Below are 142,715 nucleotides of genomic sequence, written 5' to 3'. Positions count from 1 at the left end.
GACTTGTGCATGAAGTTGAATGAAGGGAAATATGTTCTTGTGAAGGATCCGTCTAAGCCACAGGTTAGGATTTATGAGGTTCCAGCTGATGCATTTGAGAATGACTATGTAGAGGAGCCAATACCAGAGGAGGAGCAAGTTCAACCACATGCAGATGGTGCAGAGGAGGCTGTTGATGGTGCAGAGGAAGTTTCTACTGCTGCCGCTACCAATGATGTGGAAGATACGAAGACTGATGGTCAAGCTTAAAAGGTAATTTTTCTAACTCAGTTCCATTCCATGCTTGGTTTTATCAAATGTTGTACATGTTTGCGTGGCTTTTGATTGATTTATGAAAATGATATTGGGTTTCTTAATATTTTATGATTCATTCATACTGAAACAATTTCTTCCATTGTTATTATGACATGGATTGTTTTATGTTCGGGGTATATCATAATCTTACAATCGACTTCCTTCATGATTGTTTAGTTTATAGGTTTCATTGAAATTTAAATTGCAGTTGCGATTATGTCATGATCCACGATATTGCATGAAATTGGAGACAAGTGTGGCTTATGTGGCCACGGTTATGGTTATGGCTTCTCCAAAACCATTACGTTCCGACGTAGTCAGGTGTCTGGGATGCAATTCAAAACCATGGGTCTCAATAGGATTTTATTGCACATGTCGGTTTCAGTTCATAACAGTTTGTTTAGAATTGTCGTCCATATACCAAAACTTCAATGGTTTATGATCTATTTTTAAGGGTCATGCTAACTAGGGGAACTGGTTAAAAAAGTTAAAAATAGAAAAAGTTTCATTGAAAACAACAAGTTTTGACTTTCAAAAGTTAAATACTTCATTTTTCCACAATTCCCAATACAATCTTTCTATATTGGTTTCTAGTGCCCCGGGGCACTAGTTAGCATTTCCCTTATTTTGATAAATTGCCCTTCTCCCCTTTTCAAAATTTGTGTGGCATATTTGGAAATCATTTATATCCAAATATCTGTTGGTAGATTTGTTGTTCGTGTTCGTGCTAGTTGTTTTGGTTGTTGTTGTCTGTGAAGCACGAACACCTCCAGGACTAGGCGTGTCGCAGTGTCCAACACCCGTTGGTGTCCGAAACTCCTATGACACTCGTACGACATGTGTCGGACAACCAAGACCGTTGTCCTAAATAAAATTGTTTTTTTCTTTACTTCGACGGGATAAGATTAGAAATGACACCATTAGAGAGAGAGTGGGGGTTGCACCTATAGTAGAAAAGTTGGTAGAAAATAGGCTTAGATGGTTGGACATGTAGAGAGAAGACCCATAGATGCCGTCCTAAGAAGAGTAGATCAAATGTAGAGAGAACACTATGGCCTGCCCGCACTGGAGTATATGGTCTTATTGGGCTCCACCTCTCCAATGCCACCTGATTTAGCAGTCTTTGTGTCTCTGAAAAGTTATAAATAACAAGTGTTTTCCGAAAAAGTTAATATTTTTATATCATCTATTTTTCTTGTTTATTTCTATCATTCAGTTAGTGAATCGACCAGGTATAGGGTACATTTTAGATTAAAGTTTTAAGAAGATGCGGCTTGAAGTTAAGGTTTGTGGGTGAAGTTGAAGTTATTCCTCCTGTATTATGTACCATGATATATGTGCAAAGGGTTGGCTGTGTGCATGAAAATGAAAAATCTCTGTTTTACGTTTTGGCTGATATTTTGTAGCACTAGACTGACTGTTAAGTATATCCAATGGTTATAGATCAGTAACCAATGCACCCTTTTTGAATGTTGTTTGATACACAACCCATAATTTGAAGCCTATCTGCTACTATATACCGATAAATAATGTCAGACTTTTTTGGATGGATGCAGGTTCCTGTTTATGGGATTGTGGACTGTTTACTTGTAGCAGAACTACTTTCAGGATCATTTTTACTCCTACAGTTATATTTGAAGGACAAAATTTTGCAATACAATTTTTTTGAAGCATAATTTCTTGAATTTTGTGATGCAATAACTGTTTTTTGTTTGTTTGGCAATCATGCTACAACTTGTTTGTTCTCTATAAATCTGAGCATATTTAGCGGGAACCAGGGGTGTTTAAAAATCATGTCATGATTTTTAGTTGATGGTCATCTTAGCATTCTGCTTAGGTTTGTTAGCTAAACTCCTTGAGTTATTTTGTGTTGCATCATAATGGTTTGTGATCTTGTTTTTTTAAGAGATAACGCAATAATAAGTAAAAAAGAAACACGCAAAAGCAAATCAACTACTCCCTATGAAATAAACCATTTCGATAGCATTGGCTAAGAATATTATCTAAACTAGAGGGAGGGTCATTCAAAATGACCCAAGGCGAATTGCTTTTTGATCACATCTTGGTAATAGAATTAGCGCTAATGCTTGCTTTTAAAGATATAGGCTTCCTGATGACACCATTAACAGGTTACCAAATCCTTAATGTTTTGAACTTTACTGCCAAATAAATTTTAAACTTTTGTAGTCTCCAAGAAGCTTGAAAAAGCTTTTGTTGAGTCTTGAGTTCTGCCCTCATGGTGTGGCACAAATCACCTAAATTCTCATTTGAAGGTAAGTAGAAATTTTTATCTTGGATTTGCGTACTCATCTCATAACATCAAAAGTAATTTTTTCTGAATAAAAGTTTTCAATTTCACTCAAAATCAATTTTTGTAAAAGCTGAATCAAACATGCAATGGAGGTTAATCCTTTCCCTTTGGATTCAATGATTAGATTAAGTGAAGAACATATTTTAACATGCTCTCTCAACACTAGATTTTTTCTTCACACTATCTTTCAACAATTTAAAAATTCTGAAAATTAATTTTCAGAAATTAAAAAAATATAAAAAAAAGTTCAGATATTTTTTTTTTAAATTCTGTAATTCATTTATTAAATGTTAGAATTTTTTTTTTAAAAAAATGAAAAAAAAATTGTTCAGAATTTTCCATAATTTTATTTCAAAATATATTCAAAAACCTTTTCCAGAATTTTATTTTCTTAGAAAATAAAAAAAACTTAATTCGGGATCTATGAAGCTCGGATACGTATCCCAGAAATATCCGAATGATTTAATTTAATTTTTAATTAAAAATATATTGGATACGTTTGGGATACGGGGGAATAATTCGGGATACGGCTTAACATGCAGGACACTTAAGTCGGAGAGAAGAAAGAATTGTTTCTCGCGTACCCCGTTCCCTTTCCTTTTTCTTATTCTTTTAATTAATAAAATACACATGTGCATTCCTTTTATTTGAATATTATACATATGGCATTCCTTTTATTTGAAAATACACATTTGTTACCTTTTTTCAACAGGGGATCAAAATTGTTGCATTTTGAAGGATAAGGGGAAAAAGTGCATTTAAGCCTTATTTTTGTTTTATAACACACACACCCACACCACACCACGCACACGCACACACGCACGCACACACACACACACACGCATGCACACGCGCACACACACAGACACACAACGAGTAAGTTGATGGTTGGAAAGGCGGGAACAGGGGAGGGGTGCTTCCAGGAGACACTCTGACGTTTAAGTCGGTACGTGGATAAATAAGAATATAAAAGTCTAGGGATAGATTAATCGTATCTTGGATGACTCTGTGTCAGCTTTTATAAAGTTGTAAAGGGAGATAGTCTTTGGTTGACAATTACAAAATGTGGCGTTATGTTGTGTTATGATTCCAAGAGAATCTTAAATTTCTCTGCAAGATTCCTCTTTTGGGTTTTGTTTTTCGTTGAGTTTCTTTATGAAGTTTCAAATTTTGCCAAAGATGAAGCATAGTTTCATGCTTATATATTAATTGTTATCTATAGATGTTATAAATATTAAAATGTGTAATGAGACTATTGATCGTGGGCATTGATTTTATGTTTCGACAATTAATAAGCATAGTTTCATGCTTATTAATTGTTATCTATAGATGTTTCGACTGTTATTTGTCTCGTTCATATCCTTTATCTTTGTGTGCCAATGAGCGCTAGCCGAAGGACATGTACAATTGTGTGATTTGTTCCAATGTTTTGCCTTTCTTTCTTGGCTAGTTATCTAGTAATATTTTTGAAGTTGACAATTTTTTATATTTTGAACTAGTTGTGTTGAAGAACATTATCTTATTTCCTTTTCATTCTTTACAGAAACCCTGGGCAAATTCATTATGATGATCTTCCATTCTGGATGCGTGTATTGAATGCAGTTGGTCAAGGTGGTCAAGGTGCTGCTGGAGGCGGTCAAGGTGTTTGAGGATGTGATTCTGCTGGAGGAACCTAACTGTGCTTTGGTGGTTAAATTTCTGATTTGACTTACTTTTATGAACTTTTAGTTTGTTTTACTGTGGTTGTGCGCCTCTTACTTTATAATTAAGTAATGACTATAATTCTGAACTTATATTGAATGTTTGAACTTGATCTTATAATTCTTGCAATCCGATATTTTATGTTATGAATGTGAGATTGACTTTCCTTTGAATGATATTATTTATAGTAAATTACACTCCTCTCCCCTCAAAGATGCTTGAATTACACTCCCCTTCTCTCTTATGTTAAAATATGCACTCCCCTCCCTTGAAAAGGAAAATTTATACTCCCCTCCCCTATAAGATGTTTGAATTACAACCCCCTCCCTTAATAATTAAATATGGGCTACATTTTAATCTATTTTAACATAAATAAATATTTTTATAAATATATATTAATTTTGAATCACCATTTAAAAAATATAAATTCGTTTCTTTATAATCTAAATGTCAATCACAATTAAATTTAAATATTTTTTAATTAATTTTATAATTTAGAGTACAAAATTCACTTTTAAATAACCATACTTGATCTACTTTAGTAATTTTTCACATATTTTAATTTTATTTTGGGTTGTTTCATATTTTATTATAGGGTTTAAAACTATATGTTAATGAAATTGTGAATAAAAAATAGAGAAAGATATGTATTCAAAATTTGATTATATTAAAATGAACCCGCAATGCTATTTTTCATTGAAGTGTGCTAGATTATTTTTTTGCTAGACTATTAGAAATAAAAAAAAATATTGAGGGACTAAAGCGTGGATTTTAACTTAAGAGGGGAGGGGAATGTAATTTAAGCTTCTCTCAAGGGAGAGGAGTGAAATATTTTCTAATATGTTTTAAATAAGAGGAGAGAGGAGTGTATATTTTAACATAAGAGGAAAGAGGAGTGTAGTTTCAAGCATCTTTAAGGGGAGGGGAGTGTAATTTACTCTATTATATATATATATATGTGCATGGGTGGGACCAACCTATCTTGGTGGTCAAGTCTTAAATGTTATTGTATTTTGTAGTGTTAAGTTATTTCTCAAAAAATGTTATATCTAGTTGTTAACTAATCAGTCTTGTGTACTCAAGATGTTTGGTTAATCAGTTTCATGTCAAATTAATAAATATGAAATTTAAACTCTTTTAAATTAATTTCATACACTTTGTAGCCCAACAATCTTAATTTTGTTGGATGTGGTAGTTTTGCTGTTTACGTGTTTAGAATTATCTCCTATTTTTTAATGTTAGATTTGTTGATGGTTGACATGGGTGGGTTTAGAATCTTTAGGTTGCCATATCGAATTTGCATGAATTTGGCTCAAATTTGATAGAGTTTTGTTAATTACAATTGTGAAGTGTCATCTTGTTGAATACAAACTGGTATGTCTGCGTAAAACTCACATTAAATTTTATATAAAATCCCAATAGAATATGTAAATATTGTATATGTAGCATATCAAACTCATTTTTAATTTTCGTATATAATGGTATATATAGTAGTAGTCCTGGCCAGTATAATTGTGACTTGTGATCTTTTATGAATATTGAGAGACCATTGAATTTAAGATTATGCAATAAACATTTGTTTTTTTTTTGTTGACAGTTTTAGTAGGATTGCAAGAGTTATTTATCATAGTAGGTAAAGTTCAATATAGATGAAATATTCAAATACAGATTGTTGTTGGATAATGGCCAAAATACATTCTCCTTAATATTTAGAATAACAAAACATAAATTAGTTTATAATAGATTTGGAACAAAGTACATTCATTCACCAAAATTGAAACATGGACCTGAATGTATGATGATTAATCATTGCATTCTAGTCACCTCCATGCCTCATCCTATGAAATTATTACTACAAAAGTAACTTTGTATGAGTGATCTTCAACACACTTATTCAACCACATATTTATGTGCCCTTATTTAGTCCATTCCCACCCAAAATGGTAAAGTATGTTTCCCTTATAATTTAGTTACCCTTTTCTTCCTTCTCAAAACAGTCATACATGAAGTTAAGCTAATTTCATCCATAAGATACATACATAAGAAACCCAATTCAGCAAACAATAGAAGTCGATTATCAGCGCATAATCATATTACCTACAAAACTGTTCGGATTGAGCAGCATTTTCGCTCGCCAGCCTTCAATATCCAGAAGATATGAATCGTGCAACATGTTAACGAACTTGTCGGTGTAGAAGCTCGGGGCTTGAAAACCACATTACCACTAAAACTGTTCATAAACAAAAAGAGAGAGAGCATGAAAATAGGAGGGATAGTGGAATTGATGTGTTAAAAATAGTTTAAGACATCCATAAAAGAGCATTATCTCAAGAAAATTGGACACCTATGCAAATATGTGGAGATAAACATCAAAAAAATGATACATGAATATCAATTCTTATCTTGGTGATCAATTGAGCAACCAAAATGTAGAACCATAGTTTCAAGCAACTTTGACTAATGCATAAACTACATAGCTTTTACATCTTTCAAAATAATTTATTCAATAGATACAATACTTAATTTACCATATAGGAATTTAACAAAAGAATCAGAGTCAGATTCAATAATCGTGAGTCCAAATCAGTACCTAAAGGCAATTGAAGCCACCACCTCAAAGCCATAGATTCAGCCAAAGTGGGAAAGTGAGGCTGCAAAACTCACTGCACCATGAAATGTTTTTCTGTTTTGCAAAGAGTCATCGCACGGAAGCTAGGAATAAAATAGAAATATGTCAAACAAAGTTATAACACCTTTAAAACACAAAAACAGCTTCTGCAAATATATGTTTGGTTTATCTGATTGCTTCCTTTTTATCAAAACAGATATAGTTAAAAACAAAAGCTCCTTGAAGACATTTAGGTTTTTCTTAATAAAACTTTTAACTAATGAGACCTGCTAACTCCTTAAAACAACCAATAAAAACATGCTAATAAATTACGAAACATGCATAATCAAAACTAACAATTCATTCCCTTGCTTACCATACATATACAACTCTTTTCCTGATAAAACTCAGGCAGAAATGACATTATCACTGGACTTGCCAGGAAATAATTGAATGCTACAGTTCAAGCTAATGCTCATCCAGATCAACCATATAACTTTGAAAATAATCTAAATGTATGAAAAGAAACAATGGTTGAGTGCTCTTGTGTGTGCTTGTGCCTCTAAAAGATACATAGACAATAAGCACACAACTGGGCATTACACTACACATGAATGAGCATGACATAGCTACATACCACTTTGACATATATTACTCAAACCAATTGGTGAGTGAAACATTCATCCCTATATACAACAAACATTATGAACTTCGCCATAAAAACAGCTTCTGCAAATATCCCTAGGTAGTTTACACAAACTCGTCTTTTGATAAATTCTTCGTCTAAGTAACAAAATATCAAAAAATTACATATAATCCATCTAGTTTCACATTCATCAAGTATACTTGAAAATTCTCTAACCTGTTTAAGATCATCATCATAATCATTCAAATTGAAATTTATGTCAGCACCAACTCCCCTAAATTTAATCGCAGCTTGATCATAGGCTCTGATATTCAAAATTTGGAATCAACTCAACAATAAAAAAATCAATTACACAAAAAAATTGAAAATATGTTCAAAGATTTACCTAGCAGCAGCATGAACTGTGTCAAATCCACCTACAAAAATCAAACAAAAATTTACATCATAAACTTTGATATCCTAAAAATACATCCAGAACCACAATGAAAAAAACATCAACCAAATTCATGAAAGAATTCAACAATAAAAATGAGTCAAATGATTGAAGAAAACTTCACATACCAGCTTAACAGCCACCTCTCTCCAGTTTGTATATTAATAGCTGATATAAGAAACAATAGAATCAACATGTTAATATTAACAAAACAATACAATTACAATACAATGTACCCACATAAATGAATTAAAAACAAAAAAAAAGGGAATAAAGATGAAAAACCTAGATAGAGATCTCCAAAAGAACCACTCCTAATTTTCCTTCCAAGTTTAAACTTTCCACAAATCACGTTTCTAATGGTATAAGTCACATTTCAAACTGGTGCATGAATAGAGAGATATGACAGAACATTCCAGCAACAACTGTTCCTAAAATAAGCAAAGGAAGTTGCATGAGTTATAGCAGTATTAAAGCTGATTAGTCATATAAAATTCAACATAATAGATCAGGTCATCCGAGTAATAACGCATCTCGCATTTGCAGTATCTACAAAACACAGAAGCCAAATCAGAAAATTATTCAAAAAACAAACCTCATTAAAGCAATTACTCTCCCTATGTTAGTTTCTTACACGAATTAAAAACAAATTATCATCAAAACAAAACAAAGCAAAAATAACAATTGACACATGGTCTAACGTAGGAAATGAAAGTTTGCAAGGAGGAAATATTTTCTATGTCCTAAAGTATAATTTACCAACATAATCAAAGATATATATAATAGAGGATACAACAACATGCATAATTAATTAGAAATCTTCATTGTTCTGAATTGAAAGAATAAGCTAGATTACTAATCATCTCATTCTTCGACACAACTACCTTACACATACATTTCTTGACACAAAATAACTTTATACAATAGCATAATTTTCACAAAATTAATCGAGCTTATTTAATTGGTCTTCTGATTCTGATTTGGTAAAATCCAATTGCAATCACCTATTATTTAATACATATGCTATCATGAAGATCATGTATCAAAAAAGACAATAAAAATCTCTTGATGAAATTAATGTCATGCTAAGGATTTCTTTATTGGTCACAGATGCAATGTTCATGTACATTTAAATGTATCTGGAAAAAAAATTGTTCCAAAGGAAAAAATTATGATCCCACAAAATGTCTTAAAATCAAAGTGATGTAGGTCATAGGAACAATATTAAAGCACATAAATTATAGGAACATAGGAATACTAAATAAAATATCATTCCTCCTCCCATGTTAATTTCTTAAGAAAACAGATAGATAAAACAAAACATGATTAGTTTTTTTTTTTTTTACATAACAAAACATTAGTAGTTACTAACTTTAAGCTTAAATTCTAGAGATTGGATCCACAACATCTATGTAATCAATAACACAGCAAAAATTTGCATATCATGGTACAAAATGCGGTAAGGACATCAATCCTTTTATTAATGTTTTACCACCAAATATACTAAAAAGTACATGCCAATTATCTTTCAACTTCTGTGATTCATTCTATACTTCAAAACTCACCCCGCAAATGTATCCCATCATAGAATTCAGCTAAAAAAATTGCATATTTAGATTGAAATATTACTAAAGCTTGCTGACATTAGATATCAACAAATACAAAAAAACTGATTCCCAATAAAGGAAAAACTAAACTATCATTCATCAAATTAGGATTATTGGTTAAACAATAAAAGAAAGATATATTTAGCAATATTATCCTGCAATGAACTTGAACTTAAGTCTATTCAAAAATTGTTCAGGGGTTATATTCAATGTCATAATTAAGACAATGCAAAACACCAATTCTGCATTTCTGATAACAGAAGGTGGCACGGGGGTTGCACTTCCATATCTAGCCGCAACATAAAATGTAGCAGTAGACTACATGCAAATATGAACATTGTTCAAAATACTAAATCAAAACAAAACAAAAAACTGTGGAGATTTTATCAAGGGACCTATTGCTTACCTCAAAAACACCATATTCCCAAACAAAGATAATAAAAGATAAACAACTCAATGATGCCCACAGCCGCTTCCCTGCAAGAACCACATACATACTTATATAAGATAAACCTTATTGACTTCATCGTTTTCACCCTATTACTACTTCACTCATACAAGGCACAACCATCAGACATTCTTACATCATTAACCTATAATAACTATCAAGTTAGGATGCTGACTAACCTGCAAAAATTTTCTCTTTTGTGACCAATGCCCATGTACATGTACAGTGTTACGATAAGATTTCAAAAACACCAGCAACTTAGGATCTGCTGCAGTAGCCAAACCTGAAAATGAAATTATGCAATATCATTTGCATAACGGCCTTAAAAGAAGCGGATACCCAACAATTTGAAACTAATCTTGCAATATAAAACACTCCTACCTCAACAACATCAGGTCTTGAGCTAACTTGTTCTAGTTCAGCAATTTTCATTCTTCGTTGTCTAATTTTGCGAATTGGCAGTCTCACAACCTGTAAAAAAAGATGCAAGGAAATCAGGAAAATAATGGATGAGATATCATAATGCAAACTTCAGAATATGACACTAATGACTACACAACATAATAGTTATTTATGATCACAAGGCAAAAACTCAAACAAATAATCAAAGGCTTTGTGGGGATAAAAACTTAAACTTGCTATATCAAGTTGCATAAATTAATCTCAAATTGTGATCTGCAGCTATAAACTTAAAAATCAGGAGGGATATCTGCAAGCTTGTTGCTGATAGCAGGCACCTTAATGGATCTATTCACTCTATGCTTCCTGTCAAGAACACATCAAGTTATAAATATCATATTATAACGGTTTCTTAAACCTTTAAAGTAACAGAAAATAACTATTAATGTATCACACGTTGCCTAATCAAATATGCTTCAAAATATCTCCAAGTACTTGAATGTAGGAGAAATAATAGTAACATTTGCATAGGAAACCAATTCAATTTTGCATATACATAGGAGAAAACAGTTTCTTTCAACAACAGACCCATGATCATCTGTTCCTTCTCTTTCTCATACAAGTAAACCTTCCATAAAGTTGTTGAACGTGTCTCTTAAGGGTGCGGTTATGGTGCATAAGGAAATCCTTATGCACCCTGCATAAATTCAGAAATGGTTTTGAAGTACAACACACAGAAACCATGCAAAATGGTTTTGGCATAATTTTATGCAAGGTGCTGGAAATCCTTATGCAGGGTGCTGGAAACCATTAAGTACAGCTAATGGTTTTGGAGTACAACTCACAGAAACCATTTCTGGATTTATGCAGAGTGCATAAGGATTTCGTTATGCACCATAACTGCGCCCGTCTCTTAAGTGCCAATATTGTCTATCTTTAATTACACAAATTTTCCTTCTTTCACACATAGTTTTAAAAATCGGATCAGTCGTTGACTCGGGAAGATGACTGGGTCACTGGGTCACTGGTTCAACCACTGGATCATTGGTTGAACTGCATGACTGAACCGGATTAAACCGATAACTCGGTTATAAAACTCGATCTCTATAAAAATGTGTGCGTGTGATAAACTGAGTTGGATAATATTGAACTAGATCACCCGATCTCAAAAAATAAAAATAAGAAACTCATAAAACTTTGTCAAAACTCAACAAAATTAACCATAATATTTGCATTGTATACCTTACCTACACAAAATCATACCATATTTCATTAAATATTAAAAGTCTATTTCAATTTTAATGCATAAATTTAGAAACAAACAATTATATTAAAAATATGTATTTTAATTATGGGTTTTGCTAGAAGACACATTTCATGAAGGTGTCTTTTAGCAAGTTACTCTATGAAGCATTTGCTAAAAGACATCAACTAATTTTTATAAAGGTGTCTTTTAGCAAAGTTATAACTAAAAAGTGAAAATTACACCTTAAGATGTGACTTGCTAAAAGACACATTCATGGGTGGCTTCTAACAAAATCCTTTAATTATATATATATATATATATATATATTGAACACGCATATAGATTTAGTAAAAAAAAAAAAAAGCATATAGTTTTGGTCAAAAAAGAGTGAAGCATGCTTCAGAAAAAATAATAAGCGTTAGTGGAACAAAAAAAAATGGCATACGTGAATAATCAACAGGCCGTGTAAATTTGCTTCTGCACTTCCATGTTTTATATGTAATTGATGAAAAGCACAATTTATCAGAAAACAATATGTGGTGTATTGGTTAAGCTGATACCTTTCTATAGTTGATGGTCGCGTGTTCAAATCTCTCTTATGTCAATTTTCAGAATTTTTTTAAAAATCTCTCACTATGCCTGAAGAGTCAAGACAGTTATTGAATTAGCGAATCTCATTTAATTATCATGAATTGGGTTGCCTTTTAATTAATTAGGAGCTATATTTTTGTTCATCGTCTTGCCTTGCCGTCACTAACAAATATGAAGCCTCCTCCTATATGTTGGTCACAACTCAGTCCCCTCCTCTGACCTTCTCATTCTAAGTTTACATTCCCCACCTTTTGTAGAAAGTAATAGAAGAATAAAAGAAAAGAACCATTTTCGTTTTTACTGAACCTGTCTATGGAGAATTGTGACTGCACTTTCGTTTACCATTTGATTGGGCTAATTTTTAGACAGAGTGTTCACAACATGTGGTTCTTCGTTTTCAACAGTCCGATCGTCAACATGATGTCTAGAATGAGAGAAATTGTGGTTACAGTACAACCACGAGTTTGAGGCTTAAAGTAGTGCTAAGGAAGTAGAGCGTATAAGAGGTAAGAGTTTTAGTCTTGATCATGATTTAAATGAAAATAATAGGTTGTGATATTGAATTTGATATGCTTCTTGATTCAATGGATGAGTGAAAAGATTAATTGTTATTAATAAATATAAGAATTGTTGGTTAGTATATGCTTCTTGATTCTATTGATGAGTGAAAAGATTAATTGTTATTAATAAATATAAGAATTGTTGGTTAGTAATTTTTGTTATTGATTTTGAAGAATATGTGAATTTTGATAATTATATGTATGATTGATTAGTTGTGAAATTGGTAATTTGTTTGATTTATGTATATGATTGTTGATACGTGAAATTGTAAATTTTATTGATAAAAGGTGACTCTTTGTTGATTTTGTCCTCAGAGGTTTTGAGAAATTTTATTAATTTGAGGTGTTGGTGATTTTGTGGAGTTGATAAGTTACGTGCCTTGAGAATATAAAACTAAAAAGAGTTGGAGAGAACAAATACATTGCATTCATAGCATTGCATATAATAGTGTCATAAGTGTCAAATGGGGCGATTCACATTCATGTGCTAATTAGGGCAATTCATATTCATGTGTCATTTTGTCAAATGTGGTGATTAAAACTATTTTGTCGAATAGGGCGATTAAAAGTATTATGCCAATTGGGGCGATATCTAGATCATGGTCTAGTTGCATTTCATGCATCTGCATTAGAATTGAGTATTGTGTCTTCGTTAAAAATGTGGTGTCGGTGTTTGTTTTTATCGTACATTTTGAATTTTGAATGATAAATATTTAAAACTAAAAAGAAATATCTTAGCACGATTCCTAGATAATGGTTGTATATTCTTATTTGTTGGCTTAATTTATTGTTAATTTTATTTCATGGGTGTTGAAGACTAACCTTTACAACCAACATTTTAGGTACCAAAGGAGATATGATGTGTGCTTGATGTTTTGCTTGAAGCGTGTACGCGGGGGAAACAAATCCGGGGCGTTACATATACATTTGAAAATGACATGCTCTTCCCTAAGCCTATACAAACCTTATCTCAGCATTGATAGTTATATAAACACACATTTATCTCATCAAACTTCAGGGATTACATTGACAACATTAAATGTCATAAATAAGTCAATTTTTCCTAAAAAAAAAAATCAATTACAATCATTATGTAACTTTTAATACTTTTAATTTTTATTTAATTATAGCCATGATTACATTAGAGATCCTTTATCTTATTTATTTGTAACACTTTGGTCCTCTATCTTTATTATTTTTTCGTTTAGGTCTTTATCTCTTATAAAAGCACATATACATCTTTTTTCTCATTTTTTTTTTAAATACATAATTTAATTTTTTTTAAATATATTTTTATTAAAAATGAAAAAAATTCAGAAATATGATGAAGATGTCCATCATCTTCATCTTCTTCCTTTGAATTTTCATCATCTTCATTGAATCAAAAAAATTTCTACACAAATATATCTCCCAATATCATGAATTAATGTTATATTCACCTCAAATCTTCTTTTAAACACAAAAATCAAAACCCTGTAGAGAAAGAAATTTAGTTTCATCGGAAAAAAATAAAAAATTGTCACACCGTATATTATTATTATTATTATTATTATTATTATTATTATTATTTTGTAACTCAATATTCAAACCCGTCATAAAAATAACCCCAAAATTGAGAGCAATTTTGCACATCAATTTTGTTGTTTCCAGAACAATCTTAACTTTTGTAAAGCCTAACCCTTCCGCTAGTGGCAAGCCTCCACCATCCGTCTTGCAACATTTATGAAATTAAGGTTTTGATTTTTGTGTTTAAAAGAAGATTTGAGGTGAATATAACATTAATTCACGATATTTGGAGATATATTTTGGTAGAATTTTTTTTATTTAAAGAAGATGATGAAGATTCAAAAGAAGAAGATGAAGATGATGAACATCTTCATCATATTTCTGCATTTTTATTTTATTTTTAATGAAATAAATGTTTTTTTTCTCACGTTTGGGGTTCTGGAATTGAAGAAATTTTATGAATGTAAGTGATGAATTTAAGGACATCCAGATGAAAGAAATTTGATGTAAAACTTTATTTGTTATAAGTCTTGTGGTGTAAATTAATTAAGATTGAACACCTTAATATAAAAAAATAAAAAATCATTTGATGTTTCAAAAAAAAAATTAAATAAAAATTAAAAGTATTAAAAGTTACCTTATGATTAAGATTAACTCTTCTTCAAAAAAAAATTAAGATTAACTCTTTTATTTTAAGAAAAAATCTATTCATTTATTTGACATTTAATATTATCTATGTATATTACATTTTGATTAATTGATATCATGAAAGGGTAATGTAGGCATCACCATTCATCGTTCACTTCTCGAATAAGAAATAGTGTCGCACATTAAAAGTGCCTTTAGGCGCAACGTATATGCAACTATGATTACATGACTAAATTAAACAAACTAAAAAACTGATTAGGCAGATAGTGCGCTCACATTGATTTAAAGAGATTTAGACCATAGGTTCACCATTACATAGTTTTAAACTACACATTCATGTAAACTGATTCTAACATAAAGACACAAATGAACCACATACAAAAGTGACAAACCAAAACAGAAGCCAGATCTAAAGATTACACACTACAGTTTAGAATTTGTGTGCGATCAAATCAAATGAAAATTCTAACATCAAACATCAAGAAACTCTATACTAAAAGCAAAATTATCATCAAATGTGCATTTAAAACCTAATTAACCTGTCTTCATTAATCTATCATAAATTTAAGTAGTAGCTATATTTTACTCATTCCTCATAATCGTTTCATTATTGCATACCAAGCAATTTCGTCCCCTCTCTGATACTCTCTTTGACCGCGGACAAACGACACCATATCCAAAAATCAATTTTCATATCAGATGATTTCAGAATGTCTAAACCAAACAAAAAAAATGATTCAGCTATGATCATTGAGAATGTCTAAACCAAACAAAAAATTTCGCTCCCCGATTATTGAAGGTTTTCTGGAATACAACTCAGAGAAAGAAAACCACACCTCTTTGGTCCAATTACAAGATTACCACATATTGAGAATTTAGCTATGATCATCAGCCCTTCACAGGTGAGTTTGTCTAAATCCATGTTTGCTACCGTATGTTTATTGTTTGTGTATAGGTTGCCAATCTCGGGTAGCGTTTGGTTCCAAAATTGAGACTACGATATAGTGCATTGCAGCACTGTCTAGTGTCTATGTTTCTTTTTAATTTGACCACTAGTTGCTTTTAATCCACTTTAAATATTGTTGTTATAAACCGATAAAGCATTTAACAAAGGTCTTGGTTCGATTTCAAAATCTTAGACAATTCGAGTTATTCGTCGAGGGAGAATATGATACTAGATAGGATTACTTTTGGATTTTAAATATTGTAATGGCTTCTCAGCGTCTTCAAAAACTTTCTCTAACTGTAAGTTTATTCAAACTCTTTATTTTTTGGTTGTTCACCTTTTTTTTTTTTTTTTTTAACTTAATTGGAACTAGAATTTTATTTTCCTTATTTAATAGTGTATGTCTGCATGTATCAAGAAATTTATAAATTAAAAACTTATTTTATATTATCTGCAATTCTGCATGTATCAAGAAATTTTTATACTAAAAACTTATTTTATGTTAGAAAATAAATAGGAAATTTTGCAGATAGACTCACATATGATTTATAACGATCTTGATTGGTAACTTCATAAATGATTATTGTAATCATTTTATTTACTTTCTTTAATTAACTTTTGCAATTACTTGTTAAATTTTTATGTGTATAATAAAAAATAAAAAATCTCACCAAAAAAAATGTGTATAATAAAAATAGGAATCTAGAATTTAACTCAATTAGTAACTCCTGTATAGTTAGTTATTTGCAAGGACGATAAATATAAAATCAGTAAAAATATATTTTTAATTAAAATAATGAGGGTAAAAGTTAGAGAAAAATTGTAAACACTATTTAAATTATATGCTCTAGCTTTAGACGCTAGTTGAAGTAGCATATAAAAAAACACTAATCACATGAAAAAAATTGATTCCATTTTTTCTTTTTTAGTTTTGGTTCCCACCTCAATTTTGATGATATGGCCTTGTTATTAATAATGTGGAAGCACAGGTGGTCATTTAATTTTTTTGTTTAGTTCAATAATTAAAATATTGTATAAAAAAGTATTATTGAATTAAACAAATCAAATATTGTATAAAACTGTATTATTGAATTAAACAAATCAGTGATAACATAGATATTAAAAGTGTCCACATAAGCGTTGCCACATCATTATCGATAAGGCCATGTTACCAAAATTGACCTCAAAATGGGTGTGGAACCAAAACTCATAAAAATTGAAATTAAAATAGGGGACCAAACACTACAAGGAGTACATTTAAGCCATTAAAAAACCACTATCAAACAACTCTATTTTAGTCTTGTAAGTAGGGATAGGAATAGGTCAGGCCAGACTTTGACAGGCATAAGTCTGACCTACAAAATTTTTCACAAACTTGAGTCTAGTTTATGGCCTTTCGTAGGCCTATTTTTTGGATCTGGTTTGACCTGAAAGCCTACTATATACCTATTTCATATTGAAGTCGTTAAATAGTTCATTTTGTTTACTTTTAAATATGGAAAATTGACCCTAAAGCCTATTTCACTGGAAGGCTTGTTTATAACTATAAGACTTAAAAAAACCTATTTCAATAAGGCCTTAAAAGCCTATTTAAAAAGTTCATTATTTGAGTTTTTACTTTATGTTTAATATAAATTATACTTTAATATAAATAAAAAAGTAAGTTTTAATATGCATAAATAAGCCGGCTTATCAAGCTTTGTAGGCTTCTTTTACAGCCTAAGCCTGAACTATTTACCTAAATAGACTTTTTTAAAAGCCTAAGCCTAGCCTTTTTCATAAACAGGACAGGCTGTAGGTACCTGTAGGCTGGCCTGACTTATTTCCCACCTACAAGCTACTCCCTTTGGTTTTAAATATACGTCGTTGTCAACCACTTCACCTGCAGTGGTGATGATTGATTTATATAGAATTGATTATGGTCAAAAGTAATTCTAACTAAAAAAATATTTGTGTTTAAATACATTCATGCAAAAAAGAGTTGAACTATAAATTTGTGTTGTAAAAATAAATTATAGAATCAAAAGCTATAAATCACAGTCTTAAGTTGAATAAATTCTAGAGGAGAAAACCTAGGTGCAATTCCTTAGGTGTTTTAGGTATGGTTCTTAACTAAAAATACATATTTTTTGGATATAATAAACTTTGAGAAAATTATGGATTTGAGGAAATCATGGTGAATTTAGTTAAGAACCATACAAAAAGCACATATGAAATTGTACCTAAGTTTTCTCCAATTATAGAAACATAATTAATTACACTGGACAACAATCAAACATGTAAGAATCAATTATGCACATCCATAATCAATTATGATCCCACTAAAAATTGAACAAAACATACACCTAAATCCATGAGCATAGGTACCTATCAGGTTCCACCATTGGAGATTATTTTTTTTTTTTTTAATGTTTAATGGACAAAGGGTCTCAAAATAAGCATTTCCTTTAACCGTGGGTTCCAATTCTCTTTAATTAAATTAATAAAATATAATAATATAAAGTTATTAATAGAGGATTAATGAATCTGAATTAAAAAAATTTATGTAAGTGTTAGATCGGAAAAATTAAATGTTTATTAGATGTTATTGTGAAAAATTATAAATAAATAATATGTAAATGTGAAATCCATTTTACTCTAAAATAGCTTTTTCCGTTATGGATGTTCTTGGACAACTTGTTAGCGAGTAAAGATCATCTTCATTTGTCAAAGTAAATAGAGCATACAATTTCAAAAGAGATAAACATATAAAATAGATAGTAGATTCCACCACTAAATGAATCCTACTATCATTAATTATTGGGAAATGTTAACACTATGTTGGAAATTGTTTTGTCAATTTTTTAAAAGTCAACAAAGTGTATTTTTCAATTTAAAACCTTTTTTTTTTATTTCCTTAACCGGTGTCTCGGAGACACCGGTTAATATGACACTTAATTATTTTATACTTTTTTCAAACTTATTTGTATCTTTATCACTCTAAATGGAAGAAATAGAACGAATTATAAATGAAGAAGATTATAACTCATGTTATCATAAATTAGTTTTGATGGTGCAGGTCATCAATAAATTCAATCAATCTATCATCTAACCCGATCATAAATGTTGAATTGACTTTCTTTAAAAAAAAAAAAATTGAGGTACTTCTTGCATAAGTTACGAATTTAAAAATGAAATTAAATCATAGTATTGAAAATATAAAATTTTAAATTTTTAGAATATTAAATACACAATTTACAATAAAATATTTTTATCTTTGGTTACTTAACTTGTACCTTGAAGGCACAAATTATCATTTCATTAATTTTAATACTAATTTATTGAATAAACAACTACTTTAATTTCTTCTTAAAAAAAAAAACATTTTAATTTCTAATGTTTGAAGTGGCATCATTGTACACTTTTTTTTTTTAAAGGAATCATTGTACACCTTAAATATATTAAAATTGCAAACACATTTTTAAATATCTATTTTATTTTAATTTTATAAATTAAAGTGATCAACAAACATATTTGAGGATCCAAATAACAAAAGATCAATTTAAAGATCAAAACAACTAACTAAAAGACGATTTTGATTAATTCAGATACTATGAAATTGTTTGCCCCTAATTTTTCTTTACATGAAATTGAGACAGAAATTATTTGACCACATTCACTCTTTTAATTTCTTTTTGTCAGACCTTTGGTGATGTTGCCAGCTACATTTTCTTCTCATTGATATCTGTCTCCAGTTCAACGCTATCCCCTTCATGGCGTCATAAATTTCCAACCAAGGGTTATAAGAGGAAAGGTCAAAGTGGACAATTCAACTAATTTCAACTGTACCCAACTACCTACATGAACAGAACAAACAATAAATAGTCGATGAAGTTTCTGGATTACTTTTTTATTTTAGATTTAAATGTTCTTTTGTTTCTTTAACTATTTAATTGATATCGCTTTGGTTCGTTAATTAAAAAAAAGATTGTTTGAGGATTTTAAGTTTTTTTTTAGTCTCGTTTTGGTCCCTTCTGTTAGGTTTCCATTATTTTTAATAAAAAACGTTAAGTGTAGACACGTGTCACCTTGTCATTGGCTCTAAGATTATTTTTTTTATATATATTTTTTTATAAAAAAAAAATTTAATTTTTTTTAAAAATATATTTTTTACTTTTTTGTAAAAAATTCCCAGAAACCAATGACAATGTGACACGTGTTAACTCTGGGACAAGTGTCACTTTGTCATTGGCTTTGGGTTTTTTTAAAAAAATATAGTATATTTTTAAAAAATAATAAAATAAACTCAGAGCCAATGACAAGGTGACACGTGTCTAGGAGTTAACTTTTTTTTAAAACCCTAACGGAAACCTAACAGAAGGGACCAAAACGAGACTAAAAAAAACTTAAAATCCTCAAACAATCTTTTTTTTAGTTAAGGGACCAAAGCGATACCAATTAAATAGTTAAGGGACCAAAAGAACATTTAAGTCTTTATTTTATTTTAAAAAAGTTATTAAGTGGTCTCAATTCAGTTCACAACGACTTTCCTATTTACTACCTCAGATAATATTTATAAGCAATTTTTACCTTTTCAGATTTATTAAATAAGTGACGTATCTTGACTATATGAAAAAACAAAAGTTACTTATAAATGTGATCAAAGGAAGGAGTGTTTATTTTTTTTTAAGGAAGTAAGTGCTTATTGAAATGTTTATACATTAATTTTTTTTTATAACAATATCTGATAATCACCTAACTCCTCCAACCTAACATTTATTTATTAAATGAATAATACTCAAAATTTACCAAGGAAAATCCTCGATCTTAAGGAGCGTTTGGCAACTTTAGATGGGAAAGGTGAAGTGGAGGTTTTGACTGAAGACGATTGTGCTGAATTACTTGGTGTTTCTTCGAAACTACACTCTTTGTCCCGTCTTAATACTAGCATTTGTTGGCAACAGTCTCGTGTCCAGTGGTTGCGAGACGGGGACGCAAATTCTAAATTTTTCCATTTTGTTTTGTCTAGGAGGAGGCGCCATAACGCTTTGAGTTCTATTTTGGTTGATGATGTGGTGGTGGAGGGAGTGGAACCTATTCGTAATGCCGTGTTCACTCATTTTGCTAATCATTTTCAGGAGGTGTCTGCTAACCGCCCCACGGTGTCTAATATGCCTTTCCGGTCGTTATCAGTGGCTGAGGGTGTGAGTTTAATTAAGCCTTTCTCGGTTGATGAAGTTAAGGCAGCTGTGTGGGATTGTGATAGTTTCAAGAGTCCGAGTCCCGATGGTATTAATTTTGGCTTTATTAAGGATTTCTGGTTGGTCATGAAAGAGGATATCATGAGATTTGTATCTGAGTTTCATCGCAATGGTAAATTATCTAAAGGTATCAACTCTACTTTCATTGCCTTAATTCCTAAAGTTGACAGCCCTCAGAAGCTTAATGACTTTCGTCCTATTTCCTTGGTGGGGAGTTTGTACAAAATTTTGGCAAAATTGCTTGCTAATAGGCTTCGAGGGGTGATTGACTCTGTTGTTTCCGACGCTCAATCGGCTTTTGTTAAAAATAGACAGATTTTAGATGGAATTTTGATAGCCAATGAAGTTGTTGATGAGGCTCGTAAAAAGAAAAAAGAACTTATGTTGTTTAAAGTGGATTTTGAAAAGGCGTATGACTCGATTGATTGGGGGTATTTGGATTCTGTTTTGGCTAAGATGTCTTTCCCAGTTCTCTGGCGAAAATGGATTAGATAGTGTGTTAGTACCGCTACAGCCTCTGTTCTTGTGAATGGCAGTCCCACTGAAGAGTTTCAGTTAAAGAGGGGGTTGAGGCAGGGGGACCCGTTGTCTCCTTTTTTGTTTTTATTGGCGGCGGAAGGTCTCAATGTTTTGATGAGGTCGCTGGTTGAGACTCGATTGTTTTCTGGTTATAGCATTGGGGATGTTAATCCGGTGGTTGTGTCTCATCTCCAATTTGCTAATGATACATTGTTGTTGGGTACTAAAAGTTGGGCCAATGTTCGGGCTATGAGGGCGGCTCTTTTTATTTTTGAGGCTTTGTCTGGTTTGAAAGTTAATTTTAACAAGAGTTCGCTGGTTGGGGTTAACATTGCATCTTCTTGGTTATTTGAGGCAGCGTCTGTGCTAAATTGTAAAGTGGGAAAGGTGCCTTTCTTATACTTGGGTATGCCGATTGGTGGTAATCCTCGTCGTTTGTGTTTCTGGGACCCTGTTGTGAATCGTATAAAGTCTAGACTGTCAGGTTGGAATAGTCGTTTCCTCTCTTTTGGTGGTCGTTTGGTTCTTCTCAAATCTGTGTTGACCTCTCTGCCTGTCTATGCTCTTTCTTTCTTCAAAGCTCCGTCAGGTATAATCTCTACCCTTGAATCTTTATTTAATAATTTTTTTTTGGGGTGGGAGTGAGGATCATAGGAAAATGTCTTGGATAGGTTGGAACTCTGTTTGTCTCCAGAAGGAGTTTGGAGGGTTAGGGGTTAGACAGTTGAAGGAGTTTAATGTTGCATTACTAGGGAAATGGTGTTGGAGGATGTTAGTGGATAGGGGTGGTTTTTGGTATAGAGTTTTAGTCGCCCGTTATGGCGAGGTGTGTGGGAGGTTGGAGGTTGGGGCCGGAGTTGTTCTTCTTGGTGGCGGGAGGTGGGGAGGATTAGGGATGGGGATGGTGGTGTTGGGGGGGATTGGTTTCAGGATTGTGTTAGCAAGAAGGTGGGGAATGGTATTGATACTCTTTTTTGGATTGATACTTGGTTGGGGTCGATTCCTTTGTGTGTTCGTTTCCGTAGGTTGTTTGAGCTTTTTGTTAATAAATATGTTTCAGTGTCAGATATGTTTTCTCTTGGTGTTGAGGAGGGTGGTGAGGCGTGGCAGTGGAGGCGGAGATTGTGGGCGTGGGAGGAGGAGATGTTAGTGGAGTGTAGGGCTTTTCTGCTTGATGTTTCTTTGCTTGTTAATGTTTCAGATCAATGGTTGTGGCTCCCGGAACCCTCTCATGGTTACTCTGTTCGGGGGGCTTATGCCGTGTTGACTTCTAATGATTTACCGTTGGTGGACTCGGCTGCGGAGATGATTTGGCACAGACAAGTTCCTTTGAAGGTATCCGTCTTTGCTTGGCGGCTTCTTCGTGATCGGTTGCCTACCAAATCGAATCTGATCTATAGAGGTGTAATTCCAACAGAAGCTGGTTTGTGTGTTTCTGGTTGCGGTGCCTTGGAATCGGCACAACATTTGTTTCTCTCTTGTTCGTATTTTGCTTCACTTTGGTCGTTGGTTCGTGATTGGATTGGTTTTGTTGGAGTGGACACTAATGTTTTGTCTGATCACTTTGTTCAGTTTGTTCACTCAACAAGTGGCAATAAGGCTTCTGAGTCTTTTCTCCAGCTTATTTGGCTTCTTTGTGCCTGGGTTTTATGGACTGAACGTAACAATATGTGTTTCAATGATTCTATTACTCCTTTACCCAGGTTGCTTGACAAAGTTAAATATTTGTCTCTAGGTTGGTTGAAAGCTAGAAACGCTTCTTTTTTGTTTGGCACTTTTAGTTGGTGGTCAAACCCGTTATAATGTTTGGGTATTGGCTAACTTGTTTTTGTTGTTGTACTGAATCTCTGTAGTAGTCTTTGTGGCACATCTTGTGCTATTGAGACTCTTGTTGTTAATATAATTCCATTTTTGATTGTTAAAAAAAAAACACTTACTTATTTTAAAATAAATAAAGAGCGATATTGTCAAAGAGACTCTTCTGTATAAACACTCAAAAAAATTATCTACAACAGGTTGTCTATTTTTTTTTCTTTTTTCTACTCAAGAAAATTCATTCATAAACATGTTGTCCATTTGATTTGGTGTTAATTCAGTTAATCGCTCATCACTCTGGATGCTATAAATAGTCTAAACATGTAAAACTTGATAAATGTCCTACAAAGAAACAATTTCAAATTTATAAGAAAACATTAAAGAAGTATATTGCCTTGTGTAATGACGGTCACATTAGGAAAAAAAATGTAAAAAGAGTGTTACTTCTAATTTTCAATGTAGTTTTAATTTAGTTATTCATATCGTATCCTTTAATTAAAACTAGGGTTAAATATGTTTTTGGTCCCTATAAATATACCAACTTTTCGTTTTAGTCCCTCTAAAATTTTCCTTCAACTTTTAGTCCCTAAAAAATTTTCCATCTTCACTTTTGGTCCCTCTTTTAAAGTAAATTCATATGTAGAATTCATATTTTTGAATCAAATTTTTTAGAAAAATTCATAATATTATAATAATCTCTCCCAAAAAAAATTAGAATTTTTTAACAAAACATGAATTTAATATGAATTTTTATATTATTTATGGTTAAAAACTCATATATAATTTATGTTTACTTAAAAAATTCTAATTTTTTTTGGGAAATGTTTTTACAATATTCTACACATTTCTGTACAATTTCATTAAAAAATACTAAAATTTATTTTAAAATAGGGACCAAAAGTAGTGATTCAAAATTTTATAGGGACTAAAAGTTGAAGGAAAATTTTAGAGGGACTAAAACGAAAAGTTGGTATATTTATAGGGACCAAAAACATATTTAACCTTTAAAACTATATGCATAATTTTCAAGTTACTCCTTTTCCTCGTTATAAGCGATTCATTTGACCGTTTCATACAAATTACACACTTCGGTCACTAATATAAACAAAAATTAATATTTTAAATTTAGGGTTAATTAAGTTTTTGGTCCCTATAAATATCTGCAGTTTTGTTTTTAGTCCCTATAAAAATAAATCACACTTTTTAGTCCTTACAAAATTTTCCGTTAGTGTTTTTAGTCCCTGTAAAATTAAAATTTGTTTAATTATGCTTAAAATTTTAAATTTTTTAATGATTTTTTACACACTTGTTTAAAACATTATAAAAGGTTCTGCCACAATAAATTAGCTCAAAATTTTATTTTTAGGTCCAAATTTTCGTTAGTTTTATCTTGAATTTTTGGCGTTTTAAAAAAATTATATTTAATTCATTACATGTTAAAAAATTCTACTTTTTTATAAAAGACATTATTATAATGTTCTTAACATGTCTGTTAAAAATCATTTAAAAATATAAAAGTTTAAGTATAATTAAACAAATTTCAATTTAATAGGGACCAACACATACTTTTAGTCCTTGTAAAATTAAAATTTGCTTAATTGTGCTTAAACTTTTAAATTTGTAACATATTTTTCACATACTTACTTAGAATATTATACAAAGTTCCCCCGCAAAAAAGTAACTTAAAATTTTATTATTATGTCCAAATTTTCATTTATATAATCTTGAAAATTTGGATTTTAGAAAAATTCATATTTAATTCATTACATGTTAAAAAACTAAATTTTTTTTTATAAAAGAGTGTCTTACGATGTTATAAACATGTATGTAAAAAATCTTTCAAAAATTTAGAAGTTTAAGCATAATTAAACAAATTTTAATTTAACAGGGACTAAAAACACTAACAGAATATTTTGTAGGGACTAAAAACAAAACTGCAGATATTTATAGGGACCAAAAACTTAATTAACCCTTAAATTTATTCAATAAATGATATTTGTGACCTATAATAAATATCATATACATCATTAATTAAATAAACCTAAAATATTGATTTTAGCTTATAATAATGATCGATGATGTATTTGTGAGAGATTTAAAATAAGTGATTCATTTGATTTATTTTGAATTTTTGGATTCATGATGTATTTTTGTTGACACATGAATATTTAGTGTGACCTGATAGATGCTGCCACGTCATAAATGAACAGGCACGTCATAAGAAAGTGATCCGAAAATGAGATGAAGGACAAAAGTTTTGAAAAAAGTTAAATAGGAAAACCAAAAAATCGATTGATTTTTAATATAGTGACCAAAATTTATTTTTTTTGAAAATAGAGGAACCAAAATGCATTTAAACCTAACATTTTCATCATGATTAACATCCTTTGCGGCATTAACCTCTTGATCAACTTCAACATCTTCTTCACTGGCTTCCTCTTCGTTATCAATTTGAGTTCCATCCACAAAATATGAGGCAATGGAGTTTTGATCATGTTCAATATTGCCATGCTGCATTTCTTCATTTCTAACACCATCTGCTGCATTATTTTCAAAGTCTTGATCCAAGTTCTTTGTTCCAATAGCTTGTGTCCTATCAAGGAGATAGAAGTTTTTTGAGGCTTCATCAGTTCTGTTGCTTCAACTGGTTTCTTACCTTTGGAGTTGGAACCTTCCACATTTATAACTTCAACATATCATCTTTGGTTTTCAGAAAAGATTTCCTCAAGAGAATTTTAAATAATCATTCTCTATAAGAGTGTGTTTGGATGGGGTAATAGAGAAATTTTAAAGAATTTAGAATTCTAGGCAATTTAAATGATTCAATTAAATTACTTTCATTTCTTAATACTTTTGTTTGGACGGAGTAATAAAAAAATTTATAGTCATTATTTTTGGACAACTTTTATAAATTTAATTTTTTGGGGCCAAATTTGAAAATTAAAATTTGGGGTCAATTTGTAATTTTTTAAATAAAGAGGGGTCAAATTATAAATTTTGAGGGGCCAATTTGCAATTTTTTGAAATTTATTGTGGTCAAATTGAATTTTTTGGAAAATTTGGGACCAAAATGCAAATTTTAAAAAATTAAAACAATTAAATTTTTTGAATTTCTTGGTTTTTAGGTGTCATTTGAAACTCTCTACTCTAAATTTAACTTGAACAAAATACTTCATAAATTTCCATCATTTTGAAAATTCTTCAAATTATTATCCAAACAATTGAATTCACCTCAAAGTATTTGAATTCCCTTAAAACATTTTTTCATCCAAACACACTCAAGCATGTTTTCAAAGTCAATCTCAACAAAGAAAGCAAATTTTATTTCTGCACAATTTTTTTGTATTTTGATTTAATTTTGAGGTCCATATCTAACACATAAACAAGGGGACCAAAAGTTCTATCAAACCTTGAATTATTGTGGTAGCATCACAGCATATTGGGTACCAATACTTCCAGAAAAGCATCTCTTGCTCTATCTTCATGTTGCGTGTAATTATCTGTTTATATTAAATCTCATGCTATCTCTTAACAAAAAAAATGGCCAACATTATTAATATGGTCTTTTCTTACAGTTAAAAACACGATGATTCATTGTTGAAAATGAAAACTGACGTGCTATTGCAGAACCATAAAATACACGATTAATTCTTATAAGGAAAAAGAAGAAATTACACGATTAATTGTTTTTTTTTGACAAAATGACATCAATTGCGGATTTATCCAACTCATAGTTTAGTCGCAAATGGAAATGAGTATTACAAAGGAAAAAAATTATATACATATTAAATTGACATTATATATTTATTTTCTGTCCGTTAATTTTAAAGGGACAATAATTTAATGCATACATTTGCGACTTTTAAAATATATATAATTTTAAATTAATTCATCCAAATAAAATATATAGAATTTTTTAACATGTAATGAATTAAATAAATATAATTTTTTTAAAACGCCAAAAATTCAAGATAAAACTAACGAAAATTTGGACTTAAAAATAAAATTTTGAGCTAATTTATTGTGGCGGAACCTTTTATAATGTTTTAAACAAGTATGAAGAAAATCATTAAAAAATTTAAAATTTTAAGCATAATTAAACAAATTTTAATTTAACAGGAACTAAAAACATTAACGGAAAATTTTGTAGAGACTAAAAAGTGTGATTTATTTTTATAGGGATTAAAAACAAAACTGTAGATATTTATATGGACAAAAAACTTAATTAACCCTAAAAAGAATGTACATGTAATTTTTTTTACCAACGAATGTATATATAATCTGTATAAACTTTTTAGCAATTCTACAAATATTTCTCGTAAAATGCAATAATTATGTGTTTTCTATATCTATGAATGTCTTATTTACTAGCATTGGTTTTATCTTCTAAAAAGATGTAGCGACGCCTTTTACTTTGTTGTTTCAGTCTTATGTTTATTTTGAATAGGTATATGATTTTTAATAAATTTTGCTGTTTTAAAAATATCAATATCTATAAAAAAGAATTAGTAATTAAAGTAAAGAAACAATGATATTCTCATAAGTTGAATTTAGTACATTATACATACCTTAAGAGTCTTATATCGGGTATGAGATTGTCTGATAATGTGATTATAAGTGGAGAAAATTCTCACATCACAATCTAATTTTGTGGGATTGTGTTAGACTTAGTCACGATATGTTAAGGCCAACCATGATTTCTAAAAACATAACATATGTTGTGGTTGAGATTCGAACTTTAGACTTCTCATCCATTCACCCGAAAAAAGTGAATTTTCAACCAAACAACTAGACAAAAAACAATCCAAAAAAAAAGAAATTAGACGAAAAAAACAATCCAAAAAAAAGAAATTAGACGAAAAAACAATCCAAAAAAATAAATCATCAAAGTTTTAGGTATTTTTCTTTTAATTAATAATATATTTTCTAATAATAAAAATTTGTCCGTCCTCATAAGCTTAACTCAATTGATATAAACAATGTATATATGCAAGTTTTGAGATTCGAACCCCGGCAACAAAAAAATTTGTTTATACCATGTGAAATAATAAATATTTTAGGGAAAAAATAATAATCCTGGTGTGGAGAGTGGACGTGGAAGATAAAGAATTAAATGTCGCATTAATTAACGGCAGTGGCAGTTATTGAAATTAACGTTACAATGAAGGGTCAATTTCAGAACTCAAGAACTATATAACAAACCCACCGCTTCCAATGTAACCACACAACAAAACAAATCAAGAATCTTAAACAAATCTTAGATAGCGTAATCTTTGTTTTTGATTCAAAACAACGCCAAAACGATGTCGTTGGTAACAGAAGAAATCAAATCCAAATCCGAAGTATACCATGGAGACGAAATGTGTCAGGTGAAATCCAAAGAGCTTCTCAAAGAAATATCTCTCCCAAATGGTCTTTTACCATTGAAAGACATCACTGAAGTTGGTTACAACAGAGAAACAGGTTTTGTTTGGCTGAAACAGAAGAAAAGCATAACACACAAATTTGAAAAGATTGGGAAACCTGTTTCCTATGCAACTGAAGTAACTGCTTATGTTGAAAATGGTAAGATCAAGAAATTGAATGGTGTTAAAACCAAAGAGCTTTTGATTTGGGTTACTTTGTGTGATATTTATATTGATGATCCACCAACTGGTAAAATCACTTTCAAAACACCTTCTGGACTTTTTAGAAGTTTCCCTGTTTCTGCTTTTGAAATTGAAGAAGAGAAATCAAGTGGTGTTGCTGTTAAGGAAGTTGCTGCTAACAAGGTCAATGAAACTGTTGCTGCTGCTGCTGGTGTCAAAGAGGTCTAAGTCTATTGATTTATGATGATGATGATGTGGTTGCTGCTGCTATTAAAATTTCAATTAATTATTAATAAGTTGATGGATTATGTTACTATTTTCTAGATTATTTATGTAGGGCAGTTTCAAATCTTAGCTGTGCTATTTGAAGTGCAGTATTAAACATCCTCTATTGTTCTTTTTTCCATTATTATAAATGAAATGAAATGAATTTTATAGTATTTATTGTTCCTTTGCTTTTCAACGCAATTTAATTTGATGACGGCAAGTCGGCAACTGTCTGATCTCAGATTTGCATGGTGATTCACGGATTACGGAAAATTGATTGATGTTGAATTAAAGCAAAAGAGAAATCATATTTTTTTGAACTATGAGAAAATAAAAGTTGTCATATTTACAACTATTAATGATAATATTTAATAATTTTTTTTTCCTTTGCTTTATATTGTTTTGAACTAATGAAAAGAGAGAAAGTAAAAGTTGTCATCAAAGTTATCATTAATAGTTGTACATATATCATTACTCTTAAATTAACTACAGGTATCACAGTTTCATTTTTTCCGCGAGGCTAACCGATGCATTTATGACACATTTTTAAAAATTTTAAAATTTATTAATCTCAAATATTTTTTGAAAAAAATTATCAATAACATTTTATAAAATTATTAATTGCAAATACTCTCTCCGTTCTACTTATAAAAAATATTTATTTTTTTAATTCATTACATTAATGATGTATTTTGTATATACTCTAGATCAGATACATGAGTTATTCAATGAATTTAAAAGTCAATTTTTTCTTATAAATATGATCTGAATAAGTACTTATTAATAACATTGTGTTCATAGGACTGCAAGACACAATGTTACCTTTTTTTCTTTAGTTCAATACCACGTCCGTCTTTAATTATAAATTCTCTTACAAAAATGTCAAGTCGTTAATACTTTTTTCAAACAATGATTTTGTTTTGAAATCGTTTTAATACTCCTTTCAAAAAAGAAAATTATAAGAAGACAAGATATGATAAAACTATCTTCCCTTGTATAATATTTCTTTCAAATAATTTTGTTTTTAATCGAAGACGATTTATAATTAATTATAAATCTTTTAATCAATACTTCTTTATATAATTAACATCTAAAAACAATACTTCTTCCAAATTATTATTTTTAAAATCTTTTAAACAATACTTCTTCAATACGTCAATCGTTTTATCCGTGATGCATATGATAAGAAGAAAATATGATAAACCTAGTTCAATCTGTTGTTTGGTACGTCAGTAGAAAAAGATAACTTAAACTCATTTTTAATTCTATCTTGTTCGTCCTTTGTTATTTTTATCCTTACTTTTTGGTGGGTAGAATTATCCTATCATGATTAGCACTAAAATTCTTAATTTGCCCTCTCTTTCAATTCATCGCTCATGTTCTCTCTGCTCTCCATCCATCGACCTCTACCTCTTCCTTCATAACTATTCAACGCCATCTTTTCTATTTGTCACATATCTGACTCCAATTCCATCCTACAATCACTTCTTCCTCCATCTGTTTAATTTTTTGTTTATTTATTTCTTGATTATCTATTTTGTATTCAAGTCAAATTTGAAAAGAGATGAAACCGAGAGTTTAGGAAGTTCATATTATCTTCAACAGAGACAACAATTGTTTGGTTAAGAGCTTGGATAAAACAATTAGTTTGAGCACATAAGGGGGTTTTCGTATAATTTTATTGTTTAATAAGGAAGAAGAAGGTAAACGATTTTGTTTTTAACTGAAGACGCCGTTAATTTTTTTGAATTGTACTATGCAAGTGAAGAAGAAGATGACGACACCCCTAAAACAAAGCAAGAAGATGATTGATTTTTTTTTCTTTTTTTTGTAAAAAAAAAGACGATTGATTTTTTGTTTTTTATAACTTTGTTTAATTTTTTTTAAGCCTATAACTTTATATAGTTAATAATAACTTAATTATATTTAATTTAAAAAAAGTTAAAGCATATAATTAATTATGAGGGTAATTTTGTCATTTCATTATGATATATTTGCTATTATATTTGTTATCCTGTGTGCATCAACTATTTAAGTTATGAATTTAATTTCTTATCAAAAAAAAGTTATGAATTTAATTTATATACGCGACATGTAATAGTCAAAATTGTATATATGTATCCAATGATATGTTAATACATCAATTAATGAATTAAAAATATACAACATATCATACATCATTAACTGATGTGGCAACACATTAATAGATATATATCTTATGTAACTTCTTTTACCGTGACCGACAACATATAAAAATTAAACTCTTAAATTAAGCACATTATTAGTTTCAGCGAAAAGATGGACACTCGTATATTTCTTTTTCTGATCTTGTTATTGCACTGATACGTGTAGATTATCAATAATATATTATTATATAAATTTTGCATGTAAATTACAAACATATTTTATATAATTTTTTTTTATAAGCCAAATTGTATTAAATTAATCTTCCCAAGCACTAGGTGTGCTAGAGGAAAATCAAGCAGTCACAAATGAAGTTACAAATTTTTTGATATTGATTAAAATTATAATAAAGATATTTGTGACTTTCAAATATATCAGACTTAACAAATTATATCTATATTTTTCTTTTTTCGGTGGTGGCTTGGATTCGAACCCCAGACCTTGCATATATTATGTATTGTCTTTATCAAATGAGTTAAGCCCACGAGAAACATATTCATATTTTTTCAATCACAACAATAAGATATAATAAAATTTCCTATTTCAAAAAAATATTCTTATATTTTTAATAACACAAAATCTCATATTATACATATAATATAGATATCATAGCTTTATATGTACATTAAAAAAAATGTACATTCATTAATCTTAAAAAAAAAATATCAATAACGTGTGACAAATATATGTGTTACTACATATTTAATTAAAATAAACTCATAAGTATCTTATCTACATTTTTTTTTGTAAAAACAATTATTAATGATTATAGACGCTAGTTAGACATAAAACTTGCGAACTTAAGCGTAAAGTTCATTAAAAAACAAGTAATGGTTCTATGATTAACTTGTTTTAATATATTTTCTACCATTCCATATGGATTCGGACTATTCTCTTAAGTAAAATAATTTAAGTTTGTTATCTAAAAAAAAGTATACATTTTTTGGTGCAAACTCACTTGATAAGAAATAATGTGTAATATATATAAAATTTAAGGTTTGAACATCTAAAACACTACCGATTCATTTTTAAGGTGGAGATCTCTAACCGTTATATTACATGACAAAAAAAAAAAAAACATGTCATAAAAGAAAACATGTACACACAATAGTGTATAATGAAGGATAATTCTTAAATAGTCACAAACACAAAACCAAATCATTTAAACATACACATTACACAACGAAACAAATTAACCAATGTTTTCAATATTAGTAACAATAAATTGATTTTTTTTTCTTCTCTTTTTTGCATATTTTCATTTGTATATATATGCCTAAACCTAATTATATTTGTGACGAGAATTGATCGTAAATGCAAAGGAAGTTATCCAATTAGAGGCTTTCCCTAATAAGGCGACACTATCTCCATATGAATGATCAAAAGAAGTAGGTAGATCAAATTTAAGGAGTGTAACCTGTGATTTCTACGTATAATTTTGTTTCAAGTTACCTTTTTCCTCTGTCCCATCCAAACCAGTTTCAAAGAGACTCTTCCCATGAAATTGGACCAAACCTCCTTTTCTTACGGAAGAGGGTTAAGTTCGTTAAGTCCATTACTTAGTGGTTAATTAATTGGTGAATAATCTAATATCGTGGGTTGGTTTGGTGAATAAATTAGCTTTGTTTATAGGCAAGAAATTAGTTTTGTTTATAGACGACATACCTAAGGTATAATATTTTTTTTAATTAACTTTTTTTTGTCAATCACTTAGTGGTTAATTTGTTATAATTAGCTTTTTCTAATTAACTTTAGTTTTGTTTATAGTTCCACGTGAACATAATACGTATGAGTCAATTTCAACTTTCATCACTTAATCACCTTAAATGTGAAATTTTAATCAGTAAAATGTTTGACAAAAAGTGATAGCTAATATTTTTTTTTTCTTCTAATGACAAAGACATTTAGATTGTTTGCCTAAAAAAATGACATTTTGATTTTAAGCAAAAGCAATTTTTTCGAAGCATTTATAATAGAGATTTAGATTACTCTTAGGTTGTAACAAAAAAAAAAAGATTACTCTTAGGCTGCGAAAATATTTAATACGGATCTTCATCAATGGTGGACTCATCTTTTTTTACTCACGCAAGAGGTCATTGGCTTGAGTGTTTTGCTTGATTTTTTGTTGTAGCAGAATATGGGTTGGTTTGGTGTTAATTTTGACTTTGTTTTGATTTTGATCTTGGATTATTGCATTGTCACTTGCAGTCGTACATTGTATCCCTGACATATCTTTCGCGATGAGTAGTTTTTCCGTTAATATATTTCCTTACTCAATAAAATCGATGCTATAGAACTAAAATAGAGTCTTGTAAGTGTCGGTGGCCGGTGGGTTGCTGGTTTCATGGACATTGGTATACATTTTTTTTTCTTTCGACAAGCAAAAATGTATTATATTAACACTGCTATAATAGTCTCCTCAGCACAAGGTTTGTCGAAAAAACTACTAAAAAAACAAGCACCACAATCAAGGTATCAAAAGTGGCTATACAATGCCTAAACACGATAAAAGATTCGACCACCAAAAGTGTTCACCAAATACAAAGATAGCCTTTTTGACTTTCAACCACCACAAAAAATAATACTTTACTTTATGGAATCCACTTGGGTTGGCCTAGTGGTATTGGCTTGTGACCTGGGAGTGTGCTCCTCCTTAAGGTTTTAAGTTCATTTATCTCTGATGCCAATTTAAGTAGGTTAATTTAACTTCTTAAAAAAAAAAATACTTTACTTTGTCTAGTAGTTGATCTATAGAGCATTATTTCTGTTTAAATAATCTATTGTTTCGTTCATTCCATAAAATCTAAGCAGTAAGAAGCCAAATAAGTTGAAGAAAAGACCTCCGCGATTTCAAATCACATGTATAATTAGTAAACTGAATAAAGTTATATGAAATATCTTGATGGTCGACACCATTGAAACCAATCCAAGACCGCAATAAAGGCCACAATGACCCAAAGCAAGTACACGACAAAAACAAGTGACGAGCATCCTCCACCTGACCACATCCAGAAAGACACAAATACGCCTCTGAATCAATTACATCTGGAGTCGCCAAATTAGATTTAGTAGGAAGGCGATCACAAAGCAGCCGCCAAGCAAAAATAGACACCTTTAAAAAAACCTATTTATGCCACATTAATATACACTTGATTTGTTGAGTTGTTGAGGTTTGAATCTCGAATTTTTTACTTATTCCTATTTTTAATATGTGAGTCCAGTCACATATTAGTTATGAACTAAGAATAAATAGACATTTTTCTCTTAGAAACTAAGTTGGATTTCTTGTTTTTTTTTTTTTGTGAGTGATAAAAATACACTTCACTTATTTTACGATTTAGTAAATCTTAGCACCTAAAGTGTAAATTACTCTAATTTTATAATAATTAAGAGAAAAAAAAAATGTGGTACGAGCGGTCTATTTGTTATGTTAGTTGAATATATTTTTTTATTTTTTTGAAAGGATGTTAGTTGAATATTTATTTGGACCACTTTACACCCCATCTATATTATACGGATGAGGACCCCTATATGCAAGATACTAATAAAATAACAAGAAAATTTAGGCACGTAAAGTGTAGCATCTTATATATGGGTACGCATTAAATTGCTCCACCAGACCAAAATAATAACAACATGAAAAAGAAATGTCATAGATGGGAGTAACAGTACCCAAAAATAAAGAGAGGGTATGACATCTAATCTATTAAACTCCACCGCTAGCTTTTCAGCCTGTCTAATGGAGATTTTCCTTTCCTTTAGACAAGTGGAATAATGTAGTTGAATTTGAGATAATCACAAATTACCTCCATTCACGCTGGAGTTTGATCGATAGCAGTTGGATCGAAATTGAACGGTTTAAATTTTAAATTTTTGTATTTTTTGAGTTAAAAAAAAAAATCCAAATCTATTAGTTGTTTTATGTATCTACTGATTAATTTGATGTCTGATTTGTGATCATATCAAACCCAAATCCATGAAATAATCAACTTTTCAATTAAAACTTGAGTAAACAAATATTAAGATGTCCTTAATATTGATCATGAGTACCAGTCTTTTTTTTAATTACTATGGATGAGTTCAAAAAATGGATTATTTTATTTGGCTAAAAAAATGTATTATTTTGACATACGAACTCATACTACATCCGTCAAAAAAAAAAAAAAAACTTATACTCAAATACCATCCAACACAATTACTGGTCATAAAAGCATATATGTTGACATGAAGTGCCGTTTTCAGCCAAAAGAAACCATAATAAGTAGGACTTAGGAGTCACAAAAAAGAACATGAAAATTTGAAATGTAGGCAGATAAAACTAACCAAACATTGAGGGTAAAAGGAAGGATTGCTACACAAGAACACAATTTCAAAAAGAATTAACCTTTCCGACGTAAAATGTCAGAAGATTTTTCGAAGTACTATTAATTTTATTGTAAGGATATATTTATCTAAAAAGGCATAGTTCATAACCCAAATTTTCATCACAAAAGGGGGAGTCTTAATTTCTCCATCCCGTGACATATACCCTATTTTCATTCGAATGAGTAGCAATTTACCAAATAAGGGGATTTCCCCTTACTGTCCAAAAATAAAAATAAAAATTGGCAGCTACTATAACAAACTATACCATCAATATTTGCATTTCAAGAATGCAATTGACCATATGTTTAAAAAACCATAGCTGTTTGATTCTAGAAAATTCAAACAAGTGACAAATTTTTTCTTACATATATATAATTATATAAACCATTATTTACACTTGAATAGAAGACAAGCGGACAACAAGCTGCGCCACTAGACCTTTTTGGATGACAAAATTTATCCTTGTAAACACAACATTCATGAACCTAGGAGACATGACATCCATGGTTTTAGAAAATGATATTTTTTTTTTTTTTTTTAAGTCTTAGGTAGTCCCGTGACAAATTTTATTGAAAATCATATAATTATACATATTACCGATTTTAAAAGTTTTTCTTAATACAAAACATACTTTTGCTTAACCGGTCTTTTAGGACAAATTATTGGTTAGCATTTGCCAATCAAAATAAGTAACTATCTAATTTGGGAAATTCTATGGTGAAGTCATTAAATTGACTTTTTCAGAGAAGTTATCCTACATCCAATAATAATGCGCCACATTGTTGAATGATGTCATGTGTGTTGACTGTTGTATGGTATATACCGTGTATCTGCTCAATATGTACCACCGTAGACTAGCTTTTTTGAACTATCAGATTAAGCAATTCACTAGTGTTATTGTGTTCATAATCTCCTTTTTGATTTTTTCTTCCTTCTATTTCAAAAAATATTTAAATAAACCTTTTTATGATAATCCTTTTTATAAAAAAATATTTCATTATTAAAAATAAATAAACCAAGGAAGATTATGAACATCATCACCATCTTCATACCTTCATCATCTTCTTTATTGAACAAAAAACAAAATAACTACTCAAATACATCTCCAAATAACATGAATCTCAATATTTTCTTCATCTCCATTTTCTAATCAACACAAAAGTCAATTACCCTAATTTAAATCCAACTCTTGATGGACAAGTAGAGTGTTAATTGCGGCTGCTATGCGACAATATATACTCTCAGTGGATTAGTTGCAGAATTATACAGATTGAATCAAGAGCAGCTATGCTTTTAGTTAATTTCCAGCAATTAAAAAGTAATTTTTTTATCAAATTGAGACGACAAATCTCTATGATAGATGCACAAAAGAAGTGATGTGGTCAGGCTGAAAATTAGTATGTCCATCATGTTATTGGTTCAGCGAGTACTCGTTTATGGGGCAACAATATTGGTTAAAGTATCAACGACGTGAATTGAGAGGAAAAATATAATTATCGTAAACATGGTGACTTTAACCCAATCCATTTTTTCAATTTTAATTTAAAACAATTTATATAATCATCGTTTTCGTCTTAATAGTTTTTAGGCTTAATTGAACCTTAGGTACTCTAACTTATTTTTTTGGCTTAATAGGAAAATGTTAACATTAAAAACGTACTAATAAGTAATAATTACCATTAAAACGCCCTTAAAAAAACTAGCATTTCCGTTTCTTCTTAAAAAAAAGCATTAAAAACGTATTAAGTGTGATTCAATTTATACAGCTAGCATTAAATACGTATTAAGTGTGATTGCAGAATAAAAATTATTATATTTTTTTAAAGAAGAAATATTGGCATCGAAAATTTATTTAAAAACAGTATCGAAAATGGCTAATTAGCTCAGAAATTTGCGTTAATAACGATATCGAAAACATCTTACGTTTCAGAAAAAGAAAAAAAAATCAAAAACATCACACAAAAATTTACTTTAATGCATAAGTTTTTTTTTATATATTATACACTTTTAAATTTTTAAAAGGAAGTCTTTTTCTTGAAAAAAAGATTTTATATTAAATAATGACAAGTTAATTTGGAGAGTAAGAGATTGACATTTTTTAGGCATTAATTGTATGTGGTTGAATCATGGAAAAAAAAGATAAATATTATTCATATCTTTAATATAAGATAATTATTATCATATGTTTTATTTAAATATAATTTTTTAGACAATGATTAAATATATTTTCTTAATTATAAACATTTTTTAAAATTGTATAAGATAAATAAGTTTCCATAATATTGTGTGCAACCTATAATATTCTAAAAAAAAATTATGCAAAATTTAAAACAATTTAAGATATTGAGTATAAAGTATTTTATTTTTAATTTAATTCAAAAAGAAGTGTTGAATGGGAGGGAGGTCTGAGCTTTGAGAGGGAAGTAGGTGTGCAAAATCAAAATTGTAACCACCATATCATCTATCTTTTAATGTCTAAAATCGAAATATATTATATATAATATATATAAACATGTTATATCTACATTTTTTTTATTATGTAATTTCATTTTATTTTTTTATTTTTTGGGTTTTTTTTCTCTCTCATGAAGATGATGAATAAGTTGATGAAGATATGATATGAAGAAGATGAAGGAAAGATGAAGATGTTGATTTAATAAAAATCTGGAAGAGAGAGAATATAAATAAATAAAGAAAGAAAAATAAAGAGGAGAGAAAATTGGTACTAGAAGAAAAATCATGTGTAGATGGTGTACCACAATAACATAGAGATCAAGTAAATCTAACCATTAAAATCATGAAATAAAGTTTTCCTTCACTTACGCTACCGTAGACCGCACTACACTAGAACATGATTAGGGTTTTTGACGTGTCATCATTTAAAATCTGATTGGCCCATTCAAACGACTTCACCGAAGAAGTCATTTTCCTGACTTCATCATAGAAGCTCCCATCTAATTTAATATTGTACTTCAGGTAGATGTTATGTGTTCCGGGAGTCACCCCTTTTAGTTGAGACAATTACTTTTAAGGAAAGACAATAAGAACAAGTGAGAGATTAAATTTTTATATGGATCAGTTTTGAAAAACGAGGGAGTCTTTGTAATAGAAAATGAACTTTGTTCACTGTATAAAATAATTTTTAAAGACCCGTCAAAAACATGTTTGAATAAAATGGTACTAAACAATCACATTGTAATATTGTAAGATTTTTTTCACTAGACACTGTAATATTGTAAGTTAATCTCTGAAATTATAAAAGGTTAAAAAAAAAAAAAAATGATATTTTGACATCCAAACTTTGATGTTAAATACAGTGTTTTTTTAAGTATTTTTTAAGAAAAATGCTCTTTGGCATGAGACGAAAACAAAGAAACTTATCACATCAGTCCGATTTTTAGTCATGCTACGATTTCTAGTCATGCTTCAAGTGTTTTCGACGAAAAGATGTATTGTCTCAAATTACAGTGCTGATCTTTCAAACGTTTGTAAGTCATAGAAGATGAAAAGTATGAGAGATAGAGATAAACATATAAGATGTCACATACGGTATTTGTATTTTGATGTTCAAATAACATAATTCAAAGTTAATCATGTTTGTCATATTGTGTGAGTCTATATTATCAAATAAATGTATGAACTTATTCAGTTGTTTCAAATGCATCCCTCACATTAGAAACTTAATGTCATTATAGTCTTGTAAATATCAACGGAAGGACGAATTTATTGATATTATTCAATTTCAAATATCAGTAATATGGAGGATTGTGTTGATTAAAAATTGCAACTTCAGGAAGAAATTGAGTATTTATTCAATAAAACCAGGAGTGGGAATAGCCCTTTCCTTTGACTCCTCCTTAGTCCTTACTCTATGAAGAAGTATTCTATATGTGCTTGTTGGTTATCTCATACCTGTGCTCTCATGGTTTGAGATATCCATAATTTCTTGAAAACATAATTAGCTGCTAAAAGATTTTATTATGATTACAGATAGTATAGATAACTAAACAATGATCTCATCTCAACATGAGTCGCGAGAAAAGTAAAGTTGTAAACACAAATAATGGTACATTGACACAGCTGAAAAAATCTCCAGAGAAGGATTGTATAATGTGAAAAATCAATATGTACATGTATCTATAAATTTACAGATAAAATGACTATATGAACTTCCCTTTCCTAAAAAAATGAAGCTTCAGTCATCATAGTCACAATAGTGTGGATGATATTAATGGATCCTATCAAACATATACATGAATATACACTAAACTAGTTAGACTGTACAATTGAGAGAGTCTCTAAGAATCATCACACTAAAATGTGTGACTTTGCAACACGACGGGAGCATTTTGTCCTGCCACTCTTATTAAGCACACAAACACATGTTTCAAGAATTTCAAGATCTTCATCCCAGCATAACAAAGTTGCTATTTCAGGTTTTTTCAGAAGCATCTTAGATGCAAGGAACCCAGCTAATGTCCATGTTTGAAAAAGTCGGGCTTGTTTTCCAATAAATCTTCCTGTTTTGGTGTCATAATATTCTGGCCAAGAATCAAATGGAAGCCTTTTCTCAGCCAAACCAACAGCCTTCTCAGCTAGATCCGTTCTTCCCATTTTGATGCATGCCAACGTAAACTGAGTTAATCATAATCGTCACATCATTAGAAATGTTTCACTCTTATTATAACCACTTCTAAAATCAGACACATGACTAGTTGTTATGTGCTGACAGTACATGAAAAAGAAACTCATTCATAATTACCTGCCACAGAAGGGTAGGCCAAGATCCACCGTTGTGATACGACCAAGGGCTGCACAAGATAGGCATATATATAGTTTCAGTTAAATATGTTCACCATTCAATACCAGAGAATCAGTTAACTGCGAAAATTATTAAAATTTTATATTGGAACTAACTTATCATTACAAAACAGAAGGAAAAGTGAAAGGAAGAATTAATGTATACGTATTCTTAGGGTCGCTGCCGGTAACTAAACGCCATTCATCATGCTCCAGAGCAGGATAGCATATCTTAAGAGGCATTTGACCAACAAGATCGTCCCATTTTGATTCTATTAGATTCAAAACAGACTTGTTCTGTCTTGGTGTACCTAAAGATGAAACAATAGACCAAAGATTTCCAAGCATGAAAAACCTGAAATCCATGTGAGCTGGTTGTAAATTTCCTATCAAATAACCACCTTCTTCTGGAATCCAATCCATTAACCACATTGGAATTTGTTCCGGATAGATGTTGAACTTGTTAGTTGCATCTAAAGAGTACTCTTCTGTTTTATACCTGTATATTTCATTCACTTTTCTCATATCCAACCAATAATACTCTCTAATATGGAAGGACAATGCACTTAGTCTGTTGTTAATTTCTCCGACTAGGCTCTTAGATTCATCGTTCTTGACAACCATTTCACGTGCCGAGCGTAGAGCCGAGTAAAATAATGCTTGAATCTCAAGAGGATGGCCATGAATACCCATCCTTCTATCTATCATGCAGGATCCATCAGTTACTAACAAAGACGGAAACATATCAAATCCATCTGATAAACATAGGTTAAGGATCATTCGTAAGCCTGTTTGCACTTCCAACTTTTCTTGCAAGCTGTAGTCACCAGTGAGTTTCCCATAAGCTCTAAGCAGAATGATCCACCACAATCCTATCAAGGAACCAACCATAGAAAAAAAAATCATCTTATGAAGTCAATGATCAACATAGATTATGGAAATGACTTCTCTGTTACATAATTATTACTCCCTCTGTCCTATAATAAATGTCACAATTACAACAAAAAAAAATTGTCGCAGAAAGAATGCCACTAACCTGAATCTACAGGAGCAACGCGACCAATAGCCGATTCCCCAAAATCAGGATCTAAAACTTCTTCCGTCTTTTTGTCATCAAATTCCATAGTTTTAACTTTGAAACTTGCAGGCATCAAGCCTTGTCCTGGGCTATAGCAGTCCACTGTCTTCTCCCAACTCTATTAAAATAGAAAAGAGAAGAAAAGTTATATCATATATCCTTGTATCATGTTACAATATATTAACGAATAAACCATACATAAGTAACATATGTTTGTACATAGTTTAATATGAGCAAGGACAATATATTTTTGACATATCCATGACCATTATTTAACAAGAAATAACAAATTAACAAAATATACACACAAAAAAGACACCGAAGATAATTATTACCTGGAGTTGCAAGGTGTGAAGGAGAAAGTTCTTGACAATCTCATGTTCTCCTTTAAGCAAGAAAGCAAGAGCAGAAGGGACGAAATCTCGAATAAAGACCTGATCATAATTCAAGGGTGACCCCGAATCATCATTTGCCGCAACAGTTCCAACAGGTGTATCACAATATGTAACAAGCGCTTTCTGCAATAACTTCCATGCATCTTTCTCCACATCTGTCTCTTCCTCATCACCATTCTTTGCCACAATTACATTCTTCAAACTATCACAATTCTTCTCCTTCAAATCTTCCTCATCCCCTCCACCCTTGTTATCATCTTTGTCAATTCTTAAGACACGTGTGGTCTCAAAAGAGTTTGAGAATTCACGTGCCTTGAAGGATACTCCACCAATAGAAGATATGCATTCTGTTTTTGTTGCTTTTAAACCAAGAAACGCTCTTGAATGGCAAAAACTCCAAGAGGGTGACCGCAAAACTTTTTGAAAACCGTTCATTATGCGTCCAAACTTCAATATAGAAGAAGGGTGGTGCTTGGTTTTGTGATCAAGATTGAGCAAAAGAGGATTATTAGAGATAGATGTAGACATTGTACGAGAATGATGACATCTTGTGAGAAAAGATGAATTATTTCTACAAATTACGAGAAACCTAGAGAATGGTTTCATGGTACAATTACAAATAAGGTTGATAGCGGTCATAACTGAAAAACTGCAATATTATTATTATCCAAGAACCAAATGTGAGAAGTGAGTGGTGGTTGATATCTACCAACTACCAAGGATGTTCAAGAAATGATGTTTCGAATTTTGGAAAACAAAAAGAATAGTCAATTGTTATGTGAGGTAGAACAAAATGTCAATGGATAAGTATAGGAAGAGAAAATGTTTACATTGAGGGCCAAGATTCTATTTCTCGCCGCATAATCCCTACTGTTCAAATTTCTTCTTTTTTTTGCCCATTTGGCAAACAACTTATTTTAGATTTTGTGGTGAATCATTCGGATCTAATACTTATACTCAAACTTGAGATTAAAGGATCTACACTACACTTTCATGGTAAAATTGTTTTACATATAAACAAATACAATTCCCCAACGTAATAAAAGATTTTATGTACCCGTCATTGTTTGAAAAATTAAAGAGTTACGCTTCCTGAAAAAAAATAAAGAGTTATGCTTGAATGTAAATGGAAATAACTTTTTACACCAACAATACATATTCATGAATCTGATGCAGTTTAGTTATCATTTCCAACGAACACTAAAATCGTAAGTTTATTCTCTCCGTTGTCAATTATAAACAAATTTAACTTTTTAAATTCATTTAATTAGTGATGTATGTTGTTCATATTATGAATCACATACATCATTAATTAAATAAACACAAAAAAGTCAAATTTTTTTATAATTGACATCGGAAGGAGTATATATTTTAAACCAATTGACAAATTTTAAAGAATTTAAAATTTTAAGCAATTTAAATAATTTAATTAAATTGACTTGATTTCTAACGTTCGGATAAAGTTATAAAAATTTCATTGTTAGTCCCGTAAGTGTAGCTCAGTTGGTAGCTACAGTGGATATTATGTACATGGGTCGGGGTTCGAACCCCGAATTCCTCACTTTTTCACACATAATGTGTGTGAATCTAGCCACTAGGCTACCAGACATAAAAAAAATTAAAATTTCATTGTCATTATTTTTGGGAAACTTTTATAAATTATTTTTTTTACCAAATTTGAAAATTTAAATTAAGGGTCAATTTTCAAAATTTTGAGGGGTCAATTTGCAATTTTTTGATATTTATTGGGATCAATTTGAAAATTTTGGAAAATATGAGAACCAAAATGCAAACTTTGAAAAATTATAAGAATGAATAAATTTGAAATTCTTAGTTTTTAGTTGTCGTTTGAAATTCTTTAAATTTAACTTGAACAAAATATTTCATAAATTTTCATCATTTTAAAAATTCTCAAAATTATCATCCAAACAATAAAATTCACCTAAAAACATTTAAATTCCACCAAACATTCTTCTATCCAAACACACTCAAAACTAACTAAATGCAGTAGATTCGGTTCATAGCAACTTTGAATAAACATTCATTGAAACAATCATGATTTCCACATCAAATTAATAATAAAAAATAGAAAACAATTGTAATGCTATTTGATGTAACTACCTTCTTCCACTTAAGAATGTTTTTATTGCTTTTGAGTTGACAATCCACCACTTTTAAACTTACTAACCAGGTCGAATATAAAAAAAATTAATAGTAATGAATGTTAATTGATAAATTTATTAAAATCTAAGTTGATTCACACGAGACTAAAGTTATCAAAGTATTTCTACATTTTTTTATTATAAAGTTTGTTTAGAGAGAAATTCTCCTAAAAAAAAAAAAAGAATAGAGAAATTGAATTAATTTAAGAAGGGGTAAAAATGTAATTTAGAAAGGGAAAAGAATCGCATAGTTGGTGCTCCTCCTCTTGTTCTTGTTCCTTCTATTCTCTATCTAATCCATTTGCCTTTGCTGTGTTAGTCGCATTGCAATGGCCAATACAATGACAACAACGGGTTTTCTTACCCGACCCATGTCATCATTTCACTTCCATTCCCCTCGCTGCTCCATTTCTTCCACACCCAATTCGGTAAATTCCATTTCATAAGCTTTCTCCTTTCTCACAATTATTTTATTTTATTTTATTTACTATATCTTTGATTTTTCTCTCTGCTAGCTAAAAGCAGCTTTTGCAGTTCCTAGAAGAAAAGCAATATCATTAATCTTATCATCAACATACATTCTCTCCGACATTGGTACAGCATTAGCACAACAACCTCGTGTGTTTCGTGAATATGTTGATACATTTGATGGTTATTCATTTAACTATCCATCAAATTGGATTCAAGTACGAGGTGCTGGTGCTGATATTTTCTTCAGGGATCCTTATATTCTTGATGAAAATATATCTGTTGAAGTTTCTTCGCCTTCTTCCTCAAAATTCAAGACTGTTCAAGACTTGGGTTCGCCTCAACAAGCTGGAAAGAAAGTTCTTGATCAGTATCTTACTGAGTTTATGTCCACTAGACTTGGTGTTAAACGTGAATCTAATATTCTCTCCACTTCTCAGAGAATTGCTGATGATGGCAAATTGTACTATCAAGTTGAGGTTGGTTTACATTTATCACAAAAAATTGTGTGATTAATTATGTTTAGCCATGCATTGTGATACGATCTTAAGTTAATCTTTACAAAACTTATGGTAATGGAATCATACATTGTAGTTTAACACTACTAGTTGCAAAATGACATTAAATGATTAATTGACTGTGTTGTGTTGCTAGGCGAACATAAAGTCATATGCCAGTAACAACGAGCTTGCTGTTATGCCACAAGACAGGGTGGTGCGTTTGGAATGGGATCGGAGGTACCTGTCTGTTCTAGGAGTTGAAAACAATCAACTCTATGAGTTGAGATTACAAGTGCCAGAAAATGTGTTTTTGGAAGAGGAAAGTGAACTTCGTCAAGTCATGGCCTCGTTCCGAGCGAATAAGGTTGTTCGTTAGAACTAGAATGTTGTAAATCAAAAGGGTGTGTCCTTGTCTGTTTTTTTTTTTTCTTTAGTCGGTTGAGTTTGTTGCAATAATCTCAAGTCAATTACTGTTGTTAATGATGGTAGCAGTTGAAGTCCAGCTTGACTAACTGTACAAATGCAGCAAAGTTTGAATTGAGACGGTGATGAAAATGATGATTCATTCATTCACCTTCTATTCTTGACCAGTTTTGTTATAAGCCCAACAACTTATAAGATTAATATGCGATGGTCATTATAGAAGCTCATTTTTCATTAGATTGTCTCTTTTCAGCTTTAATCAATTGCTTATTTGCTTTTATGTACCAAATATAAACATCGTGTGAATTCATCCGTATTCATATGATCTTTGACCCACTTGGAGTCCCAACAATCGAAGTTCTGCATACCCACAACTGATGGTGTTTAATGTCTAAAATTTAACTTGCATTTGAAGCCAAAAAATTGTTCTTTCTCACTAATACCAATATTTAATGGAAACATTTTAGATTCAAAATACAAGTGGCAAGACTCTCGGAAAACCGTTTCACACACTACTAAAGTACTTTGAAACCAGGATAAAAATACATCAACTTACATGATAAATTGAACCAGCCATGTACATGCAACCAAATCTCATGTACAGAATCAAGACAAGTTTCAGATGACTTAATGGTAATGCAAAATTATGACCTGACTTCAAATTCACCTGCTCGGGTAAGAGCTCGAAAACCTTTGTAGAAACGGTAGGGTACAGTCTTCAGATCCAGTTTGTCTATTTTCAGACCAGAGAGGGCGACACCCATGATCCTAAAATCCACTTGAAAGGTGGGAAAGACATGAAGGCGTTCCATTCCAGTCTCAAGCACTAATGTTCCAGACATTGAAGGGGCTTTATCCTTTGGGATCCGACCAATGGACCAAGTGCATGTCTGATAGATCAAGATGTAAAGGAAGCTTCAAATTACATTGTGAAAACAGAACAAAGAATTTCATCTGACTATTTAGACTTAATGGTTTCAACAACAGATAAAATTACAAGCAGAGATATTGCTGTTTATTAAGCAAGTACCTTGTTAGAAAGAATGTTAACTGTTCCATGAGTTGAAGTCAGATCAGCTGATAAGATGCAAGGAGGAAGCTGAAACTGAACGTTAACGGAATCAACTGTCTTTCCAGGATCATTTCTCATGCCAACCATTACATTAAGACGGCATGTCCCACCATCTGAAGTCAACTGTGGCTTTACATATATTGGGGTGCTCTTCAATTTTCTAACTCTGAAAAAGTGAAATGCCCAGAATTTTAAGAAAATAAAAATTTGGGAATACCATGAAACAGATTTTAACACTCACAGATACAATATGACTTCCCAAATAACGGTTTCAAATCCTAATTAGGACATCAAATATAGCTGGACACAATACCTGTAATTCATTAGCTTAAATTGTCCATCAGGAGGCACAAATGAAAGAATTTGATTGGATTCCCAAGGCCGAAATCTAACACAAGGATGGAACCTCACATCATCAAGGATCGAAGGATTCGTAAATGAAAGAGTTAAATCAGGTAGACCAGTGATGTGGGAATTTACTTGAACCTCACCATTAATCTCACACTTCACCAGAGTACCATCCCTGAATGAACCAAATTTTTTAGCACCAAGTATAAAAGAAGTTTAAAGAAATGGTGCATAAATACAAACTACTAAGGCAAAGTCTTAAGGGTCAAGACAATCCTTCAAAAAAGTTCAGCCAATATAAGGTTTCACAAGTTCAAGCTTTGAAAAATCAGTAATATCCTGTTCAATAAGCCAGCAAAATGCATAGAAGGAAAAATAGAAAAAACAAAAGAGAGATGAAAGAAAAGAAACCAAATATCACGGTTTCTTCAACTCTTTCCTTTGCTAGAAATGAAGTTGAGTTAATTAAAAAACATTAATTAAAAAAGTCAGTGTCAATTTTAGTTATCCCCCAACTCTTTGATTGGCACTTCTCTACTGTGTACCTTGCCATTTATCAAACAAAATGACATATATATGAATGATTTCAGCTGGCTACAACTTTGCCTAAGATGCTTTATTGTAAATTTAATGTGTATAAGACTTAGCTTAACAGAGCTACATCTGCATATGCTTAGTCATTGCTATCTTTCAAGGAATATTGTGTTTGCAAGTTAAGGAGTGACATAAGGAACTTCAATCCAGTAAGAATAAGATTGAGTTAGTGCCAACCCAGATTAGAGGTGCAAAAATACCAATAGGTTATACAGTAACCAATCAGAGAAATAGTTTTCAACTTTACGACAACAACAACAACAAAGCTTTATCCGACTAAGTAGGGTCGGCTTTACGTATTTGATTCATGCCGTAAGGACTTGACTAAGTTTTACGCTGGGTGTCGACTCCCTAACACAACTATCTCCTTATATCCGAGCTTGGGACCAGCTATGCATAGAAGGACTAACATAGGTAGGATTTATAATAATGCCTCCTTGAAAAGGAACCGAAGTCCAACACATTATCTATTTCTGTCGCATGTTGTCTTAGATTCTAAATTTGAAGTTTTTAACTTTAAAAGTTTCACCAGATATTTTTAAAAATAAGACCATGATTTAAAAATAAATGAATCATCCATAAAATTATCAAAGTTAAGAAGTGAGAGATAAGAACAGACATATTTGAGCTTATATACCTGTTTATTGTTGCATCCATTTGTTCTACAAGATCTACATAAACTTCATTATTGGCATACTTTGGATCAGCTGTTCTCCAGGGAACACAAGATGCTGTACTGCCTGGAAGCGTGTCGCTTACATTCGAGCTGTTGCCAGTCACAACACTCAAGACTTTGCTAACAATATTTGGCGGAGCTATCATCTCTTGCAGGATATTAGGTTCTGTAGTTAGTGGAAAGCCATTGTCTATCATCTCATCCAACAGCTACATTAACAAAAAAAAAAACAGATTAATATCACACCTAAACAAAACAACAAATCAAAGTAGGGTTTAAAAAAGCCTGACAGCACTCAGGCAACATTTTCGGAGCAAACATTACAAGGGCAAAGAGTCAAAAGTAGAAGAAAGGTGTGTAGCATCAAAACTTCAGATTGAAGATTTTACGATAAATCCAAAAGAAACAAAGTCAAGCCCAAATGGCACAATGACTACAAGACTCGTTGAACTACAATTAAACTGTTTTCATCATTTCTTCGGTTTTTTCTCTTTAACAATTCTGTTATTAGATTTGGCCTCCTATGATGAGCTGGCCAAATTCTGTTGCGACAAGTGCTATATGAAAGCACATAGCAATCAGATAAATCAGAGAATATTGACGGAAAAACTTAGTGATAGAATTCTCCAGTTGTAATTCTTTAACTGTCTTTCTTGAACTTTCAGTACAAGTGACTATTGCATCGACACATATCGATGTCTGACACCAACCAACCCAATTGTTACATACAATCACTTGCATAGAATAGAAATAGCCTCACCTCATAGACAATAACAAAGTTGTCTTTGATGGAATCTTCATTCAATCCGCCAAGATAATCATTGATTACATCAGCTACCCTACAAAGGAACTAAAAATGAATGGTTAAAGGAAAAACATAACATTGATTCATATGAATTGCAAATAATCGCATAATTATTACCTCAATGGCCATCAAAGGTGGCATTTCAACTTGAGTACATGCCAAAAAAGTGATTCCATCACGAAAAACTTGGAAAAGATAATGTGTTGGTGAAGCAATAACGGGTTGTTGCTTGAAGGAATGAGGTTGATCCCAAAACCAGTTACAAATGGAGCGATCAACACGGTGACCAGTGAGTTGTTTCTCTAGAATTACCTCTCTGTAGAATGAATGAATGAATCAATCAATCAAATCAAGATCGAAAATTGATTAAATTGAAAATTGGGAATTGAAGCGAAGAAGGGTTAACTGAACTCACCCGGAATCGGAGAGAAGAAAAATGCACTGCAACATCTCTGACTCAAAAATTATTACTTTATCATTCGACTCCAACTATTTCCATCACTTCACACCATTGAACAAAAAAGAAAAAGTTAATTCAACAAAAAAAACTCTATTCTTTTGTAAGTATTCTAATTGATACTAGGATCCGTTTGGATTGTTAAGTTAGAACTTATGAGTTAATATAAAAATTTATTTATTTACATAAGGTATTTTTCATAAGACTAAATAGATACTAAAGATCATATATTGAGTAGATCTATACTAGAAATACTATAAAATGAGATAAAGAGAAAATATAACATATTTAATTTCATTTCTTCTCAATTTTCAATGGCATTTCAAAAAGTCTTTCTTTAGCATGATCTTTCACCGAGTCTTGTTATTTGTTGTCCGTTACGTATTTCTAGAGGAAGACATGGAGAGGAATCCATCCTCAAACATAATAGACATTACCGCAATAATGCTAGAGAAATTTTTGGTTGATTCTCTCCACGATATTTCAACTATTCTTCATCCTATGATGGAATATCATACATCCCTCTCTGGTAGCTCACCCTCTTATGACCAATACTTTTATCCACTTGAAGTAATCTTAATGAAGGCCAAGTCTTGAATCCTCTATTGAACATATTTGTTATCCTCTAAAGCTTTCTCTCCATAAGTTCAAAATTCAAAATTTATTTAACACAATTTAAGTCCTCTAACTCTCAAGGAAAAGAGACTCCCATAATTTAATATTCAGCTATGAGGTAAGAAAAACGTATGAAGTATTGTTAAATTAGAGATAAAACTTACTTCTAATTTAAATTCATTTGTTACAAATATTAATTAAAGAAAAGATAAAAACACAATTAAATATATCATTAAATTTAAATTAAATCAATTTTGAATATTAGATAAATCATAAACAATTGGTTTTCTCTCATTTTCATGAATTAAATATGATTGTTGGAGTCGTGCATTTCAATTCCAATAAACACCACTAGTATAGTTTGTAAAAAAGAAAGAAAAAACATTATTGTTCATTCTTTATGTATTAAATATGACTATTGTACTATGTACGTCATGTGAGAATGAATATATATGTTAGAAATTCAAAGTGATTACAAACTTTAACTCATATTATATTATGTATTATGCATCTATGTTATAACCAATAAGTATATATATATTTTTTTTAATAATAATCACATAATTTTTTTAAGGTTCCATGCATTCGATTGTTTTAAATTTCTTCAATTTAATAACAACTTACAATTATCCTTTTTTTTTTTGTATATTAAAAAATAATATTGAGTTTAACCAAGTTGTTTGAGCTCCAGTAGCAAGGAGCTCTTTCCAAGGACGTATCGGGGAATACCGAGTTTGATTCCCAAGGGCAACAACACTTGGTCAGTGCGCATGCCTCTACGCATAAGCCGGATTAGTCGCTCACCTTTGATGGATCGGAAACCGGTGCAAATGCCAAAAAATATTGAGTTTTTCAAAATAAAATCAAAACCCAAATGAAAATATTTACTAAAACAATAATAATAATTTTTAGATAATCAATACTCCTTTAATATTTTTTTTTCAACCAAAATAATAGTATATTAAGTTGTAAGCACTATGTTTCATGAATATATTTTAACTTCTTTTACCTTTATAATCACAACTTCTTTACAATCGACACTCGAATAGCTTATGGTGTTTTCTACTAAATCGACTACAATTTAAAGTGACCAAGAAGAGGATAAGGTATGTTAAAGAAGCTAACAAAGTAAAAACATTTCCATAGAATTGAGATTGATTCTTTTACCTTTATAATCACAACTTCTTTACAATCGACACTCGAATAGCTTATGGTGTTTTCTACTAAATCGACTACAGTTTAAAGTGACCAAGAAGAAGATAAGGTATGTTAAAGAAGCTAACAAAGTAAAAACATTTCCATGGAATTGAGATTGAGATGTAAGTTAAAGATGTTACTTTTAAAAATAACTCAACTAGAGGCAAACAAGGTTTGTGAGAGATATTTTCAACAATCATAAGAAAAGAGGAGGCTGTCGAAGGAGCTCAGACACTAACGATGAAGAAGTATTTGGTTCAAGAAAAACTTATGTGGAAATAGGATAGGTGAATAATCAGTAATTGTATCACCGATGTCAAATTAAGTATTATATAATATATGAAAAGTTGTGTTTACATAATTGGGTCGCAAATTATTTTTGGGTTAATTATGTTTTAGGTCTCTATAAATAGGTTCGTTTCCAACATTAGTCTCTACTTAAATTTTATTAAAATTTTGATCTCCAACGTTTTTTTCGGTTAGCAAACTAGGTTCTCCTTGTTTATTGTTGCTGATTGAACAAACGGTGAAGCACACGTGGATGCCACATCTGACTTTTTTTTATTGGGTTAAATATGTTTTTAGTCTATATAAAATTGGGGCATTTTAAGTTTATTCCTTACTTAATTTTAATAGTTGTTTTAGTCCTTAGAAAAATAATATGCACTCAGTATTAGTCTCTGTTCAATTCAAATTTGTTTAATTTCTGCTTAAACTCTTAAGTTTTTAACAATTTTTTTGTAGACGTGTTAATAACATTACTAAAAGTTCCTCCGCAAAAAATTATTTCAAAATTTGATTTATATGTCCAGATTTTATTACTTTTAGTAATTGAACCTTTCATAGTGTTCTAAACTTGTCTCAAAAAAATCGTTCAAAAATTTAAGAGTTTAAAAATAATTAAACAAACTTTGTTTTAGCAGAAACTAAAATTAGAAGTAATTTTTTTTGTAAGGACTAAAAAACCTACTAAAACTAGTTAAGATAGTATTTTCACCATGAAAAGATATTTTTGACTAGTAATTACTCCAAAAAAAAACTATCAATTCGGCAACAAAATCACTCATGCCTCACAATGCAAGAGAAGTCATCGATAAGATAGTGAAAATTGTTAATATTTTTGACATTAGGATAGTCATTCCGCCCATTTCGTCAAGATAAAGAAGACATTTTATCATAACTAGTTTCTGCCAAGAAAAAAGGGTAGCACTAATAAATCCGTGAGATATTATTTGTAAAACGGCCTCGTTGAGCCCAATATCACTTATAGAACCAATTCCTAGAATTATGAAACCCATATGAGATAACGAAGAATAAGCAATTCATTTTTTTTTAAATTATGTTAGACCAAAAGATGTTGAATCAGCATAGATTATTTGAATAGAACCTAATATCATTAACCAGAGGCAAAATATTGAATGAGCGTGGAAAAATAATTCCATATTAATTCGAACCAACCCATATGCTCCCATTTCATGCAAACTAGTGGCAGTATACAAGAGTTTAAGCATAAATTGAACAAATTTGAATTGAGCAGAGACTAATATTGAGTGCATAGTATTTTTGTAAGGACTAAAACAACTATTAAAATTAAGTAAGCACTAAACTTAAAATGCCTCAATTTTACAGGGACTAAAAACATATTTAACCAAAAAAAAAGTCAGATGTGGCATCCATGTGTGGTTCAATGTTTGCTCAATAAGCAACAATTAACAGCGAGGACCTATTTTGCTAACGAAAAAAATGTTGGGGGACCAAAAATTTAATAAAATTTAAGTAGGGGCTAATGTTGAAAACACGCCTATTTATAGGGACCTAAAACATAATTAACCCACAATTTTTTTTTATATAAATGTTGAAAATTATACGCAAAGTGAAAACGTCGATTAAATTAAAACGAATGATAATGGAAATTGAGAATTGGATCTGGTGGTATTTTAAGATGGAAATACTTGATGCAAAGTATACACACTATCCAAGTTATAATGTAAAAAGATATGGATCTTGCATGGATTGGGGAGCTATAGCTTCCCCGTAGAAAACTTGTTTGCAAGAAAATAAAACGATTCATTTGTCACAATAGTAAATGTATACGTTAAAGGTTGGGAAAACAATTTAATAGATTTAGAAATTCTCAAAGCTTTACTACGATTTACAGAGTTATAACTTTATGTTTCATAAGTCCTAGCTCAATTGGCAAAAATGCCAAAATTGTTAAACCGGACGTCATGATCAGGGTTCGAACCCCGGTACCTCCACTTTGTGTGTGTTAGTTTATGAAGACTTTGTCATCTCTTCTATCTACCAAAAAAAAAAGTTATAATTTTCTATGGCTTCCTAGCAACCTAGTTGTCACTGGAAGTGTTGTATACTCAGCCTTTGTGTTAATCCCGTGAAGACATATACCTTTCGGTGTACAGTCACGCAAAACTCAACACACAACGTTGCTGGGTTAAGATTTTAGCATTTCCCACTGAAATGTTATTATTATTAGCCTTTGGCATATGACAAGAGTCCTGGTTAGATCTCAACGCTTCCAGGCTCTTCCAAGATCTAATACTCGTGAAAATTAGTCTATGTTGATCCCTTCACCTTTTGATTCATAGAGACAAATTCATATCAAACAAACATGTTCCATTCCTATACCCTTTTGGTCTCTGGGAACTATAACATTTGAACTAAAAGAGATCAATTTTTACTTCTAAAGATTTTGCATTAAATCAGTTTGTTTGAAAGAAGCACGAAGTTATAGCTTTATATATCACAAGTAAAGAGTATCGTAACCTCACCATGTCTAAACCACAAGAAGGGGTTTAGCTTATAGTGAGTTGAACCTCAGAGATGAGGGTGAAGGAAAACATAAATAAAAACATGAAAAGCTAAATTGATAGATTAAATAGAATTAGTACAAGGTTACAATCCTTGAACAAGAGTGGTGAACTAAAAGCATCACCAAGTTATCTAACTCTAATACCCTAAGAACTAGCACTCATGCTCATCTATGGAGAAGAGAAGATGAAGTGAGAACTCATAATTCTTACTCCTTAAGCAATGGTCAGAAGTGGTCTCATGGGTTTGTACTAGTTGTACGACCCGACTAGTGATCCAGGGAGCTGCATCTTTCCAAATCTTTAGCGAAGCAATCCTAATCTACGATGTAGCTTCTCATATCTTCTGTATCGTTCCTCAACTTGTATCATCAAACATCCACAACAAACATTACTAGTTTAAATGACTAATTAACACAAAAAACTATAAAATCCTAAATAGACACCGATCAAATGTCTTAGACAATGTAATCACTCAATTTCGTGTTCATTATGGAAGTTAAATGCAACGTGATAACCAACTATTTTGCCGGTTATCAGAAGCGAAGATGAGAAAAAGAAGAGTTTATTCACCTGGAATCGGAGAGAAGAAAAGTGCACTACAACATCTTTGAGAAATTATTAAGGTTTTGGGAGACTAATTTACTTTGTCATTCGATTCCTCTCTTTCAAACACCATTGTTGATCAACATAACAATGCACACATTAAAACGTGACTGATTTTCCCTTCTTTTTTCACACTACCAGTACCACACATGGTTGATGAAGTGAGAGACAAATAAAAAAGGAAAATGAGTGTAAAAATAACACATATGCAAAACTACGAAAAGAAGAACATTTAATTTAACCTTTTATCTAAAGCTTAAAAATTATGTTATAAAAAGTTGTAAAAATCAAATACTTGATTCCTTTCACGAAATTGATCCTTTCATTTTAGAATCAATCAGTTTTGGCCTCTCCATCAGATTTTTGTGCATAAAATAGGTCATTTGACATATTGTAAATGACGTTGGATAAAACATGATATTGTGGAGTGATCCTGGCTCAACAAAATACAAGAAAACCACCCCTAAAAAGTAATACCAGAAAACCAATGAAAAACTTAGTTTCACCATTTTTAAATACAAAAATCTTATGAATTTAAACTAATGGTTTTAAAATATGGGAACCAAAATTGTAAGTAAAAGCCTAACAACGCTTCCTTTCTAAATTTCCGATGTATATTGTCTTAGCTTGTGACATTATCTTAGCCATTAATTTGTGTGTGTATGTCCTTATTTTATAGGTCTACAATCTGAAGCATGAATTTTCCTCACATTAGATGGATGGTGCATTTTCTTTATCTTATAATTAATAAATGATTTTATTATTATTATTATTATTCTAAAAAAGGTGTTAAAAGATGGAGGGAAATGAAAGGCTGTGAATTGAAGGGAAGTGAGGTGGAGGTAAGTCCTAGTCTTATCGCAACATAATAAGAGGAAATGAAACACACTTCAAACTTCATAATTAATTTCATCCTATACACACCTCACAACCAAACATGGCAAGATTGGTGGCACTCCAACAGAATCAACTATCTTTCCCTCCTTTAGCTTCTTCTCTTTCTGATTTCAATGGAGCAAGACTTCAAACTCATATTCAGGTTCTACACTCTTTTCATTCTCTCTATTTACACATCATAATCACTTTCATTTCATGCATTGCAATCACAATGTTGATGCTACATAGACGACGTTGCTTGATCAATACTTGTATTTTAATTTGTCTTGTTGAGTTGAGCTGACTAGACTATATATACTCTCGAAATAATTTTGGTTACAGTTGAAAAGAAAAACATGGCAGCCAAAAGGTTCTTTAATTGTCTCAGCATCAAGCACCAAGAAAATCCTCATAATGGGAGGTACTAGATTCATTGGTGTGTTTTTGTCAAGGCAACTTGTCAAAGAAGGCCACCAGGTATATATGATTTTATTATTACTCATTATTTGACTCTAACCGGAAATAATATATTTTTGAATTAAGGTTTAGGAAAATAACTTGTAAATTTGGTAGGTAACTTTATTCACAAGAGGAAAAGCACCTATCACTCAACAATTGCCAGGTGAATCAGACACTGACTTTGCTGATTTTTCTTCCAAGGTATGTTAATTGTAAATGTAAACATCAAAGCTGTTTCATTCACTATTTTTGTAATGTAATGTAACTTATTTTTATTTCATAGATCTTGCATTTGAAAGGAGACAGGAAAGACTATGATTTTGTAAAATCTAGTCTCTCAGCAGAAGGATTTGATGTTGTTTATGACATTAATGGTATTTAGATTCTTAACTTTCACACCTTCTGTGCTGAATACCATTTCTTACTATTCATATTAAGAATTGTGATTTTTCATGATATGTATCTCTCTTCAAATTTAATGATTTTATTTGGCATATGTTACAGGACGAGAGGCAGAAGAAGTTGAGCCCATATTGGATGCTCTGCCTAATCTTGAACAGTAAGCAGTAGCAATAGTTTTTCTGATGTATTATAAAAGTCTATTTCAAATATAAATGCAATTGTCATTGGTCTATTCATTAACAAGTGATTAGTTAATTATGTTTAAGAATGACTTTGATTACACAAATTTTTAGGATATACTTGATCTATGCACTGTCATTGTAAAGATTTTATACGCTCCATTTTGTTTATAATTAAATGTTGGTTCTAAATGTCAGGTTCATTTACTGCTCTTCTGCTGGTGTCTATCTCAAGTCTGATTTATTACCTCACGCCGAGGTCAGTTTACACTTTATTATTTTAGAAATATGTTGTGTCTTGCCATGATGCAGTTGTTTGACGCATGTAGTGATCCATATTATATTTTGTTTTACTATAATTATGTCACTTTTATAAATGTTTCTTTCTAGAATTCTGTCACCTTTATTAGTTTTGTTTATATTTTAACTCTGGTTCTCGTTGATAGATTGATGCAGTTGACCCTAAGAGCAGGCACAAGGGAAAGCTTGAAACAGAAAGTTTGCTGCAATCAAAGGATGTTAATTGGACTTCTATAAGGCCAGTTTATATCTATGGCCCCTTGAATTACAACCCTGTTGAAGAGTGGTTTTTCCACAGATTGAAAGCCGGTCGCCCAATTCCTATTCCCGGCTCAGGAATACAGATAACACAACTTGGCCATGTTAAGGTATGAATTAAATGAACCTTTAGATGTTGAAGTTCTTTAGCAGATCATATAGTATGTTCAATTTTGTGATTTGAAGACTTGGAATGAGAAAGATTGTACATGTTGAGAAGTCCTTCATTGGATGAGATATGATCTGAAAAAGTGTTTACAAGTGGTAGACAGTCCTCATGTTACTGCTGATTTTGAAGCGGTTCTCTTTGGCCATGCTTCAGATGCATTGATCACTTTTTTATCACTAGGAACTTTGTAAATGCTTGCCTTCTAGGTTGCTTTTGAAGATTAACATGACAGTACGCAAGTTTATGCATTATGGTTAAATTGTGATAGGATTTGGCGACAGCATTTTTGAAGGTTCTTGGAAATGAAAAGGCCAGCAAGCAGATATTCAACATCTCAGGAGACAAATATGTCACATTTGATGGATTAGCAAGAGCATGTGCTAAGGTAAGCAATGCATGCATGCCATATCAATATCATATTTATGGTTACAAGTAGAAAATAGTGCAAAGTTAAAAATTTCTGTCTTATATTTTGACAATGAAGGAAGTGTTTTTTTTTTTCTTTTACTAAATCGTTTTGGTTTATTTGGTCATTTCAGGCTGGTGGGTTCCCTGAGCCAGAGATCATTCACTACAACCCTAAAGACTTTGATTTTGGAAAAAAGAAGTCATTTCCATTTCGTGATCAGGTGAAATAACAGCAAAATTAAAACAAACCAATATTAAAACATTGGTGATATTGTTTTAGACACCCCTTCTACATAGAAAAATCAACATAAGAAAATGTATGAATTTTTTCTTCTTTCATCAGTGAAATTATGATAAACATTGATATGTTTTATTAAAATTTTTGTGCAGCATTTCTTTGCATCAGTGGAGAAGGCAAAAAGTGTGCTTGGGTTAGAACCTGACTACGGGCTTGTAGAAGGTCTTACAGATTCGTATAACCTCGACTTTGGTAGAGGAACTTTCCGCAAAGAGGCTGATTTCTCAACCGATGATATAATTCTTGGCAAGAGTCTTGTTAGTGTGTGATTATTATCAATTAATCTTCTTTCAGTTTTTACTATTTCACATAGAATGAATGTTTTTGTCTACAATTTATCATGCTGGTGGAATGTTATCATTGGATTGCGGATTCAAACTTGTACAAGAATTATATTTTCTTTGGAAGAGTTGTATCCCTTAATATTATAAAAGTATTGTATAATGTGGATGATTTAACTCATACGGGTGGTGCTAGCTTCAGCAAAAAGAAGAATAATTTGTCTTCAAACATAATGTGAGAAATGTGAGGAGTGAGGGCCATTTCTACAAAGCATTGGTTTCCAATCACCGTTATTGACTATACATCGGTTGTCATGTGTGAATGTTTGTCCATGCAAATAACAAAAATGTAGAGAGATTGAGGGTCTCCTTGTCCTATATATACCTCTACTACTATTGATGTCACTTGCCACTTCCCACAATAGATTTTTATTGACTTGATACAATCCATAATAAGAGTTATCAACTGATTAGGAAGCTTCAATTCAGGGAGGCAATTCTTATAAAACTCCAAGAGATATAACCATAAGTTTTAGGGAGATTAAATTAAGGGTATAATTTGAAGAAATAAAAAGGTGTAGATTTATTTTATCCGTAGACGAAGTAGCAAACATGCAACTATGAGGTTTTAATTCGAATTTGAATAAAATTGTTCAGTTTACCAATACTAACATTGTCAATTGAACTAGGTCTTATGACTATTACCATTTTAAATACTTTAAAATAATTTTTAGCTTCATTTTTGAAATTTCTAGAAAATTTTACCGGTCAAAGTAAAAAGAAAAAAGTTTGTATTGTACCCCACTTATGTGTATTAATAATGTATATACTACTATATCGCATACCTTCACAAAAATAAAAGTTATCATCATCATCAACATCATCATATTATAAAGGGGGCAGATAATTTATTTTTAGTTTTATTCAAAAGAAAAAATTGTTTTAGTTTCCCTCAATCACTCCTATGACTTTGTTTATATAAAAAAAAAAAAAAAAACTTTCTGATTATTTATCATAGAAGGATATGATAGCGAGACCATGAAGCCTAAAACAAAGAGAAAAAAAATAAAAGAAGAAAATTTCGTGAAAATTCTTTGGAAATAAAATATTCACTATTGTTGAAGATCCAAGCAGTTATAACCATAAAAGAAGAAGACTAAAGGAGTAATACAATTAAAATAAATAAGGAAAGCAAATCAATAAAATTAAAAACGAATTATAAAAAAAAATCAATAAAAAATGATAAAGACCGCGGAATATTCTCAAAGAATAAAATTGCCAAACAGTCAATTTCTTTTGCTACAAATAGTCTCTAAATTATCTTCTTTCTATTAAGCCAATTACAGTTATTCTGTTGGTCCAACCTAAACTCAACAATCTCAATCAAAAAGGCAAAAATAGTAGACTTTTCATATTAGAAGAAAAAGATAACTACCCGGATAACAAAATGTTTAAAATGGTCGGTTTAGTGGAAACGGTTCCCAAACATTATCCACACTAAGATAGTAGTAGATTAAGTTACACTTTACTGCATATAATAATTTTGTTATCCTAAATCATGGTGCTAAGTGTACGATGATGAGCTTAATTAATTTGAACGCGTTTCACATTTGGATCAACTAACAAAAACCAGAAAAAACGACCATGAGTTTAGGCATAGTTGGTGCAATGAAGGTACACTAATCGCCATGTGGCGTTCTATTAAGACCTTTCTACAGCATCATGCTGACACTTGTTCCACCATACAGGGAGCCACTTGGTGTTACTAAACACGCAATGGATTTTATGGTCCCACCAAATAAATAAAGTATATAATATAATACTAAATATTAATTAATATAGATATATTTTTTTAAAAAGCAACATAAAATTTTATGAAAAAAAAAATTAGCATTATGGATGATGTTTTTTAAAGTGTCGTTTTAACGAGTCAATCCTATTGATTCAAAAAAATTATGTTAGCCATATGTTTTAATAACCATGCAACACTCACCAACATGATGAACGTAACATATTTAATCAATAGACTTTTTATTGTTATGGGCAATACTTCAAGTTAAGGTAGAAAACAATTTCGGATAAAGGAGTGTTTACAAAAATATTCATATTTATCTTCTTTAAATGTACTAATCGCGACACTCTATTATGAATATTTTTTTAAGTAATATAGTTGTTAAATTTTACCTTTAAGATAAATAAGTGAAAATTTTATTATTTAAACACTCTTACATATATAACACAATAAATATATATAATTTTGTTTGTAGTCCTTACTAACAAAACCTTGCTTTTTAGCACCTGTAAAATTTTAGCACTTGTAAAATTTAGGTCATCATTTTTAGTCCTTGTAGATTTTTTCATCAACATTTTAGCCAAAGTAAAAAAAAAAAATTGTAAGCATTTTTGGTCCCTATAAAACCAAAAGAAAATGATATGGAGATTAAGAAGTGTGATTTTATTTTCTCTAAAAAAATGTGATTTTATTTTGTATGATTAAAAATAATATTTTGGATATTTATAGGGTTACCTAATAAAGCTTAGAATATTACTATATTATTCTTTTACATAATTATTACTATTATTTTTTTCTAGAAATAACCATCACATTTACTATTATTAATTATTTTGACAAAATGTTAAATTATTAATTTAGATTTCGAGTGTGTGATATAAGTATAATCGGACAAAATATCATTCTATTCAAGAATTCTATTCAAGAATTGAATTTGAGTTATATATATATATATGGTCAACCTCGTCTTCATCCACGAAAGAGGGGTGGTTTCGGGTGAACTTTGACCCCATATCACCCCTCTACATCGTTTTCTCCTTCCCTTTTATTTAAATATGTGATTTTCACATCGAATTAGGTTTTTCTTCCGTGATTTCGTCGTGTTAGTGCGACATTGTTTTGTTTGTCGTCTTTGTGCGGCGTTGTCTTTTCCCTCTTGCTTAGGTGTTTGTTCAGTTCAGATATTGTCATATCAGCTTCGATCAAGTGCAGATCCAATCAATGACTTTGGCGTCGTCAACGTTGCAGATCCGGAGGCATGACTATTCCGGAGATTTTAATATAGTCATATTTGTAGGCTTATGTACTTTGCTGTTTTATGCTTGATGTGAGTTTGTTTACAGATTCATCCTTTTTGTTTTTAACGATTCGTATTGTATCGATGTACTCTATCAATTTGAATGAATGAATGTCGTTTGTTTTGTGAAAATATATATATATATATATATATATATATATTTTACTGCAAATTAAATTATCATAATATATTTTAAAATAATAAAGTGTGGCGATGTAGTTCCATTATTATGGAATAATATCCCACGTGGAGACTAAGGGTCTGTTTGGAACAACATACAGTGTAGAAAAAGAAAGGTAAGATGAAAGAAAGTTTCTTGAAACTTGAGCTTCTATTGTTTGGATCACCTATGATTGAGGTAGGAAAGATTGCATTTGATGGGATCCACAGCCAAATTTGTTTCTGCCCATAACTCCTAAGAAAGTGCACGGAAAGACATTGTTCAATGAAAGGTCCAATATAACCTTACTTTGAATGGTGGGTAGTGCTATTTTTTTTACATATCAATGAACCAATAAATTAATAATAATAATATTAATATTAGAAATTTTTTACTGTTATGTTTACCATTTCATTTTATATATCCATTCATTTTTATTTTGTTATTTTTTTCAATTTTACTTGATGTCGAGAAAAAAAATATTGTTTAGTTAAAATATACTCCTTCCGTTTTAAAATGAGTGTCGTTTTAGCAAAAAAAAAATTGTTTCAAAATGAATGTCACTTTCAGTTTCCAATGCAATAATAACTTTTTCTTTTCAATTGTACCCTTCAATTAATACTATGTTACACTACTTCCAAAATATTATTTTTTCTTTAATGAAAAACAAACCAATGGTTGATTACGATAATTTGGTAAAATTGCTATGACATTTGACTACTTTATTCTATTTCGTAATATGTGTGTGATTGACTAAAACGACACTCATTTTAAAACGGATGGATTATTAGTTCATTTTAATGTGGGGTATTTACGTCATTTGCTAAATTTATATCTATCTTTCCTTTCAGTATCTTTCCTTTTACTTTCTATTGTTGTCCAAACATACCCTAAGAGAGAGTGTCTGGTCACACTTTTTACCAAAGTTTGTATTGTGTAAGATAACATTGGTGATGTAAGAAAATAACAGTCGTTTGATTAAGGCTTTGTTTGGATGGTAAATGAAAGTTTAAGGAAAGAAAGTGAAAGGTATGATTGTTATAGGAAAGAAAGTAAAAAAAAAGTGAGTGAAAAGTGTGATGAATTTTTAGTTGTTTGGTATAAGTGACAGGAAAAGGGAAAAAAGATTTATATTTAATAAAATGACTAAAATATCCCTATAAGAAGGTGATATATATATATATATAACTAATTTAAAGTTGCTTAAAAAAATATAACTAATTTAAAGTTATAATTTTATTATAGTTAAGAACAACATAAGTATACGATTTTTAATTTTGATAGAACACAACCATTATATTTTAATTTTAATTTAATACTCCATATTATAATTTAATGTCACATTGAAAAGTACTTGTATTTATGAGTCTTTATGTAATTTTGCTGAAACATTTTTGGCGTGGGCCCAATCATCATTACCATTTCTCCCTCTTTTTAAGGTGGTTCCAAACCAAAGAAATCCTACTACTTTCTATCCTTACTTAATCTTTCCTTTTACCTTTCACTCAAAGCAAACAAGCCTAAAAGCCACGTGTTGTTTAGTAACGGTCGACGTGCCTCACCAGTAGGTGACTATCGTGGGGAAATATAGGTTCATACTTCGTAAGTAAAAAAGATATACCTACCTAAATTACGTAGAGTAAGTAGGACCAGTCGGTGATGATATCTCCTATTTCTTGGGCGGTGATAGTTAACCCATAATTAATATTATATATTTTCCCTAAGTAAACACTTCGCAAATCTCGCTTTTGGAATTAAACCAGAACCGAGAATTAGCCAACGATACGAAAGTTTAATGTGGAAGATCGAGTATAAATAAAATAGCACTCCAAAATATTAATCACGCAGTGTTCCTCTAAAAAAAATAATTACTCACAGTGTTTCCGTAAAATAAGAGATGTCAATCCAAAATTAACGGTTAATTAATGTCGTGTAATGAAAAGGGCAAAAGCGAGAGATATCAGGAAAAACATTCATTGACAAGAAACACGTCCGAAAAAACAGCATCGCATCATGTCTGTGAAACTTGGAATTAAATTATGAAATATTTCGGGATAGCCTATGGTTGCTTGTATAGGAAGAAAAGTTTTAAATAAGGAAAAGGTTTTTATTTCACGCCATATCCCTCCACCTCAAGTTTTTTTTGAAGGAGTCCCTCCACCTCAATATTGTAGTAGCAATAATTTTTTTACGCATTTGTTTAAGAATCGACTAATTTTTGGAGTTTAATTCTACATTAACGTCTTATTTAAAATCATGTCAAATATTTGTATGGATTAACACACTGTAGTTGACATTGAAGAACCCAAATTAAAATTTTAGGTGGAGCACGCTTTAAGATCTTAAGCCAAAGTTATATGACCATTTCAAATGGATTGCAAATAATAATACAATAATACTAAACAAAGTTTTGACAATGAATTTCATTTTTTGGTACCAGACTATCAAAATATTATATATATATATATATATATATATATTTTTTTATAGATAGACGAAATGACAAAGCCATTGTAAACTCACACACACAAGTGGAGGTACCGAGGTTCGAACTCCAGTAATGGCATCCGGCCTAATAATTTTGGCATTTTGTCAGTTGAGCTAGGACTTTTGGATATCAAAATATTATATTTACTTCCTAAAAAAAATGAAAAATATAGTATGGTTGATTGTGATATGTGAGGTGGTCGCTATATCAGTTTAGTCAATATTTCATATATATATTTTTTTGAACAGGGAATGTTTCATATAATTAATATTAACATGTCGGTAAGAAACATGATTATCGATATTTATATTCTATAAAAAATAAATAAAGATGCATTCAATGTATATTTCTTTGGTTCATAAAATAAGAGAAGACTTTTTTTGATTCGTTAAAACTTTTAACTTATTTTTTCAAGAACTGTTTAAGACTTAACTTTAAAAAAAAGACATATATATACTGTTGAAAATCACATTCCAATATAGGTGTACATACTAGAAAATTATTTAACCAATTAGTATAAGTACTTCCCTAAAAAAATTAATATAAATATTACCTTTTTAATTTCAATTTTTGAAATGAACCATCATAGTAAAAAGAAAAATGAAGGCATGCACACACGTGTGGTGATTTCAATTTTTTTAGAGATCATGTGGTGATTATAAGTGGACTAAAAAGATACTATAGATTAAGTAGTAATTACTTGATTATTTAATGAAATGTCATTAACAACCGTAGATTCCTAAAAGCGCTTTGAAACCGTCAGATTAAAATAGCAAAAAATTTCTATTTAAGCAGCTCTCCACCCATACAATTTCTCACACTCTTAACAAAAAAACCATTCTCCTTCAATGACTCCTACTCCTAATTCACTTATTCACTCAAAAAAACCTTCCTTCATCATGGCACCTGCAATCACCACCACCGCCGTGAATGCTACCGTTGAGAAACCAAAACTCGACGGTGGTAAAGGCCGTGCCTTTGTGACTTTCCTTGCTGGAAACGCTGATTACATCAAAGGTGTTGTTGGTTTAGCCAAAGGATTGAGAAAAACCAAAACCATGTACCCTTTGGTTGTTGCTATCTTACCTGATGTTCCTGAAGAACATCGTAAGATCCTTGTTTCACAAGGTTGCATTGTTAAGGAGATTGCTCCTGTGTACCCTCCAGCCAACCAAACCGAATTTGCTATGGCATATTATGTCATCAATTACTCCAAACTACGTATCTTCGAGGTACATGTCTTTGAGTAAAATGTCTTTTTTATTATATCTTTGCTTTTGCATGTGTTACACGTAGTTATGGTCCAGTGACACCTTTTTGTTTGTGTTTTTTTATTCAGTGGACTGTCTTGTTTCATGGAAACCGTTTCATGATTATGCACCTTTTAGAAATCTACACCTCTTCAACTAAAGGAATGTTGTTTTTGTACTTTATTAGTCTAAGATATGCTTGCTGTACCATAAAGTTTTAGGTCAACACATCCAACGTTGTTTTTAGGATAAAAGTCTCAAATAAATGGATCTGAATTATTTGATCACTAGAAAAAAAAAATATAATATATTTTTTTAGAGCAAAAACCTATACTCCTAGTAATACACGGAATAATACGAGACGGAGGGAGGGAGTAATATGTTGTTGACTTGTTTCTTGTAAAAAAACTATTATGTTCTATGTCTGATGCAACCGCGTATTTTAACAGAACAATTCAGATTACACAGTTATGTACTCCTAAAAAAAATCATGTTGCACGCTAATTATTACTCTTTTTTTAACGACCTTTATTTTATTTTTTTAGGGTTTTACTAAACATGTGTTCTTAGGCGCTTGTTTAACATTCAAAAATGGAAACAATTGATAATTTTTTTTTATACAAAACAAAAAGTTATTTTTTATGTTTCAATATCTGAATACACAGATCCAACAGTTTATTTTAAACTTATTATCAAGAGCCCTCACCACACTTATTAACATTTCCTTTTTTAATTATTAATATAGATTTTATGTTGAATTAGTAACTGCGCCAATTTGTTTTCATGTATTATTCTATTTTTTAGTTAAATTTAAAATAATTTTTTTTAATAAAGATAAATTTAATAGTTATTTATAGTACACAAATTTCATTTGTTGAGTGTTGTGATTAGAAGAAATAAAACTTTCCAAAATGTAAAATTACAAGTTAATTCTTAACACTTTGAAGTTTGCCTATGATAGAAAAATCTTTATTTCCTTATAATTCTGATTGAAATTTTGTAGTTTGAGGAGTACAGCAAGATGATCTACTTAGATGGTGACATCCAAGTGTTTGAAAACATTGATCATCTATTTGATCTGCCTGATGATTACTTCTATGCTGTGATGGACTGTTTCTGTGAAAAGACTTGGAGTCACACTCCTCAGTATAAGATTGGATACTGTCAACAATGTCCTGATAAGGTTCAATGGCCATCTAATTTTGGACCTAAGCCTCCTCTATATTTCAATGCTGGAATGTTCGTTTTTCAGCCTAATGTTGCAACATATCATGATCTGCTTGAGAAAGTTAAAATTACCAAACCAACCCCCTTTGCTGAGCAGGTATATATCAATTGAATACCTAAATTAAATTATAAATACATACATACATACATTAATTTTTATTTTTATTCTTAATCATAGTCTAATTGTGTAAATGTTTTCTAAACAGGACTTTTTGAACATGTATTTCAAGGATAAATACAAGCCTATACCTAATGTGTACAATCTTGTGTTGGCCATGATGTGGCGTCATCCTGAGAATGTTGAGCTTGAGAAAGTTCAAGTTGTTCACTATTGTGCTGCTGTGAGATTGCTACCTCTGATAAATAACTATATGTTTTTTCATTTATTTTATAATTTTGTGCTTAACTAATTATAATTATAGCAGTTAATTTGATTATGTTATATTACAGGGCTCTAAGCCTTGGAGGTATACCGGAGAGGAACAGAACATGGACAGAGAAGACATAAAGATGCTGGTGAAGAAATGGAAAGAGATATATGAAGATGAGACATTAGATTACAACAACAATGTCAGAGTGGAACGTTTCACAGCTGCTCTGTTAGAGGCTGGTGGTCTGAAGTCAATGCCTGCATCAAATGCTGCTTAATATGCTTCAATGGTTACTAATTAAATTAATAATGAAGTCTAGCTACGACGATCAACAAATTATTTGCATCGTCTTAATTTTACTTTTTTGGTTTTTGGGGTCTTATAGTTTTTGAGAGACTTTCTTTAGGAGTCAGTTTTTTTCTTTAATTTTGATCAAATCAGCCGTTACCTGAACGGTGGTGTGCTGTGGATATATCTATAAATCTTTAATTAATATTAATATTATTACTATTATTATGTGATTTTGTTGATCAATTTATTCCTTTTTCCTCGATTGTTTTTTTTTTTTTTCCTTCTTCTGCTTTCTTGCCTTATAAACTTATTCGGTCAAAAAAAAAAAAAAACTTATTTGTGTCTAGGATTTCTTTGATTCACTTGTTGTTATTTGTCTTAAAAAAAAATCCTATAGTTACGCCTTAATAAAGTGGCTGTTCAAGTTAAAGTTAAGTTTCTGCATACGATATAACTGTTGCAAATGTGTTGTAAATCAATTATGAATGTGTGAATAAATAAAAGATTATAATCATATGATTAAGTCCGATAGTGTGGAGGGATGTGTGGAGGTGGAGATGTAGATTATGGCAGTGGGAGGAGGAGTTGCTAGAGGAGTGTAGGGCTTTACTTCTTGATGTTTCTTTGAATCCTAATGTTTCAGATAGCTGGGTGTGGCTTCCGGACCCATCTGGTGGTTACACAGTTCGTGGTGCATATAGTTTGTTGACCTCTCAGGTTCCTCAGGTCGCAGACTATGCTCTGAATTTGGTGTGGCACAAACAGGTTCCCTTGAAGGTGTCCGTTTTCGCGTGGAGGCTCATCTGAGATCGTTTACCAACAAGGACTAATTTGATTGCTAAACGGGTGTTGTCGCCTGACATATCCTCGTGTGTTGTTGGTTGTGGTCATCCTGAGTCGGCGCAACATCTCTTTTTATTGTGTAATACTTTTGGCTCTCTGTGCCATCTGGTGCGAGATTTGATTGGTTGCTATGGGGTGGACACAAATAATATTTCCGATCATTTTTTACAGTTTACTCATTTGACAGGTGGTGGTGTTGCTACACATTCTTTTATGCAACTAATTTGGCTTCTTTGTGTCTGGGTTGTGTGGAATGAACGAAATAACCATTTGTTTAATCATGTTGTTACCCCCATCCCTTGTTTATTAGATAAGATTAAAATGTTGCCTTTAGGTTGGCTTAAAGGAATAGTATATAACGACAATATTGACAATGCTAGAAAAAATGATGCTAAACTGAGAGACACCTAAATGGATAAATAAAATCGTCTAAGACTTGTGAATTACTTTCAAACACCACTCGCTATACTAGCCATCTGAATTGCATCAAGTTAAGTAACCACTTTGCCGTCGATGTGCTATATTTACTTTGTCTCCCAACGAGAGAAAATCTTTGCAAGAGGAGTGTTGGGAGTGATGGAAACAGGGGATCACTTGTTTGCCAGGTGTGAATTTGCAAGTAAAATTTGGTATGAGGTTTCTAAATGGATTGAGGTGGAAATTGTGCTTCCGGGTAACATCTCTTATTTGTGAGAAACATATGCGTCTTTGCCTTAGAAGAAAAACAGGTTAAAAGGTGTTATGTTGGCACACAACTATATGACTAATTTGGAAGGCAGTGAAGGATATAAAACGAGTATCTTGGTCGTGGTTTTTGGGAAGGAAGATATCAATGAATGATACTCATTTTAATAAAAATCTAGTAAAAAAAATAATAATAATCTAACACACTTTCGAAAAAAATAGTATTACGGGTCTATTTTAATATAATACAAAAATTGAATACATATTTTTCACTGTTTTTTATTCGCAATTTCATTAACATGTAGTTTTAAACCCTATTATAAAATATGAAACAACCCAAAATAAAATTAAAATACGTAAAAAAGTACTAAAGACAATAAAACATGGTAATTTAAAAGTTAATTTTATATTTTAAATTATAAAATCAATAACAAAATAATTGAATTTAATTACTATCGACATTTAAATTATAAAGAAATGAATTAATTTTTCTTAAATGGTTGTTCGAAATTAATATATATCTTAAAAATATTTATTTATGTTAAAATAGATTAAAGTGTAGTGCATATTTAATTATTAAGGGAGGGAGTTGTAATTCAAGTATCTTATAAGGGACGGGAGTATACATTTTACTTTACAAAGGAGAGGAATATATATTTTAACATAAGAGAGGCGGGAAGTGTAATTCAAACATCTTTGAGAGGAGGGAAGTGTAATTTAATCTACTTAATTTCTTTGAGAAGATTCAGTACCACTTGTACTCATTTCTACCTTTGATTAAAAAAAAAAAAACCTATTTCTTTCCTGGCGCGACTCATCATAAGAATAATTTGGGAGCACATTGCTTTTGTCAAATCTAACAATTTAGAAACCAAATAATTGAATTTAAGTGACTAACTAGCTCCATACAAAAAAAAAAAAACAAAAAAAAACCAGCTCCATACGAATTGTTCAGGAGAATTTAAATTAATTTCTGTGTGGAACAAATCTTAATAAAACTTTACTTACTTCATAGTCGAACTTCGAATACAATTACTATTTTTTACTGAAAATCAGCGCCAAAAAAAAGAATCCAAGAGTTTATATCAAAATGTTAAGTATTTAGAATTAAGGTTTTAAAAAATAGTAAGGTTACCTTCAAAAAAAAAGAGTAAGGTTAAAAAAAAGATAAAAAATACTTAGATGCAACATAATGGTCATCACTTTTTATTTTCATAAACAATTATTTACAAATATAAAAAGCACGTGGAAGTGAAGGAACATTGTAAGATAGACAAGCATACCAGTTTATCATGTTTTTCTAAATAGCTCACTTCATACTTGTTTATCATGTTTTACAGACTATATAACATATTTTTCTAAAATAAATTAAATGTAATTGAAGTATTATATTATCGCTTATTATGTTAATATACTATCTTTGTAAAAAACATTTCATAGTGTCCGTAATATAAAAATAAAAAGTAAACTTTGCCCTCCCTTCCCCTTCTAAACCTTCCATCCAAACACACCTCAAGAGTTCTTTTGAAAAAAATCTTGAAGAGCTAAGTCTTAACATTAAGACTTTGTTTGCAAGTTTGGAGGGAAATGGTGGGAAAGGCTCGGGAAAAAAGAAATGAACAAGTGGAAGAAATAGAAGAAAATGGGAGATGAGGGCTTTAGGGGGTTAACTTTTCTTCATAATACAAAACCCTCCTCATTTGGAGGAACTAAAAAATTGTATTGGAGTAGAGTTTTGGAGGGTTAATAAGAATTCTTCAAATTTAATTTATGTTGCTATAATATTTTTAAAATTAAAAATAAAGTAATCATATGCATTAATTTACCATTCTCTAAAAAACTATTCTTTTAAAAAAATTATAAAATTTCTCTATTTTTCTTCATATTTTGCACCCATCAAAACCTTTCTTTTCCTTCCCCTCTAAACTCGTAAATAAGGCTTAAATAAAACTACTATGTTACATTGTTACTCATCCACACAACTCTCCTCTTGGCCCCCACCAGAAAAATATTATTTCGTTGAATATAAACCATTATATTTAAAATAATACAACGCACTTGTCGTTCACAATTGGCCCATTAGCTCAGTTGGTTAGAGCGTCGTGCTAATAACGCGAAGGTCGCAGGTTCGAAACCTGCATGGGCCATACATATGTTTTTGTTTTTTTACAAAAATATCATTTGTTTAGGAATTTAGTATTATATAATTTAAAAATATAATTTATAATTAAAAAATATGTCTAGATATATGAAAATGTATCCCGGAAAACATAAATATATACAGGGAAAATATGTATATGTAGTTTTCTGGATGTATATATCTCAACATTTAGAGCAATTTGTTTCTTAAAGCAAATTCACTCAATCATAATTTCTGAAAAAGTTATTCTTAAAAGTAGAGTGCATGTATATATCTCAACTTTCATATGTTATGCTACGAACAAAATCTGTATTAATAAACACAATAATAACACCAATAAGTTGTAAACAATGTTGGATAGTATAATATACTATCTCTTGTAACAAATGATCTCAACCATTAACCCTGGATAATACTACTCATATCCCACAGTAAAAAAACTAGGTTTAAACTATCTCACTTGCTCAATTGAAATAGGATGTTCCGGATCATTGACGGTGTGATGCAACTATTGTACCAAAAAAAAAAAGATACGTTGTTTGTCCAACATATTTTAACGCCTAAAATTGACTTTCATGTAAACTTTTTCTTATGTTAGAGAAACTACATAAAAATCATGAGTTACAAAAGGAAAATGTTGTAGATCGCGACAAAATTCCAAACGAAATTATCACGACCAGCTTTGTATTATGTACCTTGATATTGTAGCATGATGTCATCTTTTATTCCAACCAACCATCCTTGATATATGGTAAAGAAGATCCAACGACCACCTTTTATTCACTAACTCTAGTGAAATTACTTCTCGCTATGAATAGCAACGCCCTTTACAAAAATATTAAGAAAAAAAAATAAAAAATGTTGACCTCAAATATTAAAATTTAGAGGTCTAAAATGATCAATTTAGACCATCTTATGCTTGTGCCGACTCTAAAAACATATATCACTTTCTATCAGTTTTTAAAGAACTAAAACATAAAGTAAATAAAAAACGTGCTTAAATTTATAATCAAATAAAGCAAATGTTAAGAAACCAAATATAAAACTATATACGTAGTCCATCCATCTCTTTTTATAAGCATCTTGCATTGACATAAAGGTTCTTATAAAAGGATAGAATGAGTATAAGAAATAGTGTATTTTTAAAAATAATTTTCAATTTTTTTTTTCAATATAAAATTTATACCCTTCCAATTTCAAATATAAGAAATAAAGAAAGTTGGTGTACTTTATAGAAAATTGAACTAAATACATATTACCAAAACCGTTAAACAAGTGGTCACCTTTTTATTCATTTGATATGAAAATATATGTGATCATCTGATTATGATTATCGATTACACTAGCTAGCGTATCATAAAATTTGCCAAAAAATAGTTGTTACATGCAACCATAAGTTTATATGCTACCACGCAAGAACAATAACAAACATTGACATATGACATATGACCACCAACCAACTAGGCCACCCACGAACTAAAAAGTATGGATGCATTTTGAATGGATATTTACATCAACAATCACTTAAGAAGGTTAGACATCTCTTTGGTGTAGTGCCGTTTGGTCTGTTTGGTTATTGCGGAATTGGATAATTTTCTTACAAGTTATTTGAATTTCGAACCCTAAACATTAATTCATTTAATCCCTTAGCTCAATTAAGTGAGTTATACATCCCTCCTATATTGTGCCGGTCTAAATGTTCAAATAAAGATAACTCACATCTTGCGCGCCAAACAACGATCTCATCAAAGCGCTCCATCGTTCCCAGTTCTTGCCATCAAGATATTTGATCCAAAACCGTTTGTGTTCATCTTGCTAAATCTCAGGAAATCATAGAAATCGATACACACACCTCACTATGTGGTTCCCAATGATGATTCCCCTCACTTTTCACTCGTGTTTCCCTCTGATACCAATTGTTAGAACAATTCCCTATGTTCTATGCACAGCGGAAGTGCTTATGAAAAATAAGATGTTTCTAAGCAAGATGAAAATAACATAAAGTTGTTGTAAAAACTGAAGAGAGAAAACTAATGAATTTTTATTGATCGTTGATACTTATTTACACAATGAGTGAGTATATATACAACTGGACGTTGTAACAAACTCCTCTAACTAACTAACTACCTTGGTTAACACGCTAACCAAGGTTTATTACTAGACCCTGCTTTTGAAGACATCAAAAGCTGCACTTCAGAAGCTCATGTTCAAAAGTTGCACTCCAGATTCTGAACAACAGTTATTGATTAATATTCTAATATGTAATTTATGTAAAATCGTTAGTTTTATCTATTTTTAGTATTTAGATACTAGTCTAAAACTCATACCATGTAGTGGTAATTTCCTTGCATCATTGAAAATGAACTTAATTAGGTGAACAAAATTCTGGTAGATGTCAAAAGGTAATGTAAATAAGCTAATAAACTGATACGGCTTTAAAAATTTGAAGTTGATAGTTGATTGATACATAAATGGTTATGAATCACTTTCTAATGTGACAGTACACCAACTTACACACACACACACAGAAGCCAATACTAAAATTGGATTTCAAATGTGACCTTGGTGTGTATTTTAATACTAATAATAATATATATAATTTGCCGCAGAGAAAAACAAACAAAAAATTAAAACTTAAATAAACTGATCCTGCAATTGGATCCTCTCAATTGTCCATCCAGCTCCAATTTCCTTAGTGGCCGTTACCATTGGATGATGGAATATAGGATTGCATTTCCATATCATTCTTAATTGATGGTGGCAATGGCATCACTATAGCTTCATCATCATCATCATCATCATCATCATCATCATCAGTAGCATCCTCCACTTTGTTGTTATCAACCTCTTTGCTCTTTCCCCATAGAACAGAATATAGTCCACCAACTATCAGCAGAGACCCTAATGCACTATAGTAGTACCAAATCAATATAGACCATAATTAGTACTACTAAATATAATTATATGTAATTATGAACTAATTAATCAATTAAATTGCTTACGTTCCAACATATAATTTCTCCCGAAGAAAAGCCCAGCTAATAAAAGCTGTGATGATAAGCTGCAAGGGGGTAAATACAGAGACATAAAGAGGCCCTTTTCTCTCAATGGTCCAAGAAATTATACAATAAGAAAGCCCGGTGCAAATTATTCCCTGAAAACAAAATTAGTACCATCATATATATATATATATATATATATATATATATATATATATATATTATAGAGTAAGTACAAATTTAAATTATGTGATCAACCAATAAAAGATTTAATGAATGTACCGCATAAAGAGAAGAGGTAAGTCTCATAGCATCACTGAGTGACCAAGATGAGACTCTATGGTCAAAACACAAGGCAATGAACACACATTGAAAACTTGCCAAGAAACACATGTAGGCTGTGCTTGTATAAGGTACTGGAAAATTCTTGCTCATATCTGCCTGAAATTAACAAACAAAACAAAATAACTTAGTAATTAATATTAATATACTATATGATATATATAATGCATATGCTTACTTGAATGATGAACCATAGTGACCAAATAAGAGCACTGAGAATTAAGAGAATAGGGCCTAGAAGCACATTATTAGATTGGGCAGCAGAGGAGTTATCACCAGCTCCTTCAATTCTCTCAGCATAACTCCAATGAATTTTTGATTCTGGTATACCAATTACTTGTCCATGGTAAAATGATAGAAGTATCGCTCCACCAACACATAGAACTGTCCCTACCACTTTTGCTATACCACTTTTCTTCTTTATTCCCAAATTCTCTTGTCTATAACACAAATATATAATTATTCAAACAAATTAATTAAAAATCAAATTTCTTATTTTAATTACTTCAATCAAGTGCAATTTAAATATTTAATATACCAACCTGAAGAGGATTGCTAGGACAAATGTAAAAGCTGGAAGCAAATTGGTTAGGGCACATGCAATTGTTGCGGTTGTGTATTTTAGCCCCGCAAAGTACAGAACTTGATTTCCTGTTACTCTGCATTCATACTCAACATTTAGTAGTAGTTCTTAATCTTTTGTTTTTGTCTTCTACAAATGTATATTTTTCCTTTAACAAACAAATTATATTTTCTAACAAATGTTTGATAAATAAAAAGAATTGCAAGTTGAGCATGAACGGTAGAAATGTAAAAAGATTACCCAGTTATGGAAGATAACAATATCTGAACCATAATGCGCTTTGTCATCCTTGGAACCATATCCCTGAGGAAGGGACAAAAGAAGACTTAATAAAACGTGACATAAAAATTTGAATCTTATTATATAGTGCAGTTTATATTTGGTATTCAGTAGTACAAACTTAAAATTAAATTACAAACGTATGCATGCTATTAATTAACAACATGACAACTTCCACCGAACATTTTTCTGTTAGAGGTAAGACAAAATAAAGTGAATGGAAATATTGACATTATTCAAATCATGCATAACTAAAACTCTACACATTTTGCACATTAATACTCAGAAACAATGTGAAACGTGTAGCTCAATTGCACTTAAAAGGTAGATGGTTTCTGGCACGTAACATAAAACACTCATAGCCCATAACGCGTCAAACATGCATGTCATCAGCATTCTGTTTTAAGATTGTTTGTGCAAATGTTTTTATTTTATTTTTTAAGTTTGGATTAATCTCCTAATTAAGGTTAACTAAACTTTCAGCTATTTTACCCTAACTTAAATCTTGGTGTGGTCTTGTCCTATTTCAAATTTTCAGCTAGCAGGGAGTCTCATGCATGACCTTTTTTCACCCCAATTTTATCAACCATTTTTTAAGCACTATCTCTAACTATTGACTTGAGATTTTCCAATATCTTGAAAATCATTAAACTCAATATACAAAAAATGTACTTAATTATTTTTAACAGAGGAATATAGAACAAGCTTTTTTGTATTGTTCAATAAAAATCCAAAATGTTAAAATAGCAGCAGAAATTCAGATACCAAAAAAAATGTGAAATTCATCTCTAATTTGTTAAGAGTCAGAATACCAATTTTTTAAGAGGGAAAAATGTTATTTTAACTTTTTCTAGTAGCGTTATTTGAATTTATTTATTTTATAATCAAAGAAGAAGATTCAAATGTCAAGATGCCAAATATCAATGAACTCAAAGATCAAAATTGAAGTACATCACTGATGCATGCATGCATTATATATGTATATGAAATTAAATAGAACCAATCGAAAAGAAGAAACAAAACATGTATGAGAAAATATAAATCTATATATATATATATATATTATGTTCATTGTTTTTAGCATGCATGTAGTGTATTAGTATGTATGTAACATTACCGTTCTAGCCAGTACGCAAATGGAGCTATCGAAACCGTCGCAAAGATCTGACGGTATGCAACTAGGATGAGAGGATTCATTCCACCAAGAATTGCAATTTTGGATGTTATGTTCATTCCTGCGTATGCAAGTTGCATTACAATCATCAAAACTAAAGGAATAATACTAGCACTTCCCATGATCTCTTTAAAGTTTTCTGTTTCACACACTCTATAGATTTTTTTGAACTTTGTGTTGGAGAGTGTAAAACAGAATGAAGAAGTAGGAAGGCTGAGAAAATGTGTACTAGTGCATATATATGAATGGTGGAAGAGAGATGTATATATAGAAGAGAAGATAGGTATGAATTGTTAGAATACAAGGTGCGTGAGAAAAAGAGTCGAAAAAACGTTTGCAACAGTTGTTCCTAATATTTTTTTAAGGAAAAGAAACGGTTACAATCGATTTCTTGCTACATATTGTGTTTATGTATAAGGTTGGAAGCTATCACTTCATTTAGAGTCTTCAAGCAACTACTAATTTGTTAACTAAGGTATACTTCCAAATCCATCCTTATTTCTCTCATGTCATTTATATATTATTTTATTTCAAATGCATTCTTGCTAGCTAATAGACATTTAGTATAGTTTATAGTAAAGTCTTTTAATTTATTTATTTATTTTAATAAAATACACTTACCAACTTACTCCATCCATTATGAGACTGAATCCTCTCATTAATATTATCCATCACTATCAAGTAAATATTTTTCACACTTTTTTATTTATGATAATATTGGATATATGATTTACGATTTTATAATATAATTTGGAAAAATTAAACTCTTTTATTTATTTTATTTTCTCCTCTTGTTCCATAATGAGTGACATATTTTTTTTTAAATTGTCTAGAAATAGAATGACACCTTCAAATTTTAATTTAATACTCTATCTATTTCAAAATAAGTGTCGTTTTAGTAAAAAAAAAAATTGTTTTAAAATGAATGTCACTTTCAGTTTTCAATGCAATAATTTTTCTTTTCAATTGCACCCTTCAATTAATACTATGTTACACTATTTCTAAAGTATTATTTTTTTTTAATGAAAAACAAACCAAAAGTTGATTAAGATAATTTGATAAAATTGCTATGATATTTGACTATTTTATTCAATTCCTTAATCTGTGTGCAAGTGGCTAAAGCGACACTCATTTTAAAACGGAGGGAGTATTAATTACATTCTCACTTTGCATTAGCGATAATATTAATGACTTCAATTTGGTTAAGTTAAATTAGTAGAAGTATAAGTACTATTATTCTCTCTTTTTCTAATTTGTGTTAAAATATCAATAATCTCTCTTCTTTTTTTACATGTACTTGTACTATAATTTTTGTGTGAATGGAATCTACATGTGTGATGAAGAAGGAAAAAAAAACCGTGTCCCTCCTCATTCACTCATTGTGGGGAAGGATGGAGTAATTGCTAAAATTGATTTAAAAAGAATGAAAACCAATGAGTGGAAACGGTGCAGAAATGAAAGCAGGATCTATAGCTGGCAATCTATGCGAAATTCAAGTCATAACAAACACAATAAATAAAAGGGTCCCATCCCATCACATTATTCATTCATGGTATTCATGGCTTGCATTTCCCACCCTATCAAGGGCTAGCTTATTCCATGTTAACAACTGTTTGCAACATTGCATGCTGCTTAATGCTTCTCTTCCATGAATTAAGCTAACTTTCAAATTTATAAGAGAAGTTTCATTTTCAGCTTTTCAAAGATGCTAGTATTGTTTCAAGGTTCAATGCAAATTAATTACGGCATTTAATTTTATATTGGGAAATGGAATGTAGAGCCAGTGAAGAAAAAGCTAGTGGTAAATTATCATAGGGTGGGTGCAGTTAAGAGTTAAGACTCTTCTGTTAAAAAGAGTTGAGACTCTTCCGGTACCTTCTATTCTATGTATGAAAAAAAACATAGGGTTTGTCTCATCTCACCTTCACCTTCATGACTTCCCCTCACGAGATGTTTTCTTCTAATTTTGAGTAAACGTTTTAATTGAGCTACACTTATATACTCATAAAGGCATTGCTTCAAAATGATTTTTCCGTCTACATTTCAAACTTCTCTATATGTATACCTATAATAATTAGTCTTCGTCTATATGTATATCTTTTTGTCACATCACATTTGTCACGTATATACGTGGTGAAATGAAATTAAGAGAAGAAAATGTAGTATTTAATTGTGTGTAGAACAAACCCGTTTCACACACAAAAAAAAAAAAAGAACAAATATTCTTTATTACAAATCATGCACACATGCATAACAATGCTGCTTATTGAAGATACTCTCTGGCATATTTTCATTTATCACGGAATTAATCCTGGGCCTTAATCTACACGTAATGCTACGAACCCTTATGCTTATGATGGAATTAAGCCGGTTTCATTTGGTAACAAGTAACAACAAGTAATACTACACTTATACAGCCAAGTAGCTAGCTATATGGAGATATATGTCATATATAGTATTTATATGCATGTGAGGAGGGAAGTAAAATAGTAAAATAAAAAAAGTTATAGGACACTCCTCTTCTTTGTGAGATGGTATAAATTTACATTACCCTACACAATTTGTGCTCACTCTTCTCTTACACTCTCCTTCCATATGAAAAGGTTGAATTAGATTTTGTATCCAAAAAAAAAAACACATCTCTCTCTTAATATACATTTTACTCCATTTTAATATAACCAAAATTCTAATGCATATTTTCTGTTCTAATTACTTTTGATTCACATCATTAACATAGCTCCATAAAAAGAATCAGTAACACGTTTAGTTTTAAACACTGTCATATATAAAGCAATACAAGATAAAATAAACTTTGAGTAAATTGCTAAAGCTGGAAGCTATTAAAAATTAAATTTTATATTCTAAAATCATAAAATTAATAATAAAATTTTCAAATTTATTTATCATATATATTGGAAGTTATAAAAAAAAATGATTTCTTGAGTGCTGGCTTGAAGTTTTTTTGACATAAAATGGCGATTCAAAGTTAATTGATATTATCAAAATATTTATTTATCTTAAAATAGATTAAAGTGTAGGGAGTTTATTAACCACATGAGCTCAATCACTTAGTTAAAAAACGATTTTAACGGCAAGTACAAAAAATAAAATAACTTTTTTTGTCCTCCTTTATTTTATTTTTATTTTTGTCAAAAGCAAAATTATATTAAATAAAAAAATACAAAGACTGGGGAAATATTAGAATTGACCCAGGTACAACGTTAATCGGGATACATCGTGATAAATCAGATCAAGTGGACCAACCCTAATCTATCATAAAGAAAATTCACTAATCATGGACGCAAACTAGTGAACGTGCATACAAGGCGCGAAGTCCTCCTTTATTTAAATTGATCAATAGAAAGTATATATATAGAGTTAGGATCCGTTAACACCATATGTCAACGGATCCGTTGACACCAAATCTCAATCGTCCATTTTTATAAATCAAAAGCTTATAATTATTTACTAAATCAACTCACATAGGCCTTTTTCACTGTAACGCGCACTCTTATTTTCTTTTTGTTCCTTTTCAATCTTGCTGAACAAAGTATACAGGAACTGAAGGTGAGAAAAACACAAGAAGGGGGGGGGTTGAATTGTGTTTTCTTTTTCTGTCTAAAAAATTCTTCTTCTGATAAAACTTCAGAAGCAGAGTGAGAGTGCTTCTGATGAAATGATCAGAATCAGATATGCAGCGGAAAGAACAGAGCAGAGAAAAGAAAGACAAAGACACAAGCAGTTATCCTGGTTCCTTCCACAACACGGAAGTAGTCCAGTCCCCCTTGCACTTCCAAGGAGATTTCACTATAATCACAAGATTACAACTGCTCAATACTTTCTAAGTATGAGACTTCACAAAACTATGCTCAAGCACACACGCAAGAGTCTTCCAATGCTCAAGCACTAAGCAAGAGACTTCTAATGCTCAAGCACGCAGGCAAGAGACTTCTAATCAAACAAAAATACAGAGAATTGAGTTTGAATTGAACACTTGATATACAATCAGTGGTGTTCACAATACAATACAGAAAAGACTCTAGACTTTGAATTTCTAAGATGTATCAAATCAGTGCAGAAATTCAGTGTGCTTTTTAGAATCAAATTGACAGAGTTTTGGCGCTTTTGAACTTGCGTATATTCCTATTTTATCTTCAAGTCTTCACTCCTTTATATAGAGGCGTGAAAGAGACGTTGAGATAATCAGCACGTCTAAAGAGTCGTTTGAAATCCTTTGATTATCCACCAGTGATCCTTTGCCTGATTTGGGTGTAGTCCTTTGAAGAATAAACTTCAAATTCATTCCCATCTTGAGTTGTACAACTTCTGCAGGCATGGCTGTTGTTTTGTCTTGTAGCGTAGACAGAAAACAGAGTAGTGGAGGTAGTGGTTGTACACTTGTACTTTGTCAACTCTATTAATGAGAGACAAGTGCTCAGTGCTTTCCATATATCCGTTGATACCTCCCTTTCAGTTCTTCGTTCTTCTTTGATAAGACTGAATTGAGAATCAGCAACTTTGAATCTTCAGTTTGATTAAAGAATCAAATGTAGCTTCTGGTGAAAATATTGCTTCTGATGAAAATATTGCTTCTGATGAAAACTTTTGCTTCTGATGACTTTCTGCTTCTGATGACGTCATCTCTTCAGGAGCAGTTTAGCTTCAGGAGCAGTTGAGCTTCAGGAGCAGTTTTCTTCAGATGCTCAGAATTTCTTTTTCTTTCCATTGTTCTTCCAAGACCTATTGAAATAACTTGAGTAGCCTTTGGTCCTGTACACTTGAACAATTATTAGTAATAACCAATTGACAATTTTTAATACCTTGTTATCATCAAAACTTAATAAGGTTCTTTGTGAAACACATTTTGTTCCAACAATCTCCCCCTTTTTGATGATGACAAACAATAGTATTTAAAATGTTCAATTGTTGTTGATCTAATTAATAAGTTGACTACTGGGACAGAGGTTTGTAAGCTCCCCCTGAGTCTAATAGATCTTTAAGGTGAGGTTTGTAAGCTCCCCCTAAGTTCTATTCTTATTAATTAAATTTCAATAAAATACTTATAAAATCAAATCAGAAGTATTTAAAAGAAATGTAGAAGTTGTTATAGTAGGGCTCAGTGCCTTAAAAATACTATACATTTACTCCCCCTTTTGTCATCAACAAAAAGAATAGAAACAAAAGAAAGAGTATCAGAGCAAAACAAAATAAAAACATAATAAGTATCAGAGCAAGAAGTATCAGAGCATATGACATTAAAATCAATAAATATCATTAGAGTTAAAAAAAATAGAACATAATATTTATAAATGAAGGTTAAGGTACAAAGATAAGACTACACAGAACAAAAGTAAAAACAAGCTAGAGTTGGGTGTGCAACTAAGGTTGGGCTTGCTTATACAGCTGTTCTAAGAGATACTTGATCTGTTCATCTTTCTTCTTAAGTAGCTCATCCTTTTCCCTCATTCTTCTTACATGCCCAGCATGAATTCTTGCAGCTCTTGTGATATACTCTTCTTCAGGATAGAAAGGAGTGATGTCCAGAAGAGGTACATAATTCAGCTCTTTGTCCTTAGTTGCTTCATGCATATCATCCAAAAGCTTCTTCAGCATTGCAGAGTGAGATGACACACATTTGGTTCTGAGTTGATCCAGCAACTCATCAAAGCTCTTCTGAAGATCCATCCACTGATCATAATAGTGAATAGGAGGTGCAGGAACTGTTCTGCGAAGAATCAGTGCCTGAATCTCATCACTAAGTCTGATCAGCTGTTCCTCTATATACTCAGACTCTAGGATATGGTCAGGGATGGGTGAAGGTTCAGTTTGAGTTGTATTTGATGTGGTTGGTTGGTCAGAGGTTAAGTCTATTATTGTGGGTGAGTTTGGTTGTTGTTGGTCTGTTGTTTGATGGTCAGAGGGTATTGTTTGATGGTCAGGAGCTGTTTGGTCAGAAGCAACTTGTTCAGAGGCAGTTTGCTCCTGAACAGTTTGCTCAGGGATGGTTTGGGTTTCTGTTTGGGTTTCCAAAACAGTCTTTTCAGGAACTGTCTTAGAGGCTTTAGTGGGTGTTGGTTGCATTTCACCACCTAGATGTTTTTCTAAGTTGTGAAGGGTTGAGGATTCTTGGTGTTGGGGGGTTTCTGAAGTAGTTGCATCTGAAGCTACTTCAGAGGCTTTTTGTGTGGTTGAGTTATGTGGTGAGTTTGTTGTAGGTTCTGGGTTTGGTTGAGGTTGTTGTACACTAACAGGTTCAGGATTATCTGGATAGAGAGGATGAGTAGGAGGCAAATTGAATTTCTCACAAAGTTTAATTCTATTCTTAGAAAATTCTATTTGAGTTTGCTCCCAGTCAAGTGTTCCTAAATCTGTTAGTTTGGTAGGTTTGGTTTTTAGAAGCTTGTCTATGTGTTGGCTAAGGGGTTGGTCATCTGATTCTGTTGATGATGAAGAGGGTGAAGAGGGTAGAGATGGAATCTGAGTATTAGTTGGAGCATTAGATGGATTACCTGAAGACTGAGCTTCTGGATGAACTGCTTCTGGAGCTTCTGAAGCTTGTTCTGATGAAGTTGCTCCTGAAGCTTGCTTATTCTTCAAGGCTTGAGAAAGCAGAGTTGCTCCATACTTAACAGTTTCTAACTCTGATGATAAAGCAGCAATGTCAGGAGTAGGCACATACCCTGCAGCCTTGAGACGTTCATCCCTTTCTTCTTCATACAACATCTTCATCCTTTTCTTCTCGGCTATCTTGGATGCAGCAACCTCCCTAGTATACTGCTTCATTTCTTCAGTCATTTCGAAGCTGGGCATGACTATGGGCTCAGAAGTTGCAGTCCTTTTTGCTTTCTTAGGGCTTGAGTCTTCATCCCAGTTCTCTTCCAGTTCTTCCATCATTTGTTCCCTTCTTCCTTCAGCTGTCTTCAGATTTCTTGTAAAATTAGACCTCTTCCTTTTGATGGTCTGAAGAGCAGCTTCTCTTTTCCTTTTGGGACTTGGAGGCTTTTCAGAAGCAGCTTGTTCAGAAGCAGGCTGTTCTGCTGTTTCTTGAGTGCTCCTTGTCCTTTTCTTGATAAGAGGGACATCATCCAAATCCTCCACTTCTTCCTGAATGGTGGACATAGCAGATTTTTCTTTCATAGCTTTCTGATGCTTCTGAGCACCCTTCTCAGTAGCATCATCAGCTAGATACTCTTCCTTGGTGATCTGCTTCTTCTTGGACTTTCTGCTTTTGGCCACAGGCAGAGCACCACCATACATTTCATCAGGAACATCCTTCAAGCTGATTTTCTTGTTGTAGGTTGTGTAGAAGTCCAAAATGTATGCCCTTTGAACATCCAGAGGATCCTTCTTGCATATGTGTATCTCATTAGAGACTAGATCAGATATGACATCAGATTCATGCATATCTGAATCTAGTTTCTGGCAAGTTGAGACCAGCTTCATTTTGACCAAGGTTGCCCCATTTATTATCTTTCCTGTGACTGCTCCCAGCTTCTGATTGTCATAAATGCCCACATCCTTTAGGACACTTAAGATTCCTCCTTCCTGGAAAATTATGGAGAGCAGCCTTCCATAAGGAACGAACTTTCTGTTCTCCATCTGGCTCTTCTTGAGTTCCTTGATCATGTACTTAAACATGTACTTGGGAACATTCATTGTTGTTTCTTGAGTGATGGTGTGATGCAGAAAGACCTTATGACCAAGAGAGGGTTGATCATTTCCTCCACCTTTGGGAAAAATGTTTTCATTCTGGATCTTCAGCAGCATTTTCTTTTCCATGCTTAAGGTGCTGTAAGACTTAGCATCCTTTGATCCGTAGATAGTGTAGTTTACTATCTCCTTCCATGGGCTTGTTCTGGGGTTAGGAATCTCTTCTCCATCATAAGTCCCAGAAGCATCCCTTCTCATGGCTTGAGCAATCACTTGCTCATTGATTGTTACAGGAATGCCCATGACAGATGATCTAATCTCAGTCCCCTTGAAGGCGCTTAGACCCATCTCTTCTCTGGTTTTTCCTTCCAAAGTAGGATTAACCAGAATCATCTGAGCTTCTTCCTGTTTAGCAGCAACTTTGTCATACACTGAAGCTCTAACCCAGAATTGTCTTACCAGCACTTCATAAATGGGACCATTGAGAAGACTGAAATAACCCATCAATTTTTGCTTCTTGTAAAATTTTACCAAGTCGCATCCATGGTGAGTTAGAGAAGCGAAATCCACTGGATTTTCCGCTTGAATAATTAATTCCCATTCTTCGATTGACATGGTTCTTCCCTTTATCTCATATGCAGGAGCTTCTCCTTGTTGTTTGTTTGATGATGAACCAGTTGCAGAACTTGAAGAAGCCATTGATATGAAGTGGTTTTAGGGTTCTAAAGAGTTTTTGAGAGGATGAGAGAATGCGCTTACGTTCGCAGAGGGTTGAGAAGAAAAATAGAAAGTGTTTGTTGTGAAGTGAGAAGTGTGTGAAATGACTTAGTGTTTTTATTAAAACGTTTGTAATTCAGAGGGGACAAACAAACACAGCATTAATGACAAATTGGGGGCGCGTGTAAGTACGTCAAAAAGCGAATAAAAACATCATTGCCCTTTTTGTTATACTCCAATACAAATAAACCACGTCAGAGACTCTTCAGAAAACTACCTTTTGGGTAATGAGACAGCTGTTACATAAAGTAACTTCCACCGTTCCCACTAACCAAGCTATTCAGAAGCAAAGAATAACACTTCTGAAGTTTTAGTGCTGACGTCATCTTCAGAAGCACATTTTCCTCAGAACCTCAATTAAGAGCTTCTGATGAACCAAAATGCTTCTGAATAAACTTCAGAACCAAACTTCTTATTCAGAGGCAAGCAAATTTTTTTTTTTTTTTTTTTTTTAATCAGACACAAAATGCATGTTCAAATTTTTCTTAATAAAGTCAAATCTTTCAACAGACAAAGGTTTTGTAAATATGTCAGCCCATTGATGTTCAGTATCAATGAATTGTATATCTAAAATTCCTTTTTGAACATAGTCTCTGATAAAATGGTGTTTGATTTCAATATGCTTGGCTCTTGAATGTAGAATTGGATTCTTTGACAAACAAATAGCAGCAGTATTATCACAATAAATGGGAATACTGTTAGCATTTATCTGATAGTCTTCCAACTGATGTTTCATCCAAAGCAGTTGTGTGCAACAACTTGCAGCTGAAATGTACTCTGCTTCTGCTGTAGACATAGCAATAGTTGCTTGTCTTTTGCTTGCCCAGGATATCAGATTCTCTCCCAGGAATTGACAATTTCCACTGGTTGATTTTCTTTCAATCCTATCACCAGCATAATCAGCATCACAGAATCCAATCAACTTATAATCTAGGGATTTCCTATACAGGAGTCCAAGATTAGTTGTTCCTTTCAGATACCTGAAGATTCTCTTAACTGCAGTTAAATGAGATTCTCTAGGATCTGATTGAAATCTTGCACACAAGCATACACTGAATAAAATATCAGGTCTAGATGCAGTGAGGTATAACAGAGAACCAATCATACCTCTGTAAAGCTTCTGGTCTACTACTGTTCCAGTATCTTCTTTGCTTAAGGTGCAGGTTGGATGCATTGGAGTGTTCATCATTTTACAGTCTTCTAGCTTGAACTTCTTCAGAAGCTCCTTTGTATATTTTGTTTGATGAACATATACTCCTTCTTTACTTTGGTTGATTTGAATTCCCAGAAAGAATTTCAATTCTCCCATCATACTCATTTCAAATTCATCCTGCATTAACTTAGAAAATTCTTTGCAAAGAGATGCATTAGTAGAACCAAATATTATATCATCAACATATATTTGCACAATCAAAATATCTTTCTTAAGAGTCTTTCTGAAGAGTGTTGTGTCAACTTGTCCTCTTTCAAAATCATTTTTAATTAAGAAATTACTTAGTCTATCATACCAAGCTCTGGGAGCTTGTTTCAAGCCATATAGTGATTTCTTAAGTTTATAAACATGGTCAGGATGCTTAAGATCCTCAAACCCAGGAGGTTGTTTAACATACACTTCTTCTTCAATGACTCCATTAAGAAAAGCACTTTTGACATCCATTTGATATAATATTATGCCATGATTAATTGCGTAGGATAGAAGTAACCTGATTGCTTCCAATCTTGCAACTGGAGCAAATGTTTCAGTGTAATCAATGCCTTCTTGTTGACTGTAGCCTTGAGCAACAAGTCTGGCTTTGTTTCTGGTTACTTCTCCTTGTTCATTCAGCTTGTTTCTGAATACCCATTTTGTTCCAATAATGTTCTTCTGAAAAGGTTTGGGTACCAGATCCCACACGTCATTCCTTTGGAATTGATTTAGCTCTTCTTGCATAGCTAATATCCATCCATCATCTGAGAGAGCTTCTTCAACAGTTTTAGGCTCAATTATTGAAAGCAGTCCTATCAATGATTCTTCTTGTCTAAAATGTGATCTTGTTCTTCTAGGACTATCTTTGCTTCCAATGATTAACTCCTCAGGATGTGAAGATTTGTGCTTGAATTTAGGTTGAATAACCTGCTGAGTGTTATCTTGAAAGTCCTCAGAAGCAATTTCATTCTGTGCTATTGGGCTAGGTTCTGCTTCTGAATTAGACTCAGCTTCTGGAGTGATTTCAGCTTCTGGACAAGATTCAACTTCTGTATACTTTTCAGAATCAGAAGGTTGATCAGATTCTGATGCATCTTCAGAATCAGTTGTACCTGCATTACTTTCACTTTGCTCTGAAGTTTTACTTCCAGGCTCTCTATCATCAAATTTTACATGCATAGATTCTTCAACACATTGTGTTTCTGAATTATACACTCTGTATGCCTTTGACCTTTCAGAGTAACCTAAAAAGATTCCTCTTTGAGCCTTGGCATCAAATTTCTTCAGATAGTCTTTAGTGTTTAAGATGTAACAAGTACATCCAAACTGATGAAAGTAAGAGATATTGGGTCTTCTTCCTTTAAAGAGTTCATATGCTGTTTTCTCCAACATAGGTCTGATATAGATCCTATTTTGAATATAACATGAAGTATTGACTGCTTCTGCCCAAAAATGTTTAGCTAAATTGTTTTCATGGATCATGGTTCTGGCCATTTCTTGTAAGGTTCTGTTCTTTCTTTCTACAACCCCATTTTGTTGTGGAGTTCTAGGAGAAGAAAACTCATGGAGAATCCCATGTTTTTCACAAAAAAGTTCAAATGGCTCATTTTCAAATTCTCCACCATGATCACTTCTGACTTTCAAAATTTTCAATTCTTTTTCAGATTGTATTTGAGTGCAGAAGCTGCTAAACACTTCACATGCATAGTCTTTACTTTTAATGAATTTTACCCAAGTCCATCTGCTGTAATCATCAACAATGACTAATCCGTATTTACTTCCATATAAAGATGCAGTGTTAACTGGACCAAAAAGATCAATATGGAGTAATTCTAAGGGTCTGGAGGTTGATATAATGTCCTTAGATTTGAAAGAACTTTTCACAATTTTCCCTTTCTGACATGCACCACAAAGTGCATCTGAATGATAATCAATGTTAGGCAATCCTTTGACCAGTTGTAACTTGCTAATTTTAGAAATTAATCTCCAATTAGCATGTCCCAACCTTTTATGCCATACCCATTTTTTATCATTCATTGACAGAAGGCAAACTACCTTCTGATCAGCCAGATCAGAGAAATTTATTTTATAGACATTCTCAACTCTCTTTCCCTTGAATGTAATGGATTTGTCATCCTTGTTGACTAGTGTGCAGTTGGTCTTACTGAACATTACATCATACCCATTGTCACAAAATTGACTAATGCTCAATAGGTTATGCTTCAGACCATCTACTAGCCACACATTATTAATTGAGATGGAGGAATTACCAATAGTACCTGTACCAATGATCTTTCCAGTTTGGTTGCCACCAAACTTCACTTCTCCTCCATCTTTCATTGTAAGGGTAAGGAACAAAGCTTTCTCTCCAGTCATGTGCCTTGAACATCCGCTGTCTAGGTACCATGACCTTTGTTTCTCTCTTGCCCTTAAGCACACCTGCATTTTTGGCCAATTCAGATTTAGGTACCCATATCTTCATGGGTCCTTTTGGGTTAGTTTTGGAGGTTTTACTTTTCCTCCCTTGTACCTTAGGGTAAATGCTGAGTGGCTTCTGATCATTCAATACTTTAGGTTTGACACCTTTTGGTATTGTTTTCTCAGAAGCAGTAGCTGCTTTGTTCTTCTGATCCTTTTGTTTTGGAATTTTAGATTCTGGTTTAATCAGATTCTGATGAACAGGTTCTGATCTTTTCAGAATTTTAATCTTTTGACTCTTAGGATCAGATTTTGTCATTACCTTGATCTTAAGATTCTCTGGCTTTGATGTGATCTTAGCCTGTGAACCTGAAGCTTCAGGTTTTGACTGAACAGCAGTTATAGCATTTGTACCTTCAGGCACAAAGGTGGATTTCAATCCATCCTTGATACAATCACAGTAGCTCTTGAGACTGTATTCTTTGGATTTCTCCTCAGAATATCCAATCCCTTTGCCTTTGTTCTTGTATGTGCTGTAGATCATAGAAGCAACTTTGCTTCTGTCTATTCCAGCCATAATAAAATCATCCAAGGCAATCTCATGTTTATTGCCTGAACCTTTATCACATTTTTCTTGTAGCTTCTGACAAAGACTCTTGAGTCTATCTTCATATGTTGTTGATATGAGGTTAAACCCTTTGAGTTCTTCTTCAGAAGCTTTCAGTTCCAATAGAGTTGATTTTTGTTGTTTCATCAAATCAACATATTTTTCTTTTAAATCTGTCAACTCATTGGTTCTGTGTTCAAACAGTGATAAAAGTTCTTTTAGAGAATCAACAAGTTCTTGTCTAGGGATTTTGGAATATACCTCATTTTCATCTTCTGAATCTGATTCAGCTTCTGATACTGCTTCTGATGATACTGTTGCCACTAACCCAACGGCTGCCTTAGCATCATCATCAGCTTCTTCTTTATCAGAACCAGATTCACTATCCAAATCTTCCCAGGTTGCCATCAAGCTCTTTTTGATTTGCTTTCTGAATTTACTGGAGTTGAAGCTTGATTTCTTGGATTTGCCTTTAAACTTCTCCTTTTGAAGATCAGGGCAATCAGCAATGAAATGACCAGGCTTCTTACAATTGAAGCATCCCTTCTGATCTTCTTTCTTGAAGTTCTTGTAGCTACCTCTCTTGCTCAAAAATTTCTTCTGCTTCCTTGCCAGATACTCAAGCTTGTTGGACAGCATAGCCATCTTTACAGATTGATCTTCATCAGAATCTCCATCAGGTGATTCTTCTTCAGATTCACTGGCTTTGTAGGCTTTGGAAGACTTTGAGGTCTTTCCTTTAGATGGTAAAGCAATGGATTTACTCTTCTTAGAGGTTTCATGCTCATTTAAACTCATTTCATGCACTTTGAGTGAGCTAACAAGATCTTCAACACTTAAAGTATTTAGATCCTTAGCTTCCTCAATAGCAGTTACTTTGGGTCTCCATCTTGAAGGTAAGCTTCTCAAAATCTTACTAACATGATCAGAAGCAACATAGCTTTTCTTCAGTATCTGCAATCCAGAAACTAAAGTTTGAAATCTTGAGTACATTTCTTCTATACTCTCATCATCCTTCATTCTGAAAAGTTCATACTGATGAACTAACATCAAAGCTTTAGCCTCTTTTACTTTCTTGCTGCCTTCAAAGTTTGCACATAGAGAAGCAAACATGGCCTTCGCAGTAGATTTGTCACTCATTTTCATGTATTCGGTGCGAGGTATAGAAGCCACAATGATTCCTCTTATCTTGTGGTGTTTCTTATAAAGCTTCTTCTGAGCAGGAGTATGTATTCTTCTGTCTATGGCAGCTCCTTCTTCATCCAAATCCAGATCATCAACTCCATCTTCCAGTATATCCCATAGCTCTTCATCCAATCCCATGATAAAGCTGTACATATTAGTTTTCCACCATGAAAACTCTTCTGGATCTCCATTAAACTTTGGAGCTTTTCCAGAGTCTGTTTTCTTGTCAGCAGTATCATAGTCATGCTTGACACTTGTGTATTTTGTAGTAGTTGATTCCTCATCTCCAGACATGTTTTTCTAATAGATCTTGAACTGTAACACGGTTAAGTGCTGTGATAACAAACCAGGCTCTGATACCAATTGAAGGTGAGAAAAACACAAGAAGGGGGGGGTTGAATTGTGTTTTCTTTTTCTGTCTAAAAAATTCTTCTTCTGATAAAACTTCAGAAGCAGAGTGAGAGTGCTTCTGATGAAATGATCAGAATCAGATATGCAGCGGAAAGAACAGAGCAGAGAAAAGAAAGACAAAGACACAAGCAGTTATCCTGGTTCCTTCCACAACACGGAAGTAGTCCAGTCCCCCTTGCACTTCCAAGGAGATTTCACTATAATCACAAGATTACAACTGCTCAATACTTTCTAAGTATGAGACTTCACAAAACTATGCTCAAGCACACACGCAAGAGTCTTCCAATGCTCAAGCACTAAGCAAGAGACTTCTAATGCTCAAACACGCAGGCAAGAGACTTCTAATCAAACAAAAATACAGAGAATTGAGTTTGAATTGAACACTTGATATACAATCAGTGGTGTTCACAATACAATACAGAAAAGACTCTAGACTTTGAATTTCTAAGATGTATCAAATCAGTGCAGAAATTCAGTGTGCTTTTTAGAATCAAATTGACAGAGTTTTGGCGCTTTTGAACTTGCGTATATTCCTATTTTATCTTCAAGTCTTCACTCCTTTATATAGAGGCGTGAAAGAGACGTTGAGATAATCAGCACGTCTAAAGAGTCGTTTGAAATCCTTTGATTATCCACCAGTGATCTTTTGCCTGATTTGGGTGTAGTCCTTTGAAGAATAAACTTCAAATTCATTCCCATCTTGAGTTGTACAACTTCTGCAGGCATGGCTGTTGTTTTGTCTTGTAGCGTAGACAGAAAACAGAGTAGTGGAGGTAGTGGTTGTACACTTGTACTTTGTCAACTCTATTAATGAGAGACAAGTGCTCAGTGCTTTCCATATATCCGTTGATACCTCCCTTTCAGTTCTTCGTTCTTCTTTGATAAGACTGAATTGAGAATCAGCAACTTTGAATCTTCAGTTTGATTAAAGAATCAAATGTAGCTTCTGGTGAAAATATTGCTTCTGATGAAAATATTGCTTCTGATGAAAACTTTTGCTTCTGATGACTTTCTGCTTCTGATGACGTCATCTCTTCAGGAGCAGTTTAGCTTCAGGAGCAGTTGAGCTTCAGGAGCAGTTTTCTTCAGATGCTCAGAATTTCTTTTTCTTTCCATTGTTCTTCCAAGACCTATTGAAATAACTTGAGTAGCCTTTGGTCCTGTACACTTGAACAATTATTAGTAAAAACCAATTGACAATTTTTAATACCTTGTTATCATCAAAACTTAATAAGGTTCTTTGTGAAACACATTTTGTTCCAACAGGAACAACAATGGAAAAATGTTGTCTCTTGTATCTTGGCTACTTCCTTGTCCATACCCAAACAAAGGAAACAACTCTTGGTTTTCATTTTAATTTACATAGTTTTTCATTTTACCAAACCAACAATTTTTTATTTTTTATTATGCATTCTCATATGCAATTTCTTTTTCTCACATCTTCTCCTAATTCTTTCCATTCTACCAACGAAAAATCCATAATAATTCTTAAATCCAAATCAATTAATTGTTCTCGTATAGCACCTGCTCCACTAGAAATTTCTCTATTTCGAAATGTATCGAAACCTTGAGTAGCAAAAAAGAGTGGGATACTGTATTTCTAAGATTGGATTTCGTATTCGAATGAACCTCGTAATCGTAAGAAAGTAGGTTTTTTAACTACGGACACAAATTGAAGCAAATCAATAAATAATGTCCATCGGTTTCCTAACGTCATCCAATTGTTATTGATTTCATAAATCTAATCAAAAAATTTGAGGAATTTATCTTAGAGGATCCATTTGAAGAATTAGCGTAGAGGGTTTTAACTCATATCCACCACTAATTGAATAGTGGGTTTTAATTTCGATAGGAGCAACACATAATATAGATGAAGCATTTGTGAAGGTGTGCAAGGGGAGAAGAGATGAACGAAAACTGCAAATAACAGACGGCGTACGTATAACGTGAGAATGAAGACGACGGTGTGGTTCAGTGCATCACGCATAGGTACAAGGTTAAGTGAATTAATAGGAGCTATTGGATCAAATGAAATCAAGGGATATGATTTGGTGTCAATATAAAATTTGACACCTGGTATCAACGGATCCTATCATATATATATATATATATATATATGTGTGTTTTTTTTTTTTTTTTCCAATTTACATCCACCTAAATATATTGTGGACTAGATTAGCAACCTACATCCATTTATTTTTTACCCAAAAAACCCGTTGTCACTATTCAAATCAATTTTGAATAGAAAGATAGTTTTATAAGTTTCAGGAAAACAATAGTAAATTTAAAACACTCGGTAAGCTATAAGGCTGTAACAACGTTTTTTTTGAGACAGCCTTAACAACGTGTTTTTTTTTTCGACATAAAATAGCAATTAAAGTTTAAGGTTATGTTTTTATTCGACAAAAAATAGTTCAATTAATGTAAAGAACAAGTGAACTCGTTGGAACAGAACAATTCAATTTAAGGTTATGTTTTTTTTTTTTTTTTTATAAAAAGAAAAGAAAAACAATTACGGAAATAATAGTTGACACCTAACGGAATTTAATATTGTGTTTTCCTTTAAAACAGAAGTAAAATTTACAAAACTATCATTTAATTTCAGACGACTTAAAATAGTGAACTGGTTTTTTGGTAAAAAAATAAGTGGGTGTTGGTTGCTAAAGTACTCTCTAATATTTTTAAGCAGTAGTGAGAGACTCTAACTTGTCAAACTTCTGCAAATGTTATTCTTGATATAATGATATGTAAGCTTTAATTAGGGCGTGTTCCTACTGTGGCACAATAAATTATGGATTTTTTGAGTGATTTGTTTCTATATCATCAGATATAAAGAATTGTGTATTTTTTTTTAGGATTTTTTTTTAAATCCTATGCTTCAACTGCACACTTGATGTTAAAAATTGCATATTATAAAACTTTGGAGAATGGTAAAAGATATATTAGAAATGATATATTAGAAAGAAAAAAAACATATTAATTTTTTTTTACAAAATGTTTCTAAACGTATTTTATTTTTTAGAGAATTAAACATATTTAAAATTTTGATGTAATGGTTTATTTTTCATTTTGGAATATCACACTTAGGGGTGGGCATGGTTCGGTTAACCTAAAAAACCGAACCGAAATTTTGAAATGGTTCGGGAAAACTGAATCGAACCGTTTCAGGTATGGAGCTAACCGAACTGAACCAAAGTTATGGTTAGGTTAACCGTTTTCTTACCTATGAACCGAACCGAACCAAAACCAATATTTTGAACCGAAATGTATTTTTTTTATCCTTTTGTGAATTTAATTGTGTTTTTTTTATCCTTTTTTTATCCAAAAGGCAAAATATTTTTTTATTTACTTTTTTTTAAGAAAATAAATTTTTTATTAATATTATTATCACACAAACACAGTAAAATAATAAGTTTAATGCAAAATATATTAAGAAATAAAAATTATAGTATGAAAATTATTATCGATTATTTTTTGAAAGATATGAAGTAATAATAATATAGATTAAATTAATGTAATATATAAGATTAAACACGGTAAAAAAATATGTATTAATATTTACTTTCGCGGTTAGTTTGTTTCGGATTTGAAACAATTTACTACGATCTCTTTTTAAAAATAGCTTACTCAAAACCGCTTATTTTATGCAAAACACCTTATTTTAAAAAATAGCTTATTCAAAACAGCTTATTTTATGAAAATACCTTATTTTAATAAAAAAAAACAGCTTATTCAAAACAGCTTATTTGATAAACAACTTATTTTCTGAAAAACAACTTATTCAAAATAGCTTATTTTATGCAAAACACCTTATTTTAAAAAACAACTGATTTTATGAAAAACAACTTATTCAAAAAAGCTTATTTTATTAAAAATAGCTTGTTACGATCTCTTTTTAAAAACAACTTAATCAAAACAACTTATTTTATGCAAAACAACTTATTCAAAACAGCTTATTTTATGAAAAAACAACTTATTTTAAAAAATAGCTTATTTAAAATAGCTTATTTAATGCAAAACACCTTATTTTAAAAAATAGCTTATTCAAACAGTTTATTTTATGAAACAACTTATTTTAAAACAGCTTATTCAAAACAACTTATTTTATTCAAAACATGTTTTGAATCAGTTGATTTTTGAAAATAAGTTGTTTTGAATAAGCTGTTTTTCATAAAATAAGTTGTTTTTTTAAAATAAGTTGTTTTTCAAATAAGCTATTTTGCATAAAATTAACTGTTTTTTTAAAATAAGTTGTTTTCATAAAATAAGCTATTTTGAATAAGTTGTTTTTTAAAATAAGGTGTTTTGCATAAAATAAGTTGTTTTGAATAAGTTTTTTTTTTTAAATAAATTATTTTGCATAAAATAAGTTGTTTTTTAAATAAGCTGTTTTTTTAAAATAAGATGTTTTGCATAAAAAAAAGCTTTTTAAAATAAGCTATTTAATGGCTTACATGTTGATTCAAGTGGTTTGGTTATGTTCGATTCAAGATGGTTCGGTTATGGTTCAAGAACTGTTAATAAATTAACGGTTTGGTTCAGTTCGCGCGGTTCGATTCGGTTTATGGTTATTTTTGCCCACCCCTAATCACACTATACGCACCATGTGGAAAGCATTGATCAAAACTATAGGAGCATTGAAAGAAAAAAAAAAACCAACTTCAGTGAAGTAAGGAAGTACACCACCCAACTTCGAGAAATTATGCATTCTTTCTGCAACTAATGCACCACTCAATGCAACACAACAAATACACCACTCAATGAAGCAAGGGTGTTATTGAAATTTTTTACGTATCTAAAAAGGAAGTTTACGTTGTCATTCGTCTCTTTAAATTGCACGAGAATCATATTTTTGATGTGAAACCCATTTCTATAAATCATTGGTTCCATGTTGGTGCTACGTAACAACCAAACATTGGAAAGAATATTCAATAACGATATAAACTGTACATGTTCAAATTTACGTCGCTCCACTTTTGTGCATATCAAACAATATGCTAGAGAGTCTAATTAGATAAGCTTAAACAAATTAATATTTTGTAAAAAAATTATTCTAATAATTTATGTAATTTTTTTAACAATGTAGATAAGATATTATTGTAGCAACTTTGTGGTTAATTTTAGATCACAATTTGTTTGATTTCTTCTCTTGATTTTCAATGATGGTAAAAGATTTGTATATTGCGTAATCCTCCTTTAATTTTTACATATTGATGTTTTTTTTAATGGCTTACATGTTGATGTACGGCTTTACTTGGATAATGTGTGTGAGGAAACACAATTATATGTTGTCATTTGCTTTAATTTATTGTCTAGAATGAACCCTCAATTTTTTTTAAAAGGCTAAAATTAAATATATCAAACCCACAAAAGATGTTTCTCTAACACAAGATACTAGAGAGACAAAGAGTATTACAATATAGCACAGCTGAAATCACAACAACAGAAAGAAAAAATAAATTTACAAGGCTTTCAGGGTCGACCTTGAGCATAGGCCAGGGGTGCGATGGCCTAGGATCCAGCCTTGTAGGCCCCAAAAAACTTTTAAGTAGGGAGGAGGCGTGTATAGTAAAGCTTCATTTCTTGGGGTGCATATAGAAAAACATATAAAAAGGCCTCAATAGGCTTAAGCCCAACAACTCTTCTCTTTTTTTTTAAAAAAAAAAACTACTTCAGATAACCCCAAATCCTAATAATTGACTCAAATTCAATTGAGCTCCAACTTTTTTTTGGAATTTCTTTTCTCACCCTATAGGCTTCTCAAGCGTCTGCGTCTTTAAATTGATCATTTTTTTATTTGGATTTCATAATTTGAAGCTTCTTTGTTGTATTTCAAATTTTATAATATGAAATATGATTAACTAATTTTTTCTTTCTTTCAAAACAGCGACATAAACTATTAAAATGACAATTTAAAGAGACATAATATAAATTGTTAAAAATTGAACATATTTTATTATTTGATCAAGAATTCATAATACCTTTAAATTAACATAATATTTATTCCAACAAAATATTTGATCAAGAATTCATAAGAATCAACTTTTTTTATTGTTGTTTATATGGCAATTACTTTTGTGAAAAATAGATTTGAGAAATCGAAGAGATTTGAAATGATTTTAATTTGCATCTCAAAATGGTCAAAGAAACCGCAATCTTATGACTTCCCGATAAAAGCCAAAAAAAAAAAAAAATGTAAAACAATTGTATATTCTCAATGGTAGTCTATATATCTTAGTTTTTTATTATGGCTGATTTTTTTTAGATATGTTTGATATGCCTACATTTTGTTTTACTTAGCTTTGTTGTGTTTGGTTTGACCCCCAACTTTTTTGTTTCGTTATTCTTTTTTATTAATAATGCATATGATGAGATTCATTTGACACACGATGTTTTGGTATGTTAGCATAGTTGGGATTTCAAAACATAAGAGTGTGTTTGTTTCAAGGTTTGTAATATGATTTTCGGGAATGTGAGATTGGAAATGCAACATTCTCATGTTTGTTTTAAATTTTGATAATTTGTTTCCAACAATGCTATAGTCCTAGGAATATTACTACACATAATCTCTTATATTCTTATTCCCATGCGAATAAAACTCAACTTGCTATAAATTCTCACTGCCACTCACATATATTTCCATTTTTATTTTTTTTAATTAAATAATTTCTAAAATATTTTCAGGAAATCTAAATTTTTACCAAATACATGGGTAGGAGTGTCATTCCTAGGAATATTATTCGTTGGAATATCATTCTAAGGAATGTAATTTCTTACATTGAAACAAACACACAACATAGTTAAAAGGTCAACTGTCATAATTAATGCATGTCACATTAATCGTTTATCAGGAGAAAAATTGAAGCATTGTTTGAAGGATTTTTTTCTCAAACTTGGCTAAGGCCCATAAAATGATAGGAACGACTTTGAGGCGGCCTTTAAACACATCAAAGGATTCTGCCTCAAAGTTTGGTAATCAAAATTAAACAAAACATAACACGATTTTTACCAATGATACACTTGGTTCTTCACTTTTTTCGAGAAGAAATGTCAGCAGCTCAATCTTTTGATTAAAAATTCTTTCATTCTTATCCTTCTAAATTGTATACAGTGTTAATATATCCCGATAATATTAAAAGTCAAACAAATTTTTTTTTGAAAAACTATCGGATTTTAAGGACGAGGTGATAGATTATTAGATTAATTATGTGGATATGATTGGTCAAACAATATGAATGTTGAAAAAAAGAACCAAGAGAAGCCAAATCCATTTATTTCATCAAAACATTATGCATAATTTATGTAGTTAATAACACCATTCACGATCCTTAAAAAAAAAAAAAAAACACCACTTACGAAAGTATGAAACTTAAAAACTTACGGTATTGCAAACAAAAGGCTTAAATATGCATTTCATCCCTGTAATTATAGGCCATTTGATTTTTCATCCCTAAGCTTACTAATCCTCCTATTTTACCCCTGTAAAAATTAATCATTTAAAATTCCGTCCCTCTTTCCGATTAATCACTGCCACGTCACTGATTAGCTGACGTGGCAGTTCTAATTCACTTATTTCGTATGAATGGACCAAAATACCCTTGTTTTCCCTTTCTTCTTCCCTCTCTTTTTCCCTGTCCAGAACATCTCCTTGATGAACCCAGCAACACCATGGCTTTCCCTTCCTTCTTCCCTCTCCTTCATTCATCAATCTCAAATTCTCAATGAACCCAACAACAACAACAACACCATCCATCGCAAACACACCCTCCGATTCGGATCCATCCAAACCTGAATCTGAACAACAACAACAACAAATCCATAACAAATCATCAACAAACAGATCGCGGTAAATCCCAATCTATTCACTTCACCAATTTCTCTAACAAAATATAGAAAAATCCCAATTTGGGTTCTTCTTCTTCTTCAATCATCAACCTTCAATCTTATGGAATGGCCGCATACCCACCACCTCAAGAAGAAAACATAGCTGCTAAGAGAATGAAGACTTGGTGTGAATCGAAATTTGATGATATTATTCTTCCGGCGGTTCCGGCAGTGGCAAGAAGAATCTACGGTAACCCAGAAGAAACAATCGATTCATTAGTCTCATAAATTCTTGTTGTTGTTGAGGAGAAGAGGGATTTGCGTACTGACGAAGAAGAAGAAGAGCGTGAATGAGAGAAGAGAAAACAATTATGGTTGAGTTTGAGTTTTGGAGTGAAGTTTGTAGAAGGAAGTGGAAGTGTGTGAGGGAAGAATCTTATGTGAGACAATGCCATTTCTACTTGTTTTTGGAGTGAAAACTCATCACCATTTCCATAAGAAGAAAAAACCCACCCTTTTAATGTTATTTCTCTCTCCCTCTTTGACCCTTTTTTCTTTTACTATGTTTTCAGATTGAGATTGTGATTGGATTATTGTTGTGTTGTTGTGTTGTAATGGAGGAAGAAGTGAATTAGGGATCCAAGTTCTAACTTTGTGAGGAATAAATGAATCTCTGGTGGTGGTTTTGTCACGATTTGAATAGAAGAGGAAGGAGAAGAACCTGAACTGCATGAAGAAGAAGAACTATGGAAGAAGAAATTGGAAATTGGATGATGAGGGTATTTTTGTCCATTCCCATGTCATTTTGCTAATTTGATGACGTGGCAGTGATTAATCGGGAAGAGGGACGAAATTTTAAATGATTAATTTTTACAGGGCAAAATGAGAGATTAGTAAGCTTAGGGATGAAAAATCAAATGGCCTATAATTACAGAGATGAAATGCATATTTAAGCCTAAACAAAAATTAACATTTTAAATTCATTTATTAAATGATGTACTCCATCTTATTATAGTATATATCATAAAGATCGGTTATCGTGAACTTAGTTTAGTTGATAGAGACAATGCATAATATATAATATATTCAAGGTTGTGAGTTCAAAACCCGACCTCCATAAAAAAAGACTATATACATTATTAATTGAATAATTTTAAAATGCAGTTATTTTTTTTTTTTTTTAACGACCGATTGATGTAAATACTAACTCGAGTACAATGTATCTGAATTGTCTGTCTTTGTGGTGGGAAAAACAAGATGGGTTTGAAGCAATCTGGACCGTGTGATGAATGAGACGGTTGAAATGAAGAGAATCCGGATCCGTAGTACAACATAACATAGGATCGAATGAGTATAGCGAAGCAGAAGGTAGATTGGAAAATCTGTTGTACCGACATTTGAGTATGAGTTTTGGCGGTGTTCTATGGATATCTATGACTATATGCATCTTCTTCTCTTCCGTTTCTTTAGCTTTGAGTGTGAGTAGTGGATGCAGTAGTAAACCAGCAGTTGTATTCGTGTTCGGTGATTCCAACTCGGATACGGGTGGACTCGTTTCTGGACTCGGTTTCCCTGTCAATCTTCCAAATGGTCGTACTTTCTTTCACAGATCCACTGGTCGTTTGTCTGATGGACGCCTCGTTATCGACTTTCTCTGTAAGTATTTTAATTTCTTCTATTTATTCACATCAAAATCTTTCTTACTTGCTAAGATTAGTTTGCTATCTGGATATATACATACATTAACAATATAGACCCACATCCTTCGCCTTCGCCTTCGCCTTCGCGTTCATCTTCACTGTGTGTGATCTACTCATTTTTCTTTAAACTGCAGTAGGTGGGGCCCGTGTCTTCAAATTATCGATTATTAACCCATTATGGCTCCATATATCCCGCGGTTTCTGTTTTCTTCAATACATAACAAACTGTCCTAGCTCAACTTTACAAAAACACTCATTATTTAGTGACATATATGACAATAACAAAGTGGTAATAAACAGAAGACAAATGACAAATTTTCACTATTTAGAATAAATGAATTTCTGAAATTTTTATTTTAAAAATAGTAATAGTATAAAAGTTGTTTGCATTAGTTCTATAGGGTAGAATGGAGTCAAATTACATGTCATAACATCCATTTTTTAAATGTACCTAGATTATTATTCCACTTCATTTCACCCATACTACCAATCCAGAGACATACCATAAGAGTTACCGGGTTAATAGGTAACACATTAAATTATTGGTTTAAATTTGTACGATGTTTTTTTTTTTTTTTGTAGATAGACGAAATAACAATAGTCACTAGAAACTCACAGACAAGTGGAAGTGGAGGAACTGGTGTCCACAGGTCCTAGCAATTTCTGCATTTTAGTCGGTTGAGCTAAGACATGTGGAAACATGACGAATTTTTAACACGTTGAAAATAATTTTTCACTTACTAATGGAGGAATTGGGGTGCAAGTTTCATACAGTTAGTAATTCCAATATTAGTAATAACCTTGAATCTGATAAATATTTTTCTTCAAACCATTGGCAGGCCAAAGTTTGAATACAAGATTTTTGACCCCATACTTGGACTCCATGTCTGGATCCACATTCACAAATGGAGCAAACTTTGCGGTGGTTGGATCCTCTACCCTCCCAAAATATCTTCCTTTCTCTTTAAATATACAGGTCATGCAGTTCCAACATTTCAAAGCTCGTAGTCTTCAACTTGCTACCTCAGGTACATTGATTTCCTTTGTTTTTTATTTCGTTCACTTAGAGAAACTATTGTGTAAAATAAACTGTGAGACCTGTTCTTCTGACCTTGTTTGAAATATTTGATTGCTTACATATATTTTCCTCTTAGCAGTATGCATACACCACTGATTTTCCTCTTAGTTCCTCATTGAGTTCTTCCTGATTAATGATTATAATATTAGTGTTATCGTGGACGTGTAACCATCATAGCGTTTGGTAGATATGCTGGAACTTGATAGAACAGAATATATGAGTTTTGTTATGTGATTGGTGCAAAGTAGAGGAGAGTAAGACAGATAAAAAAATATTTCATACTGGTTGCATTAAAATCGATGAAACCAAAGAAAAGAAAAGAAAAGAAAACTATCTAGATATGATGAATTTGATACATATAGATGAAATTGAGGAATCACACTATTGTTATCAGTTTCAAGTAAATTTCTTATGCTAGTTAAAGTGCAAAATCATTTAAAAATATTTTATGAAGTTAAATCCAAGAATGAACTAATTGCAAATTGCAATGCAAATAGGTGCAAAAAATATGATCAACGACCAAGGCTTCCGGGATGCACTATACTTGATTGATATTGGGCAAAATGACCTTGCTGATTCATTTACCAAAAATCTGTCATATGTGCAAGTCATCAAGAGGATCCCAACAGTTATCACTGAAATTGAGAATGCTGTTAAGGTCAGTTTAGTGCTCTTTCAAACTGTTGACTAAATTTGCTCATGACCTATGAGTCCGACTAATTTTATTTGTTTCATAATGGCGATTTAGGTATAGCTAAATGGTCTGTGTGTGATCATAAAACTGATCCACTATTTTTTTTGAGAGGAAAACGGATCCACTTTTTTTTCACTTTTATGGCTCATCCTTTATGACAGAAAATTAAATTTCCCCTTTTCCTTTTATTGAGTACTTCCTTTACTTTGTAGCAAGGTTTCCATCTCTAAATTTCTTGATTTTAAATTCTTTATCTGATTTCGATAGATTATAGATAAGAGAGATAAGAAGTGTAGCTACTGCTGAATTTTTCTCCCAAAATCAAAATTAGGATAAAAAAGTGTGAAGTGGTTGGTGTGCAGTATGTGCGAGTGTTGTAAACCTTGGGGTAGTTCGATTCCTACTTATAATAAAAGGTTTCTCCAGTACATAATAAAATCCGGTTTGGTACTTTAGTTTATAATAATTATAAAACACACTGTAACTCATTATCGTGGCAGTGGTTCCATATACCACCTGATTACATATATATACATTTCATTGTAAATCAAATTCAGTTTGCTCATTTCAAACAATGAGTTTATCCGATAAGATTCTTGGCATGGATTGACCTCATGCACACATGAGAAGTTTATTGTGTGTTTTCGTTTTGGATGCTGCAATAGGGTAGATTCTTTTATTACTCAGGGTACTTCATTTGTAATTGGATAAAGGATATTGCACTTTCTTTAGCTTAGAAGAACAATGTTCATATCTATTCCATACGTTTGCTACTCATTCACTCAAACTTCTTCATTGAATTCAGATCATCGACATGTGCATTTTTGTTCAAAAAATCTTGATCTTATTATTGGTTCTCCATTGGTTTGATGCTTAGTTCATTTATCTGTATGCAGAGTTTGTATAATGAAGGTGGAAGGAAATTTTGGGTTCACAATACCGGGCCCTTTGGCTGTCTTCCTAAATTAATTGCACTGTCTCAGAAGAAGGATCTGGATTCATTCGGATGTCTTTCTAGTTACAATTCTGCTGCAAGATTGTTTAACGAAGCACTGTATCATTCAAGTCAGAAATTAAGAACTGAATTGAAGGATGCTACCTTAGTCTATGTTGATATTTATGCCATTAAGAATGACCTCATCACAAATGCCACCAAATATGGTAATAATCCAAGCAAGCACTTTATTCTCATTAAGTATTGATTATTATTAGACTCGGGGTTATGATGCTAATCTTAATCAAGTTATTACGACATCATATTGTTTTAGTTCTAGGTTCCATTGGAAGCGAACACGTAAAAAAAATGCTTTTCAATACACTGTTTATGAAATCTCTGCTTCAGTGGAATCAAGTTATTGCACTTTCCTCTGAAAAACATTGTTGAGTGTTATTATTATTACTATCATGATTGTGATGAAGTTTGTTAATACATTATCAAATAGGTTTCACAAATCCGCTAATGGTATGCTGCGGCTTTGGAGGGCCACCTTATAATTTTGATGCAAGAGTGACATGCGGTCAACCTGGTTATCAAGTTTGTGATGAAGGATCACGGTATGTGAGTTGGGATGGAATCCATTATACCGAGGCTGCAAATACATGGATAGCTTCAAAGATACTATCGACAGCTTATTCCACGCCACGCATACCTTTTGGTTTCTTCTGTCACTGATATCTTACAATGATTAAACTATGCAAGAGGGTGAAAAATAGTGAACTACTATTATTTCATTAGCTGCTGTTTTACCGTCTATGTACTTCTCTAAGAACAGGTTTTGCCATTTGGTTATGCTCAAGCATGAAATTGAAGCCTTACCCATGTTGCATTGTTGCCAGGTTCAGATAGTGTCTTCGTTTTGCCAAAGGAGAGTGTTTGATTTTGTAATGTTGTATTATGTAAAAGAACAAATGAGAAAAAATGATGTATTTTTCGCTATGCCTCTATTATTAATTTAGGCCAAATACCTCTCCGGATCCTTCAAGTTTCATATTTGTTTCAGATAGATCCTTTAAGTTTCTAAGGTTTCAGATGGGTCAAGTTTCGAGTTTGTTTCGTATAGATCCTTTAAGTTTCTATGGTTTTAGATAGGTCCTTAAAGTTTCGAGTTTGTTTCAGATAAGTTCTTTCTATCAACCTCCGTTAAGCCAAAGTTGATCTGTCTCTTAAACCAATTAGTTTTTGCTTATTCCTTCAAAAAAAAAGATATTAGTTTTTGCGTATACATATCAGGCACTGCATTAATCCACAACACAAACATTCCCCCTCTAAGTGGATGACAATGTTTTACGGTAGGATCTAAAATGAAATGGGAATATTTTATAAATTATAGGTATTAAAAACATTTAATTTTATATGTTTTGTAGGGTGATGAGTGCTAGCAACACTCTCTTTTGAATACTCTCTCTAACACTCACTCTTTTATTGGGTAAAATCAATGTAGGACCTACAATTTGGAAATGGAACCCACATAAAGTGGTGGGACATACATTGATTTCACCCAATAAAAAGAGTGAATGCTAGGGAGAGTGCTCAAAAGATAGTGTTGATAGCATTCCTTTTTGTAGGATTTAAGTAATTCATTAATATAATGCTTGCCGAATCTATGCGGTCCTTCTCAGCTAACATGGCAATGTCACAATATGAAAGAAAAAGAATCTAAAATGAGCTTATGAACTCTGTACAACTAACCGTCGTTATCTCTAAAAAAAAAAAGGTCATTAATTCTTATTAGTTACATTAATCATTTTTATCACATGATACAAATTAATTATTATAAGAGAAAATTGATCATAATTTTTATCACATGATAAAAAAAAAAATTATAAGAGAAAATTGATAAAATCCAAATTAACAAGCTTGATAACTCTTTTACAATGTACACCAACAAAATGGCCAATCATGAAAGGCAATACATTTAACGTCAGCAAATTATCATCAACATAGTCAATATATGAAACACTAACACAGACACAGTCACACAGACACGTTGACGTGGATAATAATTTGAGAAATGAAAGTAATTGAATGTAATCAAACGGACACTAGATATATGTTCGATTTAATTCTAAAGTGTCGATACTACGTAGTAGCCAAACCTTCATATGGTATGGTATTATTACAAAGAAAGATTTAAGTCTAAGCTATTATCACTTGCTTTTTCTTTCTCTTTGTCTTCATTTTGGTTTTTTGGTGTCACTGTTGTAGTGGTTGCACTTGCAGCTACTTCTTCTTGCACATATTCTTTCTCTATTATCATCACCTCTTTTTCTTGCCGTGAAGAAGGACCAGCTGCAGCAGAAACATTACTCTTTCCCAATTCTTCACAAGCAATGAAATCTTCAAGTTGAAACGTTGGGTTCCAAATACACTTTTCCTTTTTTTCTTCACCCACCTTCTTGTCTGTTTTGGAGAGGATATCTCTTGTACTCTTTATCAAGGCAAAGAACTTCTCCATTTTCTCATCATCATTTTCTTCTTCATCTTCCAACATTTTTCTCTTCCTGTTTTCTCCTTCCATGCTCCTCAATTACTGTATCAACACACTAGCTAGCCTATATGACTAACTATATATATTTTGTATATTTATATTTGCCGTGTAGAGGAAAACAAGAATAATATTGAGAAGACTTATGGAGCTAGCTAGGTAGTTGTTTATATTTATATTGTATATTCATTCATAACATAACTATATAAAATAAGACAACAGAATATAAATCACTTAATGTGATTCCTAGCCAATCATTTAAAAAAAAGAGAAGAGAACATAAATATTAGTTTTTCATCTCTTTTTCTTTAGCCCAACTACAAAAGAAAGAACCAAAGCGAAGTAAATTGATTGAGAATATAGATTGAAAAATTTGAAACTATATAAACAATGAGATTGAATAAATTGATCAATGAACCGACTTGAATTGAAATTGCCAGGTCAGCAAATGAACAATGAAATTGTTTACTGAATTCAATGAACCAAAACCATTTTTTTTTAAAGGACAATGAACCAAAAACCATGTTGACTTGTAATAGAGGTGTGAGGTCAATACCGCGTTTGGTCAAGATTATTGGATTGACAAATATGCCCCTAAGGAGTTAAAATAATTTATGAAAGAGAGAGGGTAGAATGGTAAGTTGGTGCAAAAGATAATTTGTTTGAGGTGAGAAGATAGTTAGCATAAAGAAGCATCTTTCGTCATCCCCATTACGTAATATTTCGACCTTTATTATGTGTTATATGACTACCTATTTGCAGAGCATCTTGCGGGTAAATGGTTCCACTAAAGAGGATACTTTAGGTATAGGTATAGGTCACCATACCATGAATGGACCCCATAAAAAACATTAATCATAGAAAATTGAATCCTTAATGAATAATTAGTGTCTCAACCCGGGCACACAATATCATTATCAGATTGAAATCTTTTCTGAAATCCGCGTTACAACGTGTATGACAAACAAGATATTTATTTAATTACTCCCTCCGTTCCTAATTATAGGATCCTTTTGAAAAAATAACGGGAATTAAGATAGTGGATATTTGTATTAAATATGTTTGTAATTACTATTGTTTTTACAATTTTATCCTTTAAGAGAGAATTGATTTATGTTTCCAATATGATATTTATTGCTGATTGAAGAAAATTATGTATAATAAATAGGGGCATACATGTAAAAAAATAATTAATGTAGTTGGAAATAATAAAGGGGTCTTATAAAAAGGGACAATTTTTTTTTTCAAAAGGGTATTATAATTAGGGACGGAGGGAGTATTTGTTAGCAACTTGGAATTCAAGAAAGTAAAAAAAAACAAAGAATAGTTTTTCATTGATTAATTTAAGGAGAATGTTAACCAGTGTCCCCGGGATATTGGTTAAGCATAAAAAGAAGTAAGTTTTTATTAAAAAGTAATGTAATTATTACTTGATAAAAAGTGACAGTTTATATTTACAAGACAAAAAATCTATTTATAGATTCCTTAACCCGTGCCCCGGGCCATAGTTTACAAGACCCTTAATTTATTGTTGAATTAGTAGACCAAATGACCAATTTCAAGTCTATGCGACCAAACAAAGGCAATGACAAATAGGGTTGGTCTTAAATGACTTGACTAAATAATTAATTAAAAGTGGCTTTGAATTTGAATGATAGTGTCTGGAATTATACTAATCACTGTCATTAATGGTAATCATGGTGAGGAAGAATGGCCAGGATACTTTCATCAGGGTAGTAGAGTTATCAGAATTGTGCTAGCACGTGACGTAGGTATGGATGGATGCAAAGACAACTCATGATGCTGATTGCTGTGGTCCATATATACAGTTGAATGAAATCAGGGATGAGATTATCCACGTGCAATCCTCTTCTTTTTTCCCACGAAATTCTAGAATATTGGGTGAAGAACTACTATTTTGAGTTAGAACTACGCCACTTACATTCTTGCTTAATATGCAGTTTTGTTTTTGTTCATTTCTCTGCTAAGTTAAACGTCATTTGAGTGACATACTTGATCATCCTACATGATCAGTAACATGACCTACTCATAACTCAGCCACCACGCAAACAAGAGGGTAGAAAAAAACCTCCAAGTAGATGAGTGTGTATAAAGGAGTAAATATAAACTTAACTACAAACACCAACGAAAATTTCATAAAGCCATCTAAGAGAGAAAGATAAAGCTTAGCTTGCACTTAAACGTTTTAACTTTTATAGGATACGTAATCCTATACTCCAAGTAAATGTAATAGGAGTTTCAATCTTTATACTAGTGTGTATCTTCTCCAATCTTCTAATAAAAGAAAAAAGTAACTGAAGGTAAAATACCTTAACAGATACTGAAACATGATCTTTCAGACATCCCATATTTGAAACTCCTCTAAAAGAAGAGAAGAAAAGTTGTTTAGCCTTCATCTCTTTGCTTTCCATTTTTATTTAGTTACTTTTCTTCCCTTTTCCTCCCAAAAATCACTCAAAAACTATAGTTTTCACTTTTCAAGATCATAATATTAGGCCAATTATATGTTCAAGTACATTAAAAAATACTTATAGCCTTGGTGGTGTAGTCCAAGGTAACTGGGAAGGTGAATATGAACACAGTAACGAGTTTAAGGGATAGAAATGCTAATCCTCTACCCAACGGACAGCGTGTTTTGCCCAGAGGTAGTATGCTCCAACCGGACCGCGACCACCCAACTCATAAAGCTCCACTGATACATTGTCCTTGTCTATCTCATTCAGAATCGGAGTTAGAATGTTCCATGCAGCTGCCAGCTCATCGCTTCTCATAAACAGATGATTATCCCCATCAATGACATCAAGCAGAAGATGCTCGTATGAATCCGGCACCTCAATGTTGTACCTTAAAAAACATTAATGAACAAAATTAGGCAGATAAAAGATATTTAATCAAGCACGCGGGTTAGAAGCATTTGGTCAAGGTATGATGCAAACAAATACTATAATCAAACACGGTAGTGCTTACTTGTCCTTGTAAAGCAGATTCAATTCTGAAGAGTCCAGTTTTAAGCCTAATCCTGGAACCTTGTTGTTAACTCTCACCAGAATGGCTTCATCAGGATCATCACGAAGAATGAGCTCATTTGTGGCACGGCCAATATTGTGCCCGATGCATTCACGGTAAACATTTCCTGGAACATGTCGAAATTGAATTCGTATCTCCATTCTGCATTAATACAAAATTTTGAACCTTTGTCAAAAAATGACATGAGTTTTGAACAACAAATTTTCCGACTAGTTCTACATAAGCCTATAAATTGCATCATTCAACAAATTATTGCATGCAAGCAATAAAATCTAGACCAATATTTCTTTCATGCGAGACCTGGGGGCAGGGACAGAAGGAATCAGTCCTTTTCCCCTTTATTTGACCACTTTGTCAGAGTGGGAAACAACATAAATTTTGCAATTATTACAAGCTCAACACACACCCCATCTAGAAGATCTAAACTCGCAGCAATAAGAAGAAAATACTGGAACAGGGACAGGCATGCCATGGAATCTAAATATATAATCTAGTACATAAAATTGACAAAACGATGATAATTTTTACTGGTGTTTGATGAGTCCTAAGCCTGTTTTAACCAAAAACGGTACACCATCCCATCGTGCATTGTCAATGTATAGTGCAGCAGCGAAATATGTAGGTGTGGGACCATCTAAGCACTTATCAACTTTGTCTCTGCAACTTGATTTATATTGGCCAAGAATGACATCCTTGGGCTCCAATTGGCGAATTGATCTTAAAACCTTGACCTGGAAAGAAGCTAATTACTTGTACTAGGTGATAAATGGAAACCATGCATCTTTCAAGCTGTCATTCGTAACAAACCACTCTAACATCTTAAGAAGTTGTCCTTAAAAGCAGTTATTATGTATAGCAATGGTGTATTTGTGATTTAAGCATGGATAAATATGTTTTAGAGTAATTTCTGTAGAATTTAAGATTTTACATTTTTGACATGTCAAATAGGTAATTTTTCTTCAATTGTTTCTTTATTTAGTAGTTAATACGCGAAGGAAATGAATTAGTAGAACTCAAATTCACTCAAAAGCACACAATGGTTCTAGCATTTGAGCAACAGAATGCCGGCACCTATTGTGCACTGGGAAAAAGGCAAATTACTCGTGTGATAGTCAGCACCGAAGTGTTGGTCAGTCAGCACATGATTACTTACACATGCTTGCATTGCCTGCGTATTTCAAAGTACCCCACAGTGCCATCGACACCTCGGTGCTGGAATGTCACAGCCTATACTGATAGTTATTTTTGCCTGACAGTATAAAAGGATAGTATGATGAATCTAAAAAGACAGAACGGATCATCAGGTGAACAGACTACGTAGAAAGTACAATATCGATTAATTGGGAAGGGGGAAGTCCTTACTCTTGGAAGACAGTCATATGTTCATTTCCTTTGCATGAATTCACCAATTTTCCTTATTTCTTTTTTTATGCTTTAATCGTGTTTTAACTAAATTTCTCTATCCGAATCATTTCAATACAACCACAACCAAGCCTTACCCCACTAAGTGGCGCTGACTTACATTGATCAAATTACGCCATAGTGTTCTATCATAAACCATATGTTACAATCCGAATGATTTCAATACATGACATTAATCATCATGGCAACAATATTTTACATAATTTATTACTTATCCAACTCAGTAAGTTGTTTAAGGCATAGCATTATTTTCCTTTTCTTGACTAATCATGTTTTAGCTAAATTTCTCTATCCGAATGATTTCAATACGTAACATTAATCACCATGGCAACAATATTTTACATAAATTTATTACTTATCAAACTCAGTAAGTTGGTTAAGGCACATCACTAAGTATGCTATAGATTATAGTTTGTACAAGTACCTTTTCATTTCGAATATCTTCTCCATCAAGGCTAACTGGTGGTTCCATGGCAAGCAATGCAATTGTTTGGAGCACATGGCTGTGAACAATATCACGGATAATCCCATAGCCACCGAAATACCTGCATGGGTAACAAAGCATTAAGCTGAAATCATATCACAAGCAAAGACACGTTGACTGTAATTTTGTTTATGCATATTCAGTACAGAATGACACGTTGTAGTGTATTTACTCAAATGACAATACAACCAATATGATCACCTTCCTGGATGCACAGCCAAGTCCTCTGATAAAATGACCTACAGAAATTGCATTAAGAAGATGATAACAAACATTAAATTTCAGAATAGACATTTGGTTTTTCGTTGAAGTTTAGAAATTCAGGGATGCCAATCAGATAAAACAAGGGTGCTGACCTGCACATTATCTATGTAAGTTCGACTCCATAGCGGCTCAAAAACTAGATTGGCAAACCTTAGAACTGTGAGATTTTCAATGAGATTCCTTCCTAGAAGATGATCAATCCTGACAACAGATTGATGAGAATCATCAGTTTATGAACAGTATTTCTGAGTGTGCCCAAGTGGTTCATCCGAACCAAATATTTTTATTGGATTAAATTTTTCTCTCAAATACCGGACCAAATCAACCGACCAGTCACGCATCCATTTGTGTGCATGAGCATATGGGTGAAAATGGGAGAAGAAGGTATGAATACCTATATAGTTGCTTTTCCTCAAACTTCGAGAGAAGATATTGTGTCAGCCTTTGGGAAGAGAGAGCATCAAATCCAAATGGCTTCTCAATTATTATGCGATTCCATCCCTTTTGGGTCTGAGCACTGCTTGCAAGACATGAAGCAACGTCCAAAAGTGCTTCTTGTGGCACAGAAAGGTAGAAAATCCTATTGGTTTTGGATCTTCCCTGAAGTAGATAATAAGCTGTAGTAGAATCAAATATCAAAGGGCGGACAGCTCGTAAAGAGTTTACACACTACAGGAACTCACTTGAGAAGAAAAGAACTACTTTCATACATACTACTAAAATTAGAGAAATTTGTTCGAAGCTACCTCGATCTGCTCCATTTTGGCCTTCAGTAAGGACACCCCGTGTTTGTTGTCGTAACCTCCATTGATGTAGTGTGTTCTATTAAGGAAAGCTTCTATTTTGTCCCCACAATCCTGCCTGAAATTGGAAGATTTTATATTTCACATTAATGTAAAGTAAAAGGTAGAAGTATCCTACAATATTGACCGTATACAGTGGGAAAAACGAAGATGGACTTCATTAATTCACTTTCAAACCAGAAAGCTTTATAATTTTCTGTTTCAAATGAAATGGGGCAATTTATTTGCAAAAGTGGAATTGGTTGTAAATTTACTGATAGATTTTCTCTGCTATAAATTGGTTGTAAATTTTTAATAAATCACTACCTAGAAAGCAGTTTCCCAAGTTGGCATATGAAGGATTCAGTGCAACCTACTAAAGATTTTGTCTATGAATGGAAACTATATATAGAAGGTAGTAATTTGGGAATTGAAAAGAAAACCATACTGATGATCAACTCGACATGTTAATGTCGAAGCAATAATGGATCGTAGGTCTTCGTCAGTTATATTCTTCCTTGAATACCCAAAAATGGCCACATTCTGCAGACATGCAATGCAAAATCAATATATATTAAAAGTTTAAAAGGGTAAACATTGACTAGGAATATTAGTCTGCATAACTCTTATGTTCCACTAACAAAAAATAAATAAATTGGATTACATATCATGAGTTTATATAGCAGGTGGATGATTCACTTTGGTCCAATGTGAGTCTATATTAACTATTATGTCCCAACATATGAAGTGAATCTTTGATATGCATGCAAGAGAAATCAAGAAAATCTGTTAAATTGTACCTCAGGGAGAAAGCCACTGTAGTAGAGCGCAAATAAAGCTGGAAAAATCTTCCCCCTCGCAAGCTCACCAGTGGCTCCTATGACAGCAATACAAAGTGAAGGTTCTCTACTAACATCCATGGGAAAGGCCAAGGAACTTGTTTGCAGCAAAGATGCAGACTCCAAGGAAGAAGTGACCTTACTATCTGTGAGAACATTATAATAAAAAATGAGTATAAAATTAAATTTCATAAACACCACTCTTTTTATTTATAATTTTTTTTCCACATGCATCCTATAACATCTCACCATATAGATTTTCATATTATATTCGTGAAGATATTTTAAGAACAAATATAACAAGTGAATGAAGATGTGGTTTAAATGTATGCATATGTAAAAAAAAAGTTTTACGCTTAGTCCATAGATATTATGATATGTTTGAATCGAGTTATTTGAGCTTATATACTGCTGATACATGTATTCGTGAGACTCATTGGTAATGCTTGTGAAACAATTTATAACATGTCCATAAGCTTTTTTCAGTTTATTTTCATAAGCTCTCCAAAGTATATGAAATCAGCTTATAGCTTATACGAAAACAGCTCAACTTTATTTATAGAAATAAGTTATATATAAGTGTGCTATCCAAACAAGGTAATATCTTATTAACCATGTAAATTATAATCAGTACCTGATTTCAACATAAGAAACACTTTAGAAATTTCAAGACAAGTAAGTTACATTACATCACATAAATAGAAATAGAGATTGGTAAGTTAACACACCAGCATCATCATCATTAAGTAGACGAGATGAATCAGAAATTGATCCTTTCACATTCTTGAAGTGATTTCGACAGTTAAACTGCTTTGGATGTTGAAGGTTGAGTCTATCAAGTATCCACAGTTTGAAACCACGAAATTTTCGACAGAAAGAAGAGCTTCCAACACTTGCTACTGAATGAAAGCTGCTTGATGCAACCTGCAACAATTAACAAAAGAAGATTAAGCGTCTGGTTCGTATTAGAGGCTACAAATTTCTAAGGGGAAACAAAAAAATACGGTAATATTGTTGAAATTTGAGCATGGATGTGTTGATCTTGGAAGTGAGAATGAAGATTCAGAGAATGGTAGGGATGTTGAAGAGAAAGAGAATGACATTGTGTTGTGATGAAGTGATCCTTGTATGAACTGTGAACTCAAAATCTAAACTCAGCTTTTAAGTTGAGATATCTTCAGCGTGTCAAACACTGTTGACGGTTATGGATAGACTCTCTTCAAATTAAAGTTAACTCCTTCAACAAATTTAGGCTCTCTTTTTCTTTTTTTTTTTAGGAATGATATATCAACATTATTTTTATACAACAACTTCTTTACAATTTTTTAATATTGTTTTACCGATTTTGATTTGCATACACCTCATAATATTAAAGGTTGTTGTATAAGTTGTCCAATTTTGATTATATATATAACACAACTCTTCTTTTTTTTGTGTAGATGCTCTTTAATAGTTTAATCTTCATTTTTTTCTCATTTTTAATTAGTTAATTCTCTATATTGCCCAATGATGTTAATTGGAAAGACTAATTTCAAACTAAATTTTAAGTTAAAACTAAAGAATTAAAACTTTTGTCTAACTTAAAAGAGGACAAACATGTATAAAGAATTGGATGGTGATCGGGAGAATTTTTTTTCTTTGCAGATTTCTCAATCACAATCTATTGTACTTTCACAACTAAACTAACTTTTAGGTTTGATGTTAAGAACAATTTTATGAGCTTTGAGATCAACTTTAATCGGATGGTGAAACTTAAATGGTTGCAAGAGGAACATTAAAAATCAGCAAAACAACAAGTTATCAAACCACTAAAATTATGGGTTGCCCCTCAAACGACGCTTCTTTAACATCATTAACTTGACACGTAAGCTGGTGTTAAGCTGACATATATGACACAAAAAACACATCATCCTTATTCTTTCTTTTGTTCGGTAATAACTCCATGAACATGAGAAGTATACGACGTTGATTCCATATCAATTTTAAATGGAATATATATGCTTCTTTTTTGCAGGTCTGGAACCATGCATAAATTGGTATGTGGGTCGGGTCTGTGATGATGATGAAACTTTTGTTTTGGTCGAGTTTTTCACCTTTTTATCTCGTCTCTGTAGGCGAGGTGTTGATGAGTGATGACTTTGTTTTATGCTTTAGAATACTTAGTATACCTTATCAATATACAATTATTTTAGACCAGCAGAGCATACTAATTAAACCTTTTTTATGTCAAAACATACTAATTAAACTCTATCAATTTGACATAATTTGATTTATGGGAAAACATTGATGCTATCATGCATATAAATTAATCTACTTACTTTATTTTTGATTGTAATAAAATAAAAAAATTAATTAACATATTTTTTTAACGTACAACTATTTTACATCGACAAACTATATTAATAAACCTCTAAAGTAAAATAACGAAAAATGGGATTGACAAAATAAACAAATTTACCAACAAAAATTAAAAAAAAATACCCTCCATGTCTTTGGTCCAAAACCCTTAAAAAAGATTAAAATATATCAAAAGTCCTTGCAAATGTGGTCAATTTAAATTTTGATTTTGATAAAACAAAATTAAATATATCCTTAGAAAAAATTCTGTCTTTTAAGCCACGACAACTGATATATTTTAGCTTAAATAAAATATATTTGGTAAAAAGTAAAAAAAAAAAAAAAAAAAAAACATATTTTTTTATCTTCCTTGTCAAAAAGCAACTAAACCCATTTCATTTCATCAGAAACAACTAAAACCCTAAAAAACAACAAAGCTGAGTGTAGCTCCGTCAGATCAAAGCAGCTTTGGAGTCTCAACGCAGCCGGAGTTACTCGTCCGCCGCGGTCAGAAACAGTGAGAAATTCTTCCTTATCTTTCGAATTTATTTTCCTTCTCATCTCTCGTAGCCCCATTTCACACCGCGATTGATAACATAGGAACAATGGCGTGTATTATAAAATCAATTACGTGATTGTGATTGATAAAAATTACATCGCCGTGATTGATAATGGAAACTTTGTAGCACTAGTAATATATATATGTTTTGGATTTGCAGGTAAGGAGATATAATTTTTTATTTGAAAATGATCTTCCGCCTGTAAGACATGTATTTTTCTTTATATCTTGTTCGTAACATTCACTGTAGCTGAAGTACTGTCATAAGATTGCAAATAATTGTACCCAATGCACTTCCCACTTGAATGTTTCTTTGTCCCCCTCTTCTGAACTTTAATTTTTTATTCAATGTCTGGGATTCTGTAGGTACATACCAATAGGACAGAGTTATTTGCCAGTAGAATTGAGAAAAAGAATAATCTCATTTTAATTTGGCCCTGCTGCTGTTATTGTTTAAGTGCTAGTCAAATTACTTTGCTTACAAAGATGTTGTTTAAATGTATATCCGTATTTATTTCCAAAACCATGATTCATTGCATACATTTATTATATTTGTAATTCCAAAATCATGATTACTTGGTTGGAGGTAGGGGTGTTCGCGGTGCGGTTTGGTTCGGTTTTGTGCATAAAAGTCATCCAAACCGCGAGATAAAAAAGCATCCGAATTCATCCGAACCAAGTGCGGTTTTTTGCGGTTTCGGTTTGGATTTGTTTGGTTTGCGGTTTTTCTATTGGGTTGGTTCGGTTTTGAACACCCCTAGTTGGAGGATAGAGTAGTCTATTTCATTTTGGTATCAATTTGCATTTTGTTCGGGTTTGCTGAATTTTTTCTTGTATTATGATGCAACTTTTCTGGTTCTAAACTGCTTTGAAACTGGTGTACAAAATAATAAACTTTTGCCAAACTAAACCTAAAATATTGTTTGGTTACATTAGGTTTGGTTTATTCACCATGCACACCCCTATTCGGAGGTGCCTGCAAGCGTTAACCCGGCAATCACAACCAACATTATCTCTCTTTAAAGACCCGTTATCTCTCCGCTTACTCTCTTCGGCTGCTTTGCTCAATCATAACATTTCATCGCCCCTTCTTCCCATTTTCACCAATTCCAAACCCACATCTGCTTTTGGACAATGGCACCACGGACGCTATTTCTCTTCTTCCAAACAAGACGATCACATCAAAGAAGGCGGTACACATGAAATAGAAGATGAAGATGACGACAGCGACGGCGATGACGATGACGATGATGATGATTATGATGAAGAGGAGGGAGATTATGAAGATGAAGATGATGATACTGTTGCAGTATCAAGTAGGAAAAAGGTGTACACAGAAGAGGAGAAGGAAGCAGAAGCAGAAGCTATTGGATACAAAGTGGTGGGGCCCTTGCAAAAGAACGACAACGTTTTTAAGCCATATGAGCCCGCTTTTGCAGTTGTTCAGGTTCAATTTGCAAACTTTAATTGATTGAGTATATCAGTGTTTCATATTTTATTTTTGTTTTGGTAATTTTCCCCCCTTCATTTGGTTTAGATTGGATCACATCAATTTAAAGTGAGCAATGGGGACAGCATTTTCACTGAAAGATTGAAATTTTGCGAAGTGAATGATAAGGTGAGTGATCCTTTTATTCGCTAAGTATTTTGGCTGTTATCTGTTATGGAAAAGTATCAACCATGCCCAAAGTAAATCTTTTATTTTAATTTCTATGACCTTGGATTTTGTATACCTGTATGATATTGATACTCATTGCTAATGCTAAAATGCTCGATGTTCTATATATGAGAATATTGGAATGGTTTAGTGAATACATAAGACAAATAAGGATTGGATATGTCAGAGAGAAAATCAGGTGGCACGTATGGTACAAAAGATGGTAGAATCTTGTTTTAAGGAATTTGGAGACGGCCTATTAAAGCCCCGCTAAGTAAGTAGGTGTGAAATGGAGGGTAATTAAATAGTTAGAGGTAGTAGACAAAAATCTATAAGCCAAACTACTAAGAACAGATTTAAATGGTTTGCATTTAGACATGATTTACAATGGGATATGTGGGGTTACTTGATCCGTGTACAAACTCTACCTTGTCGTTGTTTTTGTACAGTTGTTGCTTATCATTTTGTGTAGCTCTATTTCAAATTGTCACCCAATTTTAGATACACTATGTAATTGCAATATTGCAGCATATTTCTATTGGTTTAGAACGCTATTGATCTTATTAAATACTTAATCGCCGACTTGTTTTTGTGTAGTAAGTAAATTCATTTTCTATTTGCTTTTTGTCATGGTATCTTTCAAACCAGCAATTAAATATTCCATTGCATTTTTTGGCTCACTGCAGTTGATTCTGAATAAAGTTCTGTTGCTTGGATCCCCTAGTCAGACAATTGTTGGCAGACCCATAGTGCCGGATGGAGCTGTTCATGCTGTTGTTGAGGAGCATGTAAGTGCAGAATTACCAGTTAAAAATAAATTTGATATGCAGAATCAGCTTTCTAATTTTGAGAACAGAAATGGGATTGCTTTAGAATAGAGTGGTGATCCCTCTTTTAGTTTTATGTTTCATCTACTCTAGTTTGCATTTTGCTTGTGTTTCCGTTCTATCTTTGCAATCATATTGGAATGTTACCAGAAAATTAAAAGAAGTGTATATTGCATTTTCTTGCATGCGTATTGCATTTAATTATTGCATGTATACACATGTCTGCTTAATATGGTGACCTTCGAACTAGTAAAGAAAACCAAAGAATGTTAATTGTATTTTGCAGTATATATTTGCATGTAAAAAGTTTCTTTGCTGAATTTAAATTAAATGGCATGTCTTAATCTTCAGTTCAGTCTCTTTTTCATTTCCTAGCAAAGATAGAAATCTTATTGCTAAAATAATAAAGTTCAAGAAAGAAGAGTGGTAGATAAATATGCATCCAACACTTACAAGATTGAAGAACAGCCAAAACTGAGATAAACAACCATGTAAACCCCTAAATCGCAACACATCTTCCATGATCTTAATTATTTATTCTCCATGAGTGGTGTGAAAACATTTTATGTCAGGGATGTATTTGAAATGAACTTTTAAAATCCAAACATTCGACGTATCTCCTTGGTCTTGATGTTTTTTGTTTCTTCTTATATACAAAACTAGATGAACTATTTCCTAAGGATGATCTATTGCCCTCCTCTTTTTAATAAACTTCTTTGCTTTAATGAATTTCATCTTTATCCTATAAAAAGAGAATACAAGTTTATTTCAACTTGGAGGGTGTAAGGATTGATTTGAAGTGGAATTTTCATTCCTTCTATCTATGCACTTGCATGTCTACTCATTTTCCCTTTATATCAGGCACTAGATGCAAAGGTGATTATTTTCAAGAAAAAGAGAAGGAAGAATTACCGAAGAACCAAAGGGCATCGTCAGGTATGTTCGGACTTAACTGTTTAATCATGTGTTGTTTTATAACAAGTTATTGATATTAATTCTTCTTGATGGATGGTTATCATTTTCAGGAGTTGACAAAGTTAAGGATAACCAATATCGAAGGAGTTGAGAAACCTCTTAATGAATTGGTTGAAAAGCCTTCAAAATCTGCCAAGAAGGAACGGGAAAAGGTTGCAGTTAGTGCTTAAAAAGGATGTACTGGCTATTGCCGGCAATTGCTATATTTATGTCTCAAATGAGTTTTCGACAGTTGGGTGGTATGAAATGGGAATGATTGTACTAGCGAGATGCTCCATTTTCATGGGAGAATTCTTAGTAGATGGAAAAGTAATCAGCCATTCACTTGGTAAGGTTTTGTAGGAATGACTTCAAAAAAAAAAAATCCTTTTCTCTTCGTAATGCAGGATTTAGTGCTTTAGTATTTAAGCATAAATCCGTTTATTCTTAAATAAGGTTTCAAGATCTCAAAAGATCAATGTTTATTCTTGATTGAAACATGAAACTATATCATGCACTGTACCGATTTCTTCTGACAGAAATGAAAGTACACAGATTTCATTAAGGAGAAAAACGATCCTAATTCAAATCTTACACTGCAGACAATGTCTTGATTTGTATTATTTTGACCAGGACACCTTGTATGAATGTGTTACTGTACACTGTTGAAATCTTATGATGAATCAAATTATAGATTGTAGCTGACCTTCAATGACGACTCGTATCTCAAAAAAGATATTAGTAATTTTGTTTTTGAAGTTAGCTAGATGTTGAAAAAATAAATGGCACAAGAAGAAATACAACGAGTTTGTAAAATTGATCTTAAATTGGCTGTTATTGTATGAAGATGATTTCTACTCGCATTCTCGCCCTCTAGTTTCCTTCGAATCACCAAAACTATTCTTGTAACTAGTAATTTAATCTTTGGCACGAGATCATCGGTATTATTGGAGAATAAAGTAGCTTGTAAACTAGCTAGATAGAAGCTTCGCATGCATGCTGGGTATACAAATGAGGAATTTATGAAAAACGAAAGACTCCCCTAATGAAGATATCCATACTACACATTTTTTGGATGTATAAAAGGTTAATTAAACTGTTCGCTTTTACTCTTCACCAAAAAACTACACATTTTTTGGATGTATAAAAGGTTAATTAAACTGTTCACTTTTACTCTTCACCAAAAAAAAAAAACTGTTCAATTTTACAAGTACTTACGATGCTAGAATATTATGTCTATTGTAGAAATTAGATTTGTTTGAAGTACATCGAAATGTAGACTTTGAGCATATTTTGACATTATGATATTGAATGTGGTTTATGATTACTCGCTCAAACTTGACATTGTTAAGATATAGAGTTGTTGACTCCTGAGTAGTGATATAAAACAATAATTATAAATCAAATCTCTCAATAAACCATGGAACATTTCATTACATTTATTTTAAACATTAAATTACATATTGCCATGCATTGGCTAGAAATACCGGATCATTTGAGAAACCGGAAAGAATAACTTTTTTCTTTCTTTCTAACATTATCATGGTAGCTATTTGAGATTTGACATTCTCTTAGATTGTTGACTAATAACAGTAACAGTTGAAGGGTTCTCCTCAAGTATGACTTCATATCCATCACGAAAGCTATCCAATCCTTGAGCTATGAACTGCCAGAAAAGGCCACCAGCACATGCTCCTCCATTACTAGCACTATCATATACGAAATTGAATAGCTTTTCAAAGTAACTGTTCCTCTTTTCCACGTTATATCCAGAATATTTTGATGACTTTCCAAACTCAGTAATAAGAATTGGCTTATTTAAAATGTCCTTTGAGTCTTGAATATGGTCTTGAACCCACTTGTCAACAAATGCATTTTGGGCAGCTTCGTCTGAGCTTGATACCCTACATCCATCCATAATTCACATTATCGATTATTATTTATTTATAGAGATTGATTTTGATACTTTTTTTGTCTAATAATTCAATATAATTTTAATTAGTATATGTTGAATAAATAAGTAGAAAGAATTATAGTATAATAAAATAAGAACTATATGTAGAGGATTTACCATGATTCAGGGTAGAGATGAATGGTGGTGAAATCAATTTCGGGAACTTGGTTATTGGAAATGAAATCAGTTCCAACTCCATATCCGGGATTCTTTTCCGGCATTGATTCACCGTAAAATCCTTCAAGACCAACTTCTAGTAAATGGTTGCTATCAATAGACTTCACATAAGCAGCCATTTCACTCACCCAATCCTGTAATAAACATAGTTAATTAGCAACTTCTAGTAAATTTATGTAGACAACTACTATTGACAAGAGGTAGATAATAACACAAAAACTATGTAGGGAAATAAACCTGAAATGATTTGCCGGAAGAGTCACTTTGAGAACGAGGTTCATTCATAAGCTCCCATGCAAATATGGTCGGGTCATCCTTATATGCCAATCCAGTTATAGTATTATTTCTTGTCAAAACAGCCTGGACACATTTCAATCAAATTTTTCAAAATTCAACATATTACTTTATGTTAAAGTTTTGTGTCTATTTATTTTTTCGTGAGAATTTATCAAACTTTGTAAATAGCTAGTGAATATATATCATGCATGTATCTCTTTTTCTTTATGGTTTAGCCTTAATTTTGTTTCAAGACTATTGGTGTTTTTTAATTTTAGAGACTACTTGTTATGGATGTAGCTCCACTTGTTAGAGTTTATTGAGTTTTCTTTTTTGAAAAAACACCTTCAGAATGCAAAAAAATTGATCTTCCATATTATATATAATACATACAATATGCTCAGTCATTTGGATTATTTATTAAACATGAGTAGGAAAAGATCCGTATTTGTCTTTCTTCATTATATTCTTACCGCAACATGGTTTTTGTAATATTGTTTAACAATAGGATGTACGTAGAAATCATCATCATTGTTGATGTTTTGACCCTGTTCTTTGGCCCATTTAACATATTGACTTTTTCCACCATAATCATTCCAATTATTCACTAAACTTAGTATCAACTGCACTCCATTCTTCCCTGCTTCTGAAATCACAAAATCCAATCCCTACAACATGCGCAAATTAATAGTTAGTTATATATGAATTAAGTTTAGCCCATGCAAATCTTACGTATGATGTAAGTCAATTAAGTTGATATATCACTAATAAAAAATTATATTAGCTAGGGGAATTAGACAAAAGAAAAACGTCAGAAATTCCTCTCTAAACCCATCACTAAATTTAGTGGAGACAAAATTAAAGAATGCTTTTAGTTTTCTTCGTTAATTTTTTGTTTTTGTTTTTTGTTTTTTTTTTGTTACGTCTTATTTTGTTTAATAGTACATATATATTTTGTAAAATTAAACTTTCAATAAATATAAAATATTTATGAACATCTAATTTAAGTTACTATCATCATATGAATATGTGTATGCGAATCTAATATGCACATACACAACACAAGCAAAACATAAATTTATTTAGATGACTGATTATAATAAGATGCAACTAATTAATACCTTGAATATAACTTCGTCATAGGAACCAGGTGAAATTTGAAGAGCTTTATAACCTCCATCATTGAAGGCCCATGTTCTTGCCAAGTTTAAACCATTTTGGGAAGCTTCTTGAAAAGTTGTAGTAACTTTAGACATTGTTGATGGGTCTGATGCTACAATCATTAAAAAATACGAATTGAACCCATTCAAGTACAAAGGTTTTCCGTTCAGAACAAAACTAGTTTCCTTTCGTTGAACGAAACCATTTTCGTAAAGAGTTTTATTATTGCCTAAGTGAGTGTGTGAGTTACGATGATGTTGATGATGACGAGTACGACGATGATAATGATTACCATCGGTACCCTTGCAATTCACATACTGACCAACAAGTACGTTCAATATTGTCACCACAGAAATTAAAATAACCAAGTTTTTGAAGCCCATGGCTACAAAATAAAATAAAAACTAGTTAAAGAAAGAACAAATATGCAAATTAAAGCACAAGTTTGAGAGATTCTAAACGTTGTTTTGTATGTTTGTTTAGTATGAAAATGGAAAAGCGTCGTGAGGTTTATATAGAGACGGAGATGAACAAATTAAGTTAGCATGAGAAACAGTTATGAGCTTCATGCCATGCAGTGGGTCCCATCGAAAAACTAGAGTTTGTAATTGGTTGAATTCAATCAAAAGTTATTTTTTTATTGGACCCCATATTCTAGGATAAGCCTCAAATTCAGTTTATTTGGCCGTTGAGTTTCGTGTGCATGGACTGTATCTTTATTTTGACCAAAAAATATTCCCTCCGTCCTATAATAACTGAGTCATTTTTTAAAATAAAGTGTCACAAAATAACTGAGCAATTTCACTTTTCAATACAATAATAATTATTTTTTCCCTTTATAACTATAATTAATATTACTTTCATCATTTCCAATTCAATATATTTTACTTTCAACCAATACTTAACAAAAGCATTTAAAACCATTTTTCTCTCTCCTTCTTTTATACATTTTTCTTAATACGTGTGAAATGAACAAATAACTCAGTTAATTCAGGACGGAGGGAGTACTACTTTACTTAGTTGGACCCGGTGAAGTAAAAATCATGAAGATATATGGTGCATAGCACTATTTAAATTCTTCCTTAATTATGAGGATGTATTACCGATTACCAATGAGGAAATTGCATTTACGGTGGAAAAATTGGATTTGTCGATCGCACACATGACAGATTCACGCAGTTGTTCATCGGGCCGGTTTGAACAAAATTGAAATACCCCCAAATTTTAATTTTCCTTAAGAGTTGCTATATCAAGCGAAAAATACAACCTTAAGGAATCACGAGAATTGCATAACCAATTGAAAATGTTTATGGACGGAAAATATGTTGGGTGGGGTACTAATTTGGCTTCAGACATTATGCCACGTACTCTCGGGATGATTTCGCGTACTAATTTGTCCCTATAAATATCTTTTCCCTTTCTTTAAAGTTAAAAATATTAAACTTGAGATTTGAATCGTCTGATTTTGATCAAACGGTCACATAATCACTAAATATGTGATTACATGTAGTTAGTGACTGCAGCAAATCTCAGACCTTAAGGTGGATGGTTCGTGATTGGTGACTATCATTAAATGTGGTTAGATATACTATTTTTTTTATTAGTGTGAGATATATTGTATTAATATGTTGTTTTAAAATTAGATGTAACTAATTTAATATGCCCTAATAACCTCTCCTAAAAATTAGATGTAACTAATTAACGTGTGTGTATATATATATATATATATATATATATATATATATATATATATATATATATGGTGGAATTTAGAGTAGTGTATGTATATGAAGATGTAGTTTGCATGAGAACATTGACTCAAACTTCATTCTTATCGTTTGTCTGTATTTAATTTTACAATATTTCTAACGGAAAAATAAAAAAGAAAGTTGCATGTATTGCCTCAAACCAACTACTAATAACGTATACGAATATACCATAGGACACCAGCCTCCTTTAAATTTTGTTTTTTTGTGGTTTTTTTTCTTGTGAATTTAAGTATAATCCAAAATTTATGAGATTATGAGCAGTTTTATTCCACAAGTTTGCGACAATGGCTTCTCTTATTTTTTTTCTTCTCTTTCTCCATAAAAAATTCGAGGTTATTGGAGCATATATTAACGTGAGATAAAACAAACACGTAATTTGTCCAAAAAAACAAACACGTAACATAACTAATTCTAAATGCCGTCACCAGCATTTGTTGACATGTCTCCAATTTCCTTACTATTTTAATTTAAGTATGCTTTCCATTTTCTTTTGTTTTAATTATTCCTACAGGCCTACTTGTTGCAAGTTGTCCTCTGAAATTGATTTTGGTGAAAACGAGGGTTTTGAGAGCCATAAAAATAGAAGGAAAAAAAGAAGATTAATATGACATTAAATCTGAATTTAATCTTTGATCTGAATATTTTCGATGATACACCAATTTGTGTATGTTTGCTTGGATGGAGGGTCTTGCGTTTGTCAAACTCATGGTGTTACTGCGAGATTATATAAATTATGGTGGCTTTGATTTAGTAGATGTTATAAAATGTAACTTTTGTTTTTGTTAAAATTACGGATTTATTATGATTTTGAGTTTACACTATAAGACTCTAAAGTCTTGTTAAATAATTGTCAAGATTAGATAATAATCCGTGATCCATCGTGATTTCATTTAATAAACTAAGTTCACCTTAAAGAGGGATTAACATGGAGACCTAGTATATTAACAATTGTATTTAGGTACTTTTTTTTTCTTTCAAAAAGATTGAAACCACATGAAGGGAGGTTGGGACAGAAAGAGAAACTTTGCTCACTACCTCCCCCACTAATATGAACATTTTGATTAAGTTCGTAAGAGCATACACATCGTCGGTCAAAATAGGTGGTAATACATTAACCAATGCTTTTGTGTCATAGTAACTTGGATAATTGGCATTGGATATGAGTAGCTAAATTATCCATAGTTGCAATGCACTGCCACGGTTCTTTTCTTGTATTGGTCAGACTTGTATTTGTCAGACTTTGTATTACTTTTGAGTTTTTTTTCTTCTTTGTAAAATATAATTTAAAGTATATTGTAAGATAAGTATGATCCATTTTAAAGTATTGGAAGAGTAGTACGGAATATGACCGTGATATCTTCTCCAATGAAATATTTGAAAAGAAGAAGTCATTTTCTCAATTCTCTCGACATTGTATAGTCGTGCATTCAAAAAATGAATGTGATTCACATTGAACCTAGTTAAATCTTAAACTCTACAGAAAAGCAAGGTTACTTTACTCTTAAAATAAGTTTAAAGAAGCATTTTTACACAAACAAACAATATTGCAACTTGCAAGCAAATAACTTGTAATGAACTTCTAATAAGAAATGTCTCACTAGAGAATCAGTGCTAAATAAAGCAGGGTCAAATTATGGTTTACCTATATATAAGCTCTAGTCACAGCTGTTATATTTGAAATTGTCCAACAAACTGTTTTGAGGATATTACATACGGGTAAACCATATAATTAAATACATGAAATAATTTTGGCTAAACCAAAAAGTTGCTTCATATTGTAAATCAACATTTCAGGAATGTCTTTTATCTGTTAAACAAAATTAAGAATAAAAAGATCAAGAATATTTTTATGTTGCTTTCAAAATCACACACAAAGCTCTATCCCTGAACATGCATTGTATGTAGCTCTAGCTCTTAATTGGACCTTTTTCCCAAATAATTCCGCTAAAGCCTCTTCTCTTATTTTGAAATTGGTATCTGTCTTTAGGTGGCATTTAATTTGGGAAAGGCTAGTTTTTTCCCACCATGGGAAAGCTTTTTCTGACCATTGGATCTAATAAAGAACACATCTTTATCATGAACTCTCAGTATCAAATCTCCCTCACTTTTTCTCCCCACCTCCTCCCAACAACAAACTTCCTTCCACACCATCGGTGGCACCTACTCTTCCACCACCACCACCCCGTTCCCCAATAAATGGATCAACCCAATAAATATCTCATTCATCCTTGTTTCTCAGTAAAGGTTGAAGCTTTTTCAAGAACAGAGTGGTATCCATGATGAATGAGCAGCCATTGATGGAGGTGAGGGAAGATTTCATGATCTCACCAACTGGTCACAGTGAAGCAACTCTTAGAATGGCTCATTTTCTAAAACCCATTTCAAATTCCATTTATGAACCATCACCTTTTGGTTTTAACCCATCATCATTGTCTTATGTGTTTGATCCAAATGAGTGGCCTTTGAAATTCCATTTCAATGGATGGCGTCACCCACAAGAGAAATGAATTTATTGGGTTGATCCATTTATTGGGGAAGGGGGTGGTGGTGGTGGAAGAGTAGGTGCCACCGATGGTGTGGAAGGAAGTTTGTTGTTGGGAGGAGGTGGAGAGAAAAAGTGCGGGAGATTTGATACTGAGAGTTCATGATAAAGATGTGTTCTTTATTAGATCCAATGGTCAAAAAAAGCTTTCCCATGGTGGGAAAAAACTAGCCTTTCCCAAATTAAACGCCACCCTGTCTTTAATCATGGTTATGTTTTTTTTTTTTTTTTTTTTGAGAGAATCATGGTTAGCTTTTTTTTTTTTGAAAGAATCATGGTTATGCTTTTGACATGGAACAATTTAGTTTTTGAAAAAATGTAGGCATCACACAAAGTGAGTGAGTCAGTAGACGCGCGCCAAGCTCTAGATTAGAAAGCTTCGAAAGGTTAAATAAAATATAAAGATAAAACAATCATCAGCTGGTCCCGTAGCTCAGTTGGTTAGAGCGTTGGTCTTATGAGCCGAAGGTCGCGGGTTCGAGCCCCGCCGGGACCATGAATTTTGGTATTTTTATTTTAATACCGTATCTGTTTAAGCCAAGCTCTTTAATTCAATTATTATTACAAAATATGTACTATTGAGGACTCAAAATCATTCACGTTGTACATCAAAATCCTACAAGACTGAACTGCATTTTTTTTTTAAGCTAAAGACCGTATTACATATTATTTTTATTTTCTTATCAATTCCTCTACCTCCTAAATCTATAGGTGCTATGATATTTCCTTGGAGAATAGTTAAGATATGGGTATGTGATCAATCAAAAAGACATTGAACGATAAAATAAAGGCATGTGTTCGCGTAACATCTTTTTGCGATGCTAAAAAGTGTTCGAAGGACATTGTTTAAGAAATACTTAAAAAGAAAATTTTGTACTAAAAATATAAATTAAACACATGTTAAAATTATAATTACATCATTTTCTATATAAAAGTTGTTTCTTTTAAATCTTTAAACAATGTATTATAGCATTTGTTAACATTTTTCTTAAAAGAAAAAAGATGAACAACTAAATTTTTCTAATTAGCCGCTGATTTTTTGAAGGTTATATTTGGTTTTTTACGTAAAACGGGTAGCTTCTACACGTAATTATAAAAATTAATCTCTCAAATTTTGTGAGATCTAAATGGGCGTCAAACTCTCCATAAGAGTTTTATCGTTGTTGCTTGCTCAAGGCTCAATTGAATCCTAGACCTTGATTGTGTTAGAGAAACATGTATCATCTAGGAATGTCAATTAGGCATGGCAATGGGGCGGGGTGGAGATGGGTTTTACCTTCCCCGTCTCCATACCCAATTCTCATATACTTACCTGTTACCCTACCCATATCCAACGGGGATGAGAAATTGAATCTCATCCCCGTCCCCGACGGGTTCGGGTATCCCCGCCCCATCACCGTCCCCGCATTGAATAATTTTTTTATTAAAAAATAAAAGTTTTTTAGCATCTCCAAGAGCAACGTTGTAATACATTATCCAACAATAAGCTCACTTTCACATTTGTTAGACAAAATGATTAAGTTGATCCTTTAAATATCAATGATAGTTTTTATTAACATGGCAATTATCAAACAAAATAACATAACATATCAACATAAAGTAATTTTTTACATTTGGGACGGATTTGGGTATGGGTTCGGGGTGGGTACCTATATACTTGTTACCCGTCCCATACCCGTGTTTTGAGATCGGGGAAAACTCATACCCATACCCAAACCCAGTCAAAACGGAGAAAACCCGTTAAATTGGGTTTGGTTCGAGCGGGTAACCACGGGTATGGGTTTTGTTGCCATGCCTAATGTCAATGAATACCCATGTGTACGGATAGTATGATATATGTCTCCCCCGTTGGATAAATATGATACCCGTGTCCACCTGTACCCTCGTGGATACCCACTATGCGGATACCCGCGGGTATTGAGGTATTCATGGATACCCATGGATTTTTGAATTTATTTTTTCTTTGGTACAAACAATAACTTTTTTTTAATTACCAAAAAAAATTAACTTTTAAACATCCATACATAATTCATTCAAAATTTCATAAATCATACACGATCCATACAAATTCTTAAAGTAAAATAAAAGCATAAAAATATCCAAATAAACATCTAAATTTCATATGCATTTTAAACTTTAATAACTTCATTTGACTTCCCAATTCCTGAGTAAAATAAGTGGAAACGGTAAACTTAATAAGATGAATTAAAAAAATAAAAATAACAATAGGTTATTATTGAGGAATCTTAGGCAGACAGTAAAACTCCCTTTAAGTAATATAATATATAAGGATATTTTAGTAATTTGCTTAATTTATTATCGGGTATGGGTACTCGTGGGCATGGGTATAATCAAATTTGTGTATGTATCCATGTAATTTTTGGGAGTCAAATACTCATTTATTATACATGTGGATATCCGTTTAGCTACCTGTCCCGTTTCCGTGACGGATTTTACCTGCGGGCACCCGTGGGCATGGGTATTTTTGTCACCCCTAGTATCATCTATTCTAAATGTACTTGAGATAAGGTTACATTTGTTTGCACCAACAACCGTTGATTTTCAGAAAGAATAAGTACACAATCCCCACTATAGGATTATTTGTCATTCAGTCATAGTGTTTATTTAACGGGTTGAGATTAAGACTAACTATAAGAGTCCGTTCGGTGCACATGATAGGAAAACAGGATATGATAAAATTATCATATCTTGATTCAATATGTTGTTTAGTGCACCAGTATGAATGGATAATTTAAAACCATTTTTAATCATATCCTACTCCTCTTTGTTATTTTTATCCTAAGTTTTTGGCGGGTTAACAATCTGAAAGCACAACCATCAAACATGTGTGTATCAACTAAATTTGTTTGTATTATTGGTGTCGTTGAAATAGGTAAATATAGCTTGTTACGGCATGAAAATGCAAAATATCTATGCATATAATTTTAATAAAAATCAAAACAATTTTAATAAAAATCAAAACAATTTTAATCAAAATTGCATTAAAACTACTACTTGTAATTTATTTGCATTGATACATATTGTATATCTACCGGCGTTCAAACGCTAACATGCCCATCTATCTGCACTTTTTATTGCGTATAAATTACGAACAATTCGTTTTTTGAAATTTTGATTAAAATTATAGGTATAGATAATAGATATTTTGCACATTTATATTGTAACAAACTATACTTATTTTTTTCAATAATATCGACAACATACAAATATAAATTTTTATCTTTTTTAATAACACTGATAAAATAACATTCTTATAGTCAAATTTAGTTAAAAAAAATACATGGTTTTAATATGACTTTTTTATTTTCAATTATATCATTAAACAAATTTGTCTATAAATATGTTAATATGTTAGTGTTGTTTTAAGAATTTATATTATATTTTATTTAAGGAATTATGTTTGTTATATTTGTTTGAATGATTTTTGGCTAATATCTATACATAATACATATAAGTATAGTTTGTTAAATCATGAAAGTGTAAAATATCTAATATCTATCTATACGTATAATTTTAATCAAAATTTCATAAAAAATATTGTTCATGATTTATACGCATTTACGTAATAAAAAGACGGGGAAGACGGACATCGAGTGTCTGTCAAAACGCTAGTCAAAATAATACTAATAAAAATCAAAATTGCATAAAAACTACTGTTCATAATTTATACACTTTAGCATAACAAAAAGAGCGAAAATACATATATAGTTTTTCATTAGAAACAACTTACTATATTACTTACTATACACTTTAGCATAACGAAAAAAATTATACATTTACTTTCTTAACCAATCTACTAAAAATACTCTTTTTAACTCTTTCCAAATCACTTTTTTTGGTGGTGCACTTTTTCCAAATCTAATTAAACTAAACTTAAAGCCCGTTTGTTATAGTTTTTTTTTTTTTACGAAAAAAACCATTTAAAAAAATCACTTTTAAGAGTATTGCATGCGTTTGTTATGGTTAAAAAAAAATCTAAATCGAAAAAAATAATTAAAAACAACTTTAAATGAGAAGCTCTTAAGAGCAGCTTCTCACAGTATTTCAGATCATCTATATCAGTTTACTAATTCTTCAGGTGGTTTGCGTGCAGGTTTAAACTAGTTTTGTAACAAAAATAAATCTTTTATATAGTTGTATCCAAATAAACTGAATTATTTATTTAAAAAAACGTAATTTTTACTACAATAAACAAACGTAAAATAGATTCTCACTTTTCATAAAAAAAAATTTAATTTTTTTTTTTTTAAACCGTTCTATATCAATTTTTTTTTTTTATTTTAATCCGTGACAAACAATTGTAATGAAATTAGATTTAATTTTTCAATATTTAGATTAGATAGGTTGATTTCACATTTATCTAATCTCCCATCTCCATTCAAAAGATTTATAAGCCAATAAAATAAATTTCTGCGAGTGAAACGAATCGTAGAAATTTATTCACTACTGTCGTGTAGAACAAAACACAGAGATCTATCGACTTGGTCGCTGACGAAACCGCAAACGCATTCATATCATCGTCGACACCGTACGCCGCGGATAACACCGCCGCAATCACCACTCTCCACGTTTGTTTGATCACAAATTCAGTTTCTAGCACCTTTTGTCCTCTCTGTGACTTTGAGTCTGGGAGAGTGTTGTTTTCTCTTCTCGATCATAGGTCCTATCGCCAAATCAACGATTCACCATCTGCATCTCCGATCCGAACTCGGTGAATCTCAATTTCAACTTCTTCTTCCTTTTTATCGATCTGTTACACTTGTAATTGTGTAACCTGATACTAATTGTTATCATAACCCTAATGATTATGTATGCATATGAATCTGGTCACAAGTTAATTCAATTCTCTGTTTTATTTTGATTCTTATTACTACACGTGTTGTTTTTTCATGTATTGCATTGTTATTTACCAATTTTAACTTGTGCAGAATAAGCTATTCTAAGTTTAGTTGAGTGAGGAATAGTGATCAAAAAGAGTTTTGGATTTATTTGAGTTATTTTGATAATTATGTTGATTGAAACTGTGCTTTGAAGTTTGAATTCTAGTGCATTTTGTTGATTATTGTTTGTCTTTTAACAGGCTTGGTGATGAAACAAGTGTTTTGATTATTGAAAAATAGTTTGATTTGGATTGTTCTGTAATCTATCATGGGGACTGAAAATCCAACTCGTCCAAACTTCCCTTCAAGACCTACTTCCTCGCCTTTTGCTGCTGCTCCTGCTGCTGCACAGACTATGACACCTTTTTCAACGACGGGTCCTGTGGCTGGATCAGAGCCTCCTTCTTTCCGACCTACTACCCCTGCACCTCCTCAAGCCCCCACACCGTTTTCATCGTCTGGACCTGCTGTTAGACCAGGGGCGCCAAGTTTTAGACCTACACCACCGGGCAGGTTTAATGATCCATCAGTGCCTCCTCCTCCCCCATCGTCCAATGTCCCGCCAATGCCAACTGCTGGAGCTTTTCAGCATTTTCCAGCACCTCCCTTTTCGTCGACAGTTCAGCCTCCTCTTACACGGCCTCCACCCTTGGGACAACCATCAATTCACCAACATGCAAGTCAACCACCTCCCTTTCCCCCATCTATTCCACCTCAACCACAGATGCCTTATGTTCAAATGGGGTCTCCACCTATGGGTTCAAATGTTCCTCCTCCTCAATTTCAGTCATCTGTTCCTGGATATGCCCGTATGCAGCCTGGTGCAGAAATTCAAGCTCCACCTATGCATTCCTCTATTCATGCAAATCAAGGAAATTACGGACCTCCACCACCTGCATCATCATCTCCTTTTTTACCTCATCAAGGAGGCTATGCTTCATCACTCCCAGTGGGTAATCCAATAGGTATCCAGCCAACACAGCAACCAGGATATGTTCCCCCTACTGGCACCATTCAGGGCTTGACAGAAGACTTCAGTTCGCTCACAATGCAAACTCGTCCTGGCACATTGGATCCACTATTTGATGCTAAAGAACTTCCAAGGCCGTTGGATGGTGATGTGGAGCCAAAAAAATTGGCTGAGATTTATCCCATGAATTGTGATCCCAGATATCTGCGATTCACTACCAGTGCAATTCCAAGCTCCCAGTCCTTAGCTTCAAGGTGGCATCTGCCTCTTGGAGCAGTTGTATGTCCACTTGCTGAATCTCCGGATGAGGTTAGTGCCTCTTTTTGCCTGTTAGAGGAGCCGTAATATAGTGGGCATCTTATTTACCTTTGTTCACTGTTCATTGTTTTCAGGACGAGGTGCCTATAATTAGTTTTGCTCCAGCTAGTGTTGTACGCTGTAGAAGATGCCGCACATACGTGAATCCTTATGTGACTTTTACAGAAGCTGGAAGAAAGTTCCGGTGCAATGTATGCACCTTGCTTAATGATGGTACTTCTTACTCCCATAGCTTTGTTTTGTGCCTTTTAACTGAGAAGTCATTATGGAAGAAAATGGCAGCAATCAAGACTCAAACCACTTTAGACAAGATATTCATAGAGGCTCTGAAAATTCAACAATTTCTGTATCATTCATTGCATTCTATTGGATAAGCCCAAAAGGGCACTTGATAAAAGAATCCAGATACTTAGTTTATTTAACTATATTATGTGGATTATAGTTCAGTGTTATGTCATGGAAGCTAAACTTGTTCTCTGACTTTTCTGACTCTGTATATTCATGTAACTTGTGCTTTACTTAAGATGTTAATCTGTTGAGTTTTATGTGCAGTTCCTAGTGAATATTATGCACAGTTAGATGCCACCGGAAAAAGAGTTGATTTGAATCAACGACCTGAGCTTACAAAGGGTACTGTAGAATTTGTTGCCCCTGCTGAGTATATGGTGCGGCCACCTATGCCCCCAGTATACTTCTTCCTTATCGACGTTTCCATATCTGCTGTTAGAAGTGGTATGATTGAGGTAAGCACCTCACTTCTGGCTCAATGTAATGCTTGTACTGCATACCAAATCTCAGCCATTACAGTTTTCACGTTTTTTTCATGAAAAAATAAATGATTTTTTTCTTTCTGTTGTGCAATGTATGGACTTATTTTTGTCGGGAGTTAAAAATTCATGAATCTATATGTTTGATAAAATCTGGTTTTAGTGACCATAAACAAGAGTCACATGAGTTGTTATGTTTTTATGTATCTTGTCTCAGACTAGTTCAATTAGAGAAGAAAGTGGTCTGTGTACCAAATTACTCATCAATATGGTTTTCTTTTCATGGAACTTTTATACATATCTCTTAGGTGATTTTAATTATTCAAAACTCCTCCATTCTTTAAGTAATTTCATGATAGCTGGAACTCATAATTATTGGCGTATCTTATGTCTTATGTCTTTGAGGGTTGCATTGCATACTATGCTTTTCCAGTGTGTTTGTGGAAAAACTTTTAGAATACATGTTTTATTGGGGATTATTTACCAAAAGTAATTTTCCAGGAAGAGTTATGCTTATGTATTGCATATACAAATTTGTACCAGTATAACTAAAATTCAAAACTTACAAGTGAAATTTTCTCAAAGTAACAGTTACTTCTTGGTAAACAACTTTTTCTTGCCAACTCTTAAGTTATGGAATGCATTTTGTATTTGGGGTTACACAATAACTTATTTATCCCAACTATTTTGAAGGTGTTGGGCACATGTTGTCTTGATTTCTTATGTTATTGTTCTTAATTCAGGTTGCGGCCCAAACAATCAAGTCCTGTTTAGACGAGCTGCCTGGCTATCCACGAACACAAATAGGGTTTGCCACTTTTGACAGCACTATACATTTTTATAACATGAAGGTTTGTTCTTTGTAGTACTATTAGCATAGTGCATTACCGCTGTCAATATGTCTATTCTTCCCTCTTATTTGGCCTTGATTTGTACTAATCATTCTGTGTATCATGCTATTGCAGTCAACCTTGGCTCAGCCACAGATGTTGGTAGTCTCAGATCTGGATGACATATTTATTCCACTGCCAGACGATCTTCTTGTTAATTTATCCGAGTCAAGAAGTGTGGTGGAAGCCTTCCTAGATAGTTTGCCAACTATGTTTCAAGATAATGTTAATCTGGAATCAGCTTTCGGTCCTGCTCTTAAGGCTGCTTTCATGGTTATGGTATTGTTTATATAATTAACTTCTATTGTGATTCAAGGTTATGGTATTGTGTGTATAATTAACTTCTATGGTGATTTTTTAAAGGGTCTTGTTAACCAATGCTCCCGGGGCACTAGTTAGGAACCAAAAGTAGAAAGAAAAGTCAAGTTTTGTATTGAAAAAAACACATTTTTACCTTTCAAAAAGTAGAATACACAATTTCCAAGACAAAATTTCCTTTTATAATTCCTTAACCTGTGCCCCCGGGGCACTAGTTAACATTTCCCTTTTTTAAAACATAATTTCCTTTGCTAGTTTTAACCCCATAATAAGTAGTGAACTTGATACATTTGATATAAATTGCTATTAATTGAACCAGAGTTGTGTATATTAGTTTAATAGATTGGTTTTATTGATAGTCTAATAGTTTAATTGGATCATGGTTATGGTATTGATATAAGCTCTACAAGGGGATATTGAGTGTTGCAATTGCAGACCTAGTTTTATTGATAGGCAAAGCTTTAACAATAGCGGAAAGATATATTGTCGTGTGCTTTAATTTTTTTTAAAAACAATGCAGATCTGTTGCTTCCAGATTTAAAATCTATAAAGCATTGTGATGGGAATTGTATGACCCTGTTACCTGTACTAGTTGTTTCACATCTCTTTGGGATCGTGATTGGAAATTCTGTCTTATTTAGGAGAGAATAAGAGACCTGATATTTCAAATTGGAAGTCCAACATGTAGAATTGTCATATTCGCACACTGCCTTTTTTCCTTTTATCTTATTGCAAATTAGAATTAGACAGCCCGATATTTAAGCTTTGGTACACTGGCAAAGTTAGTTCAAGAAATGCGGTAGGTATTATTGTTGAGGAGGAGAGGAAGGATATTGTGGATGTAATAAGGATAGGAGATCATATTATGACCCTAAAATTTGTAGTGGAACAAGACACTTTTAATGTTATTAGTGCTTATGCACCTCAGGTAGGGTTAAAACACCTTAAATTTAAGTTCTGAGAGGATTTAGAAAACTTTATTTAGGATATACCACTAGTGTTTTCCAGAAGGGGATCGAAATGGGCATGTAGGGAGTGTATCAAGATAAATGCAAAGGCTAAATCCATCCTAGATTTTTTGCTGTCTTTTGATTAATACTTGCTTTAGGAAAAGGGAGGAACATTTTATCACATACAAGAGTGAGGTGACATGCTCTCAGATAGATTGCTCTCTTATTAGGAAATCAAACTGAAAGATTTGTTTGGACTCTAAAGTCATACCAGGAGAGAGCTTGGCTATTAAACATAGATTATTGGTTATGGATGCAAGAGTTAAGAGGGGAGCAAAGATAAGAAGTCACAACGGGGATCCTCAAATCAAGTGGTGGCATTTGAAGGGTGAAGAACAAAGGATTTTCCAACACAAGATTTAGAGGGAGGATTCAGGCAGCCACAAGAAAGTGCAAATTATATGTGGGACCAGATGGTACATGTGATTAGAAAAGTAGCAAAAGAAACTTTGGGAGAATCAAAATGTTTTGGACCCGGGTGTAAAGAATCTTGTTGGTGAAACGAAAGTGTTCGAAGTAAGGTTCGAATCAAAAGGGAATGCTTTAAAGCTTGGTCCAAGTGTAAAAAATATCAACACTTGGGAAAATTATAACGAAGCTAAGAAAGAGACCAAGAAGGCGGTGAGATAACGAAGCTAAGATAGAGACCAAGAACGCAGCGAGCGAAGCAAGAACTCAAGCTTTTGAAGGGTTATTCCAATCCTTCGGCACCAAGGAGGGAGAAAAAATTATATATAGGCTTGCTAAGGGGTGGGAAAGAAAGATAAGAGACTTGGATCAAGTGAAGTGTATAAAGGATGAAGAATGTAGAGTTTTGGTTCATGAAAAAGATTTAAAGAATAGACAACTGTAGTTAGCTGAAACAGTTAATTAGCTTGACAATTAGTCTGAGTGGGATCAAAATTGTATAAATAATAGGAGCGGAGGAAGAGTGAGGGGTGATTCTGAGGGAGGAGATGCATTCCATCATACTTTCGTGATCTATGTCCTTATTATCATGTTGATAGTGATACTGGTCATAAGACATTCTTTTTCTAGTGAAGGTTGTCCCTCAACCCTAATCCAGTTCTGTCAATAAACAAGTTTACTTGTGTGAAAACAACCAAGTGTGTGCTGAAACTTTCAATATTCTAAGATTTAATACCTTGCTGAATTCCAAGTTCCAATGTGGGGATGGAGGTTTGCTCACAAAGTCAACTTAATAAATTAGATAAACCAAGTTGCACTCCTTGCATTATGGGGTGATATGTGGCTATCTAAACTTAAGAGAACACTATCTACCTTGAATTTGTTGACTTTTGAGTGCATTTTTTCTTGTGCATTTGACAATTTCATTTTCTTATGCATTACTCTGTTATGGTCTTTCCATGCTTCTGCAGAGTCAACTTGGAGGGAAATTGTTAATTTTTCAAAATACACTTCCATCTCTTGGTGTTGGTCGCTTGAAATTAAGGGGAGACGATTCACGTGTTTATGGGACAGATAAAGAACATGGACTGAGACTGCCCGAAGATCCATTTTATAAGCAGATGGCTGCTGAGTTTTCTAAGTACCAAATCTCAATAAATGTGTATGCATTCAGTGATAAGTACACTGACATAGCCTCCTTAGGTATTTTATTTTCCTTCAATTTCTATGTATTTTATTTTCCTTCAATTTCTATGTATTTCGTCATGCCATTCTATTGTTAAACCTGTTACTCTTGATTAGAATCTGGAAGATTGATATATTTGATGATTCTTCAGTTGTGGCATTGTTTTATGGTGACTTAATGACATGAGTTTATGGGCTTCAACTATGATTTGATTATAAACTGATACTCTAACTCATGGATCTATTTGACTATGAACTGGTCTGTAGATGCTCAAAAAGAATTCACAAGTTATGTGTTGATTGTAGTAGTTATATCTGTAAACAATGTATCCCCGTGTCCCATGTAATTCTGTCAGCATTTGCGGTCTTCTAAGCATATAGTCTTGCGTGCTGATGATCTTATACTTGAAGAATATTTTTTTTTTTTTCCTGTCTGTGTAGGAACTCTGGCAAAGTACACTGCTGGTCAAGTGTATTACTATCCAGCTTTCCAATCAGCCATTCATGGGGAGAAATTGAGTCATGAATTAAGGAGAGACCTCACCAGAGAGACTGCATGGGAAGCTGTAATGCGTATCAGATGTGCAAAAGGTTTGTGCATTCATTTTGTGTTGGAAATATTTACCTTCCTTTCCTCCTTTTTGTTACATGCAATGCGTATACACAGGTTAGCATATATAAGAACAAACATACACATATAGTAGATGATCGTTGCCTATGTTTTTAGGTGTTCGTTTCACAACTTATCATGGAAACTTCATGCTAAGGTCCACAGATTTGTTAGCACTTCCAGCTGTAGATTGTGATAAGGCCTTCGCCATGCAGTTATCACTTGAAGAGACATTATTGACAACTCAGACTATTTACTTTCAAGTTGCATTGCTGTATCCTTTCTTCAAGAATTCTTAAGATGAATTCTAATATACTCATGACGAGCTTTATTGGTAATGATTAAGTTTATATATATATATGTTTTTAGTCCCTATAAATATGTCAACTTTTCATTTTAGTCCCTCTAAAATTTTTGTTCAACTTTTAGTCCCTATAAAATTTTCAATCTTCACTTTTGGTCCCTCTTTAAAGTAAACTCATATCTAGAATTCATATTTTTTAATAAAATTTTCCATAAAAATTCAAAATATTACAAGAATCACTTCAAAAAAAATTTAGAATTTTTTAACAAATCATGAATTTTTATATTTTTTACGGTTAAAAATTCATATTTAATTTTTGTTTTGTTAAAAAATTCTAATTTTTTTTAAGAATTTTTTTTAGAATATTTTACACATTTCTGTACAATTTTATTAAAAAATAAAAAAATTAAATTAAAAATAGGGACCAAAAGTAGTAATTGAAAATTTTATAGGGACTAAAACTTGAAGGAAAATTTTAGAGGGACTAAAACGAAAAGTTGGTACTTGGTATATTTATAGGGACCAAAAACATATTTAACCCTTTTTTTTATGATATTAATTTTCAAAAAAGAAAACAGAGTGTAATTCTTAGAGAATCAGATTTATTTTCAAAGGTAGTTTGTACTTTTGAATCATTCCTGAAAATTACATTTTTTCTTTTATTTAAAAAAATACTATTTTTTTTTTTTTTTTTACTATTGACCTATTGGCCAACATATATTCAAATAAACAATACACACGAAGAGGTGGAAGTGTGGAGACTCGGGATCGAACCTGGGGTTCCACATAAAGTGTCCTCGCAGTCAAACCACTGGGCTGTAACAACGGCGACATTTTAAAAAAAAAAATAGCCGTATTTATTCTTTTTTATTTATAGGCCAGTCTGCTATTTATACTTTTTTTCTTCATAATACATCGATGTCATCTTTATCATGCTTTGTTTTTACTATTTCTCTTCTCCTTTTAAACAATTGTATGAATGTCTACCATGCTTGATATTCAGTTAAGTTCAGTAAGTCAGGATGATTAGTATGCAAATTCTTTTAAATCTGATGTATCCCTAACAACAAAATAGTTATACTGCATCTTGTGGAGAAAGGCGTATCAGAGTACACACAATGGCAGTGCCAGTAGTTACAGACTTGGCAGATATCTATCGCCTGGCTGATACTGGTGCAGTTGTCTCTCTATTTTGTAGGCTAGGTAAGATAAACCAAACTTCTGGACTTATATTCCGATCTGGTTGTTTCTATCTTCTTATACGGTTCTTATTTGCAGCAATTGAGAAAACATCGTCCCAAAAACTGGAAGATGCACGGAATGCTGTGCAACTAAGAATTGTGAAAGCCCTCAAGGAGTATCGAAATCTTTATGCTGTGCAACATCGCTTGGCCAACAGGATGATATATCCAGAGTCTTTAAGGCTCCTAAAGTTGTATGGATTAGCTCTTTGTAAATCAACGGCTCTACGTGGAGGGTATGGCGATGTTTCATTGGATGATCGATGTGCAGCAGGACATACAATGATGACTCTACCGATAAAAAAATTGTTGAAACTTCTTTATCCTAGCTTGATTCGACTTGATGAATATCTTCTGAAGGTATGTTTTACCCGCCCTTGATAGTATATACCAATAATAGGGATAAACTGTCTGATTTATTTTTGTTTGTGCTGTAGCCATCCATACAAGCTGATGACTTAAAAAGTATCGAGAGAAGGTTACCTTTGACTGGGGAGAGCTTAGACTCTAGGGGCCTTTATTTATTTGATGATGGCTTCCGGTTTATTATATGGTTTGGTAGGGTGATTTCACCTGATATAGCAAAGAATTTACTCGGGGCAGACTTCGCGGCAGAATTATCAAAGGTATTGTTTATTCATTCTGTACAAACCTAGGTTCATAATAGGTTTATTTTTCTAGGCAGAAGAGAGAGGGTGATCGAGAATAAGAGTTTATTATAGGCTGTTGTCATCTTCAAATTTATCTTGGTTACTTTTTGGTTCTTAATTAGAAAAACTCATCATATATTTTATTCTTGTTTTGTATTCTAGTGTATATACAACTGTTGAATGATAAATAATTGTCACAAAGATCTTGCTTGCCAATTTTTATTCTTGTTTTCCATTGTTGAATTCAAAGTATATTACATTATGGAGTTTTTTACGTACACAGTAAGTGAAACACTTTTACAGTCTCATCTAATCGGAGCTCACATTTTTACCATGTCATATTAAAATAATTTAATTAAAAAGGAAAAACTAAAACAATTTGAATTATTCCTTGCAAGTCGTTCAACAACTCTCCTCTCACATAACTCTCTACTCGTTGTTCTCACACTGCTGGATGAACAACCGTTGGGAAGTGATAGACAAGAAAAAATCATTTGAATTGACAATTTTGTAATTTGAAAAATCCTCGTTGTTCCTCCTTTACTTGTCTATAACAACAACCAAGCCTTATCCCACTAAGCAGGGTCGGTTTCCTCCTTCGTTTGTCTAGTTGAACAAAATTTGAAATTCATCTGTTGCTGTGTTGTTTCTTTTAACAGGCTACTCTCCATGAGCATAATAATGAAATGTCAAGGAGGCTGATGAGGGTACTTGAAAAATTAAGAAATGATGATCGTGCATATTACCAGCTGTGCCACCTTGTGAGGCAAGGTGAGCAGCCTAAAGAAGGATTCCTCCTCCTTACAAACCTTGTTGAGGACCAGATGGGTGGTAACAATGGGTATGTTGATTGGATGCTACAGATATCCCGACAAGTGCAACACTCATAATATATATAGGTACGGATTGTAATATTCTGAATACCTTGTCGCGTGTTTGACTAGAAAACTGTGGCAAATTCTTTAAACCTTCTGTTTTAGTGATTTGAAGGCAGGGTTTGGGTTCTAGCTTAGGAAGGTAGGGTTTGTGTATGATCTTTTGTTTGAATGTTCTATATTTATAGTGATAATGATCTGAACATAATCATATATTTATACACCGATTCCCTTTTGACAGATTCTTCCCCATGGTAGATAAGCAGAGTTTTGTCAGACTTGTTATCTGTTTCATAAGTGAGAACCATTTCTTTCTGCTTCGGGAATAGGTTGAATCTAGCCTTTAAGGTGCTTGGATTCTTGACATAGCTAATTGGTTGTGACTCCTAAGAAGGAAGCTTCTAAGAGACTGTTGGTTCCACCTTGAAGGTGTCAATTAGATGAACTCTACTATAGTGATTGAATTAAAATGCGCTGTCATGTCGTTCAGTCCTTGATAGAAGCGAAAGAAGTAAAGAAACAAAATTTTCCCTGTATTTTTCCTTGTGAGATAAGTTTTTTCCTTTTGTTGTCAGCTTATTGTTATTCATTCATTTTGTAGAAAAAGAAAATAGACAGAAAGAAGATATGACACGTCCAAATCAGTCTGCGAAATATTTAATTTTGTTTTGTGACGATGGTTATGTATTTTGATTTTGATTGATATTAGTGTTGAAACTTTTTTCTTCCTGATTACGGCTCGTGTTTATCTGCAATTTTTTTTTTTGTCTTCCCCAAATTCTTTATTGCGTATTGCGTTAATGTGTGTAATTAATGAACAATATCTTTCATGAAATTAGTTTGATCATGAACAATATTTTTTAATGACAACAACAATATAAACATTATTATAGAAAAAAATAATTTAAGGGTAAAATTAGAATAATAAATAATCTAACTCAAAATCTCTTAATCCTTTTTATACATTTTTATAGATAATATTGTTTAATCTTAGTTTTGGTCTTCTTATTTTCATCTTTTTATGAAATTGGTCCCTCTGTTTCAAAGTTTGACAATTTTGACCCGGTTATCATATTTTTTAACTAGTAAGAGATGATATGTGATAGGTTTTAAATGTCTTAGAATATGATATGAAGATGAAAAAGTCTCAATATCGACGGAATCATAAGAAAATTACTTTAAAAACTTCATTTAAAACATGTTATATCACCATATTTTAGACAAAATATTATATAGAGGGACCAAAACTGTTGAATTTTAAAATAGAAAATCAAGTTAGCAAAATTGTGAAAGTAGGGGGACCAAAATAGGGAGGTTGTTACTATTTTATGGAAGTTGTCAGTTTGGAAGAGTAAGTTTCTATCATTTGGTGGTCGTTTAATACTGATTAAGTTTGTCCTGTCTTCTCTACCTGTTTATGCTCTTTCCTTCTTCAAAGCTCCTTCAGGTATTATTTCTTCTATTGAATCTATATTTAATAAAAAAAATGTAAAAAAGATAAAAATTGGGGGGGGGGGGGGGGGGGGGGGGGGATGGTGGTGGGGGATTGGGAGGAGATGATAGGGGAGTGTAGGTTACCGTTGGCTAATGTTCTTTTGCAGGATAATATTGCAGAGCAATGGAAATGGCGACTTGAAATTTCAAGAACCTATTCTGTTCGATCGGCATATGATATGTTAACGTCTGATGATAGTAATTTGGTTAA

General features: G+C 32.1%; 14 protein-coding genes, 1 long non-coding RNA gene and 2 other non-coding genes across 22 annotated transcripts in view; 11 read left to right on the top strand and 6 right to left on the bottom strand.

The window, feature by feature from the left end:
- The window catches only part of LOC25499641 (eukaryotic translation initiation factor 3 subunit D), a 3,640-nt gene extending 1,483 nt beyond the window's left edge, over positions 1-2,157 (top strand). Inside the window, exons 1-2 of the mRNA XM_013594991.3 lie at positions 1-252; positions 1,851-2,157. The exon at positions 1-252 is cut by the window's left edge and continues 1,483 nt beyond it. Coding sequence (XP_013450445.1) covers positions 1-249 — 249 coding nt within the window. The 3' untranslated portion in view covers positions 250-252; positions 1,851-2,157. The remainder of the gene's footprint in view (positions 253-1,850) is intronic.
- Positions 2,158-12,288: 10,131 nt separating this feature from the next.
- LOC112416226 (uncharacterized) lies at positions 12,289-13,988 on the top strand. Its single transcript, XR_003006515.2, has 2 exons — positions 12,289-12,790; positions 13,687-13,988. It is a non-coding gene; the product is annotated as an uncharacterized lncRNA (long non-coding RNA).
- Positions 13,989-28,729: 14,741 nt separating this feature from the next.
- Positions 28,730-29,546, top strand: LOC25499638 (uncharacterized). Its single transcript, XM_013594988.3, has one exon. The coding sequence runs from the start codon at positions 28,822-28,824 to the stop codon at positions 29,332-29,334; it is 513 nt and encodes a 170-aa protein (XP_013450442.1). The 5' UTR covers positions 28,730-28,821; the 3' UTR covers positions 29,335-29,546.
- A 10,464-nt stretch (positions 29,547-40,010) lies between these two features.
- On the bottom strand, positions 40,011-42,950 carry LOC25499637 (alkaline/neutral invertase A, mitochondrial). The gene is made up of 5 exons (XM_013594987.3): positions 42,136-42,950; positions 41,759-41,918; positions 40,889-41,594; positions 40,685-40,733; positions 40,011-40,557 (listed from the first exon to the last, which is right to left on the bottom strand). The coding sequence occupies exons 1-5, from the start codon at positions 42,832-42,834 to the stop codon at positions 40,231-40,233; spliced, it is 1,941 nt and encodes a 646-aa protein (XP_013450441.2). The 5' UTR covers positions 42,835-42,950; the 3' UTR covers positions 40,011-40,230.
- A 1,677-nt stretch (positions 42,951-44,627) lies between these two features.
- LOC25499636 (psbP domain-containing protein 1, chloroplastic) lies at positions 44,628-45,985 on the top strand. The gene is made up of 3 exons (XM_013594986.3): positions 44,628-44,785; positions 44,873-45,304; positions 45,480-45,985. Exons 1-3 carry the CDS (start codon positions 44,687-44,689, stop codon positions 45,699-45,701), a joined length of 753 nt encoding a protein of 250 aa, XP_013450440.1. The 5' UTR covers positions 44,628-44,686; the 3' UTR covers positions 45,702-45,985.
- A 153-nt stretch (positions 45,986-46,138) lies between these two features.
- On the bottom strand, positions 46,139-50,287 carry LOC25499635 (AP-3 complex subunit mu). Of its 3 annotated transcripts, XM_024771162.2 has the most exons (8): positions 50,138-50,287; positions 49,659-49,744; positions 49,361-49,559; positions 49,199-49,288; positions 48,400-48,647; positions 47,134-47,343; positions 46,779-46,986; positions 46,157-46,638 (listed from the first exon to the last, which is right to left on the bottom strand). In XM_024771162.2, the coding sequence occupies exons 2-8, from the start codon at positions 49,691-49,693 to the stop codon at positions 46,393-46,395; spliced, it is 1,236 nt and encodes a 411-aa protein (XP_024626930.1). In that variant the 5' UTR covers positions 49,694-49,744; positions 50,138-50,287; the 3' UTR covers positions 46,157-46,392. The 3 variants fall into 3 exon arrangements, with proteins under 3 accessions (XP_039683577.1, XP_024626930.1, XP_013450438.1); XM_039827643.1 differs by lacking the exon at positions 50,138-50,287 and having other exon boundaries at positions 46,139-46,638; positions 47,134-47,208; positions 49,659-49,869; XM_013594984.3 differs by lacking the exon at positions 50,138-50,287 and having other exon boundaries at positions 49,659-49,861.
- A 5,536-nt stretch (positions 50,288-55,823) lies between these two features.
- Positions 55,824-58,753, top strand: LOC25499634 (chloroplast stem-loop binding protein of 41 kDa b, chloroplastic). The gene is made up of 10 exons (XM_013594983.2): positions 55,824-55,985; positions 56,165-56,299; positions 56,396-56,482; positions 56,565-56,655; positions 56,786-56,840; positions 57,061-57,121; positions 57,309-57,530; positions 57,858-57,974; positions 58,129-58,218; positions 58,388-58,753. Exons 1-10 carry the CDS (start codon positions 55,884-55,886, stop codon positions 58,562-58,564), a joined length of 1,137 nt encoding a protein of 378 aa, XP_013450437.1. The 5' UTR covers positions 55,824-55,883; the 3' UTR covers positions 58,565-58,753.
- Positions 58,754-65,116: 6,363 nt separating this feature from the next.
- Positions 65,117-67,674, top strand: LOC25499633 (galactinol synthase 2). Its single transcript, XM_013594982.3, has 4 exons — positions 65,117-65,545; positions 66,567-66,887; positions 66,997-67,131; positions 67,241-67,674. Exons 1-4 carry the CDS (start codon positions 65,162-65,164, stop codon positions 67,436-67,438), a joined length of 1,038 nt encoding a protein of 345 aa, XP_013450436.2. The 5' UTR covers positions 65,117-65,161; the 3' UTR covers positions 67,439-67,674.
- A 3,378-nt stretch (positions 67,675-71,052) lies between these two features.
- TRNAI-AAU (transfer RNA isoleucine (anticodon AAU)) lies at positions 71,053-71,126 on the top strand. Its single transcript has one exon. It is a non-coding gene; the product is annotated as a tRNA-Ile (tRNA).
- A 2,396-nt stretch (positions 71,127-73,522) lies between these two features.
- LOC25499631 (WAT1-related protein At1g09380) lies at positions 73,523-76,846 on the bottom strand. The gene is made up of 7 exons (XM_013594981.3): positions 76,440-76,846; positions 75,284-75,346; positions 75,003-75,119; positions 74,639-74,900; positions 74,401-74,559; positions 74,122-74,273; positions 73,523-74,028 (listed from the first exon to the last, which is right to left on the bottom strand). Exons 1-7 carry the CDS (start codon positions 76,616-76,618, stop codon positions 73,812-73,814), a joined length of 1,149 nt encoding a protein of 382 aa, XP_013450435.1. The 5' UTR covers positions 76,619-76,846; the 3' UTR covers positions 73,523-73,811.
- A 22,963-nt stretch (positions 76,847-99,809) lies between these two features.
- Positions 99,810-104,014, top strand: LOC11434165 (GDSL esterase/lipase At1g09390). The gene is made up of 5 exons (XM_024771426.2): positions 99,810-100,210; positions 101,094-101,282; positions 101,830-101,990; positions 102,923-103,187; positions 103,469-104,014. Exons 1-5 carry the CDS (start codon positions 99,958-99,960, stop codon positions 103,696-103,698), a joined length of 1,098 nt encoding a protein of 365 aa, XP_024627194.1. The 5' UTR covers positions 99,810-99,957; the 3' UTR covers positions 103,699-104,014.
- Positions 104,015-104,916: 902 nt separating this feature from the next.
- Positions 104,917-105,976, bottom strand: LOC11434614 (uncharacterized). The gene has a single exon (XM_003626118.4). It carries the CDS (start codon positions 105,542-105,544, stop codon positions 105,143-105,145), a length of 402 nt encoding a protein of 133 aa, XP_003626166.1. The 5' UTR covers positions 105,545-105,976; the 3' UTR covers positions 104,917-105,142.
- A 1,905-nt stretch (positions 105,977-107,881) lies between these two features.
- LOC11424460 (inactive glucose-6-phosphate 1-dehydrogenase 4, chloroplastic) lies at positions 107,882-113,615 on the bottom strand. 2 transcript variants are annotated; one of them, XM_003626117.4, is made up of 12 exons: positions 113,355-113,615; positions 113,079-113,274; positions 112,312-112,496; positions 111,960-112,054; positions 111,476-111,590; positions 111,124-111,329; positions 110,822-110,930; positions 110,667-110,704; positions 110,406-110,526; positions 109,088-109,290; positions 108,500-108,700; positions 107,882-108,376 (listed from the first exon to the last, which is right to left on the bottom strand). In XM_003626117.4, exons 1-12 carry the CDS (start codon positions 113,451-113,453, stop codon positions 108,139-108,141), a joined length of 1,806 nt encoding a protein of 601 aa, XP_003626165.1. In that variant the 5' UTR covers positions 113,454-113,615; the 3' UTR covers positions 107,882-108,138. The 2 variants fall into 2 exon arrangements, with proteins under 2 accessions (XP_003626165.1, XP_024625229.1); XM_024769461.2 differs by having other exon boundaries at positions 113,452-113,613.
- A 1,437-nt stretch (positions 113,616-115,052) lies between these two features.
- Positions 115,053-119,267, top strand: LOC11429582 (50S ribosomal protein L21, mitochondrial). Of its 3 annotated transcripts, none has more exons than XM_003626115.4 (7): positions 115,074-115,204; positions 115,407-115,448; positions 116,183-116,693; positions 116,784-116,864; positions 117,590-117,691; positions 118,592-118,666; positions 118,756-119,267. In XM_003626115.4, the coding sequence occupies exons 2-7, from the start codon at positions 115,435-115,437 to the stop codon at positions 118,873-118,875; spliced, it is 903 nt and encodes a 300-aa protein (XP_003626163.1). In that variant the 5' UTR covers positions 115,074-115,204; positions 115,407-115,434; the 3' UTR covers positions 118,876-119,267. The 3 variants fall into 3 exon arrangements, with proteins under 3 accessions (XP_003626164.1, XP_003626163.1, XP_039683993.1); XM_039828059.1 differs by having other exon boundaries at positions 115,084-115,204; positions 115,407-115,457; XM_003626116.4 differs by lacking the exon at positions 115,407-115,448 and having other exon boundaries at positions 115,053-115,204.
- Positions 119,268-120,233: 966 nt separating this feature from the next.
- Positions 120,234-122,635, bottom strand: LOC11431297 (mannan endo-1,4-beta-mannosidase 4). Its single transcript, XM_003626114.4, has 5 exons — positions 122,213-122,635; positions 121,565-121,759; positions 121,053-121,175; positions 120,756-120,949; positions 120,234-120,588 (listed from the first exon to the last, which is right to left on the bottom strand). The coding sequence occupies exons 1-5, from the start codon at positions 122,633-122,635 to the stop codon at positions 120,234-120,236; spliced, it is 1,290 nt and encodes a 429-aa protein (XP_003626162.1).
- Positions 122,636-126,985: 4,350 nt separating this feature from the next.
- On the top strand, positions 126,986-127,059 carry TRNAI-UAU (transfer RNA isoleucine (anticodon UAU)). Its single transcript has one exon. It is a non-coding gene; the product is annotated as a tRNA-Ile (tRNA).
- Positions 127,060-130,957: 3,898 nt separating this feature from the next.
- LOC11429581 (protein transport protein Sec24-like At3g07100) lies at positions 130,958-141,745 on the top strand. Its single transcript, XM_003626112.4, has 14 exons — positions 130,958-131,295; positions 131,665-132,743; positions 132,827-132,965; positions 133,305-133,495; positions 134,263-134,370; positions 134,485-134,688; positions 137,117-137,348; positions 137,772-137,921; positions 138,058-138,214; positions 139,320-139,447; positions 139,523-139,845; positions 139,923-140,111; positions 140,795-141,034; positions 141,252-141,745. The coding sequence occupies exons 2-13, from the start codon at positions 131,733-131,735 to the stop codon at positions 141,023-141,025; spliced, it is 3,063 nt and encodes a 1,020-aa protein (XP_003626160.2). The 5' UTR covers positions 130,958-131,295; positions 131,665-131,732; the 3' UTR covers positions 141,026-141,034; positions 141,252-141,745.
- Positions 141,746-142,715: the final 970 nt, after the last annotated feature.

Source organism: Medicago truncatula, chromosome 7, assembly GCF_003473485.1.
Source record: "Medicago truncatula cultivar Jemalong A17 chromosome 7, MtrunA17r5.0-ANR, whole genome shotgun sequence".
NCBI lineage: Eukaryota > Viridiplantae > Streptophyta > Magnoliopsida > Fabales > Fabaceae > Medicago > Medicago truncatula.
Note: the sequence above shows the minus strand (reverse complement) of the source record. Positions and strands in the feature narration are given on the sequence as shown.

What these genes read in the sequence shown, in the direction of transcription:
- LOC25499636 (XM_013594986.3), top strand. Translation starts at nt 44,687, where the DNA reads ATGGCCAATACAATGACAACAACGGGTTTTCTTACCCGACCCATGTCA. An exon ending in TTTCTTCCACACCCAATTCG is followed by an intron (nt 44,786 to 44,872) that starts GTAAATTCCATT and finishes TCTCTCTGCTAG; the next exon opens with CTAAAAGCAGCTTTTGCAGT. An exon ending in AATTGTACTATCAAGTTGAG is followed by an intron (nt 45,305 to 45,479) that starts GTTGGTTTACAT and finishes TTGTGTTGCTAG; the next exon opens with GCGAACATAAAGTCATATGC.
- LOC11434614 (XM_003626118.4), bottom strand. Translation starts at nt 105,544, where the DNA reads ATGGAAGGAGAAAACAGGAAGAGAAAAATGTTGGAAGATGAAGAAGAA.
- LOC11429582 (XM_003626115.4), top strand. An exon ending in CCGCTTTTGCAGTTGTTCAG is followed by an intron (nt 116,694 to 116,783) that starts GTTCAATTTGCA and finishes CATTTGGTTTAG; the next exon opens with ATTGGATCACATCAATTTAA. An exon ending in ATGCTGTTGTTGAGGAGCAT is followed by an intron (nt 117,692 to 118,591) that starts GTAAGTGCAGAA and finishes CCTTTATATCAG; the next exon opens with GCACTAGATGCAAAGGTGAT.
- LOC25499638 (XM_013594988.3), top strand. Translation starts at nt 28,822, where the DNA reads ATGTCGTTGGTAACAGAAGAAATCAAATCCAAATCCGAAGTATACCAT.
- LOC25499631 (XM_013594981.3), bottom strand. Translation starts at nt 76,618, where the DNA reads ATGGGAAGTGCTAGTATTATTCCTTTAGTTTTGATGATTGTAATGCAA. An exon ending in CACTATGGTTCATCATTCAA is followed by an intron (nt 74,560 to 74,638) that starts GTAAGCATATGC and finishes TGTTAATTTCAG; the next exon opens with GCAGATATGAGCAAGAATTT. An exon ending in GAGAAATTATATGTTGGAAC is followed by an intron (nt 74,029 to 74,121) that starts GTAAGCAATTTA and finishes GTACTACTATAG; the next exon opens with TGCATTAGGGTCTCTGCTGA.
- LOC25499634 (XM_013594983.2), top strand. Translation starts at nt 55,884, where the DNA reads ATGGCAAGATTGGTGGCACTCCAACAGAATCAACTATCTTTCCCTCCT. An exon ending in GACTTCAAACTCATATTCAG is followed by an intron (nt 55,986 to 56,164) that starts GTTCTACACTCT and finishes TTTTGGTTACAG; the next exon opens with TTGAAAAGAAAAACATGGCA. An exon ending in TTGCTGATTTTTCTTCCAAG is followed by an intron (nt 56,483 to 56,564) that starts GTATGTTAATTG and finishes TTTATTTCATAG; the next exon opens with ATCTTGCATTTGAAAGGAGA.
- LOC25499635 (XM_024771162.2), bottom strand. Translation starts at nt 49,693, where the DNA reads ATGTTGCAGTGCATTTTTCTTCTCTCCGATTCCGG. An exon ending in CACCTTTGATGGCCATTGAG is followed by an intron (nt 49,289 to 49,360) that starts GTAATAATTATG and finishes ATTCATTTTTAG; the next exon opens with TTCCTTTGTAGGGTAGCTGA. An exon ending in ATGGATGCAACAATAAACAG is followed by an intron (nt 47,344 to 48,399) that starts GTATATAAGCTC and finishes TGGTTCATTCAG; the next exon opens with GGATGGTACTCTGGTGAAGT.
- LOC11434165 (XM_024771426.2), top strand. Translation starts at nt 99,958, where the DNA reads ATGAGTTTTGGCGGTGTTCTATGGATATCTATGACTATATGCATCTTC. An exon ending in TCTTCAACTTGCTACCTCAG is followed by an intron (nt 101,283 to 101,829) that starts GTACATTGATTT and finishes CAATGCAAATAG; the next exon opens with GTGCAAAAAATATGATCAAC. An exon ending in CACAAATGCCACCAAATATG is followed by an intron (nt 103,188 to 103,468) that starts GTAATAATCCAA and finishes ATTATCAAATAG; the next exon opens with GTTTCACAAATCCGCTAATG.
- LOC11429581 (XM_003626112.4), top strand. Translation starts at nt 131,733, where the DNA reads ATGGGGACTGAAAATCCAACTCGTCCAAACTTCCCTTCAAGACCTACT. An exon ending in TACATTTTTATAACATGAAG is followed by an intron (nt 134,371 to 134,484) that starts GTTTGTTCTTTG and finishes ATGCTATTGCAG; the next exon opens with TCAACCTTGGCTCAGCCACA. An exon ending in TTGATGAATATCTTCTGAAG is followed by an intron (nt 139,846 to 139,922) that starts GTATGTTTTACC and finishes TTTGTGCTGTAG; the next exon opens with CCATCCATACAAGCTGATGA.
- LOC25499637 (XM_013594987.3), bottom strand. Translation starts at nt 42,834, where the DNA reads ATGACCGCTATCAACCTTATTTGTAATTGTACCATGAAACCATTCTCT. An exon ending in CGTTGCTCCTGTAGATTCAG is followed by an intron (nt 41,595 to 41,758) that starts GTTAGTGGCATT and finishes GTTCCTTGATAG; the next exon opens with GATTGTGGTGGATCATTCTG. An exon ending in GGCAGCGACCCTAAGAATAC is followed by an intron (nt 40,734 to 40,888) that starts GTATACATTAAT and finishes TATCTTGTGCAG; the next exon opens with CCCTTGGTCGTATCACAACG.
- LOC11424460 (XM_003626117.4), bottom strand. Translation starts at nt 113,453, where the DNA reads ATGTCATTCTCTTTCTCTTCAACATCCCTACCATTCTCTGAATCTTCA. An exon ending in CAAATTTCAACAATATTACC is followed by an intron (nt 113,275 to 113,354) that starts GTATTTTTTTGT and finishes TAATTGTTGCAG; the next exon opens with GTTGCATCAAGCAGCTTTCA. An exon ending in CTTACATAGATAATGTGCAG is followed by an intron (nt 110,705 to 110,821) that starts GTCAGCACCCTT and finishes CAATTTCTGTAG; the next exon opens with GTCATTTTATCAGAGGACTT.
- LOC11431297 (XM_003626114.4), bottom strand. Translation starts at nt 122,635, where the DNA reads ATGGGCTTCAAAAACTTGGTTATTTTAATTTCTGTGGTGACAATATTG. An exon ending in ATGACGAAGTTATATTCAAG is followed by an intron (nt 121,760 to 122,212) that starts GTATTAATTAGT and finishes CGCATGTTGTAG; the next exon opens with GGATTGGATTTTGTGATTTC. An exon ending in CATCTCTACCCTGAATCATG is followed by an intron (nt 120,589 to 120,755) that starts GTAAATCCTCTA and finishes GGATGGATGTAG; the next exon opens with GGTATCAAGCTCAGACGAAG.
- LOC25499633 (XM_013594982.3), top strand. Translation starts at nt 65,162, where the DNA reads ATGACTCCTACTCCTAATTCACTTATTCACTCAAAAAAACCTTCCTTC. An exon ending in CCAAACTACGTATCTTCGAG is followed by an intron (nt 65,546 to 66,566) that starts GTACATGTCTTT and finishes GAAATTTTGTAG; the next exon opens with TTTGAGGAGTACAGCAAGAT. An exon ending in CAACCCCCTTTGCTGAGCAG is followed by an intron (nt 66,888 to 66,996) that starts GTATATATCAAT and finishes TTTTCTAAACAG; the next exon opens with GACTTTTTGAACATGTATTT.